General features: G+C 41.7%; 2 protein-coding genes and 1 long non-coding RNA gene across 3 annotated transcripts; all 3 read right to left on the bottom strand.

Moving 5' to 3' along the window:
- Positions 1-12,842: 12,842 nt before the first annotated feature.
- On the bottom strand, positions 12,843-22,112 carry LOC139166004 (uncharacterized). The gene is made up of 3 exons (XR_011558866.1): positions 22,036-22,112; positions 21,805-21,932; positions 12,843-13,142 (listed from the first exon to the last, which is right to left on the bottom strand). It is a non-coding gene; the product is annotated as an uncharacterized lncRNA (long non-coding RNA).
- A 33,684-nt stretch (positions 22,113-55,796) lies between these two features.
- LOC139165480 (solute carrier family 2, facilitated glucose transporter member 7-like) lies at positions 55,797-94,679 on the bottom strand. Its single transcript, XM_070748656.1, has 13 exons — positions 94,653-94,679; positions 91,867-91,962; positions 89,921-90,072; positions 84,496-84,620; positions 81,643-81,795; positions 75,685-75,810; positions 74,569-74,771; positions 68,063-68,173; positions 67,646-67,756; positions 65,336-65,408; positions 65,094-65,221; positions 60,479-60,643; positions 55,797-55,976 (listed from the first exon to the last, which is right to left on the bottom strand). The coding sequence occupies exons 1-13, from the start codon at positions 94,677-94,679 to the stop codon at positions 55,797-55,799; spliced, it is 1,650 nt and encodes a 549-aa protein (XP_070604757.1).
- A 9,317-nt stretch (positions 94,680-103,996) lies between these two features.
- On the bottom strand, positions 103,997-140,315 carry LOC139165479 (solute carrier family 2, facilitated glucose transporter member 5-like). Its single transcript, XM_070748655.1, has 13 exons — positions 140,289-140,315; positions 138,473-138,568; positions 134,838-134,989; positions 132,504-132,628; positions 128,399-128,551; positions 126,170-126,295; positions 121,873-122,060; positions 120,433-120,543; positions 112,816-112,926; positions 109,964-109,975; positions 107,971-108,046; positions 107,672-107,799; positions 103,997-104,191 (listed from the first exon to the last, which is right to left on the bottom strand). Exons 1-13 carry the CDS (start codon positions 140,313-140,315, stop codon positions 103,997-103,999), a joined length of 1,500 nt encoding a protein of 499 aa, XP_070604756.1.
- Between the last annotated feature and the right edge of the window lie 3,864 nt (positions 140,316-144,179).

Here is a 144,179-nt window from a genome sequence, read left to right as displayed (position 1 = left end):
ACTCAAAAGTTTGGCAAAAGTTTGGGTTCGGGAGAGCGCCAGGAAACACCGCCACCCAGCTGCCACCTTCCGAAACAGCTGGCGAAAAAGGAGGTGGGGAATCCCACAAGGAGATTCAAAGGGCGGAGCTTTGACATCACTGAGACGTCCTTCCTGGCTGGCTGAAATGGGGACTCCAGGAAGGATGTCTCAGTGACATCAAAGCTCCGCCCCTGGAATCCCCTCATGGGACTCCCCACCTCCTTTTGCACCTCCCGACTGGCCGACAGCGCCCAGCTGTTCTGGGAAGCGCCGCCGCCCAGCTATTACCTTCAGAAACAGCCAGGGTGCTTCTTGGCGGTCCCCCAAACACCAAACCTGGAAGTGTGGCAAACGTTCGGGTTCAGGAGAGCGCCGGGAAGCGCCCCGGCTGCTCCGGAAGGTGACAGCTGGGCAGCAGCACTTCCTGGCACTTTCCCAAGCACCGAACTCGAAAGTTTGGCAAAAGTTCAGGTTCAGATTCGGGTGCCGAACCCGAACTTCGTTGGGTTCGCCCAACACTATCCATGATGATTTATGCCTAATCTGGTTTCAGGTCTTTCATTAGTGTGCCCATCATTGCTATAACTGAATCTATCCACCTTCCAATTTGTCTTTTCATTTTCTTTTCCCTTCTACTTTTCCCACCATTAGACCCTCCACCAGAAGCTAGGTCTTCACTCAATGAAGTAGGAGAATTTAAGGATGGCCATTTGTGCTCTGGCTAAATTAGAGGGGGAAAATTTTTTCTAAGAATAAGATGCACCTCCCCCCACCAAAAAAAAGAAGAGTGAAAATCTGGCGTGTTTTATACTCCAAATGCAACCCCACCTACCTGCTCATGCATTGCATTTTCATTTCAATGTAGACTCTTTGAAAGCGTTTTCAGGCGGCTGCACCACGATCCTGATTCCAAAAATGGTGTGTTTGAAGACCAAAAAAAGTGCATCACATTTCAGGCAGTGGGCAGCTCCAGCCTGAAATGCGAGCATTTTCAGGTGGTGGGACATTTTCCTACCTGTTCCTGGCATTGCAATTGCTGTTTTTGGAATCATGGAGAGGATGGTGGATGGAAACTAATCAAGGAGAGAGAAGCAATTTAGAACTAAGGAAAAATTTCCTGACAGTTAAACCAATTAATCAGTGGAATGGCTTGCCTGCAGGAGTTATGAATGCTCCAACACTGGAAATTTAAAAAAAGATGTTGGATAACCATTTGTATGATGATGATGATGATGATGATGATGATGATGATGATGATGATAATAGTAGTAGTAATAACAGTAACAGTAACAGTAACAGTAACAGTAACAGTAACAGTAACAGTAACAGTAACAGTAACAGTAACAGTAACAATAACAATAACAATAAAAATAACAATAGAGTTGGAAGGGACCTTGGAGGTCTTCTAGTTCAACCCCCTGCTTAGGCAGGAAACCCTACACTACTTCAGACAGATGGTTATCCAAAATCTGCTTAAAAACTTCCAGTGTTTGGGGCATTCACAACTTCTGGAGGTTGTGTATGGTTCCTTGCCTAAGAAGAGGGTTGGGCTAGAACAGTGATGGCGAACCTATGGCACGGGTGCTACGGGTGGCACACAGAGCCATATATGCTGGCACGCAAGCTGTTGCCCTAGCTCAGCTCCAACGTTCATGTGTATGCCAGCCAGCTGATTTTTGGCTCACAAAGAAACTCGAGGGGCGTTTTCGCTTTCAGAGAGCCTCCGAGGGGATGGGGGAGGCTGTTTTTATCCTCCCCCAGCTCCAGGGAAGCCTTTGAAGCCTGGGGAGGATGAAACATGAACCTACTGGGCCCACCAGAAGTTGGGAAACAGGCTGTTTCTGGCCTCCACTGGGCCTAATGGGGGGAGGCTGGTTTCACCTTCCCCAGACATTGGATTACAGGTGTGGGCACTCGCACATGCGCAATATTGTGCGCACATGGTCTTTCGGCACCCAAGGGAAAAAAGGTTTGCCATCACTGAAATAGGAGATCTCCAGGGTCCCTTCCAACTCTGTTATTCTGTTTTCCCAAGCAGAGGTGTTTAAAGGCAGGCCGGGTGGTGTCTATGTGAGGTTGGATGGATAACCTTCCAATCTCATCCAATCTAATATTCTAAGAGGCAGTCAGTGGTGCATTTTGCTGCCTAGAGATGTTCGATCGTGTTGCTTTCATGGTTTGTTGCACTCTTTCTGTAGCTCTTCAAGTGTTAAAGGGGGAAAAAAAGGATTTGCTGAGCAGGACGTGTGCAGGACCGTAACTTTTATTCTACCAGGGTAGAGCAGTGCTAATAAATGCAATTTATAGTTCAGATGGATAGCTTGCCATCAGGGATGGGAGGGTTTCCTTTTTAATGTGTCTCAGGATCAGAGGTGGGTTCCTCCCGGTTCTATAGAACCTGTTAAATACAGAGGGCCAATGTGGATTTAACTATAACTGTTTATTAGGGTTAAATAAGGTCCAGGAGGGAAGTGTTTTTAATAGGAAAGTGAACACAAGAACAAGGGGACACAATCTGAAGTTAGTTGGGGGAAAGATCAAAAGCAACATGAGAAAATATTATTTCACTGAAAGAGTAGTAGATCCTTGGAACAAACTTCCAGCAAAATCCACAGTAACTGAATTTAAACATGCCTGGGATAAACATATATCCATCCTAAGATAAAATACAGAAAATAGTATAAGGGGAGACTAGATGGACCATGAGGTCTTTTTCTGCCGTCAGACTTCTATGTTTCTATGTTTCTATTATGGTAATCAATACCGAACATTTACCTCAGGTGACAGCTATTTATATTGTCAGCTCACCGACAGCTAGCCAATCACCTGCTGTTACTACAGCTCTCACCCAATCAGTGACTCCTGATAGATTCCCATTTTATCTGATGCCACCTAGGGGCCGATCGTACATTGCAATAGCAAACCGTTGGTGATGTCACAGAGTCATTTCTGTCAGTGCCAGTCCATGGACGCCGCCATATTTATTTGGAATTTTTTGCTGATTTTTTTTCTTTCTGCGCATGCACAGAAGCTGAGTTTCCAGCAGTGCACATGTGCCACCATCTTGTTTTCGGCTTTTGGGTTATAGGGATTTTATTTTTTTAAATTGGGGAGAGATTTTTTTCTTTGGCTGATTTTTGGCACTGCGCATACTCAGGATCAGTGTGGGTTTTAATGTACATCACTTATGATTCTCTTCCTTCCATGCCACATTGGTGTGCTGTGTGCACGCGCATGAATGCACCGTGCTAAAAAACTAAATACAGAATTTTGTTTTTCAAAGAAGCAATTAAAAAAAATGGTGGCCCTCTGATGCCACCAAGAAAGCTGGTTCAGGGACGTGGCCAGCTGCCAATCACTCCTGGTTCAGCTGGTATAGAACCCACTACTGGTTCTATAGAACAGATCAAAACCAGGAGTAACCCACCTGTGCTCAGGAATGGTTTGGCTTCCTTCCTTCTTTCCTTCTTTCCTCCCTTCCTTCTTTCCTTCCCACCTTTCTTCTTCCTTCCTTTCTTCTTTCCTTCCTCCCTCCCTCCTTCCCTCCTTCCTTCCTATCTTTTCTCCCTTCCTTCCTTCCTTCTTTCCTTCCTTCCTTCCTTCTTTTTATACCCCTCCTTCCTCATTTTATTTATTTCATTGTTCTTCTTTTTATGTTATTCCTACCTCTTTTATGTCCTTTCTCCTTCCTACCCTCCCTTCTTTCTCCCTTCCCTCCTTTCTACCATCCCTCCTTCCTTCTCTTTATTTCCATCATTCCTCCTTGCACGTCCTTTTTCTCTTCTTCCCTTCCTTTCACATATCCCAGTCTCAATTGTTCACCATACATTTTAAATATAGATTACATTTATTATTACATCTACGCTAAAGTTAGTAAAGGTTAGATTAATAAAATATACTGTCATGCACACATCCTGCTCAGCGAATCCTAGTGACATTATTGTTCTTTTTTTAGTAATGGCTTTCTGATCAATGGGGGTCATCAGCAAATAACTCTTGAACTTCAAAACCTTGGTTGGTTGGTTGGTTGGTTGGTTGGTTGGTTGGTTTGAGAAACCCATCAGATTAAGCTTGTAAACAGGTGTTTGGGAAGCTAATATTACATAAGTAAAAATAATATTTTTACTAATATCTCTACATGGGGATATCTTTGAAGAGTGTTTGGAAACTTCAAATCAGGCAGAATGCAGCCATGTGAGTGGTCATGGGTCTTCCTAGATATTTCCATGTCTCTCCAACACTCCATGGACTGCACTGATTGCCGATTGGTTTCTGGACACAATTCAAAGTGTTGGTGATGACCTACAAAGCCCTACATGACATCAGACCAGATTACTTATGGGACCGCCTTCTGCCACATAAATCCCTGCAGCCTGTTAGGTCCCACTGAGTTGGCCTTCTCCAGGTCCCGTTAACCAGACAATGTCGTTTGGCCAGACCTACGGGAAGAGCCTTCTCTGTGGGGGCACCAACCCTCTGGAATCAGCTCCCCCAGAGATTTGTACTGCCCCCACCCTCCTCGCCTTCCACAAGAGTCTTAAGACTCACCTATGTCGCCAGGCTTTGGGCAATTAGACTTTGTGATGCATGGTGTGATTGTACTGTATGACTGTGTATTACATAGGGGTTTTAGTTGTACTTTCTAATATATTAGATTTGCTCTATATGCTTGTTTTATTTATTCTGTGAGCTGCCTCAAGTCTTTGGAGAAGAGTGGCATACATAAGACCATAAGAACATAAGAAGAATCATGCTGAATCAGGCCAAAACCCATCAAGTACAGCATTCTGTGTCACGTAGTGGCCCACCAATTGTATATGGGGATCTTGAGCAGAAAGAGAAGGCAAGACCCTCCCTTTCCCTTGACACCCAACAAATGGTATTCAAGGGAATCCTGCCTGCCTCAACCAACATAGAGGCGGCACTTGGACATCTGTTTCAATAACCACTGATACACTTGGCATCCATGAATCTGTCTAATCTTGCCTTGAAGCTATCCAGGCTGACAGCTGTCATGACCTCTTCTGGAAGTGAATTCCATAAACCAAGGACCCTCTGGGTAAAGAAATATTTCCCTTTATTTGTCCTCACTTTCTTACCTATGAGCTTTAGAGAGTGCTCCCTTGTCCTAGTATTGTGTGATAGACAAAATAATTTTTCTCTATCCACCTTTTCTATCCCATGCATGATTTTATACATTTTGATCAAGTCACCCCTTAAATCCCGTCATTCAAGGCTGAAGAGACCAAGGCATTGCAATCTGGTTTCATAAGGGAGGTGCTCCATTTCTTTGATCAAATCATAAAAATCTAATAAATTGAATTGAATATAGTCATACACCAATTGTAATTTCTTATCAGAAGCCATCAGGGAAGTTTGCAAATGGTGATTAGCACTCAAATTTTAATCCCATGACCATGGGGATGTTGTGGTGGTCATAAGTGTGAGGAGCAGTCATTAGTCATTTTTCCAGTGCCGTGTATGAATGGGTTCAGGCTCAATGGTTGCAATGCATATACCTGTAAGTGTAAATGTACAAAAATTGGGGTTTAACTAATAAATCAATGTGCAGAAGCTTTCTTGAGTGAAAACTCAAGAATGATGCTCTAAGTAATCTATAAGTAGGTGTTGTGGTTAGCTCTGGCCCAGCTCCTGCCCCAAGGAATATGCATGTGGGTGTGGGAGAGACACCCATATGCTGCAGGCCTGTTTTGCTCCCGACGGAATCTGCCGATGAAGCCTCCTCTGACCAAGGAAGCATGAGTGACAGGGAAGAGGGGAGTTTGGCAGACAGCCCAGGAGGAGATCAATCATCTGTATCATCCTTGGATTCTGAACAAGAATTAATGACACATCCATGCATGCATAGAGTGATGCATAGGAGACAACAACTGAAGGATTATTACAAGAGAAAATGAGGCCACCTGTGTTTGGGTGGGGCTCCAGTAATTAAGGCTGCTGCTATAAATAGCAGTGTGTGGGTTTCGCCATTTTGAAAGAGTATCTGATCGCAGTTCTTCAGGAATCGTGTATTGCTGTTTTCTGGACTTTATTGATTTTTCACGCCTTTGAAACCAAAGCAGAGCAACATGTGTGTGTGTGTCTCTCACTTCATTGGAAGAAGAAGGGGTGTGAAGTTTCTTCACAGCTGCTAGCTAAGTACTTAATGACTGCTTAAGGGAAATTGTACAGATTACCCGGTTGTTTTGCGATGAGCGCTCTTTGCAATACAAAAAGAGTGCTTAGTTTATTTTGAATTTAGTGATAAAGAACATTGTTTTGAATTTTCAAACGTGTGTGTGTCTGAAATTTGTACCCTTGAATTTTTGGGAGGCTCCTACAAGAGAGGCCGGCAGAACAGTAGGTAGATTAGCAAATCAGTAATCAGCTGGATGATAACGAGAGGAAAGGAAGAGAAAGAGGACAAAAAGAGAAGAGAAAGAAGAACAGTGACAAGGGAGGGAAAGGAAAAGAGAAGGATGAAGAAGAGGAAAGGAGAAAAATAATAATTGCAAAATAGGAATGTTTTATCTTCTGGAAATGACTCTTGTTTTGGAATACAGAGACCGATATTATCTTGAGCCCCCCAAAACATAGGACAAGGTTTTGTTGGTCATTATATTTTACTCCAGATCGTGCAGAATGCAGCTGCAAGAGCAGTCATGGGCTTCCCAAGGTATGCCCATGTTACACCAACACTCCGCAGTCTGCATTGGTTGCCGATCAGTTTCCGGTCACAATTCAAAGTGTTGGTTATGACCTATAAAGCCCTTCATGGGGACCGGTTAGGTCCCACAGAGTTGGCCTTCTCCGGGTCCCATCGACTAAGCAATGTCGTTTGGCGAGACCCAGGAGAAGAGCCTTCTCTGTGGTGGCCCCAACCCTCTGGAACCAGCTCCCCCTAGATATCAGAGTTGCCCCCACCCTCCTTGCCTTTTGCAAGCTCCTTAAAACCCACCTCTGTCATCAGGCATGGGGGAATTGAAATTTCTCTTCCCCCTAGGCTTATAGAATTTATACATGGTATGCTTGTATGTATGAGTGGTTTTTTAAATTGGGTTTTTTTAGATTGTTTTTAATATTAGATTTGTTTACATTGTCTTTTTATTGTTGTTAGCCGCCCCGAGTCTTCGGAGAGGGGTGGCATACAAATCTAAATAATAATAATAATAATAATAATAATAATAATAATAATAATAATAATACTCAGAGAACTTTGATATTAAGTTCAAAAAGAAAGTATCATTCTAAAAAATGAAAGGATTGGAAACACTGGGATAATTGTAAGTCAATTGCAGGGAAGATAAGACTGGATGTACTGAACCACGTTACTGCAGCCTTCTCGGAGTCAGAATTTTTTACGTAATTTAGTTTATCTTTTTAAATGTCTCTGGGGTTGTTCCTCATCACGTCTGTCCTTGTGGGAGGCTTACTTTGGGACATCTTGTACTTCTTCGCCCCCTTTCAATCGAGAACATTGCCAAACTGGAATATTATTTCACTGTGGCATCGCTCCAAAGACAGAAGCTTCTGCATTTATTTTCACTGCATATTTAATGATCACATCAAACTTTCGGCATCTAATTGCACATAAGGATAAAGACTTAATCCAGATACTTATAATTTCGCTCTAGCAGAAGAAACTTTGCACTTCTTTTGATCTCTCAGATGGGTGTCTGCAGTGAAGGGCTGCAAAAAAATTACTGCCACACTGTGGGCATGACTTATTTTGTGGGTGTGGCTTGCTGGCCATGTGACCAGTTGGGAGTGACTTGACAATCCTGTGACAGGGGATGGCTTAAAGGTCATGTGACTGGCTTAAAGATGGCCAACTCACTGTCACTCACGTCAAGGGTTTAGGTTAACTTTAGGGTAAGTGATGGGCGAACCCAACGGTGTTCGGGTTCGGCAAGTTCGGACGAACTTTACGCAAAATTCACCCGAACCCAAACCGAACCCGAACTTGAACCCGAACGGGGAATCCCTCTCACGAAGAGATTCCAGGGGTGGAGCTTTGATGTCACCGGCAGGTTGCTAAGGATGCCAAGGTGATCACTTCCTGGATTCCAGAATATAACTTCAGGTAAATCAAACTTATGTGAAATCAAACTGTCCACTTAGGAAGCAACACTGATTGACAGTCAATTTCACATGCTATTGTTCAAATGGAATAGTTGTGCAAATGAAATATTCAATGAGAATATTTCATTCATTCAGATCTAGGATGTGTTATTTGAGAGTTCCCTTTATTTTTTTTGAGAAGTATATATTCTGGTGACCAGAACTAAATGCAGTATTCCAAATGTAGCTGTACTAAGGCTTTATAAAGTGGTGCTAATAATTCATTTTGATTTTATCCCTCTGTTAATGCAACCTGGCATTGCATCCGCTTTTTTGGGTGCTGCCACATATTGTTGGCTCATATTTCAGTGATTGTCTACTAGGGCTCCCTCTCACAGTTACTGCTATTGAGCCGGGTTTCACTTAATCTGTACTTTTGCTTTTTCTTGCGTAAGTATAAAACCTTGTTTACTTTTGCATTTCAGTTTGTTCGATAGGGTCCTGTTGTATCCCGGGCCTGCGCAGATTGAAAACAAAGGAGGAAACCACGCGCTGATATTTCAAATCAGTCTTTTTATTTAGAAAGCCAAATTCATGCATGTGAGTTCATCTTGGCAGCTTCTCAGTGAGAGGAGTTAAAAAATAACAGACCAGCAGCTAGGCTGCCGCTGAAGATCCAAGCTGATTGCAAATTCCTTCGTGAGATAAAGAGTCTCCAGTTTCACTGACTTACATTTACAGCTTTCCAGCATCTTTGGCGACAGGGCAATTCTACTCCAAGAATTTTAGCAGAGAAAGAAGAGTTGGCAAGCATAACCTGGCTGAAAGGTCAAACATTAACCGACTCCATTGCAAAATGTTGAAACGCCACCCTGAATTTACAATAAGCCACCCTGAAATACCTATAGGGAGTGGTCAACAATTGCCTAGAGTTAACAAACTACAAACTACTTCCTTTTCCCATACAAGTATTTATTTGTTTTTTTTTTTGTTTGTTTATTCATTTATTCATTCATTTATTCATTTATCTATTTATTTATCTATTTATCTATCTATTTATCTATTTATTTATTTATCTATCTATTTAATTTATTTATTTATTCATTCATTCATTTATTTATCTAATTATCAATTTAGCTATCTTATTTATTTATTTATTTATTTACTTACTTGTTTGTTTGTTTGTTTGTTTGTTTGTTTGTTTGTTTGTTTGTTTGTTTGTTTATTTATTTATTTATTTATTTATTTACTTACTTACTTACTTACTTACTTACTTACTTACTTACTTACTTACTTACTTACTTATTTATTTATTTATTTATTGTTAGAGTTGAAAGGGACCATGAAGAGTTGAAAGGGACCATGAAGGCCATTGAGTTCAACCCCCTGCCCAAGCAGGAACCCTATAGTACACCAGTCAAGTGGCAGTTCAATCTTCTCTTAAAAATGTCCACAGTGTTGGAGTTCACAACGTCCGCTGGTAGATTGTTCCATTGGTTGATTGCTCTGACCGTCAGGAAGTTCCTCCTTATCTCCATGTTGAATCTCTCCTTGGTCAGCTTCCAGCCGTTGTTCCTCGTCCGGCCCTCTGGTGCCCTGAAGAATAAAGTGATCCCCTCCTCTCTGTGACATCCCCTCGTATACTTGTAGACTGCTATCTTGTCCGCTCTGGCCCTCCTTTTCTCTAGGCTATCCATGCCCAGTTCCCTCAGTCTCTCTTCGTAAGTCTTGGTTTCCAATCCCTTAATCATCTTGGTTGCTCTTTTTTGCACCTTTTCCAGAGTTTCTTTTTCTTAGATTTCTAAAGCGGGCATCTAGCAAATGCTCCTGATCTTCCTCCTCCTCTAAGTCAAACCCTACCATCATTGGCATATCTGCCACCTCTGGTGGTCCTTCAGGTTCATCTAGGTCTATTTATCCCTCATCTCTGTATCAGCTGGCAACACCACTGGCCCAGGGCACCAGATGGGCCTGGCTCATCCTCCTTAGAATCTATCATTACCAGAGTTGGTCAATAACCACTCACAACAGTGTCCAATGTTTGAAAAAAGAAGAGAGGAAAAAAAACAGGTGCAGAGTATGACAAATACGCTCATTCATGGCCATATTCATTGTTCAACTAAAACAATGTGTGTAATGAAGCTTTTTAAAATAATGATCAATTTCTCCAGAATCAGAGCACTCACTTACTTATTAAACTGATGTGCCCTGGAATAAATTGCGACTCTATTAATTGAATCATATAAAAATTAAGGATTCCGGTTTCAAACAGATTTGATTTGCATTACATTTTCAATCATTCTACTTTTCCATAGTGTCCATTTATTAGAACACCGTTGCATTAATCTTCTGCGTAATTAATTTTCTACTTCATTTACAAGCTAAAATTAGGGGGTTTTTTTTAAAGAAAAAATCTTTGTACTACTATAGATTTTACATGAAAAGAGAGCTGGAAGTATCTAATTATAGAGATAGAATCTATACCTCTAAATCTCTTCTGTAAATTATGATGAAAGCTGTGCTACATGCCTAGTTCATAAGAGTCATTCCAACTGGAGCTATAATTGAAAAGTTAGTGGAGTACTGGACATTTTGGAGGGGGAGAGAGAGAGAGAGAGCCACTCCAGCCACTGTCCTCTGCTGCCCCAGCGTATGACACCATCACTGACTGGTGCCTTCATCCTTAATTGACAATGGCTGCTACGTGGATTGATTGATTGATATATTAGATTTGTATGCCGCCCCTCTCCGAAGACTCGGGGCGGCTCACAACAATGATAAAAACAATATGCAATGACAAATCTAATAGTTAGAATCTAAAATAACAATAATACATTTAAAAAAGTCTAAAAAACAAGAAACCCCAATATATAAAAAACATACATACAGTCATACAAAAAAACTACACAGGCAGGGGGAGATGTTTCAGTTCCCCCACGCTTGATTACAGAGATGGGTTTTAAGGAGTTTACGAAAGGCAAGGAGGGTGGGGGCAGTTCTAATCTCTGGAGGGAGCTGACTCCAGAGGGTCGGAGCCACCACAGAGAAGGCTCTTCCTCTGGGTCCCACCAAACAACATTGTTTAGTTGACGGGACCCGGAGGAGACCAACTCTGTGGGACCTAACCGGTCATTGCACAGTTCTGAGCATTCTAGCTGCCCTCCCCCAGAGTTGGCTTCTCTCACCACTCGTTCTCTGAGTGTTGTTATATTCAGTTTAACAATCACAGTAACAATAGAGTTGGAAGGGACCTTGGAGGTCTTCTAGTCCAACCCCCTGCTTAGGCAGGAAACCCTACACTACTTCAGACAAACAGTTTATCCCACATCTTCTTTAAAAACTTCCAGTGTTTGGGGCATTCACAACTTCGGTAAGCAAGATGTTCAACTGATTAATTTTTTCTATCAGGAAATTTTTTCCTTAGTTCTAAGTTGCTTCTCTTCTTCTTCAGCTTCCACCCATTGCTTCTTGTTCTACCCTCAGGTGCTTTGGAGAATAGTTGACTCCTTCTTCTTTGTGGCAACCCCTGAGATATTGGAACACTGCTATCATGTCTTCCCTAGTCCTTCTTTTCATTAACTAGCCTTGCCCAGTTCTTGCAACTGTTCTTCATATGTTTTAGCCTCCAATGGAATTTTTAATGGTGAAAAAAGTGAGGTTCAACATTTTAATGTTGTGCAGCTGAAGCATGACGGGTGGATAGTAGTGTGGTCAATGGGAAAGCAGATTGCAAATGCTTCATTGCCTAATAATCAGTGGCAGAATAAACCCAGCCTTCTTCACTCCAGTGCTTTTCAAACATGGCAACCTTAACACACACGGATTTCCAGAATTCTCAAGACAATACTGCCATGCATGTGAACAGTTGCCAAGGTTGAAAGTAAGACTAGTGCAAGACAACAACAATAACAACAACCCTGTGGAATCAGCTCCCCCATGAGATTAGAACTCTCCCCAACCTCCTTGCCTTTTGTAAACTCCTTAAAACCCACCTCTTCCGTCAGGCATGGGGGAATTGAGACATCCCCCCGGGCCTATAAAGTTTATGCATGGTATGTTTGTGTGTATGTTTGCTTTTAATAATGGGTTTTTCAAATCAAATCAAATCAAATCAAATCAAATCAAATCAAATCAAATCAAATCAAATCAAATCAAATCAAATCAAATCAAATCAAATCAAATCAAATCAAATCAAATCAAATCAAATCAAATCAAATCAAATCAAATCAAATCAAATCAAATCAAATCAAATCAAATCAAATCAAATCAAATCAAATCAAATCAAATCAAATCAAATCAAATCAAATCAAATCAAATCATGATTATTCTTCAGGGGACCAGAGGGCCGGACGAGGAACAACGGCTGGAAGCTGACCAAGGAGAGATGCAACATGGAGATAAAGAGGAACTTCCTGACGGTCAGAGCGATCAACCAATGGAACAACCTACCAGCGGACGTTGTGAACTCCAACACTCTGGACATTTTTAAGAGAAGATTGAACTGCCACTTGACTGGTGTACTATAGAGTTCCTGCTTGGGTAGGGGGTTGAACTCAATGGCCTTCATGGTCCCTTTCCACTCTAACAATAAATAAATAAATGATGATGATGATGATGATGATGATGATGATGATGATGATGATGATAAATTCACTGAAACATATTTTGGAAGTACTATAACTTTATTAAAACAGGTAAATATATTTTAGCAAATATAAATCAAAATAAGACATAGATGGTATCTTATTTGATCAGGAGGAAATACTGTATGTCAACATTTGAAGAAGATGAAGGATAAAGTAGGATTCTTTTTTAGGAAGGGAGGGAGGAAAAGAGAGGAGGTAAGGAGGGAGGGAGAGAAGACTTCAGCTACGTCTTTTGATACTTGATTTTTTCCTGAGTGTTCTAGAACGGAACCTCCTGGGTTTCTTGAGTGACATCTTTCTCTTGATCTCGGGGTAAGTTTGTGACTTCGTCTCCGGAACTATTTTGTAGATGAATGTAAGGGTTCCTAAAGAGAAGGGCAAGAAGATGGCACAGCTGAAGTTGCCAAGTTGCCTCTGAAAATGAAAAAGAATAAGTGGGAAACTGAGAGAAGGAAAGAAGGAGAAATACACATTTCAACCCATGAATATCATTCTGGCATCTTTCTTATCCTTCTGTATTAGCGTCTGCTTCATGAGGTTCTTATCCTGGCCAAACATCCAAGAAATAGAAGGGAAAGCTACTCCGAAAGGGACCAACAGCTCCCATCTCTATCTTCTCTGCATTGCCATTCACAAAAAGCTAGAAGTAGACTTCCACTTACAACCAGTATTGCATCAAAATAATGATCAATTTATCCAGAATCAGAGCATCCGCTTACTTATTAAACTGATGTGCCCCGGAATAAATTGCGACTCTATTAATTAAATCATATAAAAATTAAGGATTCCAGTTTCAAACAGATTTGGTTTGCATTACATTTTCAATCATTCTACTTTTCCATAGTGTCCATTTATTAGAACACCGTTGCATTAATCTTCTGCGTAATTAACTTCCTACTTCATTTACAAGCTAAAATTAGGGTTTTTGTTTTTTTTAAAAATATATCTTTGTACTACTCTAGATTTTATATGAAAAGGGAGCTGGAAATATCTAATTTTAGAGATAGAATCTATACCTCCTGTTGAGGTTGGCTCTGGGCTACACAGATTGAGTTCATTAAGTCTTTCCTGATACGATTTATGCTTAAGACCTTCCACCATTCTTGTAGCCCGTCTTTGGACCTGTTCAATTTTGTCAATATCTTTTTGTAGGTGAGGTCTCCAGAACTGAACACGGTATTCCAAATGTGGTCTCACCAGCGCTCTATATAGTGGGATCATAATCTCCCTCTTCCTGCTTGTTATACCTCTAGCTATGCAGCCAAGCAACCTACTTGCTTTTCCTACTGCCCAACCACACTGCTCACCCATTTTGAGACTGTCAGAAATCACTCTTCTGAAGTTTTTGCTAACACAGAACTGCCAATACAATACTCAGATTGAGGATTCCTTTTCCCCAAGTGCATTATTTTACATTTGGAAACATTAAACTGCAGTTTCCATTGCTTTGACCATTTACCTAGTAAGGCTAAATCATTTACCATATTACAGACGCCTCCAGGAATATCAACCCTATTGCATACCCTGGATTCAGATGACGAACCCTTTATTGACATACGCAGCCGCAGAGCACTGAATCGAAAGGAACAGCTGCACAGATATTATCAGAAATAAGAGATTTCTCATGTGTTTGGGTGTGGTGCAATTAATTAGGGCTGCTGATAAAAGGGCAGCTTGTCGGCTGCTGCGGGTGGAAGATTATCTGTTTGTCTTTGGAGGAAGAGCCTGGTGTTTCAAGAAATCTCTGTTTCTTGATTTTTCAGGACTTTGAAACCAAGCCATAGCAAAGCGTGTTTGCTTCAACTGGTGGAAGAAAGAGGGCTGTGACGTTCTTCACAGCTGCTAGCTAAGTACTTTGGGACTGCTTAAAGGGTTTTACTGCCTACAAGTTTGTTTTGGAAAGAGTGCTCTTTGCAATACAAAAAGGGTGCTTTGTTTCTTTTGAATTTTGTGGGGGAAAAAACCATTGTTTTTGAATTTTCAAGTGTGTGTGTGTGTGTCTGACTTTTTTTACTCTTGAACTTTCGGGAGGCTCATGCCATAGAGCCCGGCATAACACCTCCAAATCTCTTCTGTAAATTATGATGAAAGCTTGATTTGATTTATTGGATTTATATGCCGCCCCTCTCTGCAAACTCGGAGCTCTACTACATGCCTAGTTCCTAAGAGTCATACCAACTGGAGGCATGTGTGGATGCACACCCCAACAAGATTTTGATGCTGCTCGTGCGCAGAAAGTAAAATCTCATGAGAGGGCACACTCAAGAGAGAGAATTCAGCAATGAGATTTTGTTTCCTGTGCATACATAGCTAACGATGCAGAGCTGCGCACGCATCATTTTGGTAGCGGTGGTAATTAGCCACCCCCGCCTGCTCGCAACCCTTCATTTTAGTGACTGTTCAAAGTTAGAACCGCACTGAAAAAGGTGCCTTACAACCAATCCTCACCTTTGCAACCGATGTACACTACCATCCCCATAATTATAGGAGCGAAATCTGGTCATTGGGATTCTGGCATGTATTTGGTGTAATGACGGTAGCATCCCTGGTGGTCATAAGATTGCCATTTCCCATTTTCCCATGAATCTTCCAGCAAGCCAAGTCAATGGGTGAAGCTGGATTTGATTAAAGGCCAGGTGCCTTTAACCACTTCAGTGATTAGCTTAACCGCCACCCTGGCCAAAAAGATTGTAAACTTGGGTATGACTCAGGGATGAAATTAAAAAAAAAATCCCTCCTGTTTTTGTGGGCATGGTGTGGCTTGGTAGGCATGGCAGAAGAAGGATATTGCAAAATCCCCATTCCCTCCCTACTCCAGGGCAAAGGATATTGCAAAATCCCCATTCCTTCCCCACTCCAGGGCAAAAGATATTGCAAAATCCCCATTCCTTCCCCACTCTAGGCATAGTTCCCTCTAAGCTGATCGCTCACTTAAAAATCATCATCAACTCAGAGTTTTCCAAACCTGCCCAGAAGCCGAGAGGGAAATTTTATTATTATTTCTGTGTCGCCCAGTCCTGAAGGGACTGCCGCTCAGACACTATACTTTTCCGCCCACCCCAAAAAAAATTTAGAGAGAACACTGACTCTAGGGTAAAGGATATTGCAAAATCCCCATTCCCTCCCCACTCCAGGGCAAAGGATATTGCAATATCCCCATTCCTTCCCCACTCTAGGGTAAAGGATATTGCAAAATCCCCATTCCCTCCCCACTCCAGGGCAAAGGATACTGTAAAATCCCCATTCCCTTCCCACTCCAGGGCAAAGGATACTGTAAAATCCCCATTCCCTCCCCACTCCAGGGCAAAGGATACTGCAAAATCCCTATTCTCTCCCCACTCTAGGGTAAAGGATACTGTAAAATCCCCATTCCCTCCCCACTCCAGGGCAAAGGATATTACAAAATCCCTATTCTCTCCCCACTCCAGGGCAAAGGATATTACAAAATCCCTATTCCCTCCCCACTCCAGGGCAAAGGATACTGCAAAATCCCCATTCCCTCCCCACTCCAGGGCAAAGGATATTACAAAATCCCTATTCTCTCCCCACTCTAGGGTAAAGGATACTGTAAAATCCCCATTCCCTCCCCACTCCAGGGCAAAGGATATTGCAAAATCCCCATTCCTTCCCCACTCTAGGGTAAAGGATATTGCAAAATCCCCATTCCCTCCCCACTCCAGGGCAAAGGATACTGTAAAATCCCCAATCCCTCCCCACTCCAGGGCAAAGGATACTGCAAAATCCCCATTCCCTCCCCACTCCAGGGCAAAGGATATTACAAAATCCCTATTCTCTCCCCACTCTAGGGTAAAGGATACTGTAAAATCCCCATTCCCTCCCCACTCCAGGGCAAAGGATACTGTAAAATCCCCATTCCCTCCCCACTCCAGGGCAAAGGATATTACAAAATCCCTATTCTCTCCCCACTCCAGGGCAAAGGATATTACAAAATCCCTATTCTCTCCCCACTCTATGGTAAAGGATACTGTAAAATCCCCATTCCCTCCCCACTCCAGGGCAAAGGATACTGTAAAATCCCCATTCCCTTCCCACTCCAGGGCAAAGGATACTGTAAAATCCCCATTCCCTCCCCACTCCAGGGCAAAGGATACTGCAAAATCCCTATTCTCTCCCCACTCTAGGGTAAAGGATACTGTAAAATCCCCATTCCCTCCCCACTCCAGGGCAAAGGATATTACAAAATCCCTATTCTCTCCCCACTCTAGGGTAAAGGATACTGTAAAATCCCCATTCCCTCCCCACTCCAGGGCAAAGGATACTGCAAAATCCCCATTCCCTCCCCACTCCAGGGCAAAGGATATTACAAAATCCCTATTCTCTCCCCACTCTAGGGTAAAGGATACTGTAAAATCCCCATTCCCTCCCCCACTCCAGGGCAAAGGATATTGCAAAATCCCCATTCCTTCCCCACTCTAGGGTAAAGGATATTGCAAAATCCCCATTCCCTCCCCACTCCAGGGCAAAGGATACTGTAAAATCCCCATTCCCTCCCCACTCCAGGGCAAAGGATACTGTAAAATCCCCATTCCCTCCCCACTCCAGGGCAAAGGATACTGTAAAATCCCCATTCCCTCCCCACTCCAGGGCAAAGGATACTGTAAAATCCCCATTCCCTCCCCACTCCAGGGCAAAGGATACTGCAAAATCCCTATTCTCTCCCCACTCTAGGGTAAAGGATACTGTAAAATCCCCATTCCCTCCCCACTCCAGGGCAAAGGATACTGCAAAATCCCCATTCCCTCCCCACTCCAGGGCAAAGGATATTACAAAATCCCTATTCTCTCCCCACTCTAGGGTAAAGGATACTGTAAAATCCCCATTCCCTCCCCACTCCAGGGCAAAGGATACTGCAAAATCCCCATTCCCTCCCCACTCCAGGGTAAAGGAAATTGCAAAATATTCATTCCCACCTGATTCTGGGGCTAGCCAGAGGTGATATTTGCTGGTTCTCCGAACTACTCAAAATTTCCACTACCAGTTTTCCAGAAACTGCTGAATTTGTCCCCTGGTATGACTCCCTTAACAACCCGGTTGCTTAATAACAAAGGAAATAAAATGAATTCAATTGTGGTCATGAACTTGTGTCCTCTGTGGAATCTCTCTTCCCCTGCAAAATGTAAAATATGCTCCTTATTTATCCTTATTGCTTTCGTGTTTTCTGGTGCATTTCAACTGAAATGCCTGGAATCTGCCTAGATTCATCTCTGGCAAGATGAGCTCTATGCAAGATGGATGGATGGATGGATGCAGTGATGGGCTATGAGCCAGAACATTAAATTGCGCTCGTCACCGCGGGTCCAGCGCGATTTTGCTGCTGCACCTGTGGAGGTAGAAAAACCGTGCACAGAGCTGCAGGTGCCCCAGTGTTTCAGCATGGTATTTTGGCTTCTGTGCATGAAATGAATCCATTTCTAGAGGCAAAATGCATATTGCAAGAACAGGAGCATCATTCAGGTGACCCTGAGGCTACAGATAAACCCCCCAGGGCTTCAAGGACCCCCTAAAAGGATGCAGAATACCAGCTGTCTGCAAGGAATATAAATCCTTCCAGTCCCCACCATCCAGTCAAAGGTGAAGGAGCTTCTTGGATAAGAAGCAAAATGTCTTTAAAAAAAATAGAATTCTTTATTGGCCAAGTGTGATTGGACACATACGGAAAGTGTCTTGGTGCATATGCTCTCAATGTACATAAAAGAAAAGATACGTTTGTCAAGAATCATGAGGTACAACACTTAATGATTATAGGGGAGTCCAGTTGCCTCCTGAAAAAAGCACCTTTGGCTCAGCCATGACCTGGAAGATTGAGAATCTCCATAAATTTAAACTAATTTCCCAGCAGGTTGCTCTCCAAAATTGCTTACTTCTCTCACAGCAAGAGCAAACTTAGAATTATAGAATCATAGAGTTGGAAGGGACCTCCAGGGTCATCAGGTCCAACCCCCTGTTCAATGCAGGATTTATTATACCATCTCACAAAGATGACTGCCCAGTCTCTGCTTGAAGAACAGTGAACAGTGCAGTCAGGCGGTAGGGAAAGCAAGTAGGATGCTTGGCTGCATAGCTAGAGGTATAACAAGCAGGAAGAGGGAGATTATGATCCCGCTACATAGAGTGCTGGTGAGACGACATTTGGAATACTGAGTTCAGTGCTGGAGACCTCACCTACAAAAAGATAATGACAAAATTGAAGGGGTCCAAAGACGGGCTACAAGAATGGTGGAAGGTCTTAAGCATAAAACGTATCAGGAAAGACTTAATGAACTCAATCTGTATAGTCTGGAGGACAGAAGGAAAAGGGGGGACATGATTGAAACATTTAAATATGTTAAAGGGTTAAATAAGGTCCAGGAGGGAAGTGTTTTTAATAGGAAAGTGAACACAAGAACAAGGGGACACAATCTGAAGTTAGTTGGGGGAAAGATAAAAAGCCACGTGAGAAAATATTATTTTACTGAAAGAGTAGTAGATCCTTGGAACAAACTTCCAGCAGACGTGGTAGATAGAAACATAGAAACATAGAAGACTGACGGCAGAAAAAGACCCCATGGTCCATCTAGTCTGCCCTTTTACTATTTCCTGTATTTTATCTTACAATGGATATATGTTTATCCCAGGCATGTTTAAATTCGGTTACTGTGGATTTACCAACCACGTCTGCTGGAAGTTTGTTCCAAGGATCTACTACTCTTTCAGTAAAATAATACTTTCTCATGTTGCCTTTGATCTTTCCCCCAACTAACTTCAGATTGTGTCCCCTTGTTCTTGTGTTCACTTTCCTGTTAAAAACACTTCCCTCCTGAACCCTATTTAACCCTTTAACATATTTAAATGTTTCGATCATGTCCCCCCTTTTCCTTCTGTCTTCCAGACTGTCAGAAATCACTACCCCTAAATCCTTCTCTTCTGAAGTTTTTGCTAACACAGAACTGCCAATGCAATACTCAGATTTAGGATTCCTTTTCCCCAAGTGCATTATTTTACATTTGGAAACATTAAACTGCAGTTTCCATTGCTTTGACCATTTATCTAGTAACGCTAAATCATTTACCATATTACAGACCCCTCCAGGAATATCAACCCTATTGCACACTTTAGAGTCATCGGCAAATAGGCAAACCTTCCCTACCAAACCTTCCCCTATGTCACTCACAAACATATTAAAAAGAATAGGACCCAGAACAGACCCTTGTGGCACACCGCTTGTAACCTGTCTCTGCTCAGAATACTCGCCATTAACAATAACTCTCTGATGTCTATGCTTCAGCCAGCTTGAAATCCACTGAACTATCCAGGGATTAAGTCCAATCTTCACTAATTTATCTATCAGCTCTTTATGTGGAACCGTATCAAAGGCTTTGCTGAAGTCCAGATAGGCAATATCCACGGCACCACCTTGATCCAACACCTTTGTGACATAGTCAAAGAACTCAATGAGATTAGTCTGACACGATTTGCCTTCAGTAAAGCCATGCTGATTTGGGTCCAATAAGTTATTGTTTTTTAGATGCTGATTTATCCTCTTTTTGAGTAGAGTCTCCATCAGATAAATCCACAGTAACTGAATTTAAACATGCCTGGGATAAACATATATCCATCCTAAGATAAAATACAGAAAATAGTATAAGGACAGACTAGATGGACCATGAGGTCTTTTTCTGCCGTCAGTCTTCAATGTTTCTATGTTTCTAAGACCTCCAGTGAAGGCAAGCCCACCAGCTCCTGTGGCAAACTGTTCCACTGGTTTATCACCCTTACTGTTGGAAAGCTTTTTCTGATATCTAATCTAAATCTAATCCTTTGCAGTTTCATTCCATTGTTTCTAGTCCTTCCATGTGCTAATGAGAACAATGCTGATCCCTCTGCTCTGTGACAGCCATTCAGATATTTGTAGACAGCGATCAAGTCTCCTCTCAGTCTTCTCCTTTCCAGACTAAACATCCCTAGATCCTTTAACCATTCCTCATAGACATGGTTTCCACACTACTCACCATCCTTGTATCTCTCCTTTGAACTTGCTCTAGTTTATCAATGTCCTTTTTAAATTGGGGCCCCCAGAACTGAACACAGTATTCCAAGTGTGGTCATACCAAAGTACTGTAGAGGAGAATAATTAATTCAAATTTCTCTCCCTTCTAGCACTTGAAATAGTAAATTATTTAGCTTTACTAGATAAATGGTCAAAGCAATGGAAACTGCAGGTTAATGTTTCCAAATGTAAAATAATGCACTTGGGGAAAAGGAATCCTCAATCTGAGTATTGTATTGGCAGTTCTGTGTTGGCAAAAACTTCAGAATAAAAGGATTTAGGGGTAGTGATTTCTGACAGTCTCAAAAGGGGTGAACAGTGCAGTCAGGCGATAGGGAAAGCAAGTAGGATGCTTGGCTGCATAGCTAGAGGTATAACAAGCAGGAAGAGGGAGATTATGATCCCGCTATATAGAGTGCTGGTGAGACCACATTTGGAATACTGTGTTCAGTTCTGGAGACCTCACCTACAAAAAGATATTGACAAAATTGAACGGGTCCAAAGACGGGCTACAAGAATGGTGGAAGGTCTTAAGCATAAAACCTATCAGGAAAGACTTAATGAACTCAATCTGTATAGTCTGGAGGACAGAAGGAAAAGGAGGAACATGATCGAAACATTTAAATATGTTAAAGGGTTAAATAAGGTCCAGGAGGGAAGTGTTTTTAATAGGAAAGTGAACACAAGAACAAGGGGACCCAATCTGAAGTTAGTTGGGGGAAAGATCAAAAGCCACGTGAGAAAATATTATTTTACTGAAAGAGTAGTAGATCCTTGGAACAAACTTCCAGCAGACGTGGTAGATAAATCCACAGTAACCGAATTTAAACATGCCTGGGATAAACATATATCCATCCTAAGATAAAATACAGGAAATAGTATAAGGGCAGACTAGATGGACCATGAGGTCTTTTTCTGCCGTCAGACTTCTATGTTTCTGTGTTTCCATGAACGGTAGTGAATGACAAATAAAGTCATGAAATGCCTATTAGAAAATAACAGAAAACCAAGGCACCCCCCCTCGCTTACCTCAAGGAAGTAGAATGTTATTCCTGTGATAAAGCCTATGCTCCAATACACAGTTCCCGCAATCGCAAAGGCTGAAGCTCTTGGTGACTGGGAGAACAACTCCACAGTAAGTAGGCTTGGAAGGTGTGCTTGGTGGATTAAAAAGAAGGCAAGAAATGAAGCATCACTTTTCAGGAACAAGACGTGGGCTTGATCTTCATCCAGAGGTACATCAGCCATTGCATTACTTACCAGCTATCACATCTTGTGCACAAATGAATAGGATCAGTAGAATGGAGCTGAAATATGACAACACTTTAACAGTTTTCTGTTGGAGGAAAGTAGATGTATTTCAGTGATGGACTGGTGGAATTTGAAGGTGGCTTTGCTTATCTAGAGCAGGGTTTAACAGAAACCTAACAGAATAATGGAGCTGGAAGGGATGTTCCAGGTCTCCTAATCCAGTGTTTCCCAACCTTGGCCACTTGAAGATATTTGGACTTCAACTCCCAGAATTCCCCAGCAAGCGAATGCTGGGGAATTCTGGCTGGGGAATTCTGGGAATTGAAGTCCAGATATCTTCAACTGGCCAAGGTTAGGAACCACTGTCCTAATCTAACCCCAAGTTTAACCAGGAAACCCTACCAATGGTTCTCAACTTGGGGGTTGGGACCCCTTTGGGGATCGAACAACCATTTCACAGAGGTCGCCTAAGACCATGGGGAAAAGCAAAAAAAAAAAGTCGAAATCTCTCACACACAACCGCTCACGAGATTTTGTTTCCTGTGGGTGCAAAGAAGCCAAATATATCTGGGAAACATAGGTGCACATGCCAGTGACCCAAAGTTGCACACACATTGCACTGGCAGCGGTAGTAAGTAGCAACACCGCCTGGTCCCCACCCTCATCCCCCCTCGCCGTGGACCAGGAGTGGTGAGTGTTGTGGTTAGCTCTGCCCCAGCTCCTGCCCCAAGGACTGTGGATGTGGGGGAGCCATCCACATGCTGCAGGCCTGTTTTGCCCCCGGTGGAATCTGATGATGAAGGCTCCTCTGACCAAGAAGACATGATTGACAGGGAGGAGGAGAGTGTGGCAGACAGCTCAGAAGGAGATCAATTCTCTAACTCCTCCTTGGATTTGGAACAAGAGTTAATGATACAGCCACGCATGCAGAGAGCGATGCATAGGCAACAACAACTGAGAGATTTTTATCAAAGAAAATGAGGCCACCTGTGGTTGGGTGGGGCTGTGGTCATTAGTGAGGCTGCTATAAATAGCAGCCTGTGGGTTTGGCCATTGTGGAGGATTATCTGATCGTTGTATTTCGTGACTGCTTTACTGACTTCGACTTTTTGTGTGCTGATGTTTCCCCGCTTTGAAACTAAACCAGGGCAAAGAGTGTTTCACTTTGTGAAAGAAGAAGGACTGTGAATTGCCTCGCAGCTGCAAGCTAAGTATCACAGAACTGATAAGGGACTTGTACAAATTACCAGTTTGTTTGGAGACAAGTGCTCTTTGCTATATCAAAAGAGGGCTTGGTTTAAGTGAATTTTCATTATAAAGAACATTGTTTTGAATTTTCAAACGTGTGTGTGTCTGAAATTTGTACCTGTGAATTGTTGGGAGGAATCAACCAGAGAGCACGACAGAACTGTAAGTATCAATTTTGTAGAAGACTAAAGCTCAATCTTTACAAGGTCAGTCTTCCCATCCTTAAGTTCTATGCAGTCTAAACAGGGACTATTAAAGCATGGGGATGCCATCTCCTGCCATACTGCTTTCATCTAGCTTGTCTTCTCAGACTCAGTTTCCTCTGATCTGTTTATCTTCCTGCCTTTCTCCCAAATAGACAACCGTCCAAGCCAAGGGCATATCCTCCCCTTTCCTGCTCTTTCACCCTTTTTCTTAATTCCTGCGTCGAAGAACACAGCTCAGTTGACTTCTGCTGGCATTGTGGTAGAACTAGCCATTTTCAGATTATCATGGTTTCCTCCTATGTACGCAGAACCGGTAGAAAAATAATGATTTTTTTTTCTTCCCCTGCTGGGCTCTGGGTATGTTTCCCAGAGGTGGAATGTGTATAATTTTAGAAGAGCTGTGTGTGCTTCTGTTTGTGTGTACAGTGATCTCTCGGTTAGTGCGGGGGTTACGTTCCAAGACCTCCCGCGCTAACCGATTTCCGCGTTATACTGGATGCGGAAGTAAAAACCACCATCTGCGCATGTGCGCCATTTTTTTCATGGCTGCACATGCGCAGATGGTGGAGTTTGCGTGTGGGCGGCGGGGAAGACCAAGGGAAGGTTCCTTCAGCCGCCCAACAGCTGATCTGCTCCGCAGCGCGGAAGCAGCGAGGAGCCGAAGATGGGGTAAAGGCAAAGGGGAAACCCCATCTTCGGCTCCTCGCTGCTGCCGCGCTGCGGAGCGGATCAGGTGTTGGGTGGCTGAAGGAACCTTCCCTTGGTCTTCCTGCCGCCCAGGCAAAGGGGAAACTCCAAGATCGCTTGCCGCTTGCCGCTTTGCAGCTTGGAGCCTTGCTTCGCCTCCTTCGTTGCAATAGGCAAGCGGCAAGCGATCTTGAGAAAGAGAGAGAAAGGAGGGCGACTTGCCAGTCCACGCCCCCCTGGATGAACAGCCTCGCATGGCCCCAGCGCCGGGCTCCGCTGTTGCCTCCGCCCCCATTCGGCTCTGCAGCTGAGAGGCCTTCCCAGCAGAGCCCTCCCCAACAGATCCCGCTGCCAGCGCAAAAAAGAAAAGAAAAAGAAATCCCCAAAAGAGGCAGGCACAAAGCGGGGGCACAAGGGGAGCTGCCCGGCAGAGGTTGCTTTTTTTCTTCTCGTGGGCAAGTGGAGGGGGGGAGAGAGAAGGGAGGAAGAGAGTGTGAGAGAGGAAGAAAGAGAGAGAGAAATGATAGAAAAAAGGGGAGAAAAAAGAGAAATGAGAAAATGATTGAAGCATAGTGACAGGAAAGAAAGAGAAAGAGACAGAGAAGTGACTCTTGGTGATGACGTATGACGTCATCGGGTGGGAAAAACCGTGGTATAGCAAAAAAAACGCGGACTTATTTTTTAATTAATATTTTTTAAAAAACCGCGTTGCAGCGTTTCGCGCTAATCGAGAACGCGCAAATCGAGGGATCACTGTACATACACATATAGTTTACATAGTAGATAATGTATCTTTTTGTGTGCCTGTGTGTAATATGTATGCAGACATATGGCAAATATACATAGAATTAAATAGTATAGTTTGGATGTTCGGTAATAGTAAATAGATAGGGAAATTGTACCTCTTTGAGGCAAGTAGAGGCCAGGCACCCTAAACCCTAACCCTAACCCTAACCCTTGATGTGAATGATGTCAGGTTGGCCACTTTTAAGCCAGTCACATGCATAGTTCCCTCTAAGCTGAGCAGTGAGCAATCGCTCACTTAAAAATCATCATCAACTCAGAGTTTTCCAAACCTGCCCAGAAGCCGAGGGGGAAAGAGTGAGAGGGAAGGAGAGAGAGAGGAAGAGAGGAAGAGAGAAACAGATAGAAAAAAAGAGAGGAAGGAAAAGAGAAAGAAAAAGAATGGGAGTAAGGAAGAGAGAAAGAAAATCAAAATCTAGTTTGAAACTAGCTCAACTATTTAAGTGGCATTTTGATATTGATAGAGTTGCCCTATTATGAGCTCACTGTTATAGACACACAGTACAGTATTTTATTTTGAAATTCTCTGAGGCAAAACAGGGTGGGTTTTTTGTTTGTTTGTTTGTTTGTTTGTTTGTTTATTTATTTATTTATTTATTCTGTGCCGCCCAGTCCCAAAGGGACTGCCGCTCAGACAATATACTTTTCCGCCCCCCCCCAAAAAATAGAGGGAACACTGGTCACATGTCCTTTAAGTCACGCCCACCAGTCACATGATCGCCAAGCCACTCTCAAATGGCCACATGGCCTGCAAGCCACACCCACAAAACAAGCCACACCCATACTGTGATAGTAAAATTCTTTGCAGCCCTTCACTGGTTTCCTCCCATCCTAGGAACAGGGGGGAAGCACGCTTGAGGCTGTATGAATGAGCCATTTACAGTGCAACTATCTGAAAATAACTTGGTTGCTAAGGAATTAATCAGAATGTTTGACCCAGAAGGAAATGAACATGGAACTCCAATACATAGATTGTGGAGGGGAAAATATGCAGGCAACATCACTGGACTGATTCTAAGTTCTCAATTTCTCCCCATGCTTGGTGTTCCAAATTACAAACCTGAACTTCAAGTAAGATTATTAACGAAACGGAGATAATGATGCAAATTGCAAAACTGCAAAGAAGAATGGGACGCCGTCCCACAATATCAACCAGGTATATCTAGAGAATATGAAAAGAAGAAAATGTGTGTGAGAGGGGGGGAAAAACCCTTAATCATAGGACAGTGACATGAAAGACAAAATATCCTAACTTTCTGCTGTCCAGCCATCGTACTCAATGCAGTATTGCAAGCTAATTCTGCTGATTGCCAGGAGTTCGATCTTGACTGGCACAAGGTTGACTCAGCCTTCCATTCATTCATTCATTCATTCATTCATTCGTTCATTCATTCATTCATTCATTCATTCATTCATTCATTCATTCAGTCATTCAGTCATTCAGTCATTCAGTCATTCAGTCATTCAGTCATTCAGTCATTCATTCAGTCAGTCAGTCAGTCAGTCAGTCAGTCAGTCAGTCAGTCAGTCAGTCAGTCAGTCAGTCAGTCAGTCAGTCAGTTAGTTAGTTAGTCCAATACACAATGAGGGTTTTAGTGGGTACATATCTATATACACAGAGTAAAATACATGATGAAGGTTATAGAGGAGATACTCATAGTAAAATATATCTAAGAAAGAATAGAAAAGAAGGTATAGGAATAGAACATATCAATGAAAGAATAGAAGAAGAGATATAGGAATAGAAGAAAGGTATAGGAGATATAGGAGACCAATAGGACAGGGGACGGAAGGCATTGTAGGGCACTTGTACTCGCCCCTTACTGACTTCTTAGGAATCTGGATAGGTCAACCATAGATAATCTAAGGGTAAAGTGTTGGGGGTTTGGGGATGACACTATGAAGTCCAGTAATGAGTTCCACGCTTCGACAACTCAGTTACTGAAGTCATATTTTTTACAGTCAAGTTTGGAGCGGTTAATATTAAGTTTAAATCTGTTGTGTGCTCTTGTGTTGTTGTGGTTGAAGCTGAAGTAGTCGCCGACAGGCAGGACGTTGCAGCATATGATCTTGTGGGCAATACTTAGATCTTGTTTAAGGCGTCTTAGTTCATCCTCCTGAGACAGGTGAAATGAAGACCCAGATTGCTGGGGACAATATGCTGATGCTATTAACTCCCTAAATAACTGTGGTAAGAACTGTGGTGGTGCAGTGGTTAGAATGTAATATTGCAGCCTAATTCTGCTGACTGCTAGCAATTGACCTTGTCAACAGGGTCAGGGCTGACTCAACCCTCCATCCTTCCAAAGTGGGTAAAATGAAACCCAGATTGTTAAGGGTAATATGCTGACTCGGTGAACCACTTATAGGGATATAATAATTAATTTAATAATAATTTATTAGATTTGTATGATGCCCTTCTCTGAAGACTCGGAGCAGCTCACAGCCATAACAACAATGTAAACAAATCTAATACATTTAGAAAACATCTAAAAACCCATTATTAAAACCTTACAACACATACCGTACATAAATAATATAAACCCAGGGGCTCAATTTCCCCATGCCTGATGACATAGGTGGGTCTTCAGTAACTTATGAAAGGCAAAGAGGGTGGGAGCAGTTCTGATCTCCGGGGGGGAGTTGATTCCAGTGGGCTGGGACTGCCACAAAGAAGGCTCTTCCCCTGGGGACCGCAGATGACATTGTTTAGTCAATGGGACCCGGAGAAGGCCAACTCTGTGGGACCTAATAGCGGCTCCGACCCTCTGGAATCAGCTCCCCCCGAGATTAGGACTGCCCCCACCCTCCTTGCCTTTCGTAAACTCCTCAAAACCCATCTCTGTTGTCAAGCTTGGGGGAACTGAGACACTTTCCCCTTGCCTATGTAGTTTCTGTGCATAATATGACTGTATGTATGCTTTTATATAGTGGGGTTTCTCTTTTAGATTTTTATATGTACAATTGTTATCTTAGATTCTAATTATTAGATTTGTCATTATGCATTGTTTTTATCACTGTTGTGAGCCGCCCAGAGTCTGCGGAGAGGGGCGGCACATAATAATAATAATAATAATAATAATAATAATAATAATAATAATAATAATAATAATAATAATAATAATAATAATAATAATAATAAATCAGCCTGTCCTTATGTACTGCCAAGGTGTAGCCAAATGCCCCATAGATCTATTTAACACCAAGAACCCGTTCTTGTGAGATATTCATGTCTCAATCTCATCTTACCCTTGCATCTAACAGGGGGTCCTAATCCTCAAAGTCCCCATCATCCTCTGAGTCAGATAGTACCATAATTGGGGATTCTACAGTCTCTGGTGGCTCCCCAGTATCCAGCTCCCGTTCACTCTCAGACTCAGGTGATAAGAATATTTTATTTATTTATTTATTTATTATTTAGATTTGTATGCCGCCCCTCTCCGCAGACTCGGGGCGGCTCACAACAAAGTGAAACAATTTACAACAAATCTAAATTACAGTTTAAAAATATTTTAAAAACCCCATTTTCTAAACAAACATACATACAGACATACCATTCATAAATTGTATATGCCTATGGGAGATGTCTCAGTTCCCCCATGCCTGACGACAAAAGTGGGTCTTAAGGAGCTTACGAAAGGCAAGGAGAGTAGGGGCAGTTCTAATCTCCGGGGGGGAGTTGGTTCCAGAGGGTCGGGGCCGCCACAGAGAAGGCTCTTCCCCTGGGGCCCGCCAACCGACATTGTTTAGTTGACGGGACCCGGAGAAGACCCACTCTGTGGGACCTAATCGGTCGCTGGGATTCGTGCGGCAGCAGGCGGTCTCGGAGATATGTGCCATGAAGGGCTTTAAAGGTCATAACCAACACTTTGAATTGTGACCGGAAATTGATTGGCAACCAATGCAGACTGCAGAGTGTTGGTGAAACATGGGCATACCTAGGTAAGCCCATGACTGCTCTCGCAGCTGCATTCTGCACGATCTGAAGTTTCCAAACACTTTTCAAAGGTAGCCCCATGTAGAGAGCATTACAGTAGTCGAACCTCGAGGTGATGAGGGCATGAGTGACTGTGAGCAGTGAGTCCCGGTCCAAATAGGGCCGCAACTGGTGCACCAGGCGAACCTGGGCAAACGCCCCCCTCGCCACAGCTGAAAGATGGTTCTCTAATGTGAGCTGTGGATCGAGGAGGACGCCCAAGTTGCGGACCCTCTCCGAGGGGGTCAATAATTTCCTCCCCCCCAGGGTAATGGAAGGACAGATGGAATTGTCCGTGGGAGGCAAAACCCACAGCCACTCCGTCTTATCCGGGTTGAGTTTGAGTCTGTTGACACCCATCCAGGCCCCAACAGCCTCCAGGCACCAGCACATCACTTCCACTGCTTCGTTGACTGGACATGGGGTGGAGATGTAAAGCTGGCCTGCGATGCCACTCCTCATCCATCTCCTGGTCCTCAAAATCCATGACCAGCTGAGCTGAATGTGTTTCACTCACAATAATGTCTGGGTGGGTGGGCAGAGCCTCCCATCACCACTGCTACTGGTTTGCCATACTGGGTCGAACCTATAGCAATTCACCACTGGTCATAATGCATGGGCCTGATGGCTCCAGGGCCCTAACAAGCATAGCAGCCCCATACTAATCTGTGTAGGTTATCCCTTCAATGCACCTTGAATCATATAAATGCAGCAACTATCTGGCTTATTATTGAATTTTTCAAGTCTCGTGTATTGTACAAATGTTTATTATGTTGATTAGTTGTTGCTGTACAGCATGTTTTTAATGTTGGAACACTGATTTTGTTGGAAGTGCAAATAAAATAAATATATGTTTAATTTTAATCAACCATTTACATTTTTATTCCTATGTGTAGTTGTCATAGTTATAGTACCCTGCTTTGCCCAGGACCTATAATGTTGTTAAGATGGCCCTGCCGTCATCTGATAATCAGACCAAAGTCATACAGTTAGCTTTCATGCCTAAGGTGGGACTAGAACTCACAATTGCCTGGTGATTGGCCCAAGGTCACCCAGCTGGTTTTCATACCTGGCAGGATTAGAGCTCACCATCACCTGGTGATTGGCCTAAAGTTACCAAGATGGCTTTCATGCCTAAGGCGGAACAAGAGTTCACCTTCACCTGGTGTTAGACCCAAAGTCACCCAGCTGATCTTCAGGCCTAAAGTGGGATTAGAACTTACAGTCTCCAAATTTCTAGTTAGGTGCTTTAATCACTAGAACAACCTGGTTAGAAAGGAGGTAGTTTCTTACCACTATTAGCAGCAAGCAGATCATAAAAAGGGTAGATCCAGAAGTTAAGAACTTCAGATTGCTTGAATGAATAGGCGTCATCAAGAAAATTCGTTCTGTAGAAAAGTATGCCTGTAAAGTAGAACAAAACAAAATAAAAAGTGAATTGTTTTTTAAAAAAAACCTAGTAGAGATTCAGAGCTGGTCTTCTTCACCATTGGTGAAAAAGACCAGGAATGATGTTTTACCTAAGTTCTAAGAGATACAATACCCTCTTTGTGAGCGAGTAGATTGAGAAACTGAAAAATTCTTTATTGGAGCCTGGAGGTGCTCTAGATCTTCCCGAGGTGTATTCATAGGTGGGAGTAGCAAGGCTTTAGCCTAGCAAGATTCTGTCTACTGTGTAGGCAAATAAAGAACTGAACTCTGGATGAATTGCTTAGCCTTATTATTGGGTTTAGCCCGACGGGTATGGAGTTGCATTTCATCTCATTTCAAAGAAAGATAAAACAAAAAAACCTGTTTCCTATATGCATTCTGTCTCAATAAATTAATAATAATTTTCAAACTTTTCAAAGTACTTGTGCCTTGCTTACCAAACTTACGCCATTGAGCTGCGAACCAGCCACAATGACAATTAAAGTGATGATTTGGAACCGCAAACCTAGAGTCCTGATTAATTTCAGTGGAGTCATGTCTTTGTTATTACTCTCAGCGTAGTCCTCTTGAATCATTTCTTCAATTTCATCTTCCACGTCAACTTTCTCTCTTAGCCTTTGCAGGACTAAATGGGGAAAACATAGGAGAAAATGTTTACATTGCAAGAAAGTCATTTGAATAGCTGACCCAATGGGGCTACTAGCACCAGGATTGAGACAGTTCCCTTGTCTTCTCCATAATTTAGGCCAAATTGTGCCATGACTATTTCATTCATGGGTTTTCCTAACTATGCCCATGTTACTCCAATACTCCGCAGCCTGCATTGGTTGCCGATCAGTTTCCGGTCACAATTCAAAGTGTTGGTTATGACCTATAAAGCCCTTCATGGCACCGGACCAGGATATCTGCAAGACCGCCTTCTGCCGCACGAATCCCAGTGGCCAGTTAGGTCCCACAGAGTTGCTTTTCTCCGGGTCCCATCAACTAAACAATGTTGTCTGGCAGGACCCAGGGGAAGAGCCTTCTCTCTGGTGGCCCCGACCCTCTGGAACCAACTCCCCCCAGAGATTAGGACTGCCCCCACGCTCCTTGCCTTTTGTAAACTCCTTAAAACCCACCTCTGTCGTCAGGCTTGGGGGAACTGAGACATCCCTCCCTTGCCTATGTAGTTTTGTGCATGATATGACTGTGTGTATGTATTTTATATATTGGGTTTTTTTTCTTTTTAGACTTTTTAATGTTAAATTGTTATTTTAGATTATAATTATTAGATTTGTTACCATGTATTGTTTTTATCACTGTTGTGAGCCGCCCCGAGTCTGCGGAGAGGGGCGGCATACAAATCTAATAAATAATAAATAATAATAATTCAGACTTAGACAGTCAGATGGACGTTAATATTAAGTAAATGTACAAGATAATTAACCCAAGAGAGCAGTATGCTTTCTCTTGATCTCCAAATGGGGGTTTCCATATGCACCACTAGTCCTTTCCAAATTAAGTCCAAGATTTCTCTCCATCTGTGTGAATTGCTCCAAACATTCCTTTTTATTTATTTTTAAAATTTATTACTATTATAATTTCAAAGAAAATAAATAATACTCTTATAAATTTAGATGATTCCAGCTAACTTGTGACCTACCAGGTCATTCTTTGAGACAAAGGTAGCACAAATAGGAAAACAAAAAAAGCTATGGGAGCAGAAGTGATTTCTGACTTCCTGTTGGCTTCCCCATTGTCTTTGTGGGAAACTCACAGATTTATGGAAATCATGTTCCCATAACCACGGGGACTTGCTGTGGCCCCAACTTTGCAAACAAAAGCGATCTGAAGCTCCTTGAAATTTCAGCCATGCTTTAGGTCAGTGGATTTGAGGTTTCTTCATTCACTCCTCCACTCGAAACAGGATATCCTACGAAAATAGACTAACAATCCTGGGCCTAGAAAGCGTAGAACTACGGCGCCTAAAACACGATTTGAGTATTGCCCACAAGATGATATGCTGCAACGTCCTACCGGTCAATGACTACTTCAGCTTCAACCGCAACAACACAAGAGCACGCAACAGATTCAAAGTTAATACGAACCGCTCCAAACTTGACTGTAAAAAATGGTGTGCCTTTCATCCCCTGTCCAATTGTCTTTCCTTTCTCTCACTTATCATATATATTTTCTTTCTTTCATATATCCTCTCCTCTAAGTTCACTTTACCCTTATATATATTACTACATGTCTATTTTTCTTCCTATGTATTTGTGGACGTTGCAGCATATGATCTTGTGGGCAATACTCAAATCGTGTTTTAGGCGCCGTAGTTTTAGGCTTTCTAGGCCCAGGATTGTTAGCCTATTTTCGTAGGATATTCTGTTTCTAGTAGAGGAGTGAAGGGCTCTTTTGGTGAAATATCTTTGGACAGTTTCAAGGGTGTTGATGTCTGAGATGTGGTATGGGTTCAAGACAGATGAGCAGTAGTCTAGGATGGGTCTGGCAAAAGTTTTGTAGGCTCTTGTGAGTAGTGTGAGATTGCCTGAGCAGAAGCTGAGTAAGATCAGGTTAACAACTCTAGAAGTGTTGTCCATTATGTCAGTCCCCTGTGTATGGATTTAGGTGAATCCGTTTAGATGGACTGTAGATATTCTGACACTATAGCAGAGTGATAATGAACCTATGGCATGGGTGCCACAGGCAGCATGTGGAGCCATATCTGCTGGCACATGAGCTGTTGTGTCATGTGCCCCCTACCTGGCATTGCTCCACACATCCCCAAAGGAGGCCACCTCTCTATTTGAGAAACACTGTCGTAATTCATCCTAGGCTCAAGAAATCTGGGGCTACTTCATCTTACTCCTCTTACCATTACTCCAGAGCCAATGAGGCTGCCCCCTCAATTTCCATTGGCCCCAGCTTTGGCTTGTCTGCCTTCATAGACTTAGGCTCCGACAGGGCCATGCCACCATTGGAAAGTTTCAAATGGAATCTGTTTTCTATCTCTTACTGTATTCCATGCCCTATATTAGGGAACTCAAAGATGGACACAAAACCTACCTCAGGATCTGACCAGTTCAGTATACAGTGTTCCCTCGCTTTTCGCGGGGGATGCGTTCCAAGACTGCCCGCGAAAGTCGAATTTCCGCAAAGTAGAGATGCGGAAGTAAATACACTATTTTTGGCTATGAACAGTATCACAAACCTTCCCTTGACACTTTAAACCCCTAAATTGCAATTTTCCATTCCCTTAGCAACCATTTAGATTATTACTCACCATGTTTATTTATTAAAGTTTATTTTTAAAAATATTTATTAAAAGCAGACGAAAGTTTGGCGATGACATATGACGTCATTGGGTGGGAAAAACCGTGGTATAGGGGGAAAAAACCACGAAGTATTTTTTAATTAATATTTTTGAAAAACCTTGGTATAGACTTTTCGCGAAGTTTGAACCCGCGAAAATCGAGGAAACACTGTATAGTGGAATGGCTGCTGTATAAAACATCGATATTAGTTTTTCATGCCTTGGCTTATCTTAATGATATCATCAGAATGGCAAACATTCACCTGACATCTCAGGAGAACAGCAAAAGGAATGAATTTTTCACTACCCTTCTCACTAGTACTTATTCACCCCATGTACAATGTTCATCTTAAGAGCTCTGTTTTACCTTTTCTTGCTTGGTCTTCATCTTTCTTCAAAATCATTAAGTACCTTGGAGATTCAGGTATCCAGGGCAGTAGAAACATTTGAACCAAGGGTAGAATTCCTGCCATACCCATCAGTGCCGGCCAACCTGCACCAGAACATTAAACAGTGACATAAAGGCAGCAAAGAAATCATGATGAGCACCTGACTACTACAAGCAGAGAGGGACTCCACCAAATCAAGAGCTCAGGTCTTTTGTGAATTCTGAATTCACTGTTGGCTCATCTTCAGAAGTACCGTATTTTTTGGAGTATAAGATGCACACACACACCCAACAGAGGCTAAAAAATTGGCTGTGTCTTATACTCACAAGAGCCTACAAAACTTTTGCCAGATCCATCCTAAACTACTGCTCATCTGTCTGGAACCCATACCACATCTCAGACATCAACACCCTCGAAAATGTCCAAAGATATTTCACCAGAAGAGCCCTTCACTCCTCCACTTGAAACAGAATATCCTACGAAAATAGACTAACAATCTTGGGCCTAGAAAGCCTAGAACTACAGCGCCTAAAACACGATTTGAGTATTGCCCACGAGATCATATGCTACAACGTCCTACCGGTCAATGACTACTTCAGCTTCAACTGCAACAACACAAGAGCACACAACAGATTCAAACTTAATACGAACCGCTCCAAACTTGACTGTAAAAAATATGATTTCAACAATCGAGTTATCGAAGCGTGGAACTCATTGCCGGACTCAATTGTGTCAACCCCTAACCCCCAACATTTCTCCCTTAGACTCTCCACGATTGACCTCTCCAGGTTCCTAAGAGGCCAGTAAGGGGTGTACATAAGTGCCCTGGTGTGCCTTTCGTCCCCTGTCCAATTGTCTTTCCTTTCTCTCACTTATCATATATATTTTCTTTCTTTCATATATCCTCTCCTCTAAGTTCACCTTTACCCTTATATATATTACTACACGTCTATTTTTCTTCCTATGTATTTGTGTATTGGACAAATGAATAAATAAATAAAACTCTGAATGTAACTTTTACTAAGCTTCTTTTTAGCCCTAACAAGATGCTAACACGATCTTCTGTGCTTTGCTAGCTAAGCGATCATCCCTTTGCCTGCTTCCTTCATTGCTGTTCCCTCCGACCATCAGCTGAGCCTTTTTCAGCCCTAATCAACAGCGAAGCAATCTTCCATGCTTTGCTAGCAAGTGATCTTCTGCCTTTTATCAGCCCTAATGAGGTGCTAACAAGTGAAGCGGTCCTCTGTGCTTTGCTAGTTAAGCGATCCTCCCTTTGCTTGCTTTTCCCATTGTTTCTCTCTCTGAAGTGAGAGAGAGAAGTCAAGTGTTTTAAGAACTGTTTTTTAATCTCCAACAAGGGGTAAAAAACAAGCATATGGGCTCAAAACTGTTCAGTCCTGCCCAGACAAAAAATAGCCAAAAAGGTAAGCACAAACACACAGAGTTCTTTTACACAAAGCAAGGTTATTTTTATGAGATATCTATTTCTTCACAGGTGCTGCGTTTAAACAAAGTCTCTATCTTCAACAAAGTACAGGCATGAGGCCAAATTGATTAGAGAATGCCTCCCACACTAGTGTTTCCCAGGCGACACTCCTTCGGAAGAATTTAGCCCCAGAACTGACCGGTAAGTAATCCAAGTTTGTCAGACAGAATTCAGGCTGTTTCTCTTTCAAAGATTTGAATGTTGACTGCTTGCAAAGAGCATTCTCAAACCCCTCTCATTAAATACACTTGGGGAGTGCTAATTGTGCCGAGCTGTGCTTACTTCTTTTTCCTGATCTTCTTTAACTGTTCCTGTCTGTCCCTCATTCTTCTGACCCAGGCATTTAGGATCAGGTCCCTTATTTTCTCATCCTCAGACCCTGACCCAGACCCTCTTGGGGGCTACAAATCCCCAGTTGCAGGCTACATATCCCCAGTTAGGGGATCTATAGCCTCTGAAGCCTCCTCACCCCCAGATTGTCTCTCTTCGTCTCGCTCACTCTCTGACTCCCCCTGCAGCCAAACAGACCGGCCATACCCAGAGGGCCCCAGCTCATCAGGCTCAAAGTCCGTGGCCAGAGAGCCTGGCTGCGAGCCAACCACAACAAAAACCAGCGAACTAATTTGCTGAAGCTAATTAGACTAAATACTAGCCAGATGAATACCAGGGAGGCAGATTATTTTTCCCTATTTTCCTTCCTCCAAACTAAGGTACATCTTATACTCCGAAAAATACGGTATCTGTGCTTCCCCACTTCAGTTTGCTTCCTTTTTCTTAGATGCTAAATAAAAACTGAACCTGGAGAAAGGATTATCCTGATGTTTGGGGACTGCAGATAATCCAGAATACAGTCACACAAGCTGTTATGGGTGTACCTCTGTACACCCATGTAACACCAACACTCCACGAGCTGCATTGGCTACTGATTAGTCTCCGGGCACAATTCAAGGTTTTCACCAATTTCTTTGCCAAAATACCATGCGTTCAAGCATCTTCATGTGAGATTTTGGCAATTTGGGGGGGGGGGGCAGAAGGCTTCTGGGGGCAGTGGAAGCTGTTTTCACTCTCCCCAGGAAATTATGGGTTGGGACTCACGCATGCACGATAGCGCACACGCATGCTCTTTTGGAAAAAATGGTTTGCCATCAATGTCCTAAGCCATGTAAAGCTTTATAGGTAGTAGGCTCTACATTTATTATTTGTGTTGTGGTTAGCTCTGGACCAGCTCCTGCCCCAAGGACTGTGGGGGTGGACGTGGGTGAAACATACAAATGTCACAGGGCTGTTTTGCTGCCGACAGCTTCGGGCAGTGAATTATCCTCTGAAGAAGGGAGTGACTATGAGATGGGATCTTCAGAGGGGGGCCTGGTCTGCAGCCCAGGAAGAAGCCAGTCATCATCTTCCTTATCTTCGATAGACTCTGATGAGGAAGCTGTGATAGATCCACGCATGCGTAGAGTTATGTATAGAAGAGAACAGCTTCTTAGGTATTGTAAGAGATAATAGAGTCCACCTGTGGTTGGGTGGGGTTCAAGAAATTAGGGCTGCTGTTAAATGGGCAATGTGCCGGCCTCGCAGTGTGGAAGATTATCTGATCATGCTTGTGGATTTTGCATTGCCGTTCCGGATTTTCCCAGGACCTTGTGTTTGGATTTCAGGACTCTGAACATAAATCATAGTGAGTTTACAACATAATCGCTCCAAACTTGACTGTAAAAAATATGACTTTAACAATCGAGTTATCGAAGCATGGAACTCATTACCGGACTTAGTAGTGTCAACCCCCAACCCCCAACATTTCTCCCTTAGACTCTCCACGATTGACCTCTCCAGGTTCCTAAGAGGCCAGTAAGAGGCGTACATAAGTGCACTGATGTGCCTTTCGTCCCCTGTCCAATTGTCTTTCCTTATCCCTTATATCATATATATTCTTTCCTTCCCATCTACTTCTCTTCTTTTTACTTCCTATCTTTTTATATATTACCTAATGTCTATTCTCTTTCATATGTATTGTATATTGGACAAAGAATAAAAGAAAATAAAAATCTGAAGAGGAGTAACTGTGACGAATTCACAGCTACTGGTTAATGAACTTGAGTTTATCGTTTTGGTTATTTCGCTGCATTCAAGTTTGTTTGTTTTTACAAGTGAACCCTTTGAATTCAAAAAAGGGTTTTTCTTCTATTTTTCTTTGGATAAGGCAGCTATTTTTGCCTTTTCCTGTGTGTGTGTGTCTGTTTTTGCTACTTTTACATTTAATTGAAGGCTCGTGCCAGGAGCCAGCAGAACAATTTGGTCCTTGTGATTTTGTGTTATTCTTATGTACAGACGGTCCTCGATTTACAACCGTTTCTTTAGTGACCGTTTGAACTTACAGTGGCTCTGAAAAAAGTGACTAATGACCAATTTTCACACTCATGACCATTGCAACATCCCCATGGTTATGTGGTCAAAATTCAGATGCTTTCCAACGGATTCCTATTTATGACGGTCGTGGTGTCCCAGGCTCATGGGATTTCCTTTTGTGACTTCTGACAAATCTAGTCAGATTTGGAAGTCAGATTAATTTAACAACCATGTTACTAACTTAACAACTACAGTGATTCACTCTATAATGATCTTACTTAGTAAGAGAAATTTTGGGCTGAATTGTGGTCATACATCTAAGACTACCGGTATGCGTTTATAGAGTTAGATTTTTATAGGTTTAATTGCAGACGCTATTGATCTAGGTTCACAACAAATTGGTTATCAGTTTGTTTCTTCAAATCACCTGATTTGTTTCCTAGAAATTCCTTTATTGCAAGTATCTGAGATATTAGGATGCCAATATTGGAAAAGAGCTGGTGTATGAAAACAGTGCCTCCTCGGTATTTCCTTGGGGCGATTTCACCCAAATATAAGGGAACAACGCATAAAATTAAACCTGGTTGGAAGAGAAAGCAAAGAATAATACACAACATGCAGACTACATTGTACACAGAAGTGTAGGAACAGATTTGTAGCTGGTTGACATAAGAACATAAGAAGAGCCATGCTGAATCGGGCCAAAGCCCATCGAGTCCAGCATTCTGTGTCACACAGTGGCCCACCAATTGTCCATGGGGATCTTGAGCAGAAAGAGAAGTCAAGACCCTCCTTTTCCCTTGACCCCAAACAAATGGTACCCAAGGGAATCCTGCCTGCCTCAACCAACATAAAGGTGGCACATGGACATCCGTTTCAATAACCACCGATACACTTGGCATCCATGAATCTGTCTAATCCTGCCTTGAAGCTATCCTGGCTGACAGCTGTCATGACCTCTTCTGGGAGTGAATTCCATAAACCAATGACCCTCTGGGTGAAGAAATATTTCCCTTTATTTGTCCTCACTTTCTTAGGGAGTGCCCCCATGTCCTAGTATTGTGTGATAGAGAAAAGATTTTTTTCTCTATCCACCTTTTCTATCCCATGCAGGGTTTTATACACTTCAATCAAGTCACCTCTTAAATGCCGTCTTTCATGGCTGAAGAGACCAAGGCGTTGCAACCTGGTTTCATAAGTGAGGTGCTTCATTTCCTTGGTCATTCTTGTTGTCCTTTTTTGCACCTTTTCCAGTTCCATTATACCCTTCTTGAGGTGCAATGACCATAACTGTACACAGTACTCCAAGTGACAAACTGTACTCAACGAGTAGACCTTAATTGCATGGCATACACATGGAGATAAGTAAGCAGTGGGGAACCACAAGGCTCCATCTTAGGTCCAGTACTCTTCAATATGAGAGAAACTCATCAGACCTGCAGATGACACTAAGATGGCAGGAATAACAAGCTCAGGATCCAAAAAAGATCTTGACAAACTTGAACAATAGACCCTACCAACAAAATGAATTTTAATGTGTGTTGTGGTTAGCTCTGGCCCAGCTCCTGCCCCAAGGACTGTGGATGTGGGGGAGACATCCACATGCTGCAGGCCTGTTTTGCCCCTGGTGGAATCTGCTGATGATGGCTCCTCTGACCAAGAAGACATGAGTGACAGGGAGGAGGAGAGTGTGGCAGACAGCTCAGAAGGAGAGCAATTATCTAGCTCCTCCTTGGATTCGGAACAAGAGTTAATGATACAGCCACGCATGCGGAGAGCGATGCATAGGCAACAATAACTGAGAGATTATTATCAAAGAAAATGAGGCCACCTGTGGTTGGGTGGGGCTGTGGTAATTAGGGAGGTAGCTATAAATAGCAGCCAGTGGGTTTGGCCATTGTGGAGGATTATCTGATCGTTGTGTTTCACAACTGCTTTGCTGACTTTGACCTTTTGTGTGCTGCTTTTTCTCCGCTTTGAAACTGACCCAGAGCAAAGTGTGTTTCACTTTGTGAAAGAAGAAGGACTGTGAATTGCCTCACAGCTGCAAGCTAAGTATCACAGAACTGATAAGGGACTTGTACCAATTACCAGTTTGTTTGGAGACGAGTGCTCTTTGCTATACAGAAAGAGTGCTTCGTTTATTTGCATTTTCGGTATAAAGAACATTGTTTTGAATTTTCAAATGTGTGTGTGTCTGAAATTGTATCTGTGCATTTTTGGGAGGATTCTACCAGAGAGCTCGACAGAACAATGTGCAGACAAGACAAGGTTTAAATTTAGGCAGCAAAAATGAAATATCAAATATGCCAATAGATGGGACAGGACAATTTGTCACAGCCAACTCACCAACTGGCCATGGTGAACTTGCTGAGGGACATGTCACTGCAGGGCAATTTAACCATTTGATTTAATTATTTAAAATAAATTTAAAAAATATTTAAATTTTTGTCATTCATATTTTATTCTGTCCTTTTTTTTTTTTTTTTTGCACGATTCTATTCTGGTGTGAGTGATCCCTGACCAGGTCAGTTAGTCACAGATTCTGAGGAGGATGAACCGGGTATGTCTTGGTATCCTAGGCCAATGTTCTTGACTACCGAGTCAGAGAGTGTTGTGGTTAGCTCTGGCCCAGCTCCTGCCCCAAGGACTGTGGATGTGGGGGAGACATCCACATGCCACAGGCCTGTTTTGCTCCCGGTGGAATCTGCTGATGAAGGCTCCTCTGACCAAGAAGACATGAGTGATTGGGAGGAGGAGAGTGTGGCAGACAGCTCAGAAGGAGATGAATTATCTAGCTCCTCCTTGGATTCAGAACAAGAGTTAATGATACAGCCACGCATGCGTAGAGCGATGCATAGGCAACAACAACTGAGAGATTATTATCAAAGAAAATGAGGCCACCTGTGGTTGGGTGGGTCTGGGGTCATTAGTGAGGCTGCTATAAATAGCAGCCTGTGGGTTTGGCCATTGTGGAGGATTATCTGATCGTTGTGTTTCGTGCCTGCCTTGCTGACTTCAACCTTTGTGTCCTGATTTTTCCCCGCTTTGAAACTAAACCAGAGCAAAGTGTGTTTCACTTTGTGAAAGAAGAAGGACTGTGAATTGTCTCACAGCTACAAGCTAAGTATCTCAGAACTGATAAGGGACTTGTACAGATTACCAGTTTGTTTGGAGATGAGTGCTCTTTGCTATACAAAATGAGTGCTTAGTTTATTTGAATTTTTGGTATAAAGAACATTGTTTTGAATTTTCAAATGTGTGTGTGTCTGAAATTTGTATCTGTGAATTTTCAGGAGGATTCTACCAGAGAGCTCGACAGAACAGAGAGTGAGAGTGAGAGAGAATTAGAACCTGAGCAACCTGGGGAACCTCCAGAGACTGTAGAATAAGGTGACCAGACGTCCCACTTTCCACAGGACAGTCCCGCTTTTCAATCATTTGTCCCGCGTCCCGCTGTGTTTCCAAAATGTCCTGATTTTGGAATGGAAGAGGGGGACGGCTAGTGGTGGGAGGAGAGAAGGAGGGGAGGGGCATGTTTCAATTCTGCCCCTCCTCCTCCTCTTCATTGGTAGCAAGGTCTTTTTCCTGCCCCACCCCTGCCCCAACCAAGCCTTCTTGCCTTTCGTAAGCTCCTTAAAACCCACCTCTGTCGTCAGGCATGGGGGAACTGAGATATTCTTCCCCCCTAGGCTTCTACAATTTATGTATGGTATGTTTGTATGTATGATTGGTTTTTAAAATAAGGGTTTTTAGCTGTTTTACTATTGGATTGTCGCATGTTGTTTTTACCACTGTTGTTAGCCGCCCCGAGTCTACGGAGAGAGGCGGCATACAAATCCAATAAACAAACAAACAAAGAAAGAAAGAAAGAAAGAAAGAAACAAGCAAACAAGCAAACAAGCAAACAAGCAAACAAGCAGACAAGCAGACAAGCAGACAAGCAGACAAGCAGACAAGCAGACAAGCAGACAAGCAGACAAGCAGACAAGCAGACAAGCAGACAAGCAGACAAGCAGACAAGCAGACAAGCAGACAAGCAGACAAGCAGACAAGCAGACAAGCAGACAGGCAGACAGGCAGACAGACAGACAGACAGACAGACAGACAGACAGACAGACAGATAGACAGACAAACAAACAAACAAACAAACAAACAAACAAACAAATAAACAAATAAACAAATAAACAAATAAACAAACAAACAAACAAATAAACAAATAAACAAATAAACAAACAAATAAATAGCAGCTGTTCAGTTCTGGTCACCACACTTCAAAAAAGACATTGAAACTCTGGAGAAGGTGCAGAAAAGAGCAACCAAAATGATCAGGGGTCTAGAAACCAAGACTTACGAAGAGAGACTGAGGGAACTGGGCATGGATAGCCTAGAGAAAAGGAGGGCCAGAGCGGACATGATAGCAGTCTACAGGTATAAGAGGGGTTGCCACAGAGAGGAGGGGATCACTTTATTCTCCAGGGCACCGGAGGGCCGGACGAGGATCAACGGCTGGAAGCTGACCAAGGAGGGATTCAACCTGGAAATAAAGAAGAACTTCCTGATGGTCAGAACGATCAACCAGTGGAACAACCTACCAGCGGACGTTGTGAACTCCAATACTGTGGACATTTTAAAGAGGAAATTGGACTGCCATTTGGCTAAGATGCTATAGGGTTCCTGCTTAGGCAGGGGGTTGGACTTGATGACCCACATGGTCCCTTCCAACTCTAACAATAAATGAATGAATGAATGAATGAATGAATGAATGAATGAATGAATGAATAAATAATAAGTAAGTAAGTAAGTAAGTAAGTAAGTTGCAGGCAGTCAACAGAAATAGCCTGCAGTACTGCATTCTAATCACTGTGCCCCTGTGGTTCACGGCTATGGTTTTATAGTCCTTATCTCTATGTCGAAATCAGAAATAATTTAGTTTTGTTCTCCTCTAATATTTCTTAAATGCTCAGATAAAATCTGGCCATGTAGTCACAAAGACTGTCAATGACTCATCATTTGTCTTTCTATTTTTGTGTGTTTGGATTTCTCAAATTTTCTTTTAAAAATGGCATTAGATTGTTTGCAAATGCTTGACAGAATACTGCAAGTTACTGATCAATTTGCAGTAGAATAGATTGGAACTGATAAAAGCAATCGAGTAACCCAAAACCTTTTGAAGACTTAAAGTTAAATTATTTAACTTAAATAACTTAATAACTTTAATAGCTTAATAACTTTAACTTAAATTATTTATAATAATTATTAAATTATTAAATTACCCACCTGCAGATAATCCAGAGAAGAAATGTGTTAAAAAGGCAAATTCGATGTCTTGTATAAAAGTTTTGCCAGCCATCAAGATTGCAGAAGTCAACGCTATAATATTACCTACCCCCAAAGAGCCTTTCCTGAAAAATAAAATGAAATAAAAGCTGGAGAGAAACCAGTGAATGTATGGTGTCCATCCTCAGCCACATGTAACATTTTAGGTGAATTTGAGCCTTGTTTTCAATCCAAACTACATGGTGATTCCTGTGAGAAAGTATTACAGTCATCAGCATGGCTACATTGTATGGAGATTTTGAAAGAAGTACTGTACATTAAAAATCTAAGGGATTTTTACAACAGGGAGAAACATAGAAACATAGAAGACTGACAGCAGAAAAAGACCTCGTGGTCCATCTAGTCTGCCCTTATACTATTTCCTGTATTTTATCTTAGGATGGATATATGTTTATCCCAGGCATGTTTAAATCCAGTTACTGTGGATTTACCAACCACATCTGCTGGAAGTTTGTTCCAAGGATCTACTACTCTTTCAGTGAAATAATATTTTCTCACGTTGCTTTTGATCTTTCCCCCAACTAACTTCAGATTGTGTCCCCTTGTTCTTGTGTTCACTTTCCTATTAAAAACACTTCCCTCCTGGACCTTATTTAACCCTTTAACATATTTAAATGTTTCGAACATGTCCCCCCTTTTCCTTCTGTCCTCCAGACAGAAAATGTGGAAGCCAGACAGTGTCAGGGTTCCAGATAGCATCCAAACCTAAATCAGAGTCCAAAGCAAGTATTCCTCAAAGTTCCAATTTATTGCCAGAGCCCTTCTGACACTGCTGTGAGAAAGCCAAATCTGACACTCCCAAAGTTTCCCACCCAGTTGAAAGTTCACACCCCTCATCCCCCACCCCCAAAAATGCCATGTTGCCTACTCAGGTTTTGGCAATGGGGCAGTTCCTCCTCCTACTTTCCGGGCAGGTGATGGACAAAGGATGACCTTGAACATCTCAAAAGAATGTGTTGTGGATACATCTGCTCCCTCCCAGATTCCCATAGTCAACAGGCTAGTGTTAGTGTGGTGAGCCAATATTTTCTCTCCAACTTCTGCATCAGCTCGACCCAGAGTAGGAAATGGGCTAAGAAAAAAATATCCAGATAATTTCTGACAAGCGAGATGTGTCGATCAGCAATTTCAGGCAAGTATGATGACATATGACCACAACTGAGTTCAGTAATTTACCATATTTTTGGTGTATAAGATGCACCCCTTTTCTCCCTAAAAGAGACTGATCATTAGGGTGCATCTTATATTCTGAATGTAGCTTTTTTATTTAGTGTTGGAATGACGGCTACAAATCCAACATGGCGATGCTAGTAAATCGAACCTTGTGTGAGAACACAGGAGTGGAATGTGATTTATTTCTCAGATGCTATTTGGTTCATTGATAGCAAATTCCAACACTCAATTATCTTCAGTTCCCCATCCAGGTTAAGGTTCATCTCACATCCCCACACCCACAAGTGCAATCACATGGACCAATCCGGTGCAGGGATTCACTGGCTTCTTCATTTGTTCAGTTGACCTTGGACTCTGTGCAAGGAATTCTGGGGATAAAAGGCAGTAGGCCGAGATGAATAGATGTGGCAGGGGTGAAGTCTGATATTCACCTTTGAAATCTGCTACTGGTTCTACCATACAGCTCTGATAAAGGAGCATTTTGAGGCCATTAAGGAAAAGTAAGTAGAACAGTGAGGGGGTGGGGATTAGCTATGACATGCGATTTAGATTAGCTACAAAGCAGCTATTCTAGATTGCATGACATAGCTGATTGTCACACAGCTGATCAGCATTTTTTACAGTTTGGGCAAACCGGTATGAACCACTGACATTTTACCTCTGGTATATATGTATATGTATGTTTATAACAATAGGTATAACAATAAGAACTGAAGGAACTTCTTGGATTACAAGGAAAACATTTTCAAGGAAAAAGCAATTAAAGTTATTGTCTTTTGGGACATGTTTGGACATTTTCCTGAAAATAAGACAGGGTCTTATTTTCTTTTGACCCCTGAAATGTGGTCTTGGCCTTATTATAGGGGAGGCCTATTATTTTGGGGGTGCAGTAGACAGTGAGCATGGGACTGTAGGCAGCGGTGGGCTATGAGCCGGAATACTAAACTGCACTCGCCGTAAGTGCTTTCAGGGCCAGCACGATTTTGCTACTATACCTGTGTGGAGGTAGCAAAATCATGCATGGAGCTGCAGGTGTGCTCGTGTTTCGGTGAAGTTTATTTGCTGATTACTCTATTGCTGAAGTTGTATCTTTTTGCAGTCTGGTTTAGAGTGGTTGACATTTAGTTGAAATATATTATCTTCTCTTGTGTTGTTGTAGTTGAAGGTGAAGTAGTCACTAACAGGAATGACATTTTGGTATATAATTTTATGAATTACAGTTAAGTCAAAACGGAGGCAATGGAGTTGTAAGTTATCTAATCAAAGAATTTTAAATCTGGGGGAGTAAAGTATTTTGTTGCGGGAAGAGGAGTGAAGTATTTTACCTGGGACTTGTAGTTCCTCGCCAGCACATTGTAATTAAAAAAACCCTCGAGTTCAAACAAATTTCTCGAACACGCGATATATTTTTATTACAATGCTTTTCCATGGACACATGGTGAAGAATAACCAGTCCTTCACTAAGGGCTTATTTTGGGGGGAAGATGTATATTTATGCCCACCCCAAAAATCAGACTTGGCCTTATTTTCAGGACACGTCCTATTTTGGGGGGATGTTTAACCAAACTTACTGAAGTTCGAACGGAAAGCTATACATTTTAAGGCCCACTAACTTTTTCAGATGCTTAAATTATTTTTCACTGGGTTATTGTCGCTGTTGCCTGTTATTGTCATCGTCATCATCATCCTCTTTTCACTGTGTTAACTGGATGGAGTGATTTATGGAAAGCATGCTGGCACGTATATATTACCAAATAAACCAGGAAAGAAGCTTACCTGCCAAGGTTATCAGCCAAAAACCCACCCAGCACGGAGGCAAATATACCTCCAAGTGGGATTATAGAAATATTGATTGCCAATTCGAGTATTTGAAACTTTCGTGGATTTATCACTTGAAAAGAAGTCTCATTATAATATTTTCGCAAGAGCTAGAAGAGAAACACAAAGCATGCACATGGCATCAAAGCCACAAGTTATTGGGGACCAAATAAATTTTGGAGAGCAGTGATATTTTTTATTTTATTTATTTATTTATTTATTTATTTATTTATTTACTTTTATTTTATTTATTTATTTATTTATTTATTTATTTATTTATTTATTTATTTATTTATTTATTTATTTATTTATTTATTTATTTATTTATTTATTTATTTATTTATTTATTCTTTGTCCAATATACAATACATATGAAAAAGAATAGACATTAGGTAATATATATAATGATAGAAAGTAAGAAAGAAGAGAAGTAGGAGGAAAGGAGAGAAAATGTATGATATATGAGATAAGGAAAGAAGATTGGACAGGGGACGATAGGCACATCAGTGTACTTATGTACGCCCCTTACTGGCCTCTTAGGAACCTGGAGAGGTCAATCGTGGAGAGTCTTAAGGAGAAATGTTGGGGGCTGGGGGCTGACACCACTGAGTCTGGCAATGAGTTCCACGCTTCGACAACTCGATTGTTAAAGTCATATTTTTTACAGTCAAGTTTGGAGCGGTTGATGTTAAGTTTGAATCTGTTGCGTGCTCTTGTGTTGTTGCTGTTGAAGCTGAAGTAGTCGTTGACCGGAAGGACGTTGCAGCATATGATCTTGTGGGCAATACTTAAATCGTGTTTTAGGCGTTGCAGTTCTAAGCTTTCAAGATTCAGGATAGTTAGTCTATTTTCGTAGGGTATTCTGTTTCGAGTGGAGGAGTGAAGGGCTCTTCTGGTGAAGTACCTTTGGACGTTTTCGAGAGTGTTGATGTCTGAGATGTGGTGTTGGTTCCAGACAGATGAGCTGTATTCATGAATGGGTCTGGCATAGGTTTTGTAGGCTCTAGTCAGTAGTGAGAGATTGCCAGAGCAGAAGCTACGTAGGATCAGGTTAACAACTCTGGAAGCCTTCTTGGTGATATTGTTGTGTGTGTGTATGTTAGTATAGGGGGTTTTCTTAAATTTATAAATATTTTAATTAATTGGATTATGTATTGGATTGTTTTTCACTTGTTGTGAGCCGCCCCGAGTCTTCGGAGAGGGGCGGCATACAAATTCAAATAATAAATAAATAAATAAATAAATTGTTGCAGTGGGCTTTAGCACTTAGGTCATTTGATGTCTGGATAAATGTTAGAAATGGATGTAAAGGTATAGTTACATGCTTGCTAGTTGTTTCCAGCTCCAGGGAGTAGTGCTCATCTCCATTTCTAAGCCAAGGAGCCAGCACTGTCTGAAGACATCTCCATAGACATGTGGCCCGCATGACTAAATGCTGAAGGCTCATGGAACACTGTTACCTTCCCACCAAAGCGGTCCCTATTTTTCTACTTGAGTTTTTATGTGCTTTTGAATTGCTACATTGGCAGAAGCTGGGAAAGGTAATGGGAGCTCACCCCATTACTGTTCTAGTTTCTGGTAGAACTTTAGTCATTAAAAATAATGCTTACTGAATGCAGTATTTCATAAAGAAAGAAACTCCATTTTTATTCTCTTCGCCTCCGCATTCCAAAATGCAATACAGACTGGCACATTCCTCCACCCCTCTTCTCCACTGCCCCCCTGACGTACCGAATACATCAGTCCAGTATTTAACCCATTCCTCCCCTTAATATCTTTTCCTAACACCTGTTCCTTGTGTTTTTGGATCCTTCTGAATTGAGGATTAACCCAGAGAATGTCTGTCTCTTCTTCACTAGATTCTGGACTCATAGCCACATCCTGTGGCTGGCCTCCCACCTGTTCTAATACCTGTAACCCAGGGCCTACCACTAATTCATAAACACTATCTGTATCAGAGTCCTCAAGCTCTTCATCATCCTCCAACTGACCAGGAGTATGTACAACAATTACGTGGCACTAGGGATTTGAACCACTGAATTGCTGATCTTTTGATTGACAAGCTCAGCATCTTAGCCACTGAGCAACCACATCGCTGTATTGAATCTCTAGTAGGGTATTATTATTATTATGTTATTGACAAAAAACAAGTAATACTCCTTGCCTTTCATAAGCTCCTTAAAACCCACCTCTATCGTCAGGCATGGGGGAACTGAGACATTCTTCCCCCCTAAGCCATTATAATTTATGCATGGTATGTTTGTTATATGGATGCTTAGTTTTATAATAAGGGTATTTTAGTTGTTTTTAGTATTGGATTTGCATGATGTTTTTTATTACTGTTGTTAGCCGCCCCGAGTCTATGGAGAGAGGCGGCATACAAATCCAATTAATAATAATAATAATAATAATAATAATAATAATAATAATAATAATAATACACAGCAAACAAGATTTATATGCTGGATTTCGTATCACAATATCACAAGTCGAACATCTCCCAAGTCCCAGTCTAGGAATGTGTGATGTATTTTCATATGATGCTTAAGTACAGTGGCCTTTTGCCACTGACAGATTGTGATTTTGGTTGTGAATGAGTTGGTTGATTGATTTTAATATATATGGGATTTTAGTAGTAATTTTTAATTAAATAGATTTGTTGTCATGCTGTTTTTTGTATTCTATGAGCCACCCCAAATATTCAGAGAAGGGCGGCATACAAATCTAAATAATAATAATAATAATAATAATAATAATAATAATAATAATAATAATAATAATAATAATAATAATAATACCATGGAAAATATTTTGAAATTGCCAACTCTTAATCCAGAAATTAAAAATAATCTCTTGTAAAACAAAATCAACCAGAGGGGTGTGTGTGTGTGTGTGTGTGTGTGTGTGTATGGATGGATGGATGGATGGATGGATGGATGGATGGATGGATGGATGGATGGATAGATAGATAGATAGATAGATAGATAGATAGATAGATAGATAGATAGATAGACAGATAGATAGACAGATAGATAGACAGATAGACAGACAGGGACAGACGGACAGACGGACAGACGGACAGACGGACAGACAGATAGAGATAGAGATAGAGATAGAGATAGAGATAGAGATAGAGATAGAGAGAGAGAGAGAGAGAGACAGAGACAGAGACAGAGACAGAGACAGAGACAGAGACAGAGACAGATACGAGATAAAGATAGACAGACAAACAAAATTACTTGAGGGATAGAATCCTACGCAAATCTTTTAGATTAGAAAGTCATTTCCATTAAAGGAAGGTCTTACCACACCAGGTGAATAAATTATCCAGATAAAGTAACCATAGTGGATGCTTAGGAAGCTGGATGCAAAACAAACCCAAATAAGTGTCTTTGTCAGCTTCTGTTTTAAAAAAAATAGCACATTGTGAACTGTGTGAACTGACATTTTTAAAATTATTATCACAAGTGAACCATCTATTTTTCCAGATATTAAAAAAAAATCACATAAATTTTAAAAGCAATAAAGCCTGGCCTGAAAACCAGAGTGATGTAGTTTCACTGTTGAGATCTTCACAAAATGGACAGACGTTATTTAGAAGGGTTTTTTTAAAAAAAAAAACCAACAACACTAAACAAAATTGACATAATCCTATGCACTGTTATAATTATGGAACCACAAAAATGGTTGTTCCAAAGGATAGGATAGGATAGAATGAAATGGAATGGAATGGAATAGAATAGAATAGAATAGAATAGAATAGAATAGAATAGAATAGAATAGAATAGAATAGAATAGAATAGAATAGAATAGAATAGAATAGAATAGAATAGAATAGAATAGAATTTTATTGGCCAAGTGTGATTGGACACACAAGAAATTTGTCTTGGTGCATATGCTCTCAGAGTACATAAAATAAAATATACATTTGTAAAGAATCATGTGGTACGACACTTAATGATTGTCATAGGGGTCAAATAAGCAATGAATAGAATAGAATGGAATAGAATAGAATAGAATAGAATAGAATAGAATAGCTGACTCTATAAACCACTTAGAGAGAGCTGTAATGTACTGTAAAGCAGAATATAAGTGCTATTGCTATTGCCTGAAATGGTATAGGACAGTCATGCATAGACTTTTCAACACTGAGTGCTGAAACTGGCATGCACACAAATGCTAGAACACTGAAATATAGAAGGGAGCAGCTGGCTGGTGTTCATGTGGACTTGCTGTATATAGCCCTTTATAGTGCTTTAGAGCCCTGTCTAAGTGGTTTTTCAGAGTCAGCCTATTGCCCCAACATTTTGGGTCCTCATTTTACCCACCTCAGAATTTCAGGCAGTCAGCAGAAGTAACCTGCAGTACTGCACTCTAACCACTATGCCACTGTGGCCCAATTTGGCTTGCTGCATTGATTTTGTTTGTCGGACACCAGTTGGGAAGGTCACAAAGGGTGATCATGTCACCCCAGGTTGCTGCAACCATGGTTAGTACATATTGGCTGCCAAGTGATTGGATTTTCAATGTTGCAATGGTTGTAATTGAAAGGACTAGTTGAAAATCATTTTTTTTCCAACACCGTAACTTTGACAGTTGCTAAACTAATAGCACAAGATGAGAAGTGTCTGTAATATAACTTCTTTCCTATATTTAATAAACTTCTTTCCTATATAGAAACATAGAAGACTGACGGCAGAAAAAGACCTCATGGTCCATCTAGTCTTCCCTTATACTATTTCCTGCATTTTATCTTAGGATGGATATATGTTTATCCCAGGCATGTTTAAATTCAGTTACTGTGGATTTATCTACCACGTCTGCTGGAAGTTTGTTCCAAGGATCTACTACTCTTTCAGTAAAATAATATTTTCTCATGTTGCTTTTGATCTTTCCCCCAACTAACTTCAGATTGTGTCCCCTTGTTCTTGTGTTCACTTTCCTATTAAAAACACTTCCCTCCTGGACCTTATTTAACCCTTTAATGTATTTAAATGTTTCGATCATGTCCCCCCTTTTCCTTCTGTCCTCCAGACTATACAGATTGAGTTCATTAAGTTTATTTATTCTATTCTTTCACCAATATGTGCTGACCAATTGGCCCCCATCTTCACCCAAATCTTCAACAAATCACTAGAGTTGTGCTATGTTCCTTCCTGCTTCAAACACTCGATTATCATCCCAGTGCCAAAGAAGCCCTCCATCAAGGAACTGAATGACTACAGACCAGTTGCTCTAACATCTGTAGTTATGAAAACCTTTGAAAGGCTAGTGATGTTCCATTTGAAAGCCATCACGGATCCACTGTTAGACCCCCTGCAATTTGCATACCGAGCAAATAGATCAACAGATGATGCTGTTAATATGGCTCTACACTACATCCTTCAACATCTTGAATCTCCAATGACCTACACCAGGGTCCTCTTTGTGGACTTCAGTTCAGCATTCAATACCATCGTACTGGACATTCTCTTAGCCAAACTAAATCAGCTAGCGGTACCTGAACACACTTGTAAGTGGATCACAAGCTTCCTAACAGACAGGAAGCAGCAGGTGAAGCTAGGAAAAATCACATCAGATATATGTACAATTAGCACAGGTGCCCCCCAAGGCTGTGTACTCTCACCACTTCTCTTCTCTCTATACACTAATGACTGCATCTCATACTATCCATCTGTTAAAATACTGAAGTTTGCAGATGATACAACAGTGATCGGACTCATTCGAGACAATGATGAATCCGCATACAGATAGGAAGTTGAACAACTATCCTTGTGGTGTGACCAGAACAATCTAGAACTGAACACACTCAAAACCGTAGAAATGGTGGTAGACTTTAAGAGAAACCCTTCCACCCTTCCACCTCTCACAATACTAGACAACACAGTATCAACAGTAGAGACCTTCAAATGTCTAGGTTCTATCATATCTCAACATCAAAAACATCATCAAAAAAGCACAACAAAGCATGTTCTTTCTGCGCCAGCTCAGGAAGCTCAAACTGCCCAAGGAGCTGCTGATTCAGTTCTACAGAGGAATCATTGAGTCTGTCATCTGCACCTCGATAACTGTCTGGTTTGGTGCTGCAACCCAACAGGACTGACACAGACTTCAGAGTATAATCAGAATTGCAGAAAAAACAATTGCTGCCAATCTGCCTTCCATTGAGGACCTGTATACTGCACGAGTCAAAAAGAGGGTGGGTAAAATATTTACTGACCCCTCACATCCTGGACACAAATTGTTTCAACTCCTACCCTCAAAACGTCGCTACAGAACACTGCAAACCAAGACAACTAGACACAAGAACAGTTCTTTCCCGAACGCCATCACTCTACTAAACAAATAATTCCCTCAACACTGTCAGACTTTCTACTAAATCTGCACTTCTATTCTACTAGTTTTTCTCATCATTCCTATCACCCATTTCCTCCCATGTTGACTGTATGACTGTAACTTGTTGCTTATATCCTAAGATTTTATTAATATTGCTTCTTCGTTGCTTATTTGACCCCTATGACAATCATTAAGTGTTGTACCACATGATTCTTGACAAATGTATATTTTATTTTATGTACGTTGAGAGCATATGCACCAAGACAAATTCCTTGTGTGTCCAATCACACTTGGCCAATAAAAAAAAAAATCTATATATTTTATTCCTATTTCTTGTCTTCTCTTCTTTCTTAGATATATTTTACTATGGGTATATCCTCTATAACCTTCATTATATATTTACTATATGAATACCCAATATAACTCTCATTGTGCAATGGACAAAATCAATCAATAAAAAATAAATAAATAGCATAATATGGAGATGTCCCCTTGACGTTGCTATGTTAATTTCCTTCTCCACTGAGCTGCTGATCCAGTTCTACAGAGGAATCATGGAGTCTGTCATCTGCACCTCTATAACTGTCTGGTTTGATTCTGCAACCCAACAAGACTGACATAGACTTCAGAGGATAATCAGAACTGCAGAAAAAACAATTGCTGCCAACCTGCCTTCCATTGAGGACCTGTGTACTGCACGAGTCAAAAAGAGGGCTGTAAAAATATTTACTGACCCCTTGCATCCTGGACACAAACCCTTTCAACTTCTACCCTCAAAACGTTGCTACAGAGTGCTGCACACCAAGACAATTAGATATAAGAACAGTTTTTTTCACTCTACTAAACAAATAATTCCCTCAACACTGTCAAACTATTTACTAAGTCTGCACTACAATTACTACTAGTTTTTCTCATCCTTACTATCACCCGTTTTCCCCAACTTATGACTGTATGTCTATAACTTGTTGCTTGTATCCTTAATATTTTATTCATTGTTTCCTGATTGCTTATTTGACCCCTATGACAATCATTAAGTGTTCTATCTCATGGTTCTTCACAATTGTATCTTTTTTTATGTACACTGATAAAATATGCACCAAAGACAAATTCCTTGTGTTTGCAAATACAGTTGGCCAATAAAGAATTCTATTCTATTCTATTCTATTCTATTCTATTCCACTCCACTCCACTCCACTCCACTCCATTCCATTCCATTCCATTCCATTCCTTTTCATTCTATTATATTCCATTCCATTCTAATTTTCTTCTTCACCACGATGCTCTATTCATAGTATTTCCCCACAATAGACAACAGCTTGATATCTTTTCTCCTGAAAAATCAATGCCAAAAAAGAAGACGACCTTTTTTTACCAACTCCCCAGTTTCTAAAAGAACTCGGTTTAAAACATTTGCTTTTTTTGTGTGTGCTGTTGTTGTTGATGATGTTTTTGCATTTGCTGATTTCTATGACATGGATCCTGTCAACCATCCTAGTAATTATATATATATCTTTATTCCAAAGGTGCTTTTTCAAAAGGCAACTGGACTTTTCTTGGTTTTCTTTGAAGATGTTTTACTTCTCAGATGAGTAGAAATGTCTTCAAAGAAAAACAGAAGCTTGCTTATTTATTACTTACTTATTTGCTTACTTACTTAGTTACTTACTTATTTATTTATTTACTTATTTATTTATTTATTTATTTACTTATTTATTTACTTATTTATTTACTTATTTATTTACTTATTTATTTACTTATTTATTTACTTATTTATTTACTTACTTATTTACTTATTTACTTATTCACTTATTCACTTATTCACTTATTCACTTATTCACTTATTCACTTACTTATTTACTTATTTACTTACTTACTTACTCACTTACTTACTTATTTACTAATTCATTCATTCATGCATTCATTCATTTATTTGTTTATTTATTTATTTATAGATACTCGGGGCCGCTTACAACAATATAAAATACCAAAACAATAAAAAGAAGTCCAATGTACAATCTAAAGCTATAAAACCCTAATTAAAACCCATAGTTAAACTATCTAGTCAGCATACAATGCATACCATTCATACAATTTGGCCATGACGGTTATTAATTGATGCCCCCCCTTCCCCAGGCCTGCTGGCAAAGCCAAGTCTTCGTGGCCTTATGGAAGGCCAGTAGGGTGGGAGCAGTATGGGCCTCGGGGAGAGAGTTGATTCCATAGAGCCGGGGCAGCTACAGAGAAGGCCCTCCCTTGCGGCTCTGCCAACCTGCATTGTTTAGTCGACTGCACCTGGAGGAGGCCAACTCTGCATGCTCTTATTGACCTCTGGGAGGTATGCTGCAAGAGAAGGTCCTGTAAATAGTCTGGCCCTGAGCCATGTAGGGCTTATTGCTTCTCAGATGAGAAGCAAAATGTCATTTAAAAAAAAAATCAAAAGTCAAGTTGTTTCTTGAAAAAGCACTTTTGAGACAACCATGACCTGGATGACTGAGAATCTCGATACCCATATATTATCTTTAGTAACTCTACCAAAGTACATAAGCTCGATACCATGCCTATCATCCCTGTCCTGAAGTCTCCATGTATTTTGTAAAATGTTCATAGAAACATAGAAGACTGATGGCAGAAAAAGACCTCCCGGTCCATCTAGTCTGCCCTTATACTATTTTTTTGTATTTTATCTTAGGATGGATCTATGTTTATCCCAGGCATGTTTAAATTCAGTTACTGTGGATTGACCAACCATGTCTGCTGGAAGTTTGTTCCAAGGATCTACTACTCTTTCAGTAAAATAATATTTTCTCATGTTGCTTCTGATCTTTCCCCCAACTAACCTCAAATTATGCCCCCTTGTTCTTGTGCTCACTTTCCTATTAAAAACACTTCTCTCCTGAACCTTATTTAACCCTTTGACACATTTAAATGTTTCTTCAATAATGTTCTAATGGTCACTAAACTGCAGCGGCATACAAGTCAAGGACGATGACTTGTATGCCGCTGCAGTATCACTTTCATTGTGAAATGTACTCAAAACCATGCTTGTACTTTTATATACTTACATTAAAGTTTACACTTTGTTTATTTCAATATACATACTTGACAAAATAAATAATAAATACATAAATAAAGATAGAGTAAAATAAGTAAATAAATAAGTAAACAAATAAATAAAAATAAGTTTTATGAGCATTTCACACAAAGCCTTGAAACTTTAGTTTTATCTATCAGTTTGCTTTTAAGCCCCATAAACAATGCTATCAGATTTGATTGTCATCATATAGTTAAGTTTCTCCAGACTCACTTCTTTTGGGTATGTCTTCAGCATTTCCTCTGGGCCTTCTTTAGTCATAATCTGTACACTTTTTCTGGATTCACCCATATTTCTGTCCATTATTGGGGAGTACCTCAGGATCACCTGTGGATCAATGAGAACATGTCTGACAGTTGGTTATCTAGTATCTATTTTATTATCTATGTCTGTCTGTCTGTCTGTCTGTCTGTCTGTCTGTCTGTCTGTCTATCATCTATCTATCTATCTATCTATCTATCTATCTATCTATCTATCTTCTATCATCTATCTATCTATCTATCTATCATCTATCTATCTATCATCTATCATCTATCTATTATCTATCTATCTATCTATCTATCTATCTATCTATCTATCTATATTATATATCATCTATCTATCTATCTATCTATCTATCTATCTATCTATCTATCTATCTATCTATCTATCTACATTTCAAGATGAAGTCAAAAGGGGTGAAATAGATCAGGAAGCAGCAAACCTTTCAATCAGAAATTCAGAAATATATTGACTCTGCAGAACCAAGCAAATCCATCGTGTCCAACAGAGTTGGGAGGATTATTCAACAAATTTCATATAAATCTAACTTTGAACCCACACCTACCTATGCACTCACACTTATTCACATGCATATGTGTTTAGGAAAGAATACTGTGATATATTTTGATAACTGAAACACTAGAAGGATTTTAATGATCCTTGGTTACTGTTCATTATCCCTGGAATTTCTTGAAGAACAGAAGCTAAAGGAATCCAGGAACTGATTCATCCAAACTATCTATAAACTGCCATGGAAGGGGAACCGAATAGAACCACTCCACCAGACTCAATTTCTCATGACATCAATAAGCAAAACAAAGAAACAGCAACAACAAAAAACCCATGGACTTTCTCTTAGCTATGGGTGAGGAAGGATTCTAGAATTAATCCAAGCTGAATGATCTTTGAAAAAAACATTTCAAATTCAAACTCCAACAGCCCATCAGGAACCAATCAGGTGAAGGACACCAGACTATTCCAGGAGAATCTGTTGACCATTGGAAGTGGAAAGGATTGACAATCTATGTCAAGAAAATAGTTTAGAATGATAGTTTCAAAACAATCTGCTGGGGAAGGAAATTAGGAATTAGGAAGGAGGAGGAGGAGGAGTTTATTCTTCTAGCTGCCCCGAGTTCTTGGAGAAGGGTGGAATACAAATCTAAATACTACTACTACTACTACTACTACTACTACTAATAATAATAATAATAATAATAATAATAATAATAACAACAATAATAGTAATAATGAAGAGGAGGAGGAAGAGGAGGAGGAGGAGGAGGAGGAGGAGGTTCTACTTCTAGCCACCCTGAGTTCTCGGAGAAGGGCGGCATACAAATCTAAATAATAATAATAAATAATAATAGTAATAGTAATAATACTAATACTAATACTGATACTGATACATGATGAGGAGTAGGCGTAGGCGTAGGCGTAGGCGTAGGCGTAGGCGTAGGCGTAATAGTAATAGTAATAGTAATAGTAATAGTAATAGTAATAGTAATAGTAATAGTAATAGTAATAGTAATAGTAATAGTAATAGTAATAGTAATAGTAATAGTAATAGTAATAGTAATGAGGAGGAGGAGGAGGAGGAGGAGGAAGAAGAAGAAGAAGAAGAAGAAGAGGAAGAAGAAGAAGAAGAAGAAGAAGAAGAAGAAGAAGAAGAAGAAGAAGAAGAAGAAAATTAGTCCACCTAGTTGTGCATAAACGCACTGGTTGACTCTGTTAGATCTCTTTGGCATCAAATTTTAATTCCATCATCTCAAAAGCAGGGTGTTAAAGGCGGATATATCTTCTCTGATGGTTTTTGTTACATTTGATTTTGAAACACTAAATATCTGGAAGTGCTCTTGGTTTCCATATATCCCAATATTTCACAGATTAAAAAAACAGTGCATGAGAAAGCCAGTTTGCTGTTGTGATGACATAAGTATATAAGAAGAGCCATGCTGAATCGGGACAAAGCCCATCGAGTCCAGCATTCTGTGTCACACAGTGGCCCACCAACTGTCTATGGCACTGTTTCCCAACCTTGGCAACTTGAAGATATGCTGGCTGGGGAATTCTGGGAGTTGAAGTCCAGATATCTTCAACTTGCCAAGGTTGGGAAACACTGGTCTATGGAGATCTTGAGCAGAAAGAGAAGGCAAAACCCTCCCTTTCCCTCAACCCCCAACAAATGGTACTCAAGGGAATCCTGCCTGCCTCAACCAACATAGAGGCGGCACATGGACATCCATTTCAATGACCACCGATACACTTGGCATCCATGAATCTGTCTAATCCTGCCTTGAAACTACCAAAGCTGACAGCTGTCATGAACTCTTCTGGAAGTGAATTCCATAAATCAATGACCAAAATAAACAACAACAACAACAACCACTCATAGAAAGAACCTCTCAAATGACACAAAGTCATGTAATTTCAAGTTTTGGATATGCAGGGAAAATTTTTTACATGGTCTCAAATTTTGTTTTGGATCAAATAGACCCGAACAGAACATGAGGGTTAATTTGCCGTATCAATACCTCTATCCTTGCCCTATTCTTTTCTTATCACTGTTCACCCCAGTGTAATTATCATAATATACAATGTAACAATTGGTCTGTCCATTTACATTTTTTTCCTTTTGTCTCTATAATTCTCTGTGTCTTCTTCCATCTGCTCTTCCTCTTCCAATCTCTTCTCCTCTCCAGTGCTTTGTTTCATATTTTTTGCCATCATGTTTTCAGGGTCCTTGTTGTTCTCCTTGTTCTTATCCTTATTTAGAACCCTCATTCTTATCCAGTACTTTATTTAATTCCCAATTCCAGCTTCAAACTCCATAAAATATCTCCTTAAATCTACACAGTAATCTTTGAAGAAAGATGTGAGCTCCTCATATTCACTCGTCTCCATGTTGCCAACATTTGCCTTTTGAAACAGCTGGGGGCTTCTCAGCGTTCTCCCGAACGTTGAACCTGGAAGTTTGGCAAAAGTTCGGGTTTGGCGTTCGGGTTCGGGAGGACACCGAGAAGCCCCCCCCCCCCCGGCTGTTTCAAAAGGTGACAGCCGGGCGGCGGGGCTTCTCAGCGGCCACCCAAACCCGAACCTTTGCCGAACTTCCGGGTTTGGCATTGGGAGAACGCTGAGAAGTGCCCGGCTGTTTCAAAAGGTAACAGCCGGGCGTCGTCGGTTTTTTGCGGGTTTTTTTCTTGCACACATTAATTCATTTTACATTGTTTCCTATGGGAAACATTGTTTCGTCTTACGAACTTTTCGCCTTACGAACCTCCTCCGGGAACCAATTAAGTTCGTAAGACGAGGTATTACTGTAGTTTTAAAAACAATATAAATTGGTACTGATGCTTCTCCTAATATTCATACTATCCCTTTCTTGATGCAGCCTAGGACTACATTCACTTTATGGGCAGTGCTGGGTCATATTTGAGTGGTTGCCCATTAGGACATCTACATTCTCCTCACTTACTGCTGTTGAACCAGGTGCAACCTATTCTATACCAGAGCATTGGGTTTTTTTCCTCTTTAAGTGTAAAGCCTAACTTTTCTCACCACTGAGTCGTATGGGTGAACAGTGCAGTCAGGCGGTAGGGAAATCAAGTAGGATGCTTGGCTGCATAGCTAGAGGTATAACAAGCAGGAAGAGGGAGATTATGATCCCTCTATATAGAGTGCTGGTGAGACCACATTTGGAATACTGTGTTCAGTTCTGGAGACCTCACCTAAAAAAAGATATGGATAAAATTGAACGGGTCCAAAGACGGGCTACAAGAATGGTGGAAGGTCTTAAGGATAAAATGTATCAGGAAAGACTTAATGAGCTCAATCTGTATAGTCTGGAGGACAGAAGGAAAAGGGGGGACATGATCGAAACATTTAAATATGTTAAAGGGTTAAATAAGGTCCAGGAGGGAAGTGTTTTTAATAGGAAAGTGAACACAAGAACAAGGCACAATCTGAGGTTAGTTGGGGGAAAGATCAAAAGCAACATGAGAAAATATTATTTTACTGAAAGAGTAGTAGATCCTTGGAACAAACTTCCAGCAGACGTGGTGGATAAATCCACAGTAACTGAATTTAAACATGCCTGGGATAAACATATATCCATTGTAAGATAAAATACAGAAAATAGTATAAGGGCAGACTAGATGGACCATGAGGTCTTTTTCTGCCGTCAGTCTTCTATGTTTCTATGTTTCTATGTTTCTATGTTGTTGAATTGGGTCTAGTGTTAAAGACTAGAAATCTTGAACATCCAAAGACTCTCTCTCCAAAATGTAAAAACATAACAGTTCCATCAGAAGGACATGGAGGAAAAATACAAGCCACATTTGCAATGGAAGTCAGTTCTGGGGAAATTGGAGGGTAAACTTTACTAAATATTAGCCTAAATGTCAGCCAGGTTGCTGGTTCTGAAACAGAAGGAATACTCTATAAATCAATCAAACCAATCAGTTGAAGAAAAACAAGATTCCATTTTTTAATTCTGATTTCAGAGAACGTACATAAATAAATACAAAGGAAACAAAATTAGTTCAGGAGGTAACATTAGACTCCTTTCTTGCCATATCTGTCTTGTCATGGATCTTTCTGTTTCTCTGTTTTGCCATCATTGTTTTGATATCCTTTAAAGTCTGGTTTTTGGTTTCTGGGATATACATGTAGACGTAAATAAAGACGACTGCACAGAATGGACTGAAGATGAGTAAGGTGTAGAATCCCAGTTCCTTCTGCAGAGGTAAAAATATTTTTTTTTGTGGGGAGGGAGGGAAAGAGAGAAACAGTTGTGGGATGCTTTATATCAAAATACATTTTATTCCATATAATATCTCCATCTTCCCTTTAAACATTGACAGAATCCACAATGAGGAGCAGTGTCTTTGCTACAAGGGTTGCCCAGAAAGTGTTCTGTCTGGGCTCCCCCAGACGTCAACACCAACTAAAAAGAGTAGCCAGACACGCTGGTAAAAAGCAAAGTCATTTTATATCTTTGAAAACAAACACAGATAACAAGAACTGTTCTTACAAACTGGAATGCTATGAAGCTTCACAGAAGAGTCATGACGGCCAGACAATACAACAGGCTTCTTGCTGGCACACACACCACTGTAGATAATAAAACCCATGCCTCCCCCAAGTTTTCAGCCTTCGAGGCCACAAGCCAGAATCAGAGACGCCAAGGATCGAAGCAAGGTCACAGGACTCCCAAAGGATAACTCTCCACAATACAGGAAGGGCGGGCCTGCCTTTTCAACCTTTCTGAGGAGAACCACACCCAAACCCAGCTGTTGCCTATTAGGGATGGAAATACCTGGCTAATTGTCCCCTTCTTTGTGCTGCCCTTCTCTGCCTCATATCTATGATGGCTTGTGCGTTCTCATCTAATGACTCCAGGCTACTAGCTGGGGAGAGCTCCCCCCCGGGGGTCTCAGGCTGTTCTCCCTCCTCCTCATCCTGACATTCCTCTTCCCCGTCTGCCTGGTCCTCCTTCTGTTTCTCATCCTCCCCCTCTGAGCATGGAGCCAGCAGAGTTCCAGCCATTCCCTGAGGAACCTCAGACTGAATCACAACAGAAAGTAAGATTGCAAGGCACATAGCTCTCATGGGGAATGTATGCGAGGGAAGTTGGTATTAGTATTTTATTTATTTTATTTATTTATTCATTTGTCCAATACACAAATACATAGGAAGAAAAATAGACATGTAGTAACATATATAAGGGTAAAGTGAACTTAGAGGAGAGGATATATGAAAAAAAGAAAATATATATGATAAGTGAGAGAAAGGAAAGACAATTGGACAGGGGTCGAAAGGCACACCAGTGCATTTTTGTACGCCCCTTACTGGCCTCTTAGGAACCTGGAGAGGTCAATCGTGGAGAGTCTAAGGGAGAAATGTTGGGGGTTAGGGGTGTTGTGTAGTGGGAAGCCAGTGGAAGAGAACAATAATGGTGTGTAGTGCTCTGTAGCAACGTTTTGAGGGCAGGAGTTGAAACAGTTTATCTCCAGAATGCAAGGGGTCAGTAAATGACATAGCAATGACATATGATGTTAATGTGGGGGTTCTTGCACAACTCTGGCTCAAGTTGGACCCCCAAAATATTTACTTACATACTCACTTACTTACTTACTTATTGGCTTTATATGTGGCTTTCAACAAATAAAGAAATAATAACAATCTCCTAAATCCAATATTAAATTTAAATGAACTTGTCTAAAACTCAAATTGGAACTGGAAAAGGTGTAAAAAAGGGCATCAAGAATGCTCAAGGGAATGGAGCCCCTCCCTTATGAAACCAGGTTGCAACGCCTTGGTCTCTTCAGCCTTGAAAGACGGCGTTTAAGGGGTGACTTGATTGAAGTGTATAAAATCATGCATGGGATAGAAAAGGTGGATAGAGAAAAAATATTTTCTCTATCACACAATACTAGGACGAGGGGGCACTCCCTAAAACTCACAGATAAGAAAGTGAGGACAAATAAATGGAAACATTTCTTCAGCCAGAGGGTCGTTGGTTTATGGAACTCACTTCCAGAAGAGGTCGTGACAGCTGTCAGCCTGGAGAGCTTCAAGGCAGGATTAGGCAGATTCATGGATGCCAAGTGTATCGGTGGTTATTGAAATGGATGTCCAAGTGCCACCTCTATGTTGGTTGAGGCAGGCAGGATTCCCTTGAGTACCATTTGTTGGGTGTCAAGGGAAAGGGAGGGTCTTGCCTTCTCTTTCTGCTCAAGATCCCCATGTACAATTGGTGGGCCACTGTGTGACACAGAATGCTGGACTCTCTGGGCTTTGACCTGATTCAGCATGGCTCTTCTGATGTTCTTAAATTCATTAAAAATCAATCACTGCCATTCATACAAACAAGCATGCATTCCAATCATTGGCCAGGAGCTAATATCTAGTGGCCCCAGGCCTGTCGGCACAAAGGGTCTTCAAGCTTTTGCAGAAGGCAAGGAGGATGGGGACAGAGTAAAATAACAGAGTTGGAAGGGACATTGAAGGTCATCTAATCCATCTCCCTACTTAGGCAGGAAATTCTATACCATTCAGACAAATTTATTTATTTATTTTTATTTATTACTTAGATTTGTATGCCGCCCCTCTCCGAAGACTCGGGGCGGCTCACAACACGTAGAAACAAATCATAAATAATCTAACAATTTAAAATATTAAAGATTTTAAAAAGACCCCATATACTAACAGACGTACACACAAGCATGCCATATATAAATTAAACATGCCCAGGGGAAGATGTTTCAGTTCCCCCATGCCTGACGGCAAAGGTGGGTTTTAAGGAGTTTACGGAAGGCAGGAAGAGTAGGGGCAGTTCTAATCTCCGGGGGGAGTTGGTTCCAGAGGGCCAGTGCCGCCACAGAGAAGGCTCTTCCCCTGGGGCCCGCCAACCGACATTGTTTAGTTGACGGGACCCGGAGAAGGCCCACTCTGTGGGACCTAATCGGTCGCTGGGATTCGTGCGGCAGGAGGCGGTCTCGGAGATATTCTGGTCCGATGCCATGAAGGGCTTTAAAGGTCATAACCAACACTTTGAATTGTGACCGGAAACTGATCGGCAGCCAATGCAGACTGCGGAGTGATGGTGAAACATGGGCATACCTAGGTAAGCCCATGACTGCTCTCGCAGCTGCATTCTGCACGATCTGAAGTTTCCGAACACTTTTCAAAGGTAGCCCCATGTAGAGAGCATTACAGTAGTCGAACCTCGAGGTGATGAGGGCAAATGGTTGTCCAATCTCTTCTTAAAAACTTCCAGATTTGGAGCATTTACAACTTCTGGAGGAAGTTGTTCCACTGATTAATTGTTCTAATTGTCACGAAATTGCTCCTTAGTTCTAAGTTGTTTCTCTTTTTAATTAGTTTCTACCCATTGTTTCTTTTTCTATCCTCAGGTGCTTTGGAGAACAGCTTGACTTCCTCTTCTTTGTGGCAACCTCTGAGATATTGGAACATTGCTATCATGTCATCCTTCTGTTCATTAAACTAGACATACCCAGTTCCAGCAACCATTCTTTATGTTTTAGCCTCCAATTCCATAATCATCTATGTTGCTCTTCTCTGCACTCTTTCCAAAATCTCCACTTCTTTTTTACATCGTGGTGACCAAAGCTTGATGCAGTATTTCAAGTGTGGCCCTACCAAACCATTATAAAGTGGCATTAAATAGTTAATGCAGGCATTTATCCCTCTGTTAATGTGGACTGGAAATATGTTGAGTTTTTTGGCAGATTCAGATCACTCCTGGCTCATATTTGAATGGGTGTCCACTAGGACTCTGAGATCCCTCTCTTAGTTACTACTATTGAGTGAGGAACCACATACAGTGGTACCTCATGATACGAACCCCTCGTCTTACGAACAACCCGAGATACGAACCTGGGGTTCAGAATTTTTTTGCCTCTTCTTACAAACCTTTTCCTTCTTACGAACCTGCTGCCGCCGCCGCCGAGAAGCTCCGCTGCCCGGCTGTCGCTTTTTGAAATAGCCGGGGGGCTTCTCAGCGTCCTCCTGAACCTGAACGCCAAACCTGAACTTCTGGGTTCAGCGTTCGGGAGGCTGCCGAGAAGCCCCCCGGATGTTTCAAAAGATGACAGCCGGGTGGCGGGGCTTCTCAGTGGCCTCCCAAACCCGAACTTTTGCCGAACCTACGGTGTTCGGGAGGCCGCCGAGAAGCCCTGCCACCTGGCTGTCACCTTTTTAAACAGCTGGGGGGCTTCTCGGCGGCCTCCCGAACCCTGAACCCGGAAGTTCGGGTTTGGCGTTCGGATTCAGGAGGACGCTGAGAAGCCCCCCGGCTGTTTCAAAAGGTGACAGCCGGGCGGCGGCGTTTTTTTGCCCGGGGGGGGGTTTTGTTGCACGGATTAATTGATTTTACATTGTTTCCTATGGGAAACAATGTTTCGTCTTATGACCTTTTCGTCTTACGAACCTCCCCCGGGAACCAATTAGGTTCGTAAGATGAGGTATTACTGTATACTATATGTGTGCATTTTGTTTTTCTCACCTAAATGTAGAATCTTGCTTTTTTTCACCATTGAATTTCATTTTGTGAGATAGCGCCCAATGTTCAAGTGTGCCAAGATCTTTGTGTTTCTTGAACCTTTCATAATAAACTCCGTTTAAGAAATCATGCCATTTCCACTAAGCTTCAAAGTCACTTACCTTCAGTCTATTTTTCATCAATGTTAAGATAATATTGGCTAGGCAGTATATAAATCCTCCCATTGCAATACCCGATGCTCGTGATGACTGTAGGAATAACTCCAGTGTAATTATTACTGAAATTATATCTTGGTAGAGAGAAAAAGATGTAAGTCACAAAATGTCCTTTCTCATTAATTGGGATCCTTCCCCCCCAAAAAACATTCCCATCTCTTCCCATAACATGCATTTCTTTCACTTACTTGGTCCTATGCAAAATGTAGCCATGGATATGACAAGTAGAATGACGCACAAATAAGACAACAGACTGTGCTTCTGTGGGAGAAAATAGGTCAGAATTGAGCAAAGCATCTATGAAGTTGCAAAGTTTGTTGGAAATGAACATCCTAAAGGCTGTCATGGAAAAATCCAGTGGAAGAAACAAAAGGCAGCAACACAAAACAATTCTTACTTTGAGATTCAGAGGTTTATTTTGCTAATAGTTTGGAACATAAAGAATAATAATAATAATAATAATAATAATAATAATAACAACAACAACAACAACAACAACAATAATAATAATAATAATAATAATAATAATAATAATAATAATAATAATTTATTGGATTTGTATGCCGCCCCTCTACAAGAATCGTCATAACACAATATTTAGGGTAATAGCCCTTCACTCCTCCACCCGAAACAGAATATCCTACGAAACTATACTCAATATCCTTGTAGCTTACAACTATGACACCTTAAACATGATCTAAGTATTGCCCACAAGTTCATATGCTGCAACGTCCTCCCTGTCAACCACAACAACACAACCACAACAACACAAGAGCACACAACAGATACAAGCTTAATATTAACCACTCCAAATTGGACTGTAAAAAATACAACTTTAGTAATCAAGTTGCCGAACCATGGAACTCATTACCGGACTCCATAGTATCTTCCCCTAACCCACAACATTTTACCCTCAGACTATCCACAGTTGACCTCTCGAGATTCCTAAGAGGTCAGTAAGGGGTGTGCATAAGTGCACTAGTGTGCCTCCCATCCCCTGTCCTATTGTCTCTCCTATATCTCCTATATCGTATCTACTATTCTTCCTTTCTATTCTTCTTATACTACTCTCATAATATCCTTCTATTCTCTAATTGATATATTCTATTCCTAAATTTTCACTTCTATTCTTTCTCTAATATATTTTACTTGAGTATAACCTCTATAACCTTCATTGTGTATTATTATGCATTGGACAAAATAAATAAATAAATAAATAAATAAATAAATAAATAAATGAATGAATGAATGAATGAATGAATGAATGAATGAATGAATAAATAAATAATGAATATAACATCGATAGTATCTTGGCGACGTGGAGTGCTGGCTTAATTTTTGTAAGCATGTTGGTTGGCTCTGTTATAACATCTTGATTAGTTGGTGGGGTAACACCTTGAGTAATTGATGCCATTGATGCATGCAGATTACCGGTAGTTGATGTTTGCAGATTAGGGATGACATCCTGAGTAGCTGTTGCAGTTGATGCCTGCAGACTAGTCAGCTGTTTTGTAATGTATGTCTGAGGTGTAACACCCCAGGTTTTGGTTTGGCTCTGAGTTTGTGGTCTGGCTATGTGTTTATGGCATGTGCCAGTTGGCTTTGTGTGGATGTCGGAGGGGGGTGCAGCAGTTGGAAGTGCTGCCATGATTTGGCTTCTGAGTGGTGGTTGTATTTTGTCTGTGGGGTTGGTATGAGTTTGGGTCTAGTGAGGGTGGTTGATAGTGGCATCCTGTGTTGTTCCGGGTCCGGCATCAGTTTTCATGGCTGGGACTCATTTTGTTGATTAGGACTACTTTCCAGATGTCTGGTAAGCAGGAGGTATTGTCAAGTTTATTCATGTTGTGGGGGCATTTTTCTATTTCAATGCCTTTCATAATTATTCTCTTATTGAAGAGACTGAAACAAAGAGATTCAAAACAAATACAATGCCAGGCCAAAGGAAGTTAGTATCGGGATGGCAATAGTGTGACCAACATGGCTCGGTTAATAAATTGAACTTTGGATGAGAGATTTCGACTGGAATCTGATTTATTTCTCAGATGCTCTTTGGGGTGCTGACATTATCCTGCTACTAACTTACTCCTGGTACCCCACCCAGGTTAAAATTCATCCCTTTCATCACCACACTCACAAGTTCATCACAAGTGCAGGGATTTCACTCACCTCCTCCTTACATCCGCTGGCGAAGAACAAAGGAAGACCTTGGACTCTAAGAAAGGAATTTGTTGTGGATAGTAATTTTCCTTCTCAGGCAACTACTCCTCCCAGTTCTACTGTGGCAGGCCAAAGTCTCTAAGCAATGTTGGATTCTAAAGCAACCTTTCTCTCCAATTTATTTCTCCATAACCTCTTATTCAAAAGTTCAGGCGTTTTCAGAAACTGTTGTTCCTATCTATAACTTTTCGTTAAGGGCCCTGAAATTTTGAGCACCAACTATGACATTTAGAGTTTGTATCCTTCTTAGCTTTTTTGCCCCTCCATCTTTGCTACTTTACCTGATATCGCAACAGGTCAAGCATCACAACCATCAAAATGAGACTAACAGTACAAATTGCAAAGCCAGTCAGAAAAAGAATCCTTCGGCCCAAGTAGTCAACAAGATACGTCTGAAAAATATTAAAGATCAGGAAGCATGAACACATGATAGGTTAACACAACTAGGGTTTAGGGTTAGGGTTAGGGTTAGGGCTAGGGCTAGGGCTAGGGCTAGGGCTAGGGTTAGGGTTACGTTTGCGGTTAGGGCTAGGGCTAGGGCTAGGGCTAGGGCTAGGGCTAGGGTTAGGGTTAGGGTTAGGGTTAAGATTAGGGTTAGGGTTAGGGTTATGCCACCCAACTCCCAATGAATTCTGGACAGAGTATGCATTTTTGAATTCAAAGTTAAGAGGAATGAAGAAAAAAAACCAAAAACTTACCGGTAGCAAAGCTAGGAAGCCGAGAAGTAGGCTTATACCTATTCTCAGGACCCACGTGGATGAGATATATATTTCTATACTCTTCAAAATTTCTACATTACGATAATATAACTGAAAGCAAACAAAATATCAATTAAACAGTTTTAGGTGATTGGAAGAAGCTACTGCTTTGGTAGAAAACTGATAGAACACATGATGTTTCTATATTATAACTCAGAGGTCTTCTAACTTGGCAACTTTAAGACTTGTGGACTTCAATTTCCAGAATTCTCCAGGCTGGAGAATTCTGGGAGTTGAAGTCCACAAGTCTTAAAGTTGCTATGTTTGGAGACCTCTAATAACTCCTAGCCTGCCAAGGAAACATAGACTATGGGAGGGGGTGCTGGGAATTGTAGTTCAAAGACAACTTCAGTGCTACTACTTGTCTACTTCTAATAGGAATGTTTTGAGAATCAAACACATTGAAATGAGAGGATCAGCTGCCCTTTGAGTATCTTTATTTCCTAGAGAATATTGTTTGTGTGAAGTCAGGCTTCCATATACTAAAATTCTCCAGATGTGCGAAGCTATTATGTGAATAACTCCCATATTTTTCCTTCAGAGATTACACTGGTTGGTTCTGTGGTTGGTTTGAATTCTTAGGATTTTCTGCTTGAAGTGGGGAAAAAATGAAACATTGATTTTGTGTTTGGCTGATTAGATAGGCTTGTTGTTATTAAAATGGTTATCATATACTATTATATAAAAGTAAAAAGTTGAGGTTTGATGCTACTACTTTATTCTACTGTAACAAAATTTTCAGACTACATTATCAGAATTATCAGACTACATGTACCACTAATAACTACCATAAGCAAGAAAAACAATCTATCTATCTCAATAAGAAAACTACAAACTATGTATGTATGTATGTATGTATGTATGTATGTATGTATGTATGTGCTGGTGCCTGGAGGCTGTTGGGGTCTGGATGGGTGTCAACAGACTCAAACTCAACCCGGATAAGACGGAGTGGCTGTGGGTCCTGCCTCCCAGGGACAATTCTATCTGTCCGTCCATAACCTTGGGGGGGGGACTATTGACCCCCTCAGAGAGGGTCTGCAACTTGGGCATCCTCCTCGATCCGCAGCTCACATTAGAGAAACATCTTTCAGCTGTGGTGAGGGGGGTGTTTGCCCAGGTTTGCCTGGTGCACCAGTTGCGGCCCTATCTGAACCGGGACTCACTGCTCACAGTCACTCATGCCCTCATCACCTCGAGGTTCGACTACTGTAATGCTCTCTAAATGGGGCTACCTTTGAAAAGTGTTCGGAAACTTCAGATCGTGCAGAATGCAGCTGCGAGAGCAATCATGGGCTTCCCAAGGTATGCCCATGTTACACCAACACTCTGCAGTCTGCATTGGTTGCCGATCAATTTCTGGTCACAATCCAAAGTATTGGTTATGACCTATAAAGCCCTTCATGGCATCGGACCAGAATACCTCCGGGACTGCCTTCTGCCGCACGAATCCCAGCGACCGGTTAGGTCCCACAGAGTTGGCCTTCTCCAGGCCCTGTCGACTAAACAATGTCGTTTGGCGGGACCCAGGAGAAGAGCCTTCTCTGTGGCGGCCCTGACCCTCTGGAATCAGCTCCCCCCGGAGATTAGAACTGCCCCCACCCTCCTTGCCTTTTGTAAAGTTCTTAAGACCCATCTCTGCCATCAGGCATGGGGGAATTGACACATCTCCCCCGGACCTATACAGTTTATACATGGTATGTTTGTGTGTACGTTTGCTTTTAATAATGGGGCTTTTAGCATTTTTTAAATTATTAGATTTGTTCTTACATTGTTCTTGTTATTGTTGTGAGCCACCCCGAGTCTACGGAGAGGGGCGGCATACAAATCTAATAACAATAACAATAACAATAACAATAACAATAACAATAACAATAACAATAACAATAACAATAACAATAACAATAACAATAACAATAACAATAACAATAACAATAACAATAACAATAACAATAACAATAACAATAACAATAACAATAACAATAACAATAACAATAACAATAACAATAACAATAACAATAACAATAACAATAACAATAACAATAACAATAACAATAACAATAACAATAACAATAACAATAACAATAACAATAACAATAACAATAACAATAACAATAACAATAACAATAACAATATGTATGTATGTATGTATATATATATATATATACAGTAGTACCTCTAGATACGAGCTGTTCCACAAGCGAGTATTCCACGTTCCGAGCAGAGGCGCGAGCAAAATTTCTGTTTGACACCCGAGCTCAAATTCGGGATATGAGCCGAGCTTCCACTAGGTGGCGTAAGAATTCCTTGCTTCAAGTTATCTTGGCGCGAAAAACAAAGTCTAAAGGCATTCATTCGAGATGCGAGTTGATCGACATACGAGCTCGGGCCTGGAACGAATTAGACTCGTATGTCGTGGTACCACTGTATATACCGTGTTTCCCCGAAAGTAAGACAGTGTCTTACTTTCTTTTTACCCCCAAAAGCCCCACTACGTCTTACTTTCGGGGTATGTCTTACGTTGGAAAAAAATTGAAAGGGTCGCGTTCCCGAAGGCATCTCCCCAGAGTCCAGAAGGGCAGCCGCGGGACAGGAGCCTTGTGAGCCCTTTTCCAAGTTCAACCTCAGGGCTCCAAGCGGCGTGCACGCGTGGAGCCACAGACGCGTGTCGGGGAAGCGTGTGTCTGGAGGGGAGGAGCCGCTCTGCACAGTTGGGCTGCCCCACCTGCCTGCTGGAAAGGAGGCGGGCGAAGGAGGGCGCAGCTCCGGCCGCTCGCCTTGGAGCTGGTCGGCCTCGCTGGCCGCTTGCAGCCGAGCCTCGGCAGGACTCGGTTGCTGGGACGAGCGCCTTCGCTGCAAGCCGCCGCCCACTCGCCTCGCTTCGGACCAGCGCCGTCCTTTGCTTTGCCAAGCCGGGGAAGAGGCGGTGGCGCGCGGCGAGGCAAAGGCAAGGGGCGCGCGGGGAGCTTGGAAGCGACGTCATCGGGCTCCCCCCCGGCAATACCCCCGTGTTTCCCCGAAAGTAAGACATATGTCTTACTTTCGGGGTATGGCTTATATTAGCCGACCCCCCTGAAACCCCCGATACGTCTTACAATCGGGGGTGTCTTACTATCGGGGAAACAGGGTATATATGGTGGAAAAACAAAAGGTCATGTTGCCAACTTTAAAAGCTGCTACAAAAGCATATGCCACCAGATAAAGACAGAGCGCTTCAACTAACACAGCAAATAAGAGGAAAACCTCCTGCGTACCAAATCCGACCATGCCTTCTACAACTTTGTAAATAACAAACGCAAGGACTCAAGACCCATCCCACCACCAAAGGGACCCAACAACAAAAAATGCTATGATGAATAAACCAAAGCTAACCTCTTCAACACATTCTTTGGGGATGAGCTATTGCTGTTTACAAAGACTGAGTCAGTCTTTGTAAACAGCAATGGCTCATCCCCAAAATTCACTAATCACACCACAACCACTCCAAACAACTTACCCAAATAGATTTCACAGAAGACAATGTTGAAAAAGCACTGCATGACCTTAAACCTTCTCTATCAATTGGGCCTAATGGTCTATCTGCATACTTCCTAAAAAAGCTCTCCATAGCCCTAGCTGAACCACTAAGCATAATCTTTGAAAAATCATTCAGGACCAGCTCACTACCAAAGCTATGGTCACAAGCAACGGTCATCACCATCTTCAAAAAAGGAGATCCCAGTCTAGTTGAAAACTACAGACGAATCTCACTATGCTGTGTTACATGCCCCGAGTCTAGGGAGAGGGGCGGCATACAAATCCAATAAATAAATAAATAAATAAATAAATAAATAAATAAATAAATAAATAAATAAATGAATGAATGAATGAATGAATGAATGAATGAATGAATGAATGAATGAATGAATGAATAAAGTCATATAATCAATCATAAACCAATCAATTACCCACCACCTTGAAACTAACAACCTACTCTCTAACAAACAATTTGGTTTCAGAAAAAAATTATCTTGCAATCTGCAACTCCTTCACTGCAAAAACATATGGACTACACATCTCTATCAGGACAAATCAATAGATGCAATTTACATTGACTTCTGTAAAGCCTTCAACTCAGTGGTTCATGACAAACTACTTCTAAAACTCAAATCCTATGGCATCTTAGGATCCCTCCATAGTTGGATAACTGCTTTCCTATCGAACAGACAACAAGTTGTCAAAATAGGGAGCACCATATCTCATCCTGTTCTGGTTAAGAGCAGTGTACCCCAAGGCAGCGTATTGGACCGAAACTCTTCATACTTTATATAAATGACCTTTGTGATCACACTACAAGCAACTGTGTTCTGTTTGCCGATGATGTAAAACTTTTCAACACCACCGATAACACAGCTACTGTCCAGAAAGACCTTGACTTTGTGTCTGAGTGGTTAAATATCTGGCAACTCCAAATCTCAACCAAGAAATGCTCTGTCCTACACACTGGCAAAAATAATCTGAACATCAAATACAAGCTGAATAAACAAGACCTTAGAGACAACCCTCACTCTGTAAAAGACCTTGGAATGCTCATATCAAATGACCTAAGTGCCAAAGCCCACTGCAACAACATCGCCAAAAAGGCTTCAAGTTAACTTAATCCTATGTAGCTTCTGCTCCGGCAATCTCACACTACTAACCAGAGCATACAAAACTTTCACCAGACCAATCCTTGAATACAGCTCAGCTGTCCAGAACCCACACCACATTTACACTTTAGAAAATGTCCAGAGATACCTTACCAGAAGAGCCCTCCACTCTTCCACTCGCAACAGAATACCCTATGCAACTAGACTTACAATCCTAGGTTTAGAGAACTTAGAACTACGTCGCCTTAAACATGATCTATGCATAGCCCATTTAATCATGTGCTACAATGTCCTTCCTGTCAATGACTACTTCAGCTTTAACCACAACAACACACGAGCACACAACAGATACAAACTTAAAGTAAACCACTCTAAACACGACTGAAGGAAATGCGACTTTAGCAATCAAGTAGTTGATACATGGAACTCACTACCAGACTCTGTAGATCATCACCTAACCCCCAAAACTACCCTTAGACCTATTCACTGTTGACCTCTCCCGATTCCTAAGAGGTCAGTAAAGGGCATGTATAAGTACACCAGCGTGCCTTCTGTCCCCTGTCCTAATGTTTCTTTTTTACTAGTAATATGTACCAGTATATGTACAGTGATCCCCCGCTCGTTGCGAGGGTTCCGTTCCAGGACCCCCCGCAACGAGCGGGTTTTCGCGAAGTAGCGCTGCGGAAGTAAAAACACCATCTGCGCATGTGCAGATGGTGTTTTTACTCCCACAGCGCTAGCGAGGAGCCGAAGATTGGGGGCGGCGTGGCTGTTTGCCGCCGGCATGGAGGGCTTCCTAGCAGCCCCCCAAACCCGGGTTGGGGGTCCGGGGGGCGCTGGCTCTCGGCGCTTTCGAGCTGAGTCTGGGAGCGAATTCGCTCCCGGACTCAGCTCAAAAGCACCGATAGCAAGCGGCAAGGAACGGCTTGTCCACGCCATTCATTCTCGGCGCTTTCGAGCTGAGTCCGGGAGCGAATTCGCTCCCGGACTCAGCTCAAAAGCGCCGATAGCAAGCGGCAAGGAACGGCTTGTCCACGCTGGTTCTCGGCGCTTTCGAGCTGAGTCCGGGAGCGAATTCGCTCCCGGACTCAGCTCGAAAGCGCCGAGAATGAACGGCGTGGGCGGGCGAAGGGCGGGCGGCAGCGAGGAGTTTGCGTGGGTGGTGGGGAAACTCCTCGCTGACGCCAGCAAGAGGGGGAAGACTCAGGGAAGCCGCCCAGCAGCTGATCTCCCGGTTGCCATCTACGCATGCGTGCCCATAGAAAAAACGGGCACGCATGCGTAGATGGTATTTTGACTTCCGGGTTGAAAAATAGCGAAGTACCCTGTTCGCAATGGTTGGGGACGCAATAAACGGGGGATCACTGTATATTATTATATCTTTGTATACCACCAATATGTACTTGACAAAACAAACAAATAAATAAATAAACAAAAGGAATCAGAAGTCAATATCTTTCTTTTTCTTTCCCCCTTTTTCTCTCTCTTCCTTTTTCCTCCCGTATTTCCCCATTATCTTTATGTCTCTTTGAATTTTTGTATTTTATATTTTTGATAAGTTAATAAACATATTGGAATCCAAGGAAATTTAAAAAAAACAGATAACCCCAAAATAAGAAAGAAAAGAAAAGAAATCATATATTATATTCATTAATAATCACTGGTTTATTAATCAATCCACTGATATAATAGAATCAATGTAAAATTGTATTGCAAAATAAAATTACAGTTGTAAAACTGTAACACCTCTGACGTAGTAACACATAGTAACATAGTTCCGAAAAATAGCCTATGTTTAGATATATGTGTCTGACTTACTTCATTAAAGTTAAGAAACTGTGTCCCGGCCAATATGACAATCATAGTGACGAGGCGCCAGGAGTCAACTGAGACTTTGCCGAAATGAATTCTGCCGAAATGAATTCTATATGTTTTCTTCTCTTCCATCTCTGAGAGTTTCTCTTCCCGAAGTTCTTCGATTTCTTCTTCCACGTCTCCAGACAACTTTAACCTCTGCAAGACTGAGGGGGGGGGGGAGAGAGAGAAGAAAACAAACTCTTTTTTAAAAATTAAAATATATTTTTATTAAATTTTTATTACAACAACAACAAAAAACTTAAAGAAAAAGTGCCCAACAACAATAAACCCCACCACCATTTAGGGGGTTAAATTATTTGTAATAAGTTTCAATTTCTTCCTTGGCTCCGGTTTACATTTCTTTACATATAAAAAGTGAATGGAATTTATTTTTCACATTGTCGTCATAAATTCTACTTAAGATAAAATTTTTCACCTTATTCCATCGTGCCATCAGCTTCTCCAATTTATTTTCATCAAAGTTATTTAATCTTATTTCCATAATTTCGAAGTGGATGTGGTCCACTATGTACCAGCACCAATTCTGGATTGTCCATTTATTGCTATCCTTCCACCCTAATACCACTACTGCTTGAGCTCTTTCCAAAGCTGCTGTTTTGATTACTGCTAAGATTTTGATAATTCAGTGCAGTAAAACTTTTGCTAGCATTTAATTTCTTTGCAAAAAGACTCAACTGCATAAGACTTTGTACATAGTAACCACACTGACCACTTTGTATAATGTGGTGAAAAAGATGGGAAAGTCGAGCCAGGGCAAACATCTGGAGTTAATTTTACTTGTCCTCTTCTTTCGCTTTCATCCTTTTTACTATCAGCATGCTTTCCATCTCAATGTAAGACATCCAATTTCTATGTAATAATATGTGATTGTATGTTGTGTATCTGAAACACCAGTGCTGACACTAATATTAATATATGTGATCAACAATATTGAAATAAAAATCTGTTAACAGTTCCATTTTGTCCCATTTCTCATTGTCTTCCAAGTTGACCCACTATGTGTGAAATTACACTTGAACTCTTACTTCTTTTCAATACACTTTAGAGTAATTTTACCATTCCTTGCTGTCTCTTCGTCATCTTTTTGGATCAGTAGGTATCTAGGACTTTCAGGTATCATGGGTAGTAGTAAGATCAGAGTCATCGGAATTATTGCAGACAGAAACAGCAATAGATACCAGCCTGCACAAGAAGACACAACAATAATATAGAATTATCTGTGATCTGCTTTAAATCAAGGTGGATTTTGCAAGTATATGTCTACATTTATTTTATTTATTTATTTATTTATTTATTTATTTATTTATTTATTTATTTATTTATTTATTTATTTATTTATTTATTTATTTATTTATTTATTTATTTATTTATTTATTTATTTATTTATTTATTTATTTATTTTGTCCAATATACAATGAGGGTTTTAGTGGGTATATATCTATATACACATAGTAAAATACATGATGAAGGTTATAGAGGAGATACTCATAGTAAAATATATCTAAGAAATAATAGAAAAGAAGGTATAGTAATAGAACATATCAATGATAGAATAGAAGAAGAGATATAGGAAAAGAAGAGAGGTATAGGAGATGTAGTAGAGCAATAGGTAGTGTTTTTTGGGGGTGGGTGGAAAAGTATAGTGTCTGAGCGGCAGTCCCTTCGGGACTGGGTGGCACAGAAATAATAAATAAATAAATAAATAAATAAATAAATAAACAAACAAACAAACAAACGAACGAACGAACGAGCGAGCAAGCAAGCAAGCAAGCAAACAAACAAACAAACAAACAAACAAATAAAAAACCCACCCTGTTTTGCCTCAGAGAATTTTAAAATAAAATACTGTACTGTGTGTCTATAACAGTGAGCTCATAATAGGGCAATTCTATCAATATCAAAATGCCACTTAAATAGTTGAGCTAGATGATTTTTAAGTGAGCAATTGCTCACTGCTCAGCTTAGAGGGAACTATGGCAATAGGACAGGGGACGGAAGGCACTCTAGTGCACATGTACTCGCCCCTTACTGACCTCTTAGGAATCTGGATAGGTCAACCGTAGATAATCTAAGGGTAAAGTGTTGGGGGTTTGGGGATGACACTATGGAGTCCGGTAATGAGTTCCACGCTTCGACAACTCGGTTACTGAAGTCATATTTTTTGCAGTCAAGTTTGGAGCGGTTAATATTAAGTTAAATCTGTTGTGTGCTCTTGTGTTGTTGTGGATGAAGGTAAAGTAGTCGCCGACAAGCAGGACGTTGCAGCATATGATCTTGTGGGCGTCTTAGTTCTAAACTTTCTAGGCCCAGGATTGAAAGTCTAGTCTCGTAGGGCATTCTATTTCGAGTGGAGGAGTGAAGGGCTCTTCTGGTGAAGTATCTTTGGACATCCATGTTTTTCAAATATAAGAAAGCAACTATTTTAATATGCTGCCTACCACTTAGCTCAAACTCAAGGCTCAGAGGCTGGATCTGGTCTGCAGGGCCAGCCTGGAAGCGGCAAATGACTAGCCCATGGTTCCTCTGCCAGTGAAAAGAAGAGCTCAGGAGGATCACTGGCCTCCCTCCCAAGCTCCATTTTTCACTGGCAGAGGGTGGCAGGAAGACATTGCAGCTGAAAATGGAGCTTGGGAGCCCGTTTTCTCTGGCAGAGTACTCAGCCCTCCACAGGCGCCCTTGACACAAGAGATGATGAGTTGGACACTACACTACCACCCCACAGAGGCCAAACATGTCCTTATGTGGCTCGCAGGATCATATGCTGCAATGTCCTACCAGTCAATGACTACTTCAGCTTCAACCGCAACAACACAAGAGCACGCAACAGATTCAAACTTAATACGAACCGCGCCAAACTTGACTGTAAAAAATATGATTTCAACAATCGAGTTATCGAAGCATGGAACTCATTACCGGACTCAATTGTGTCAACCCCTAACCCCCAACACTTCTCCCTTAGACTCTCTACGATTGACCTCTCCAGATTCCTAAGAGGCCAGTAAGGGGCGTACATAAGTGCACTGGTGTGCCTATCGTCCCCTGTCCAATTGTCTTTCCTTTCTTTCACTATCTTATATACTCTCTTCCTTTCATATATCCTCTCCTCTAAGTCCACTTTCACCCTCTTTTATATTATCACGTGTCTATTTTTCTTCCTATGTATTTGTATATTGAACAAATGAATGAATAAATAAAAATAAATAAATAAATAAATGATTGTGGCACCCCTGCTCTAAATAGAGTAGGACAGCTCGCTACAGCCATCTCACTGCGGCCAACACACCAAGGCCAACTCATTGTGGCCAAGTTGCTATGGGACAACCCACACTGCCGACAACTGGCTGGAGGACCATTTAACAATTCAATTTGATTATTTAAAATATTTTTTTTTAAAAAGATTTTTTAAATTTTTCTCATTCACATTTTGCTGTCTCTCCCATTTCATCCTTTCTTTAATGATTCTATTCCACCATTTCTTTCATAATAGTGTAACTCTTGTCCCTTGGTGAGTTGCTCCATGGCACGTTGACCACGGTGAGTTGTCCCACAACAAATTGGTCATTGAAAATTGGCTATGGCAAATTGAATACAACAGATTGTCATAGACACACACGCGTAGATACACACACACACACACACACACACACACAAATGGGTATCAAAGCAAAGCAGTGTTTTGGAGCATTTAAGGTAAAAAAATGTAGCCCTTGTCTACAAGTGTTTTAGCCAAAATTTCTGTAACCCAGTAAGCACAGTAGTTGGAAAATAGCAGAAGCTGTTGGAATTAGAGACATTTATTTGTTTGTTTGTTTGTTTGTTTGTTTGTTTGTTTGCTTGCTTGCTTGCTTGCTTACTTACTTACTTACTTACTTACTTACTTACTTACTTACTTACTTACTTACTTACTTACTTACTTACTTACTTACTTATTTATCTATCAGATTTGTATGCCGCCCCTCTCCGTAGACTCGGGGCGGCTAACAACAATAATAAGACAATGTAAACAAATCTAACATTTAAGTTAATTTAAAAAACCCCAATTTAAGAAACCAATCATACATACAGACATACCATGCATAAATTTTATAAGCCTAGGGGGAAGGGAAAGTCTCAGTTCCCCCATGCCTGATGACAGAGGTGGGTTTTAAGGAGCTTTCGAAAGGCAAGGAGGGTGGGGGCAACTCTGATATTTGGGGGGAGTTGGTTCCAAAGGGTCGGGGCTGCCACAGAGAAGGCTCTTCCCCTGGGTCCCTCCAAACGACATTGTTTAGTTGATGGGACTTGGAGAAGGCCAACTCTGTGAGACCTAACTGGTCACTGGGATTCGTGCGGCAGAAGGTGGTCCCGGAGATATTCTGGTCCGCTGCCATGAAGGGCTTTGTAGGTCATAACCAACATTTGGCAACCAATGAAGACTGCGGAGTGTTGGTGTAACATGGGCATATTTAGGAAAGCCCATGATAGCTCTCACAGCTGCATTCAGCATGATCTGAAGTTTCCAAACACTTTTCAAAGGTAGCCCCATGTAGAGAGCATTACAGTAGTCGAGCCTCGAGATGATGAGTGCATGAGTGACTGTGAGCAGTGACTCCCAGTCCAAATAGGGCCGCAACTGGTGCACCAGGCAGACCTGGGCAAACGCCCCCCTCGTCACAGCTGAAAGATGTTTCTCTAATGTGAGCTGTGGATCAAGGAGGACACCCAAGTTGCGGACCCTCTCTGAGGGGGTTAGTGATTCCCCCCCAAAGGTAATGGACGGACAGATGGGGTTGTCCTTGGGAGGCAAAACCCACAGCCACTCCGTCTTATCAGGGTTGAGTTTGAGTCTGTTGACACCCATCCAGACCCCAACAGCCTCCAGGCACTGGCACATCACTGCCACTGCTTCACTGACTGGACAAGGGGTGGAGATGTAGAGCTGGGTATCATCTGCATACTGATGATACCTCACCCCTTGCTCTTGGATGATCTCACCCAGCGGTTTCATGTAGATATTAAATAGTAGGGGGGAGAAGACCGACCCCTGAGGTGCCCCACAAGGGAGCAACCTAGAGGTCGACCTCTGGCCCCCCACTAACACCGACTGCGATCGACCGGAGAGGTAGGAGGAGAACCACTGAAGAACAGTGCCTCCCACTCCCAACCCCTCCAGCCGGAGCAAAAGGATACCATGGTCGATGGTATCGAAAGCCGCTGAGAGGTCAAGCACCAGGACAGAGGATAAATCCCTGTCCCGGGCCCGCCAGAGATCATCCATCAGCGCGATCAAAGCAGTTTCCGTGCTGTAGCCAGGCCTGAATCCTAACTGCTGAGGGCCTAGATAATTGGCTTCTTCCAAGGACCGTTGGAGCTGGAGCGCCACCACCTTCTCAACAACCTCCCCCATAAAGGGAAGGTTGGAGACTGGGCGATAGTTGTTGAGAATGGATGGGTCCAGGGAAGGCTTCTTGAGGAGGGGGTACACAAGTGCTTCCTTGTGGGGATCCGGGAAGGACCCCCTCCCCAAAGAAGCATTGACAATCTCCTGGACCCAGCTCTGTGTCACCTCCCTGCTGGCCGACACCAGCCAGGAGGGACACGGATCCAGCAAATAGGTGGTGGAACTCACAGATCCAATGGCCTTGTCCACTTCATCAGGTCACCAGATCAAACTCTTCCCAGACAGGTGGACAAGTACGGGCCCTGTTCACCTCGACTGACTCGTCAGTCGACTCTGTTTCACAATTGGAGTCGAGGTCCGCTCGGATCCGAGTGATTTTATCAGCGAAAAACATGTTAAAATCCTCGGCACTACTCTGCAAGGGCTCCCCAACTCCCCCCTGATTAAGAAGGGAGCGGGTCACCCTAAACCGAGCGGCCAGGCGGGATTCTGCTGATGCTGTCAAGGCGGCATGATACGCGCATCCTGCCGCCTTGAGCGCCACTTTGTAATCTTAATGTGAGCTCTTGCAAGTGTTCAATCGGATTCGAACTTACTCTTCCGCCATCGCTTCTCTAGATGTCTCTTCTGGCGTTCCAACTCCCGGAGCTCCTTGTTGAACCATGGAGCTCTATGGGGTCTAGTGCAATGGAGAGGTTGCAACGGCGCAATTTGGTCAAGAGCCTCCGCTGCAGCCTTGTTCCAGGCCTCAGCCAGAGACTCTGCCGAGCTGTGTACGAGTGTATCTGGAATAACCCCAAGCGCCTTCTGAAAGCCCTCTGGATCCATCAGGCATCTGGGGTGGAACAGCTTAGTCGGTTCCGCCTCCCTGCGGGGAAGGATTGGAGCCAGGAAGTCAAGCCACAGTAGAAAATGGTCTGGCCATGACAAAGGCAACACTTCTAAGTCCCTTAGTCTCAGACTATTACTCAATTGCTCCGAGAGGAATACCCTGTCGGGTGCGTTCCCCCCTTCGTGAGTTGGACCCTGTACTACTTGGGTCAGGTCCATTGCTGACATAGTGGCCATGCACTCCTGTGCCAGTCCTGAGGTTTTGCTGAGTGATGGCAGGTTAAAATCCCCCAAGACAATAAGTCTAGGGAACCCTACCGCCAACCCAGCTACCTCTTCGAGTAGCACAGGCAGGGCTTGTGACACGCAGGTGGGAGGCAGGTACGTGAGAAATAAGCCCACCTGAACCCCTAAGTCCAACTTCATCAAGAGAGACTCGCAACCCGCAATTTCCGGAGCAATGAGTCTACGTAGGCGAAGGCTCTCCCTGGCTATAATAGCCACTCCTCCCCCGTTTCCCTGGGGTTCGAGGTTGATGCCATATCTGAAACCCGGCTGGGCAAATTTCAGAGAGAGGAACTCCTCCCTCCGGGCCCAGCCAGGTTTCAATTACACATGCCAGGTCGGCCTCCTCATCCAGGATCAGATCCCGAATGAGGAGAGCTTTATTTACCACCGACCTGACATCTAAAAAGAAAGATGAGGGTGTTGGAAAATATAAAGAAAAATAAAAAAAATGAGTAACAGAATAATAGAACTGTGCATTTTTGAACTGACAAAGTACAGTTCTTAAAAACACATACCTTTCTCTTGTCCTATCAGTGAAGGAATGGTCACAATTTGACCAATCACGTTGCCCAGTTTTACAAAGACATCAGTTAGCATGATAACACCTCCCCTTATGGGTCTGGGAGCAATCTCAAAGAGATATAGGTATATAAGGCAGAAGTGTGCACCTGTTTGGAATATAAGTTAAAAGGTAATTCAGATATATATGGGACACAATGTAGAAAAGTACATTAAGAGAGCATTAGAAACCATTGCTCTCTACCTCAAGCCATTCTACATGGAACTTTCCAAAATGTCATTCTTCCCTATACAATGTCTAAGAGAGGTCATTGTCTGGGTTCGAATCCCAGAAGGGTATGGCTAGCTGACAAGAGCTAAAATAGCTTGAAATAGATCTGTACTAGTCTTTCTTTATTTCTTGGTCGGTAAACATAAATTTAACACAAAAACAGTTTGTTATGAAAGCGACTGCTGGCAAAGGTTCCTGGTTTCAGGCTGAAAGGTGAAAGTAGTATGCGCTGTCTAGTAATGGGCAGCCAAAATTTTTACTGCCACACTGTGGGTGTGGCTTATTTTGTGGGCATGTCTTAATGGTCATGTGACTGAGTAGGAGTGGCTTGCTGGCCATGTGACCAGGTGGGAGTGGCTTGAATGATCATCATAGTTCAAGTGAACTGTTAAGTCCTTGACTTGCAACCTTATCAGTGTCACTCGTTGGAATGACAATTTGCTTCACGTTTCCTGCGCTCGACTTCCTGGGTCACTCCCCCACCTCAGGCCAGGTAGCTAGGTGAATGAGTGCTGCCAGAAGCATATTTATTTATTTATTTATCTATCTATCTATTTATCTATCTATTTATTTATCTATTTATTTATTTATTTATCTATTTATCTATCTATCTATCTATCTATCTATCTATCTATCTATCTCTTTATTTATTTATTTGTTTATTTATTAGTTTATTTATTAGTTTATTTATTTCTTTGTTTATTTCTTTGTTTGTTTATTGGATTTGTATGCCACCCCTCTCCGTGGACTAAATGCTGCTAGTGCCGCTTCCATCCACACCTCCTGCTAGTACCTCATGCAGGAGGTGGCCGCGTGAGGCTGGAGGGAACTGGGCAGAAGAGAGGGAAGCTCGTCCAAGGCCAGGAAGGAGGAAAGAGGTAAAAAGCAAGGAGCGCAGATGCCACAGCAGCAACAAGGGAAAAATTGAGAGCCAAGCTGAGACCGGTAATCCAGGAAGTGACAGCCGCCGATCAGCTGGAGCTGCACATACATCTTCATTTCCACTGGTGGAACTGTGTTCCACCTCGTCCTGCCTGCTGCCCACCCCTGGCTCTGGCTCATAATTGGGTATATCCGGTCACAATTCAAAGTGTTGGTTATGACCTATAAAGCCCTTCATGGCACCGGACCAGATTATCTCAGGGACCGCCTTCTGTTGCATGAATCCCAGCGACCAGTTCCCGTCAACTAAACAATGTCATTTGTCAATGGCGGGACCCAGGGGAAGAGCCTTCTCTGTGGCGGCCCCCACCCTCCTTGCCTTTCGTAAGCTACTTAAAATCCACCTCTGCCACCAGGCATGGGGGAATTGAGATACCCTTTCCCCCTAGGCCTTTACAATTTTATGCATGGTATGTCTGTATGTACGTTTGGTTTTTATAATAATGGGTTTTTTATTGTTTTTCGTATTGGATTATTATTGTATGCTGTCTTGTTATTGCTGTTAGCCGCCCCGAGTCTCCGGAGAGGGGTGGCATACAAATCCAATAAATAAATAAAATAAATAAATAAAAATATCATGCTGCCCTGATAGACTGCCTCACTAGAAAAAACACATTGAACCACTGCTATCATGTCACCCCTTAGCCTTTCTTTTCTTCAGATTAGCCATACCCAAATCCTGCAACCGTTCTTCATATATTTTAGTCTCCAGGCCTTTAATAATCTTAGTTTCTCTCCACCATGTATGTATGTGTATGTATGCCTTGGATTATTACTCGGAGTCTCTGGTAGAATTACCTGAAAGGCATAAAGAAGTGATGGCAAACCTATGGCAGGGTGCCACAGGTGGCACGGGGAACCATATCTGCCGGCACACGAGCTGTTGCCCTAGCTCAGCTCCAGCATGCATGTGCGCACCGGCCAGCTAATTTTCAACGGAGGCTTTGGGAGGACATTTTTGGCTTCCGGAGGCACTCTGGAGGGATGGGGAGGGTTTTTTGTCCTCCCCAGGCTCCAGGGAAGCCTCGGCAGCCTGGGGAGGGTAAAAAAATGGCCCTACTGGGCCTAGCAGAAGTTGGGAAATGGGCTGATTCTGGCCTACAGAGGGCCTCAGGGGGGGACAGGAGAGGCAGTTTTCGCCCTCCCCAGGCATTGAATTATGGGTATGGGCACTCATGCATGAATGATAGTGTGTTCACACATGCTTTTGGCACCCAAGGGGAAAAAAGGTTCGCCATCATTGGCATAATGAGCCGGGGTAGCGCAGCAGGTAGAGTGCTATACTGCAGGCCACTGAAGCTGACTTGTAGATCTGAAGGTCAGCGGTTCAAATCTCATCCCAGGCTCAAGGTTGACTCAGCCTTCCATCCTTCCTAGGTGGGTAAAATGAGGACCCGGATTGTGGGGGCAATAGGCTGGCTCTGTTAAAAAGTGCTATTGCTAACATGTTATAAGCCGTCCTGAGTCTAAGGATAGATAGATAGATAGATAGATAGATAGATAGATAGATAGATAGATAGATAGATAGATAGATAGATAGATAGATAGATAGATAGATAGATAGATAGATAATTCCAGGCCTGACTGCTTCTCTTTAAAGAATACACAAAGCCAAGACAATCATGTGTCTACTCACCTAAACATATCCCAGTAAGCAAATGTGCACAAATGGTGAATTCATAGGCATATATCACCACATCACAAGTCAAAAAGATGAGCGAGATGATAGTCAAAATATTATTTACCATTATAGACCCTTTCCTAAAAAAAAAATGAAAAAGGAAAAAAGTGGGTAACAAAGTGAAAAATAAAATTAGCATAAATCGAAAGAACTACAGTGAGCTTACTGCAAAGCTGAATGTTTTGAAAATCGAAACATGGAAACATAGAAGACTGACGGCAGAAAAAGACCTCATGGTCCATCTAGTCTGCCCTTATACTATTTCCTGTATTTTATCTTACAATGGATATATGTTTATCCCAGGCATGTTTAAATTCAGTTACTGTGGATTTATCTACCACATCTGCTGGAAGTTTGTTCCAAGCATCTACTACTCTTTCAGTAAAATAATATTTTCTCACGTTGCTTTTGATCTTTCACCCAACTAACTTCAGATTGTGTCCCCTTGTTCTTGAATTGAAATGATTTGAATTAAGCATTGTGCCAGTCAAAGATGCCTCCAGAATGGAGATGTCCTTGTCTTAAACATCCATGTCTGGTTTCCGCTTTTTTCATGAGCTTGAAAACATATCCATCTACTTTAATCAGCGGATTCCTAATCCTTATCTTTAGGAAGCATTTGTTTTTGGCTCTACTAATTATCAGACAGACTTTTTCTCAAGTTGTTTCCAAGTTTTATAAATTGAATTCAGATATCTTTAGCTTCTCAGATCCCAGCAAGCTCTGCTCAAACACTTTCAATCTGTTTTTGTTACCTAGGATTTTAGATTAGGTTTTAGACTGGTTTTGTTTTAGGTTTTTATTAGGTTTCTCAGATCTGTGTTTGTATTCACCTTATTTTATAAGTACTGTTGGACAAACTAAACTTGCAAAGTTCGGGCTCGTGCCGAACTCAATTTTTTTTTAAAGTTTGGGTAAAGTTCGGGTTCGGGTTCAGCGTTCGGTCAAACACCACGAAACACCGCCACCTGGGAGGAGAGTGGGGAATCCCATCGTGGGATTTCCCACCTCCTTTTGCTTGCGACACTGCAAGCAAAAGGAGTTGGGAAATCCCATGATGGGATTCTGGGGGCGGGGCTTTGACGTCACGGAGACTACTTCCTGGCCAGCTGAAAAGGGGAAGAAGGAGTCTCCATGATGTCAAAGCCCCGCCCCCGGAATCCCATCATGGGATTTCCCACTTCCTTTTGCTTGCAGCGCCGCTGCGGCATCCTTTTCTGTAAAAATAAAAGGAAGCAAAAGGAGGCGGGGAATTCCCCACCCCCTTGTTTATTTTTACAGAAAAGAACGCCGCAGCAGTGCTGCTGCTGTTCAGGTTCAGGTTCGGGTAAAGTTTGGGTTTGGGTTCGGAGAACTCAACCGAACTTCACGGCAAAGTTTGGGTGAGTTCGCTCAACCCGAACTTTGTTGGGTTCACCCAACACTATTTATAAGCTGTCCTGAGTCCACAGGAAAAGGGTCACCTAGAAATCCAATTAAAGAAATTATCCCTCTGGTATTCCCAAATTTGGGAGGATGCAAATTTGCTTTCCTTTTGCAGATTCGGACAGCGAGGAGCTGGGGAGGAACATGGGCCAGACCAGGAGTCTGGAGAAGGCTTGGTGTCAGAGGTAGAGATCCAGCCCAAGCCATCTGGGAGGTCTATGCTGACTCCAGAGCCTCCAGAGACTGACATATAGTGCCTGGGAAAATGGGTATAAATGGCTGGAAGAGAAAAAAATATCTCCAAAATCTTAGAAACACAAACAAACGATACCTCAGTACTGAAGACACATAAAACAACCAGAATGTGCCACCAACCTACAAATCCAAAACCTCCTTTAAAACATCATACAGTGATACCTTGTCTTACAAACTTAATTGGTTCTGGGACAAGGTTCTTAAGGTGAAAGGTTTATAAGATGAAACAATGTTTCCCATAGGAATCAATGGAAAAGTGATTAATGAGTGCAAGCCCAAAATTCACCCCTTTGCCAGCCGAAGTGCCCGTTTTTGCACTGCTGGGATTCACCTGAGGGTCCCCTCCATGGGAAACCCCACCTCTGGACTTCTGTGTTTTTGCGATGCTGCGATTTCGCTGAGGCTCCCCTCGCTGGGAAACCCCACCTCCAGACTTCCGTTGCCAACAAAGCACGTGTTTTTGTGCTGCTGGGATTCCCCTACTGGGATTCTCCTGCAGCATCACAAAAACACGGAAGTCCGGAGGTGAGGTTTCCCATGGAGGGGACCTGCAGGGGAATCCGAGCAGCACAAAAACGGGCGCTTCGCTGGCAATGGAAGTCCAGAAGCGGGGCATCCCAGCGGCATCCCAGGCAGTGGGTTTGTAAGGTGAAAATAGTTTGTAAGAAGAGGCAAAAAAATCTTAAACCCTGAGTTTGTATCTCAAAAAGTTTGTAAGATGAGGCGTTTGTAAGATGAGGTATCACTGTACTTGGACTTTAGAGAATATCATACCACTATCTAGCAGATTACATACTAACACACTTCACCTTCCCAGACTTTATATGTATATACTATTTCAAACAAACCCCCTACTTAGTTTACAACTATATCTATGGAAATCAGACATACCCACCAAATAGGATAGCAAAAATGTTTCCCAAAACATCCCCATTATGCTGGAAATGTAAGAAGGATATAGGAACCTACTACCATCAATGGTGGACATGTGGTAAAGCTAAAATATACTGGAAGATGATAGAGAAAATATTAAAAGAAATAGTAAAGCAAGATATAGATAATACCCCGGAATTCTACTTATTAGGAGTTACCAATCAGACTTACAAGAAAGAAATTCTTTACTTAATTATACACATATTAACTGCGGCTAGAATAATATATGCGCAAAATTGGAAGGGGGAGGAAATCCCCAAGGAAGAAGAAGTTATAGTTAAAATATTAGATTGCGCTGAAATGGACATGATGACAAGACGATTAAATGATCAAGAAGATACTAAATTTTATGAAACATGGAACAATGTTTATAAATGGATAGATAAGAAAAAATAAGATATATAAATTTATTTTTAGTTAATTTTTTGTATTTATTTTTACCTAGGTGATAACAATATTAATATTAGTTTAAATGTAATTTTTGATGATTATGATATAGTAGTTTATGTATAAGTAACATATTAAGAATTTTGGTTTATATACGTATAGTAGTTGATTTGTTTGATGATTATGATATAGTAGTTTATGTATAAGTAACATATTAAGAATTTTGGTTTATATACGTATAGCAGTTGAAATTAGCTTAAATGTTTTGTTTGATGATTATGGTATATTAGTATAGTAGTTAAAACTACATTAAAGGTATTTTTGATGACTATGTTATATTAGTCTATGTATAAGCAATATATTAAGAATTTTACCTAGTATTTACATTGTACTTAAGATTTGTAAAACTTTAACCCAAAATTATTAGACCTTTTAACATTTAACATATATTCAACTATTCTTTTTCTGTACTTGAATGTATACTTTCAAAAGAAGCGGGGGAAATGCACCCCCATTTTATGTTTAATGTTTGTATGTGTGTCTGTTTATTTCAAGAAAATTAATAAAAAAATTGAAAAAAAAAAGGAAATCAGACATAAAATTCACAACTTACTTACAAACAGTTCACTCAACTACTAGAACCAACAATAACAGTTGGCTATCCTTGTTCCTCCCCCCTATTTTCCCTTCTCTCCCCCTCCTCCTTTTCTTTTTTCTTTTTCTTTTCGTGCTACTATTTGTTGTGATTCAGCCTGAGGCTCCTCAGGGACCGACTGGAGCTCTGCCGAATCCATGCCCAGGGGAGGAGGACAGTGAACAAGAGTGGGAGGACCAGGCAGACGGGGGAGAGGAACGTTAGGAAGAGGAGGAGGGAGAGCAGCCTGAGACCCTGGGGGGGCCCTCTCCCCAGCTAGTAGCCTGGATACATTGGATGAAGACGCACAGGCTATAATAGACATGAGGCAGCGACGTGCAGCTCAAAGACGGGGCCAATTAGAAAGGTATTTCCATCCCTGAATTGGCAACAGCTGGGTTTGGGTGTGGTTCTCCTCAGCAGGGTTGAAAAGGCAGGCCCGCCCTTACAGTATTGTGGAGAGTTATCAACTGGGAGTCCTGTGACCTTGCTTCGATTCTTGGCGTCTCTGATCTTGGCTTGTGGCCTAGAAGTCTGGAAGACTTGGGGGAGGCGTGGGTTTTATTATCTCCAGCGTTGTTTTTGCCAGCAAGAATCCTGTTTTATTGCCTGGCCTTCATGAAACCTCTGTGAAGCTTCATAGTGTTCCTGTCTGTAAGAACAGTTTTTGTTACCTGTGTTTGCTTTCAATTATATAAACTGCCTTTGCTTTTTACCAGTGTGTCTGGATACTCTTTTTGGTTGGTGTTGGCGTCTGGGGGGACCCAGATAGAACACTATTTAATCTATACTCATGTATGACTATAAGCATGCTTATTGATCCTTTTTATTTTAATTGTTTATATTTTAATTGTTCAAATAAAAGTTCTTCTTTTTTTAAAAAAAAGAGTGAGGCAGAGGAGCAAGGGGAGTCTGTTCACAATGCACATATGCGCAGAACTGCCAGAAGGCATGAACAGTCTCAAAGGAGAAGGACTACTTGGGAGTAAGGCTTGGAGATGATTGGCTCCTCCAATAGACTATAAAAGTGGAGGAAACAAATGTGCTCATTGCAGGAAGCAACTTTGTTCAACTCTTACAAAGGTCCTTTCTAATTGGTCTTTGCCAGTGTGTCAAGAACTTGATTGTAAAAAAATATGACTTTAGCAATTGAGTTGTTGAAGCATGGAACTCATTACCAGACTTCGTGGTGTCAACCCCCAACCCCCAACATTTTTCCCTTAGACTTTCCATGGTTGACTTCTCCAGATTCCTTAGAGGTCAATAGAGGGCGAGCATAAGTGCACTAGTGTGCCTTCCGTCCCCTGTCCAATTGTCTCTCCTATATTTTATATATCTTTTCTCCCATCCATATATCCTTCCTCTACTCTTCATTGATGTATTCTATTCTCATTTCTCTTCTTCTATCCCTTCCCTGATATTTACTACTACACATTTTTATTCTCCTTAACTTTCAATTTGTATTGGGCAAAATAAATAAATAAATAAACAAACAAACAAATAAAAAGAAAGTTTGTGTGCTTATCTGCCTTCTTCTGAAAGATTACTGTTGGACTCATTAAAATTGGGAATTATTACTGCTGGGAATGAACATAATTCACAGCCATTAAAATAAAAGAGATTTTTGGGGTGCTGTTTGTACTGTATAATTTATCAGGAAGCCTGGGTCCGAACATATTTCTCCGATTGGATTATACTACAAATTCTAGAATGAGTATCCCTGTATTGAGAGTGACATCCACTTACCTGCCAAATCTGTCTGCCATGTAGCCAGACAAAAGTGATCCCACTAAGGCTCCAAGTGGGAATAAGTCAAGGGTAACTTCCAAGAAGAACATCTGACTATATGGGTCAGGCAACTGGCTTGGTTTCGACACATTAAAAAAGGAGGTAATGAGCTAAGGAAAGAAAGACAGAGATTGGTTTTTAGATTTTTTTTCTAACGTTATTTGTCTCAGTAACGTTAACATTGAGTCAGATTCCTCCTGGGACTGTAAACTAGATGGGAAAGTTGAAAAATGTCCCAGAAGAAAGGCAAATGTAGAAGCAGTATGCTCCGTCCCATAATAGACAAGGCTGCCCTGATAAATCAATCCCACCAGAAAAGACGCTGATTGAGCCACTGCTATCATGTCACCCCTTAGCCCGTCCCATATTTGGGTAGATCGGGTTGCCCTGATAAACTGGTCTAACCAGAAAAAAACCACATTTAATCTCAACAGCTTCCAGGCACCAAGAAAGATCAGTCATGGCATTGTTTAACTCATCAAGGTCAGAGATGCACAGCTGAGTATCATCAGAATACAATCATATTTCACAGCAATGGTGAAGGAGGGTCAACTGCAGCAGTTTTGTGTAGATCAGGGCCTCCCAACCATGGAAACTTTAAGATTTGTGGACTCCAACTCCCAGAAATGCACAACTGGCAGCCTAAACCGCCGGCCGAAATTGCCCCCGGAGCAGGGGGACGCTGCGGGTGGCTCTTCGGAGCCCCGGACTTCCGGGTTCTAAAAAACCCGGAAGTTCGGCTTTTGGCAGCATGCCAGGTCAGCGTGCTGCCTGCTGGTCGCTGGGGGAGGTCCTGGATCGCCCTATTTAAGGGCGATCCGAATAGGACCTCCTCCTTGGTTTTCCTGGAGCTGTAAGCAAACACCCGCCCACCCTCCGCTATTAACAGTGTGTCCTAAGGAGGTCGCCTCGGGGCCGAATAGGAATTTTTTGCAGCCTCCCCTTTAGAGGCGGCCGGTTTTTTGCCACTGACGGTATGGACTGGATTGGTTAAGGGGTGCGGTGCACTTAGATATCAGTATAGGCCTCCCTTTGGTCAATGGGGTTTGGCAGGTTAGGGGCGGAAATGGGCAATTAGAAGTGACTGCACATGCTCCTTTGGGCATCCTTTAAAGGGTGATGGACCGGCTCTCTCCATGAACTAGAGTTTGGAACAACGTCGGGGATTGGAGAGACGATGTCCATGGGAATCACCGGATCCAATTTACAACGGGGATTGGAGGGTGAACTCCTCCCACACGATGAAGGGGCGTGGCTTGGATCCAGGTGAAGGTGGCTACCTTCACCTGGTTCAGCAAGGAGTTTTTGCCCAATGTTGCCCAGGAAGTTTCTGGTAGGAATTTCCGCCCCATTAGTTTTGGCCTCTGCAGGTCCTTAGTTATGTTTGAATTTAAATATTTAAATTTATGCATTTAAAGTTATGTTATTTAAATTTATGTTAATTTAATAAAATGACCCTTATTTAATCCACAATATGTCTCAGCGTCTTTACTCCGCTTCTGGGGCAATACAATCATATTTCACACCAATGGTGAAGGAGGATCAACTGCAGCAGTTTTGTGTAGATCAGGGCCTCCCAACCTTGGCAACTTTAAGATTCGTGGACTCCAACTCCCAGAATTCCTCAGTCAGCAAAGTAAAGAAGCAAAGCTTGCTGAGGAACTCTGGGAGTTGAAGTCCACAAGTCTTAAAGTTGCCAAGGTTGGAGACCTCTTGTGTAGATGTTGAACATGATCAAGGTGACAACGAACCCCACATCCATGATAAAGAAATTTCTTGGAAAAGCAGAGTAATGATCTCATTGTAGGGAAGAAGAGTTGATCTCTAATAAAGAGAGAGATGTGTTGCTTGAACAACAGTGCCTTGTTTAAGACAGTATCAGCTTTTCACGATGCTTTTCTTACCACTTCTGGAGAATAAAGAATCCAGCCGTAGAACCCAAAATGCAGACAGATCACATAGCAGATCAGCACACTGCAAACAAAGTACTTTGATATGCCCTAAGAAGAGGGGGGGGGATAGCAGCTCTTGTTAGGTGAGATAATATAGCCACAGAGTTATAAGAGTGAATTATTGATTGATTGATTGATTGATTGATTGATTGATTGATTGATTGGATTTGTATGCCGCCCCTCTCCGGGGACTCGGGGCGGCTCACAACATAGCAAACAATATTATTATTATTATTATTATTATTATTATTATTATTATTATTTATTGCATTTATATGCTGCCCCTCTCCGAAAACGGAAATATGCAATGTACAAATCTAAAAATTCAATTAATTGCACTAGAAAAGACTTTAAAACTCTACTAACATTTAAAATCATTCATTCCCATTCACACCGCAAAACATACTACAGTGTCCCCTCGATTTTCACGGGGGATGCGTTCCGAGACCACCTGCGAATGTCGAATTTCCGCAAAGTAGAGATGCGGAAGTAAATACACTATTTTGGCTATTAACAGTATCACAAGCCATCCCTTAACACTTTAAACCCCTAAAGTGCAAATTCCCTTAGCAACCATTTAGTTCATTACTCACCATGTTTATTTATTAAAGTTTATTAAAAAAAATATTTATTAAAGGCAGATGAAAGTTTGGCGATGACATATGACGTCATCGGGCAGGAAAAACCGTGGTATAGGGAAAAAACCCGCAAAGTATTTTTTAATTAATATTTTTGAAAAACCGTGGTATAAACTTTTCACAAAGTTCGAACCCGTGAAAATCGAGGGAACACTGTACTTTTGTTGGCCAGGGGGCAACAAACCTACTCTACATTGTTATTTGACTTGCTTTTTCTTGTTTTTTTCTGTTTTTTCTGCATTTATTGTTTTTTTGTTTTTAAAAGAGAAAAATGTTCAATAAAAACTATTAAAAATCATTTTCCTTCTTGCTTTATTTAATTTCATGTCTAATCTATATTCATTCTCTATCCAATGATTAAAAACACTCCCATATCTTATAATACTCCGATTCTTCTTTCCCTTTAATTGCCATTGTTAATCTATTCATTTTTTCACATTCTGATCTTTTCTTAATTATCTCTCCCTTTGCATGTATTTTCCCGTTTCCAATTTACAGTTATAGCTGCAATTATAATCCTGAATAATTAAATAAACATTTTCACTACTATATTTCTCTGACAAAATATTCAACACAAACAGCTATGGTTTCAAATCAATATGTTGCTGTGTAATCTTTTCTAACCACCATTCCAATTTGTGCCCAACAAGTTCTCACTTCTGCCCATGTCCACCACGTATGGTAATATGATCCCGGTGCCTAGTGGCATTTCTAACATTTAGTAGATTTACCCTAAAACATTTTTATCAACCTTTCCAGTGACATGTGCCATCTATAAAATATTTTATACAAATTCTCTGACCCATAGGTGACCTCACTGTCCCTTCAGGATGGCTTTGGTATAAAAAGACCCCCTGATGGCTGCAATGTTGACAATTCTTTAGGAGCCCATAAAAAAGCATTGTTTTGCCATGACGCTATCCATGCCTCAATTAGTTCTTAATACTAATTTTGTTTTTGCTTCTTTAAAAAATAAGATGCATTTTAAATTGACGAAATCTTCCTTCCTTATTCTTCCCTTCTCATAGAAACATAGAAGATTGACGGAAGAAAAAGACCTCATGGTCCATCTAGTTTGCCCTTATACTATTTCCTGTATTTTATCTTAGGATGGATATATGTTTATTCCAGGCATGTTTAAATTCAGTTACTGTGGATTTACTAACCACGTCTGCTGGAAGTTTGTTCCAAGCATCTACTACTCTTTCAGTAAAATAATATTTTCTCATGTTGCTTTTGATCTTTCCCCCAACAAACTTCAGATTGTGCCTCCTTGTTCTTGTGTTCACTTTCCTATTAAAAACACTTCCCTCCAGGACCTTATTTAACCCTTTAACATATTTAAATGTTTCAATCATGTCCCCCCTTTTCCTTCTGTCCTCCAGACTATACAGATTGAGTTCATGAAGTCTTTCCTGATACGTTTTATGCTTAAGACCTTCCACCATTCTTGTAGCCCGTCTTTGGACCTGTTCAAATTTTGTCAATATCTTTTTGTAGGTGAGGTCTCCAGAACTGAACACAGTATTCCAAATGTGGTCTCACCAGCGCTCTATATAGCACGATCATAATCTCCCTCTTCCTGCTTGTTATACCTCTAGCTATGCAGCCAAGCATCCTACTTGCTTTCCCTACTGCCTGACTGCACTGTTCACCCATTTTGAGACTGTCAGAAATCACTACCCCTAAATCCTTCTCTTCTGAAGTTTTTGCTAACACAGAACTGCCAATACAATTCTTGTGTTCATTTTCCTATTAAATGCAGGAGAGATTATGCTTCATTCCAGAGAAGTCCAATATTCTCTCTTCCGTAACGTTGTAAAATTGTAAGCTTTTGTAACATGGCATCTTAGAGTTGTGAAAAGTAAGACACCTTCAGGGATCATTCATGTTCAGATGGGCCCTGCATTTTAATCCACTCCTTTTCAAAGGTTGGTGATCATGTAATGCTGCCTATTTCAGGTTATATGAAATGTTATGTATGTATTAATGTCAATATCTCATCTTTTATAACCTTGTCCTATACCAACACAGAAGTCTTGGATATAAACATCAAACTAGATAGCTAATAATCATAAACCAGAAGATTAGACAAACCACCTTCCAAGCAGTCCTAAGTTCAGACATGTCTTTCGTAGGGAGCTATGAGCAATATAGATCACCTGTTGGGAAATGAGAGGATTGTATTTTATTTATTTATTTATTCATTTGTCCAATACACAAACACATAGGAAGTAAGATAGACATATGATAATATAAAAGAGGGTGAAAGTGAACTTAGAGGAGAGGATATATGAAAGGAAGAGAATATATAGGATAGTTGGAAGAAAGGAAAGACAATTGGACAGGGGACGAAGGGCACACCAGTGCACTTATGTACGCCCCTTACTGGCCTCTTAGGAACCTGGAGAGGTCAATCGTGGAGAGTCTAATGGCCAAGTGATGGGGGTTAGGGGTTGACATAATTGAGTCCGGCAATGAGTTCCACGCTTCGATAACTCGGTTGTTGAAATCATATTTTTTACAGTCAAGTTTAGAGCGGTACGTATTAAGTTTGAATCTGTTGCGTGCTCTTGTGTTATTGCGGTTGAAGCTGAAGTAGTCACTGACTAGTAGGACATTGCAGCATATAATCTTGTGGGCAATACTCAAATCGTGTTTTAGGCGTTGTAGTTCTAGGCTTTCTAGGCCCGGGATTGTTAGTCTATTTTCGTAGGATACAGTGGTACCTCAAGATACAAACACCTCGTCTTATGAACAACTCGTGATACGAACCCGGGGTTCAGAAAAATTTTGCCTCTTCTTACGAACTTTTTTCGAGTTATGAACCGGCGTTCGGAGACTGCTGGGAAGCCGCGCGGCTGTTTTAAAAGGTGACAGCCAGGCGGCGGGGCTTCCCAGAAGCCTCCCGAACGCCGGTTCGTAACTCGAACAAAGTTCGTAAGAAGAGGCAAAATTTTTCTGAACCCCGGGTTCGGTTCGGGAGGTTGCTGGGAAGCCCCCCAGCCCGGCTGTCACCTTTTAAAACAGCCACGCCGCTTCCCAGCTGTCTCCTGAAGCCGAACGCGGAAGTTTGGCTTTGCCGTTCGGCTTCAGGAGACAGATGGGAAGCGGCGTGGCTGTTTTAAAAGGTCGCAGCCGGCCTGGGGGGCTTCCCAGCACCCCCCGAACCCCGAACCTGGGTTCGGGGGGGTGCTGGGAAGCCCCCCAAGCCGGCTGTCACCTTTTAAAACAGCCGCGCGGCTTCCCAGCAGTCGCCGAAAGCTGTTTTTTTGCGGGGGTTTTTTTGGTTGCACGGATTAATTGACTTTACATTGTTTCCTATGGGAAATAATGTTTCGTCTTACGAACCTTTAGTCTTATGAACCTCCTCCTTGCACCAATTAAGTTCGTATCATGAGGTATTACTGTATTCTGTTTCGAGTGGAGGAGTGAAGGACTTGAGTGACATTTGAAATATCCTTACACAGAAGGATTAATCTGCTCTTTGCTCCCTGGATTACTGACCTGCAAATTCTCCAATCTGGGTGGCCTCGTCAATTGCAGTTGTTGCACATATACCTTTTCCAGTGACTTTTTAACTCCTGGACAACTCCCTGTAGTTTTCTTGGCAAGGATTTTCAAAAAGGGTTTGCCATTGCCTACTTCCTTGGGCTGAAAGAGAGGGACTGGCCTAGAGATCCAGTCCCAGAAAGTAAGATGTTGTGAGTTCTAGTCCTCTATGAATTCCAGCTGGGTAACCCTGGGCCAGTCATTCTCTCTCAGCTCAACTCACCTCCCAGGTTAAGGCTGTTGTGGGAACAAATAGGAGTATTATATACATTCACTGCTTCGAGTTACCTATAAAGTATGTAAATCTGTCTGTCTGTCTGTCTCTCTCTCTCTGTGTCCGCCTGCCTGCCTGCACCTACCTACCTACCTACCTATCTAGCTACCTGTCTGTCTGTCTGTCTGTCTGTCTGTCTGTCTCTCTCTCTCTCTGTGTGTATCAGCCTGCCTGCCTGCCTGCACCTACCTACCTACCTACCTATCTAGCTACCTGTCTGTCTGTGTGTCTGTCTGTCTGTCTCTGTGTGTGTGTGTGTGTGTGTCTGCCTGCCTGCCTGCACCTACCTACCTACCTACCTATCTAGCTACCTGTCTGTCTGTGTCTGTCTGTCTCTCTCTCTCTCTCTCTCTCTCTCTGTGTGTGTGTGTGTGTGTGTGTGTGTGTCTACCTACCAACCTACCTACCTATCTACAGTGTCTGTCTGTCTGTCTGTCTGTCTGTCTGTCTGTCTATCTATCTATCTATCTATCTATCTATCTATCTATCTACCTACCTACCTACCTACCTACCTACCTATATGCCACCCCTCTCCAAGGACTCGGGGTGGTAATTAGACTTAGATGAGACTTATTGTCATTTTGATTGTACACTGGTTGGCATAGATCAAAATTAAATTATGTTGCATACAGCTCTCACATGGTCTCCACCTCTAATATAAATGTGAACATTACAAAAGGAATACATACATGCGTGCATACACATTATATATGCATGTACATAGGTATGTAATATATGCATGTTCCCATGTATACTAGAATAAATAGAGCCTAGTTTGGATGTCTACATGAACATGGTGAGAGAAACAAATCTTGTAAGTTTACCAGACAGATGGCATAGGAAGCAAAGTTGTTATTTATTATTTTTATTTATTTGTTTGTTTGTTTGTTTGTTTGTTTGTTTGTTTTGTCCAATGCACAATACATATTGAAGAGAATAGACAAGCAGTAATATATATAAAGAAGAGGACAGAAGAAAAGATATAAAAATAGGGGAGAAGATATATGAAAGGAAGGAAAGATATATAAGATAAAGGAGAGACAACTGGACAGGGGATGGAAGGCACACTAGTGCACTTATGTACGTTATCTGAAGGCCCTGCTAGAAATACTTTGAAACCTCCTCCCAGAAAGAAGCAACAGAAATAGACTGGAGCAAGTTAGACCAATGGTAAAAAAAAAAAACCTGCAAAGAATTAGGGCTTGGAAAACATTCTTCACAGAGAGAAACAATGAAATAACTTGAGAACATTAATAGCACCTGGTTAGGGCTGGAAAGAAACATCTGGAGCAAGTAAAACAATAAAAAAGCAACCCACAAAGACAGAGTTTGGAAAATATTCTTCTTCTCAGAGAGTAACAAGGAATGAGCTTGCAAGCCAGTAAAAGGTGGGAACATTGTTAGCACCTGGTTAGGGCTGGAAATAAACTTCTTCGGAGCAATTTAGAGTAATGGAAAAAAAACCTGCAAAGACTTAGGGCTTGGAAAACATTCTTCACAGAGAGAAACAATGAAAGTGCCTGCAAGGTAAGAGCTGGGGAGATCTTGAGCAGCTAGTTAGGATTGGGACGGGGGAGCTACATTCAGAGTATAAGACCCACCCAAATTATCAGCCTCTTTTAGGGAGGAAAAGGGTGCATCTTATACTCTGAAAAATATGGTATATACGAGGGTCGCCCAGAAGGTAATGCACCATTTCCCCCCCCCCCCCTCAGGCTACAGGTTACCCAGGTTCGCCTGGTGCACCAGTTGCGGCCCTATTTGGACAGGGAGTCATTGCTCACAGTCACTCATGCCCTCATCACCTCGAGGTTCGATTACTGCAACGCTCTCTACATGGGGCTACCTTTGAAAAGTGTTCAGAAACTTCAGATCATGCAGAACGCAGCCGCGAGAGCCATCGTGGGGCTTCCAAGATTCGCCCACATTTCTTCAACACTCCGTGGCTTGCATTGGCTGCCGATCAGTTTCTGGTCACAATTCAAAGTGTTGGTCATGACCTTTAAAGACTTACATGGCAATGGACCAGATTACCTCCGGAACCACCTGCTATCGCATGAATCCCAGTGACCGATAAGGTCCCACAGAGTTGGCCTTCTCCACGTCCCATTGACTAAACAATGTCATTTGGCAGGCCCAAGGGGAAGAGCCTTCTCTGTGGCGGCCCTGGCCCTCTGGAACCAACTCCCCCTGGAGATTAGAACTGCCCCCACCCTCCCTATCTTTCGTAAACTACTCAAGACTCATTTATACCACCAGGCATGGGGGAGTTGAGATAGCTCTTCCCCCCAGGCCATTACATGTTATGCATGGTATGTTTGTGTGTATGTTTGGTTTTATAATAGGGGTTTTTAGTTGTTTTTATTATTGGATTGTACATGTCGTGTTTATTATTGTTGTTAGCCGCCCCGAGTCTGCGGAGAGGGGCGGCATACAAATCCAATAAATTATTATTATTATTAATTATTACAGTAATGATATGAATGCAAAACTTTAGATATACATTATTTGAATTGTCAGGACTGCATGTGTAAATTTTGTGTTTCTTCAGGCAGACAGCGTAGCTGTAGCAGTGTTTTGAAATGCTGTCTGTAAGTGAAGTATGTTACAAGCAGCGTGTCATCATTGGATTTCTTACTGTTTCAGAATAATTTTGTCATGGACAACTGAGTCAAAGGCTTTGGAAAAGTCAATATAGATTGCATCAATTGAATTATCTTGGTCAAGTTGAGTGGTCTAAATGTTTTTACAGTGTAAGAGTTGTAGATTACAGGATAATTTTTTTCTGAAATGAAATTGTTTATTGGAAAGTAGGTTATTAGCTTCAAGGTGGAGTGTAATGGATCGGTTTATGATTGATTCCATAACTTTGCAGGTGACATAACACAAAGAGATAAGTCTGTAATTTTCAACAGTGCTTGGATCTCCTTTTTTGAAGATAGGGATGACTGTGGCAAGTGACCATAGTGTGGACAGGGAGCTAGTATTGAAAGATTTATTAAAAATTATGCTCAGAGGTTCAGCCAAGGTGGAGGAAAACTTTTTTAAGAAGTATGCACATAGTCCATATGGTCCAATAGATAAAGATGTTTTTAGGTTGTGTAATGTTACTGAGGTTACTGACCTCTCAGTAACCTTTCTAATGTTATCTTCTGTAAAATCAATTTGTGTAAGAACATTGAGGTTATTTGTGGTGTGGTTAGGAAATGTTGAATGGTGCATTAATTTCTGGGTGACTCGTGTGTGTGTGTGTGTGTGTGTGTGTGTGTGTGTATGTATGTTTGTCGGTTACATCTTGAAAAAATGACCTGGTTGACTGAGGATCTCCATTGTCATGTTAATAAATAACACACACAATGATCTAAAACCATGGAACAAATCTTAAGGAAACCCTCTAAATTGCTTTAAGCTTCAGGAGAAGGACACTGAAACGAACAGGCCAAATACCTAGACTTACCACCACTTCCTTGTGCCCTTGACTAGGAAACAAGTTGAGATAAGCCTCATGGATTTTCTTCAAAACAAAAGGCCAGGAATTCTAACATTTGCTCAGGAGCCAATCAGAGGAGAGAGCAGTGACAAAATTCCAGGAAGACCTGTTGACAGTTGGAAGTAGAAAGGAGCCTTAAATGGCTTGTTCAGGAAACAGATTACTATAGCACAGGGATAGACAAAATTGGCTCTTCTATGACTTGTGGACTTCAACTCCCAGATTTTCTGAGCCAATCATGCTAACTCAGGGATTCTGGGAGTTCAAGTCTACATGTTATAGAAGAGCCAACTTTTCCTACCCCTGCAAGATCTTCTTGGAATAATTTAGACGAGTTGCCAGAAATAATTAAATTGCCAATAGGGAAATTCGGAATAAAATCCCAGTCTGTTGTAAAAGAACACAGTCGGACTTCAGTTGGGTATTTCTTTATCAAGCCTTAAACCCAACATTTGAAGCAGAATTTTCAAGTCACCCAAAGTTTCCTTGTAAAAGCTACAATGGCAAAAAATATGGTGGAACTAGAAGTCAGGCAAGATGTCCATCTTCCTTCTTCCCCTTCTCCACATTCCTGCCCCCCCCCCCCCCCAATAAGGAGCCAGGAGGATGTGGGCATGGACAGAGAAAGTTTACTTAGTTAGTTAGTTAGTTAGTTAGTTAGTTAGTTAGTTAGTTAGTTCAAAACATGATGAAGGTTACAGAGCATAAACATATAGTTAGTTAAATCAATGAAAGACTAGAATAAAGATATAGGAATACAATATTTTAGCAAACAAATTAATAATACTTTGCTAGAATATTAATCCTAGTGAAGTGGACAAGGCCATGGGAGCTGTGAGCTCCCCCATCTATTCGCTGGCCCCAGGCCCCTCCTGGCTGGTCTCAGCCAGCAGGGAGGTGACATGTGGTTGGATCCGGGTGTTGATCAACAGCTCCTTGAGTGAGGGGTTGTTTCTGCAGCTGCTGAAAGAAGTGGTTGTCCCTGGATCCAACTGAGTTGAAGAACTTTAAGTCAGTCTCCAACCTGCCCTTCTTTGGTAAGGTTGTTGAGAAGGTGATGGTGCTCCAGCTCCTGCAGTCCTTGGATGAAGCAAATTATCTCGACCCTTTTCAGTCTGGCCTGGTCACAGCACTTTGGTCACGCTGATGGATGATCTCTGGTGGACCCGGGAAAGGGTTTATTCCTCTATCCTAGTGCTTCTTGACCTCTCAGTAACCTTTGATACTATTAACCATGGTATCCTTCTGCAACAGCTGGAGGAGTTGGGAGTGGAAGGCACCGTCCTACAGTAGTTCTCCTCCTACCACTCTGGTTGTTCACAGTCGGTGTTAGTGGGGGTCAGAGGTCCTCCAGTAGGCCCCTGCTTTGTGGGGTGCCATAGGGTTCCATCCTTTCCTCCCTCTACTATATAACAATTACATGAGACCACTGGGTGAGATCATCCAACAGCACAGGGTGAGGTATCATCAGTATGCCGATGATACCCAATTATACATCTCCACCCCGCACCAATTTAGTGAAGCGGTTGATGTGATGTGCCTGGAAGCTGGAATTGTCTGGATGGGAGCCAACAGGGTCAGGCTCAACCCTGACAAAACCGAGTGGCTCTTGGCATTTCCTCCAAAGGACCATTCTATCTATCTGCCCATTGTTTGGGGAGGGGGGACTTTAACCCCCTCAGAGAAGGTCTGCAACTTGGGAGGCCTCCTTGACCACCATCTCTCGGTTGTGGCCATGGGGACCTTTGCTAAGGTTTGCCTGTTATACTAGTTGCGGCCCTATTTGGATCAGGAAGCTCTGCGCATGGTCACTTAGTCCCTCACCACCTCCCGTCTCAATAATTGCAATGCCGGGGTGGCACAGCAGGTAGAGTACTGTACTGCAGGCCACTGAGGCTGACTGTAGGTTAGCGGTTCAAATCTCATCACCTGCTTAAGGTTGACTCAGCCTTCCATCCTTCTGAGGTGGGTAAAATGAGGACCTGGATTATGGGGGCAATAGCTTAGCTCTGTTAAAAAGTGCTATTGCTAACATGTTGTATGCCGCCCTGAGTCTAAGGAGAAGGGCGGCATAAAAATTGAATAAATTAAATAATAAAATAAAATAAATAAAATAAATAAAATAAATAAAATAAATAAAATAAATAAAATAAATAAAATAAATAAAATAAATAAAATAAATAAAATAAATAAAATAAATAAAATAAATAAAATAAATAAAATAAATAAAATAAATAAAATAAAATAAATAAATAAATAAAATAAAATAAATAAAATAAATAAAATAAATAAATAAGTAAATAGATAGATAGATAGATAGATAGATGGATGGATGGATGGATGGATGGATGGATGGATGGATGGATGGATGGATGGATGCACTGGGACTACCCTTGAAGAATGTTCAGGGACTGCCAATAGTCCAGACTGCAGCCATGCAAGCTGTCATAAGTGGACCTAGGTACACCCATATAACACCAAAGCTCCGTGCACTGCACTGGCTGCCAATTAGTCTTCAGTCACTATTCAAGGTGTTGGTTATTACCTAATAAGCCCTACATGGCTTAGGACCAGACTATCTACAGGACCGTCTCCTGCCGCATACCTCCCAGAGACTAATTAGATCACAGGGTTGGCCTTCTCCAGGCCCCGTCAACTAAATAATGCAGGTTAGCAGCCTGCAGGTGAGGGCATTCTCTGTGGCTGCCCCGGCCCTGTAGAAGCAACTACCACCCCCTCCCCAATATCCATACTGCTCCCACCTAACTCACTTTCCGAAAGGCCACGAACACCTGGCTTTGTTGGCAGGCCTGGGGGCCGTGACTGTTACCATCTAGCCACAGCTGTATACCATCTACTCAATCTGTATAGTCTGGAGGACAGAAGGAAAAGGGGGGACATGATCAAAACATTTAAATATGTTAAAGGGTTAAATAAGGTTCAGGAGGGAGGAAAGTGAACACAAGAACAAGGGGACACAATCTGAAGTTAGTGGGGGGAAAGATCAGAAGCAACATGAGAAAATATTATTTTACTGAAAGAGTAGTAGTTGCTTGGAACAAACTTTCAGCAGACGTGGTTGGTAAATCCACAGTAACTGAATTTAAACATGCCTGAGATAAATATATATCCATATTAAGATAAAATACAGGAAATAGTATAAGGGCAGACGAGATGGACCATGAGGTCTTTTTCTGCCATCAATCTTCTATGTTTCTAGGTTTCTATGAATTGTGATGATTGACTTGTTATGCATGTGGGTCTGATTGGATATAGTTTGTTAAAGTTTTTTATTCTTAGAATAAAGGTTTTTTTATTGTTTTTATTATTTAATATTTGACTTTTTGTAACAGACTTCAGGGGATAATCAGAACTGCAGAAAAAACAATTGCTGCCAACCTGCCTTCCGTTGAGGACCTCTATACTGCACGAGTCAAAAAGAGGGCGGGGAAAATATTTACTGACCCCTCACATCCTGGACACAAACTGTTTCCACTCCTACCCTCAAAACGTCGCTACAGAGCACTGCACACCAAGACAACTAGACAAAAGAACAGGGTTTTTCCGAACGCCATCACTCTACTAAAGAAATAATTCCCTCAACACTGTCAGACTTTCTACTAAATCTGCACTTCTATTCTACTAGTTTTTCTCATCATTCCTATCACCCATTTCCTCCCATGTTGACTGTATGACTGTAACTTGTTGCTTATATCCTAAGATTTTTTATTAATATTGCTTCTTCATTGCTTATTTGACCCCTGTGACAATCATTAAGTGTCGTACCACATGATTCTTGACAAATGTATATTTTATTTTATGTACGCTGAGAGCATATGCATCAAGACAAATTCCTTGTGTGTCCAATCACACTTGGCCAATAAAAATTCTATTCTTCTATTCTATTCTTCTATTCTTATTATTGTTGTAAACTGCCCTGAGTCCCATGGGATTGGGCAACGTAGAAGTCAAATAAATTATTAAATTAATTGTCAGCTAGGTTGCTGGTTCTGAACTAGAAGGAATAATCCACAGATCAATCAAACTGGTCAGTTGAAGAAAAAACAAGATTCTGTTTTTAATTTTGATTTTTTAAAAAATACATAAATAAACACAAGGGGCACAACATTAGTTCAGAGGGTAAACACTATTTCTTCTCTTTTGTTTCTTGACACGAAGGTTCCTAATTTTCCGTCTCATAATCCTTGTTCTGATATCCTTTAAAGTCTGGTTTTTAGTTTCTGGGATATAGACGTAGACGTAAACAAGGACGCCCACACAGAATGGAGTGAAGAGGAGTAAGTCAAATGATCCAAGTTCGTTCTGAAGATGTAAAATGATTTTTTTTTTGTGAGGAGGGAAAGAGAAATGGTTGTGGGATACTTTATATCAAATATATCCTTATAATACCGGTCAATGACTACTTCAGCTTCAACCGCAACAACACAACAGCACGCAACAGATTCAAACTTAATACGAACCGCTCCAAACTTGACTGTAAAAAATATGATTTCAACAATCGAGTTATCGAAGTGTGGAACTCACTACCGGACTCAATTGTGTCAACCCCTAACCCCCAACACTTCTCCCTTAGACTCTCCACGATTGACCTCTCCAGATTCCTAAGAGGCCAGTAAGGGGCATACATAAGTGCACTGGAGTGCCTTTTGTCCCCTGTCCAATTGTCTTTCCTTTCTTTCACCTATCTTATATATTCTCTTCCTTTCACATATCCTCTCCTCTAAGTTCACTTTTCCCTTATATATATTACTACATGTCTATTTTTCTTCCTATGTATTTGTATATTGGACAAATGAATAAATAAAATAAAAATAAATAAATAAATAAATAAATAATATTTCCATCTTCCCTTAAACATGAACAGAATCCACAATGAGAAGCAGTCCCTCTGCTAATTGTCCCTCAAGTTAGAACTAAGATAATCAAGAAAAAATAGCAAGTGGGGAGAAATCTTTTACTCAAACTTCCTTGAACCCCCAAATATGTTACCTGGACTCAATTCATACATCAAATGAGAAGCTCTGTAAACACAAGTAGATTTAGTTAAAATAGTCTAAGCCAGTCACATGACCTTTAAGCCACCTCCCAGTCAAACTTCAGATCGTGCAGAATACAGCTGTGAGAGCTATCATGAGCTTTCCTAAATACGCCCATGTTACACCAACACTCCGCAGTCTGCATTGGTTGCCGATCAGTTTCCGGTCACAATTCAAAGTGTTGGTTATGACCTATAAAGCCCTTCATGGCACCGGACCAGAATATCTCCGGGACCGCCTGCTACCACACGAATCCCAGCAACCAGTTAGGTCTCACAGAGTTGGCCTTCTGCGGGTCCTGTCAACTAAACAATGTCATTTGGCGGGGCCCAGGGGTAAAGCCTTCTCTGTGGCAGCCCCGACCCTTTGGAACCAACTCCCCCCAGATATCAGAGTTGCCCCCACCCTCCTTGCCTTTCGTAAGCTCCTTAAAACCCACCTCTGTCGTCAGGCATGGGGAAATTGAATTTTTTCCCCTTCCCCCTAGGCTTATAGAATTTATGCATGGTATGTCAGTATGTATGATTGGTTTCTTAAATTGGGGTTTTTTAAAATTAACTTAAATATTAGATTTTATTTACATTGTATTATTATTGCTGTTAGCCGCCCCGAGTCTACAGAGAGGGGTGGCATACAGATCTGATTAATAAGTAATAACTAAATAAAGCCACCCCCACCTGGTCACATGACTGGCAAGCCACACCCACAAAATAAACCATCCCCACAGTGTGGTAGCAAAATTCTGGTTGGACCATTGGGCCATTTTTCGCCACCCCCAGGGTTCAGGAGGCTTTCCTGAAGCCTGTGGAGAGTGAAAATGGCGGAAAAGAAGGCCAAAAATCAACTGGCCGGTGCACACATAGACACTGGAACTGACATAGGGCAAAGCCTCACGTGTCCTCAGATATGCCTCTGGGTGCCACCCGTGGCATGCATGCCATAGGTTCACCATCACTGTTCTAGCATCTCAACAACATTCTTATATTGTGGTGACCAAAACTGGATGCATTTTTCCAAGTATGGCCTTACCAAGGCATTATAAAATGGCATTAACATTTCATGGGATCTTGATTCTATACCTCTGTTAATGCAGCCTAGGACTGTGTTGGCTAACTGTGTTGACTTGACTATTGAACAAGGTACCACATATACTGTACCTGTGCATTTTGTTTTGCTTGCATAATGCAGGCAAGCAAAAATCACCATTGAATTTCATTTTGTGAGATAGCGTCCAATGTTCAAATATGTCAAGATCCTTCTGTATCTTAAGCCGTTTGCCCAGGTTCGCCTGGTGCACCAGTTGCGGCCCTATTTGGACAGGGAGTCATTGCTCACGGTTACTCATGTCCTCATCACCTTGAGGTTCGACTACTGCAACGCTCTCTACATGGGGCTACCTTTGAAAAGTGTTCGGAAACTTCAGATCGGATTAAATAAGATTCAGGAGGGAAGTGTTTTTAATAGGAAACTGAACACAAGAACAAGGGGACACAATCTGAAGTTAGTTGGGGGAAAGATCAAAAGCAACGTGAGAAAATATTATTTCACTGAACAAACTTCCAGCAGACGTGGTTGGTAAATCCACAGTAACTGAATTAAAACATGCCTGGGATAAACATATATCCATTATAAGATAAAATACAGGAAATAGTATAAGGGCAGACTAGATGGATCATGAGGTCTTTTTCTGCTGTCAGTCTTCTATGTTTCTATGTTTCTATCGTGCAGAATTTATTATTTTATTTATTATTTAGATTTGTATGCCGCCCCTCTCTGTGAACTCGGGGTGGCTCACAACAGGCATAAACAAATCGTACAAATCCAAATAGATTCAAATAAATTTAAATATTTAAAAAAGTTTTAAAAAGAACCCCAATATACTAACAAGCACACACACAATATACTAACAAGCACACATACATAAATTGTACGTGCCCGGGGGAGATGTTTCAGTTCCCCCATGCCTGACGACAAAGGTGGGTTTTAAGAACTTTACGGAAGGCAGGGATAGTAGGGGCAGTTCTAATCTCCAGGGGGAGTTGGTTCCAGAGAGTCGGGGCCGCCACAGAGAAGGCTCTTCCCCTCGCTGTGGCAGCGAGGGCCATTGTGGGGTTTCCTAGATTCGCCCATGTTTCTACAACACTCCATGGCCTGCACTGGCTGCCGATCAGTTTCCGGTCACAATTCAAAGTGTTGGTTATGACCTTTAAAGCCCTACATGGCAATGGACCAGAGTACCTCCGGAACCGCCTGCTACCGCACGAATCCCAGCGACCGATAAGGTCCCACAGAGTTGGCCTTCTCCAGGTCCCATCGACTAAACAATGTCGTTTGGCGGGCCCCAGGGGACGAGCCTTCTCTGTGGTGGCCCCGGCCCTCTGGAATCAACTGCCCCCGGAGATTAGAACTTCCCCCACCCTCCTTGTCTTTCGCAAATTACTCAAGACCCACCTATATCGCCAGGCATGGGGGAACTGAGACACCTCCCCCAGGCTTTTATATTTTATGTTTGGTATGTATGTGTTGTATGGTTTAAATTGTTGGGGATTTATATATCTTTTCTTTTAATATTAGATTTGTTCACTGTTATATTGTTTTTATTATTGTTTTGAGCCGCCCCAAGTCTTCGGAGAGGGGCGGCATACAAATCTAATAAATTGAATTGAATTGAATTGAATTAATCCTATCATAATAAACTCTTGTTTAAGAAATCACGCCATTTCCACTAAGCTTCAGAGTCACTCACCTTCAGTTTACTTTTCAACATTTTTAGCATAATATTGGCTAGGTAGAATATAAATCCCGCAATTGAAAGACCTGATGCTCGCGAGGACTGGAGGAACAACTCCAGTGTAAATATCAGTGAAACTATATCTTGGTAGAGAGAAAAAGATTCAAGTTACGGAATGACCTTTCCCATGGATCAGGATCCTTCCACCCTCTCCCCCATCCCCATCTCTTCCCATAACTTGCATCCGCTCCGGGTCTTCGGAGAGGGACAGCAAACAAGTCTAATAAATAATAATAATAATTTATTTCACTTACTTGGTCCTATGGTATATCCAACAAGGAACATGACAATCAGAATGACGCACACATAAGTCAAAAAGCCATCGGCAATCTGCGGGAGAAAATAGGTCAGAATTGAGCAAAGTATCTATGAATTTGCATGTTCAAGGAAGTAAGCACATGCTTTGGACAACTGAGATTCATACTGACCCCATCCTCCCCGCCTTCCGTAAGAGTCTAAAGACTCATCTATGCCGCAAGGCATGGGGCCATTAAACTCTAGTCCCCTGGACAACGAGCATGGGTAGGTCTGTTGTTGAATGGGAATGAGTGATTTTTAAAATGTTATTAGGGTTTTTAAAATAATTAGCTAAATTTATTGGATTTTTAGATATTTATATTGTATATTGTCTTTTTCATATGTTGTAAGCCACCCTGAGTCCTCGGAGAGGGGTGGCATATAAATCCAATGAATGAATGAATGAATGAATGAATGAATGAATGAATGAATGAATGATTAAATGAATGAATGATTAAATGAATGAATGAATGAACGAACGAAAAAACTAACTAACTAACTAACTAACTAATTAACTAACTAACTAACTAACTAACTAACTAACTAACTAACTGGTAAAAGACAGGATAAGATATCTGTTACCCTGGAAAAATTGTCACGCTGACCCCTTAAGGGATAGAATGACTTAAGAAATGACTTAGTAGAATAATTGCTCTCTTATATCTCCTATACCTTTTTTCTATTCCTATATCTCTTCTTCTATTCTTTCACTGATATGTTTTATTCCTATATCTTCTCTGCTATTGTTTCTTAGATATATTTTACTATGAGTATATCCTCTCTAACCTTCATTATGTATTTTACTATTTGTATACCCACTAAAACCCTCATTGTGCATTGCAATGAATGAACGAACGAACGAATGAACGAATGAACGAATGAACGAATGAACGAATGAACGAATGAACGAATGAACGAATGAACGAATGAACGAATGAATGAATGAACGAATGAACGAATGAACGAATGAACGAATGAACGAATGAACGAATGAACGAATGAACGAATGAACGAATGAACGAATAAACGAATAAACGAATAAACGAATAAACGAATAAACAAATAAACAAATAAACAAACAAACAAACAAACAAACAAACAAACAAACAAAGGGCCTCTTGGCAGTGGTGCAAATTGTATAGAAAGTATAAAATGTGTTGTGATTCCGTCTGAGGCTCCTCAGGGAACGGCTGAACCTCTGCCGGCTCCATGCTCAGAGGGGGAGGAGGAGGAACAGGAGGAGGAGGAGGAGGCCCAGGTAGACGGGGAGGAGGAATATCAGGCCGAGGGAGAGGGAGAACAGCCGGAGTCCCCCGGGGTGGAGCTCTCCCCAGCAAGCAGCTTGGAGTCCTTAGATGAAAATGCACAAGCCATCATCAATCTCAGGCAGAGAAGAGCAGCACAACGAAGGGGACAATTAGCCAGATATTTCCAGCCCTAAATAGGCAACAGCTGGGTTTGGGTGTGGTTCTCCCCAGAAAGGCTTTAAAGGCAGACCCACCCTTCCTGTATTGTGGAGTATTATCTTTGGGAGTCCTGGGACCTGGCTGTGATCTTTGGCGTCTCTGATTCTGGCTTGTGGCCTTGAAGGCTGAAACCTTGGGGGGGAAAGCGTGGGTCTTATTCTCTACAGTGGTGTGTGTGCCAGCAAGAAGTCTGCTGTATTGGCTGGCCGTCATGACTCTGCTGTGAAGTCTCATAGCCTGCCTGTTGGGAAGAACAGGTTTTTCTCTGTGTTTATTTTTCAAACTATAAAGTGCTTTTGCTTTTACCAGCGTGTCTGGCTGCTTTTTCCAGTTGGTGTTGAAGTCTGGGGGCACCCAGACAGAACAAAAATGTATGGATTGAAAAATGTGCTTTGCTCTCCTTGTCCTCAATCCACTTGGGAACAGACTTGGAGGCCACCTTTGCAAATGTTTTTTATTTGAAATAAATCTTTGAATTGTGAACCAGACTTGTCTTCTGTATTGTGAGTATTAACACAAAATGCTCCAGTACTACAGGAAGAGGAGCAGTAGGGGGAGTAGAAGAATAACCCATAGCAGCTAGAACTTGACAGAGGGTAAAAGAAAGAGAAAGAGGAGAAGACAAGGAATAAAAATTATCCCCATTGCAGCAAGCGCCTCAAGGCATAATTGTCCAACTACAGCCAGTAATGGGATACCTAGCAGTAAATATCACAGCTACCAAGCTGATAGATTTAAACAAAGAATGCAGAAGGTCCTAGAGGAACTGCCAACAACCACTGAAGAGTTTGCTGCCTTTTTAGGCCCCAACACATACATGTGGGATGAACTCTAGTACTCATTGGGTTTCCTGTTTACGGTAGGGGAAAGACAGTCAATTAGACAAGCAGCTGTGAAATATTGGCAAGAACATCATGACGAAGCAAGTGCAAAGCAAACTCAGAGGCAAAGTTTTCACTGCAAACCAGATGTGGACAATAACATATGATCATATGTTGATCATATGCCACAAGATCATATGCTGCAACGTCCTGCCTGTTGGCGACTACTTCACCTTCAACCACAACAACACAAGAGCACACAACAGATTTAAACTTAATATTAACCGCTCCAAACTTGACTGTAAAAAATATGACTTCAGTAACCGAGTTGTCGAAGTGTGGAACTCATTACCGGACTCCATAGTGTCATCCCCAAACCCCCAACACTTTACCCTTAGATTATCTACGGTTGACCTATCCAGATTCCTAAGAGGTCAGTAAGGGGCGAGTACAAGTGCACTAGAGTGCCTTCCGTCCCCTGTCCTATTGCTCTCCTATATCTCCTATACCTTTCTTCTATTCCTATATCTCTTCTTCTATTCTTTCATTGATATGTTCTATTACTATATCTTCTTTTCTATTATTTCTTAGATATATTTTACTATGAGCATCTTCTCTATAACCTTCATCATGTATTTTACTATGTGTATATAGATATATACCAACTAAAACCCTCATTGTGTATTGGACAAAATAAATAAATAAATAAAACATATTGGCCAATAGGCAACAAATGGATGGCTTGAAACAGATGATTATAGAGGGCATACATAACTGTGTACCTCAAAGTAGAATAATTAGTTATGTAAAGTATTTTGTTTGTTTGTTTGTTTTTGTCAAGTACGTATTGATGGTATATAAAGATATAATAATATTTATATACATGATACTAGTAAAAGAGAAACATTAGGACAGGGGACAGAAGGCACTCTGGTGCACTTATGCACACCCTTTACTGACCTCTTAGGAATCGGGAGAGGTCAACAGTGGATAGTCTAAGGGTAAAGCTGAGGTGGCGCAGCAGGTAAAGTGCTGTACTGCAGGCCATTGAAGCTGACTGTAGATCTGTAGGTCAGCAGTTCAAATCTCAAGGTTGACTGAGCCTTCCATCCTTCTGAGGTGGGTCAAATGAGAACACGGATTGTGGGGGCCATATGCTGGCCCTGTTAAGAAGTGCTATTGCTAACATGTTGTAAGCTGCCCTGAGTCCAAGGAGAAGGGCGGCATAAAAATTGAATAAATAAATAAAATAAATAAAGTTTTGGGGTTAGGTGATGATACTACAGAGTCAGGTAGTAGGTTCCATGCATCAACTATTTGGTTACTAAAGTCGAATTTCCTGCAGTTGAGTTTAGAGCAGTTTACTTTAAGTTTGTATTTGTTGTGTGTTTGTTGTTATATCTGTTGTATAAAGAGTGTGGGTTCCAGTTCACTAATTTGGGGGATACCACTGTTAATAGGTGTAGGGTTTAATAAGGCGTTGCTTATTATGACTACTTGTTGCCTGTTTGATAGGAATGCATCTATCGACATGCAGGGAACCAGAAATGCCACAAGATTTTAGTTTTAGAAGTAACTTATTGTGCACCACTGAATCAAAGGCTTTACAGAAGTCTATATAAATTGTGTCTATTGTTCTACCCAGGTTGAGTTGTTAAGTCCATATGTTTTTGGAGTGTAAGAGTTGCAGATTGCAGGACAATTCTTTCTGAAACCAAACTGCTGGTTAGAGAGTAGGTTGTTTATTTATTTTATTTATTTATTTTATTTATTAGATTTGTATGCCGCCCCTCTCCGAAGACTCGGGGCGGCTAACAACAATAAAGAACACAATGTAACAAATCTAATATTAAAAAGTAATCTAAAAAAACCCCAATTTAAGAGACCAATCACACAAACAAGCATACCATGTATAAATTCTATAAGCCTAGGGGGAAGGGAAAAAAATTTCAATTCCCCCGAAAGGCAAGGAGGGTGGGGGCAACTCTGATATCTGGGGGGAGCTGGTTCCAGAGGGTCGGGGCCATCACAGAGAAGGCTCTTCTCCTGGATCCCGCCAAATGACATTGTTTAGTCGACGGGACCCAGAGAAAGCCAACTCTGTGGGACCTAACCGATCGCTGGGATTCGTGCGGCAGAATTTATTAGATTTGTATGCCACCCCTCTCCGCGGACTCTCCCAAATAGAGGGCAATGGATTGGTTTATGATTAATTCCAGGACTTTGCAGGTGATGCAACACAGTGAGATTGGTCTGTAATTTTCCACTAGGAATGGGTCACCCTTTTTAAAGATAGGAATGACTGTGGCTAATGACCATAGGTTAGACAAGAAACTAGTTCTGAAAGAAATTTCATAGATTATGCTTAAAGGTTCTGCTATGGCAGTGGAAAGTTTTTTTAAGAAGTAGGCACATAATGCACCAGGGCCAATAGATAGGCTTGACATCCATCCATGACATTGGAATTTGTGTCATTATTAAGCCTTTCCCCCCCACTCCATCTTTACTACTTTACCTTATGTCGTATCATTTCAAGCACCGCAACTATTAAAATGAGAGTAACAGTACAAACTGCCAGGCCAGTCATAAAAAGAATCCTTCGGCCCAAGTAGTCAACAAGACATGTCTGAAAAATATTAAAGATCAGGAAGCATGAACAGGTGATAGGTTAACACAACAGCAAACTATAACAAAAGGTTTCAAAGTATAAGAAGCAGCCAGAAGAATTAACCAGGTGTACAGTGGTCCCTTGACTTTTGCAGGGGATACGTTCCAAGACCACTCGCAAAAGTCAAATTTCCACAAAGTAGAGACGCTCCCTTCCTTCCTCCCCATACCTCCTCCATTCCTGGTTTTACTTACCTCCAGAACCCACAGGGGGAACGGGGTGGCAAGCTGGGGGCTTTGCTTCGCTCACTGCAGCGGCAGGCGGCAGTAAGGCTCGGCTTCAAGCGGAGCGTACCAACACTCCGAGAATTAAAGGGGAGGGATCGGGAGGCTGGGGTGGAAGCAGAGCTTTTATTTAAAGAAGCAGGATGGCTGGCGGGGAGGAGAGTTAAAACGCACCGTATTGTGTATCGGGCGGCCCCAGAAAACCCTTGGTGTGCAAAAAAACCACGGAGTATTTTTAATGATATTTTTTTGAAAACCCGTGGTATAGACTTTCCACGAATGTCGGACCCGCGAAAGTCATGGGACCACTGTACTCCTATGCAAATCTACTTGTGTTTCAATTGCATCCACTCCTGGATTTATGTATTCTGTTCATTGTCCCAAAGGTGCTTTCTACAAGAGGCAACTGGAATTTCAGGATTTTTCTCTGAAGATCTTTTGCCTATCATCCAAGAAGCTTTTTTAGTCTTAGGATGGATATATGTTTATCCCAGGCATGTTTAAATTCAGTTACTGTGGATTTATCTACCACATCTGCTGGAAGTTTGTTCCAAGGATCTACTACTCTTTCAGTAAAATAATATTTTCTCATGTTGCTTTTGATCTTTCCCTCAACTAACTTCAGATTGTGTCCCCTTGTTCTTGTGTTCACTTTCCTATTAAAAACCCTTCCCTCCTGGACCTTATTTAACCCTTTAACATATTTAAATGTTTCCATCATGTCCCCCCTTTTCCTTCTGTCCTCCAGACTATACAGATTGAGTTCATTAAGTCTTTCCTGATACGTTTTATGCTTAAGACCTTCCACCATTCTTGTAGCCCGTCTTTGGACCCCTTCAATTTTGTCAATATCTTTTTGTAGGTGAGGTCTCCAGAACTGAACACAGTACAGTGGAACCCCGACATAAGAGTTGCTCTACTTAAGAGCAACTCGAGATAAGAGCTGGGAGGGGAGAGATATTTTTGTTCTACTTACAAGCCCAAATTCGAGATACAAGCGCCAAGGAGCTGTCTCCTGAAGCCAAACGCTAACTTCCGCGTTCGGCTTCAGGAGACAGCTGCGAAGCGGCGCACGTGTTTTAAAAGGTTGCAGCCGGCCTGGGGGGCTCGGGGGGGTGCTTGCAGCTTTCTTTCTTGCTCTTTTTCTTTCTCTCTTTTACCTTCCCTTCCTCTATTTCTTCTTTTCTTTCTCCTTCCCACCTTCTTCCCTCCCTCCCTCCCTTCACTCATTCCTCTCTTACTCTCCCCTTTCATAAGTTTCCTTGCTTCCTTCCTCTGTTCCTGTCCCTTCCCTCTTTCCTTCCTTCCTTCCCACCCTCCGTCCATTCATTCACCCATTCCTCTCTTGATCGCTTAAAGCCGGTCCCTGGTGCAAAAAGGGTTGGGGACCTCTGTCCTACAGGATTGGGTGGCAGAGAAGTTGAACATATGTAAATTTAAAAGTTTAAGAAAGTTTACAAGTTAAGTGAAAGAAACTTCATTATTCATTTATATGTACATGTACATTTCTTCATTAAAAACATGTCTTTCTGCATAATTTAGACTAACTTTGTGAGTTTTTTGAGGGCTGGAACCAATTAAAATTATTTACATTAATTCCTATGGGGAAAAGTCGTTCGAGATAAGAGCTGCTCGACTTAAGAGCCCAGGTCCGGAACGAATTAAACTCGTATCTCGAGGTACCACTGTATTCCAAATGTGGTCTCACCAGCGCTCTATATAAGGGGATCACATTCTCCCTCTTCCTGTTTGTTATACCTCTAGCGATGCAGCCAAGCATCCCACTTGCTTTTCCTACTGCCCAACCACACTGTTCACCCATTTTGAGACTGTCAGAAATCACTACCCCTAATTCCTTCTCTTCTGAAGTTTTTGCTAACACAGAACTGCCAATGCAACACTCATATTGAGGAATATATTAATAAATAAGTTGAATTTGATAAATTGAATTTGATAATACGTTAGTATTGCATTAAGTACTGATAAGTAATTTTGGAAATATGGAATATAAGAATAGGGATGATCTAAAAGATTGTTAATAAATGAAAGTAATGGCTATGGGGTGTTTTATGTTGTAGGAGGTATTGAATTTGTTAAATATATGTGTGAATTTAGAGTTAAATTTAGGATTGTGAATGCTGATAGGAGTTAAAATTTCTAATTGATTGAAAATATAGAAAATTCAGAAATTTAATGTTAATAGGGTTTGAAATAAATTTATAAATTAGGGATGAATAAATGAAAAAATGGGAAAGTTTGAAATTTGTCTGCTTTTTATTTATTATTATTTATTTATTTATTACTTAGATTTGTATGCCGCCCCTCTCCGAAGACTCGGGGCGGCTCACAACACGTAGAAACAAATCATAAATAATCTAACAATTTAAAATGTTTAAAGATTTAAAAGACCCCATATACTAACAGACATACACACAAGCATACCATATATAAATTAAACATGCCCAGAGGAAGATGTTTCAGTTCCCCCATGCCTGATGGCAAAGGTGGGTTTTAAGGAGTTTACGGAAGGCAGGAAGAGTAGAGGCAGTTCTAATCTCCGGGGGGAGTTGGTTCCAGAGGGCCGGTGCCGCCACAGAGAAGGCTGTTCCCCTGGGGCCCGCCAACCGACATTGTTTAGTTGATGGGACCCGGAGAAGGCCCACTCTGTGGGACCTAATCGGTCGCTGGGATTCGTGCGGCAGGAGGTGGTCTCGGAGATATTCTGGTCCAATGCCATGAAGGGCTTTAAAGGTCATAACCAACACTTTGAATTGTGACCGGAAACTGATCGGCAGCCAATGCAGACTGTGGAGTGATGGTGAAACATGGGCATACCTAGGTAAGCCCATGACTGCTCTCGCAGCTGCATTCTGCACGATCTGAAGTTTCCGAACACTTTTCAAAGGGAGCCCCATGTAGAGAGCATTACAGTAGTCGAACCTCAAGGTGATGAGGGCATGAGTGACTGTGAGCAATGAGTCCCGGTCCAGATATGGCCGCAACTGGTTCACCAGGCGAACCTGGGCAAACGCCCCCCTCGCCACAGCTGAGAGATGTTTTTCTAATGTGAGCTGTGGATCGAGGAGGATGCCCAAGTTGCGGACCCTCTCTGAGGGGGTCAATAATTCCCCCCCCCCCCAGGGTGATGGACGGACAGATGGGATTGTCCTTGGGAGGCAAAACCCACAGCCACTCCGTCTTATCTGGGTTGAGCTTGAGTCTGTTGACACCCATCCAGGCCCCAACAGCCTCCAGGCACCGGCACATCACTTCCACCGCTTCGTTGACTGGGCATGGGGTGGAGATGTAAAGCTGGGTATCATCCGCATATTGATGATACCTCACCCCATGTCCTTGGATGATCTCGCCCAGCGGTTTCATGTAGATGTTGAATAGCAGGGGGGAGAGGACCGACCCCTGAGGCACCCCACAAGGGAGAAACCTAGGAGTCAACCTCTGGCCCCCCACTAACACCGACTGCGACCGGCCAGAGAGGTAGGAGGAGAACCACTGAAGGACAGTGCCTCCCACCCCCAACCCCTCCAACCGGTGCAGAAGGATACCATGGTCGATGGTATCGAAAGCCGCTGAGAGGTCAAGGAGCACCAGGACAGAGGATAAACCCCTGTCCCGGGCCCACCAGAGATCATCCATCAACGCGACCAAAGCGGTTTCCGTGCTGTAACCGGGCCTGAAACCCGACTGCTGGGGACCTAGATAATCGGCTTCTTCCAAGGACCGCTGGAGCTGGAGTGCCACCACCTTCTCGACAACCTTCCCCATAAAGGGAAGGTTGGAGACTGGACGATAGTTATTAAGCACAGCTGGGTCCAGGGAGGGCTTCTTGAGGAGGGGGCGCACGAGCGCTTCTTTATAGAGTGATGGAAAAACTCCCCTCCCCAAGGAAGCGTTGGTAATCTCCTCGGCCCAGCTCCGTGTCACCTCCCTGCTGGCCGAAACCAACCAGGAGGGACACGGATCCAGTAAACAGGTGGCGGAACTCACAGCTCCAATGGCCTTGTCCACTTCATCAGGTGTCACCAGATCAAACTCTTCCCAGACAGGTGGACAAGTATGTGCCCCAGTCACCTCGACTGACTCGTTGTCAGTCGACTCTGTTTTACAATTGGAGTCGAGGTCGGCCCGGATCCGAGCGACTTTATCAGCGAAAAACGTGTTAAAGTCCTCGGCACTACTCTGTAAGGGCTCCCCAACTCCCCCCTGGTTAAGAAGGGAGCGGGTCACCCTAAACAGTGCGGCCGGGCGGGATTCTGCTGATGCAATCAAGGCGGCATGGTACGCGCATCTTGCCGCCTTGAGCGCCACTTTGTAAGTCTTAATAAAAGCTCTTACAAGTGTTCGGTCGGATTCAGACCTACTCTTCCTCCATCGCTTCTCTAGACATCTCTTCTGGCGTTTCAACTCCCGGAGCTCCTCGTTGAACCATGGAGCTCTATGGGGTCTAGCACCTTGGAGAGGTCGCAAAGGCGCAATCCGGTCAAGAGCCTCCGCTGCGGCCTTGTTCCAGGCTTCCGCAAGAGACTCTGCCGAACTGTGGACAAGTGCCTCTGGTATAACCCCAAGTGCCGTCTGAAAGCCCTCAGGGTCCATCAGGCGTCTGGGGCGGAACATCTTAATTGGTTCCGCCTCCCTGCGGGGAAGGATTGGAGCCAGGAAGTCAAGCCGTAGTAGGAAATGGTCTGACCATGACAAAGGCAACGCATCTAAGCCCCTTAGTCTCAGACCATTACTCAGTTGCTCAGAAAGGAATACCATGTCAGGTGCATGCCCTCCCTCGTGAGTCGGACCCTGAACTACTTGAGTCAGGTCCATGGCTGTCATGGTGGCCATGAACTCCTGTGCCAACCCAGAGGTTTCGCCGAGTGACGGCAGGTTGAAGTCCCCCAGGACAATAAGTCCGGGGAACTCCACCGCCAACCCGGCTACCTCCTCGAGTAGCACAGGCAGGGCTTTTGACACGCAGCTGGGAGGCAGGTACGTGAGAAATAAGCCCACCTGAACCCCTAAGTCCAACTTCATCAAGAGAGACTCGCAACCCGCAATTTCCGGAGCAATGAGTCTACGCAGGCAAAGGCTCTCCCTGGCTACAATAGCCACTCCTCCCCCCCCTTCCCTGGGGTCGAGGTTGATGCCATATCTGAAACCCGGCTGGGCAAATTTCAGAGAGGGGAACACCTCCCTCCGGGCCCAGCCAGGTTTCAGTAATACAAGCCAGGTCGGCCTCCTCATCCAGGATCAGGTCCCGGATGAGGAGAGCTTTATTTACCACCGACCTGGCATTGAGCAGCAGCAACCTGAGCCCAGGGCCAGAGTTACACTCATCACCAGTACCCAAGATTGGGCTCACAGAGCCGGAACAAGGGACCGTTATTAAGCAACGGTCCCTCGTTCCCCTGGTCCTATTTGTTTTCAAATTTTTAATATTATAATACTATATAGGGGTTTTTAGTTTCTAGAAAAATGTGTAAAGGGTGGTAGGAGGCATTACGGTTTAGTATTTAATATGTTAGAAATATTGTTGTTATCCTATATTTGAGGCAACACTAAGGAGGAAATTTAATCAAAATATAATTGGGGTAGCTGGATGACAAAATTAGAAAGTTCTGCAACAAGGAAAACTGGTCTACATAGAAATTAAGTAGGTTTGAATTAAGAATTTTTTGTAATTATATATGAGTTGCTAACAAAATATTGCATTTTATTGTATTGGAAATACAAGCTATATTGTACTGTATGGATGTATGTGGAGAGAAAAAAAATAAAAATAATTCTACCTGAAGCTCACTTGGAGGTTTATCTGTGTCATCAGGGTCACCTTAGTGGTGCAAATTGGTGTGGGGCCTTCTTGGAACTGTTGACAATTTAATAAAGTTGCGCGGGTATCCATTTATTTTTTAAAAATATGTTGCATACTTTCTTTTTCTGCTGTTCCAGGCTAATATGATGAGACAGATAGCTTTAAACCTGTCTGTCTCTTCATATTATGTCTATACTTTGGTTTCCTGTCTTGTATATAAATTTATCATGAACATAAGAACATAAGAAGAGCCATGCTGAATCAGGCCAAAGCCCATCAAGTCCAGCATTCTGTGTCACACAATGGCCCACCAATTGTCCATGGGGATCTTGAGCAGAAAGAGAAGGCAAAAACCTCCCTTTTCCTTGACTCCCAACAAATGATACTCAAGGGAACCCTGCCTGCCTCAAGCAACATAGAGGCACTTAGACATCCATTTCAATAACCACCAATATAGTTGGCATCCATGAATCTGTCTAATCCTGCCTTGAAGCTATCCAGGCTGACAGCTGTCATGACCTCTTCTGGAAGTGAATTCCATAAATCACCGACCCTCTGGGTGAAGAAATATTTCCCTTTATTTGTCCTCACTTTCTTTCCTATGAGCTTTAGGGAGTGCCCCCTTGTCTCAGTATTGTGTGATAAAGAAAATAATTTGTCTATCCACCTTTTCTATCCCATGCATGATTTTATACACTTCAATCAAGTCACCCCTTAAACGCCATCTTTCAAGGCTGAAGAAACCAAGGCATTGCAACCTGGTTTCCTAAGAGAGGGGCTCCATTTCCTTGATCATACTTGTTGCCCTTTTTTGCACCTTTCCCAGTTCCATTATATCCTTCTTGAGATGCGGTGACCAGAACTGTACACAGTACTCCAAGTGTGGTCTTACCATCAATTTGTACAGAGGCAATACAACACTTGCCGACCTATTTTTGAATATCTTCCTAATCATCCAAGCATGGAATTTGTTTTTTTTACTGCTGCTGCACACTGGGTCATGAGGACAATTAGACGTTCCCCAGACTGACATGGCCAACACTATCAAATGCCTTTAATTGACAAAACACATATTGACCTTCTTTTTAAAAATCATTTCTAGCCTTTTCTAATACTGTCTCTTTTCAAAAACATTTTTAAACATCTGGCATCACCCTTTCCATATAAAGCTGAGCATTATTTTGCTACCAATATTTGGTTTCAAAAATTTTGGAGCATTATTTTTGAATATGTAAAAGTTTAACACTTCTTTCTTGCAAAGAGGAAAAAGCAAACAAACCCAACAGAATATTGCAGTAGCTTGTCACTGAATCCCAGCAGTAGAATCTCATTATTTGGGACCCAGATGCAATCCAGCGGATACAGAGTACTTATTCCTGAATTAGAAGTTAAGAGGAATGAAGGAAAAAACAAAAAACTTACCCCTATTAAAGCTATGAAGCAGAGAAGAATGCTTATGGTCATTTTCAGGGCCCACGTCGATATGTAATTCTTTAGTATATCCCGTAAAATTGTATAATTATAATAATATAGCTGAAAGCAGACAATAGAGCAATTAAACAGTTTTAGGTGAAATGAAGAAGCTACATGGGCTTTAGCACTTTGATAGAAAACTGATAGAACACAATTTTTTTTTCTAAACTATAACTCCTAGCCTGTCAAGGAAGCATAGTTTATAGTAAGGGGTGCTGGGAATAATTGGATTTTAAAAAGATGGCAACAAGAGTGCTTAGTGCACACACAAAAAACATGGAAGGGTACTTGGATTTCCACAATGGATCGATGGAAACTCAATTCCCAACTGGTGTCTTTTGCACATCCTTATTTTACGACCACATCACTTAGTGATGGAAATTCTGGTCCCCCATTGTTACTGTTGAGGACTATCCTGTACTGTATCTGAAAGGTACCCAGAAGCCTATAACCCCCAATTCTATCTGTCCAACCATTACCCTGGGGGGGGGGGAATTATTGACCCCCCTCAGAGAGGGTCCACAACTTGGGTGTCCTCCTCGACCCACAGCTCACATTAGAGAAACATCTTTCAGCTGTGGCGAGGGGGGCGTTTGCCCAGGTTCGCCTGGTGCGCCAGTTGCGGCCCTATTTGGATCGGGAGTCATTGCTCACAGTCACTCATGCCCTCATCACCTCGAGGCTCGACTACTTTAACGCTCTCTACATGGGGCTACCTTTGAAAAGTGTTCGGAAACTTCAGATCGTGCAGAATGCAGCTGCGAGAGCAATTATGGGCTTCTCTAAGTATGCCCATATCACTCCAACACTCCGCAGTCTGCATTGGTTGCCGATCAGTTTCCGGTCACAATTCAAAGTGTTGGTTATGACCTATAAAGCCCTTCATGGCACCGGACCAGAATATCTCCGGGACCGCCTTCTGCCGCACGAATCCCAGCGACCGGTTCGGTCCCACAGAGTTGGCCTTCTCCGGGTCCCGTCGACTAACCAATGCCATCTGGCGGGACCCAGGGGAAGAGCCTTCTCTGTGGCAGCTCCGACCCTCTGGAACCAGCTCCCCACTGAGATTAGGATTGCCCCCACCCTCCTTGCCTTTCGCAAGTCCTTAAAACCCACCTCTGCCGTCAGGCATGGGGGAACTGAAACATCTCTCCCTTGCCCATGTTGTTTTGGTGTTTGATTGTGTGCTTGTTTTTTAATATTCTGGGGTTGTTTTTTATGAATTTTTTAGCTTAAATTGTAATTGGATTGGTGGGTATTGGATTTGTTATTATATATTGTTTTTACCTTGTTGTGAGCCACCCCGAGTTTGCGGAGAGGGGTGGCATATAAATCCAATAAATCAAAATCAAATCAAATCAAATATTTAGATATATGTGTCTGACTTACTGTATGAAAGCCAGCAAGCTGTGTCCCGCCTATTATGACAATGATACTGAAGATGCTCCATGAGTCAATTGAGATTCTGTTCGAATTATTTAGATCTTTTTTCTTCTCTCCCATCTCTGCCAGTTTCTCCTCCTGAAGTTCTTTAACTTCTTCTTCCACATCTCCAGACAACGTTAACCACTGCAAGACTGAGGGATGGGGGTGGGGGGTAGGGGAGAAAACAAACTCTGAAATGGAAGTGGGACCTGAAAGTCATAGCTTGTCCCACTCCCTTCTCGCTCATCAAGACCATACTTGAAGACAAGTTCTTAGACATCTCCAGGAAAAGGAACCAATTACCGGACTCCATAGTGTCATCCCCAAACCCCCAACACTTTACCCTTAGATTATCCACAGTTGAACTATCCAGATTCCTAAGAGGTCAGTAAGGGGCGAGTACAAGTGCACTAGAGTGCCTTCCGTCCCCTGTCCTATTGCTCTCCTATATCTCCTATACCTTTCTTCTATTCCTATATCTCTTCTTCTATTCTTTCATTGATATGTTTTATTCCCATATCTTCTCTACTATTCTTTCTTAGATATATTTTACTATGAGTATATCCTCTATAACCTTCATTATGTATTTTACTATGGGTATACCCACTGAAACCCTCATTGTGGTGTTGTGGTTAGCTCTGGCCCAGCTCCTGCCCCAAGGACTGTGGATGTGAGGGAGACATCCACATGCTGCAAGCCTGTTTTGCCCCCGGTGGAATCTGATGATGAAGGCTCCTCTGACCAAGAAGACATGAGTAACAGGGAGGAGGAGAGTGTGGCAGACAGCTCAGAAGGAGCTCAATTATCTAGCTCCTCCTTGGATTCAGAACAAGAGTTAATGACACAGCCACGCATGCGGAGAGCGATGCATAGGCAACAACAACTGAGAGATTATTATCAAAGAAAATGAGGCCACCTGTGGTTTGGTGGGGCTGTGGTAATTAGTGAGGCTGCTATAAATAGCAGCCTGTGGGTTTGGCCATTGTGGAGGATTATCTGATCATTGTGTTTCATGACTGCTTTACTGACTTTGACCTTTTGTGTGCTGATTTTTCCCCACTTTGAAACTAAACCACAGCAAAGTGTGTTTCACTTTGTGAAAGAAGAAGGACTGTGAATTGCCTCACATCTGCAAGCTAAGTATCTCAGAACTGATAAGGGACTTGTACCAATTATCAGTTTGTTTGGAGACCAGTGCTCTTTGCTATACAAAAAGAGGGCTTAGTTTAAGTGAATTTTCATTACAAAGAACATTGTTTTGAATTTTCAAACGTGTGTGTGTCTGAAATTTGTACCTGTGAATTTTCGGGAGGAGTCTACCAGAGAGCCCGACAGAACATTGTGTATTGGATAAAATCAATAAATAAAATAAATAAAAATAAATAAATAAACATGTTTTTACTGGGGCTTGGGGATTTTGTTTTTGTTCAAATTAAATAAGATATATGATTCAACCATCATTTTAAGGGATAGACTAGGGAGAGTCACAGGTTCAAAGTCGCCCAGTCAGTTATAATGTCTAAGGTGGGACTAGAACTCATAGTACCATGGTGATTGGCCCAAAGTCATCTATTTGGCTTTCATGGCTACGACAGGACTACAACTTTATTTATTTATTTTATTTATTTGTCAAAGAAGTATAGAATTATGCTTTGTATTAACATAACATAAGTAGAAAGTAGTCATAGAAAGGATAAAAAGACAGTAGGATAAGGACGGTAGGCACAATGGTGCTCTTATGCACGCCCCTTACAGACCTCTTAGAAAAGGGGAGAGGTCAACTGTAGACAATCTAAGGTTGAAAATTTTGGGGGCTAGGGGAAGAAACAACAGAATCAGGTAGTGAATTACAGGCGTTGACCACTCTATTGCTGAAGTTGTATTTTCTGCAGTCTAGTTTGGAGCAATTTACATTTAGTTTGTGTTGTGGTTCAGCCTGAGCCAGATCAAAGACCAGCTGCATTTCTGCTGGCTCCATGCCCGGGGGAGGCTGAGAGCGGAGAGGAGAGTTGTTTGCAGTCGGACAGTGCAGACAGCAGTCATGAAAGTGACGCTGATGCAAGGCCTGGGAGCCATGGGGAAGGGCTATCGCCAGCAAGTAGCTTTGATTCTCTGGAGTCCCTGGATGACGACGCACAAGCTATCATTAGTATGCAGCAGAGACGCATAACTCAAAGGAGAAATCAACTGCGAAGATATTATCAGCAATGAATGAGGAACACCTGGGGGTTGGGTGTGGTCCTCATTAGCAGGGAAGGGTTTATAAGGCATGAGAACCATTCTGGCAGTGTGGAGTGTTATCAAAGGGGAGTTGGTGTTATCTGCATTTTCTCTCAGCGTTTTTGTTCCTGGCTCGTGGCCCAGCAGCCTTAAAGACTGGTGGGAGGTGTGTGTCTGTTAGCTCAACAGCCTTGTCTGGCATTAAGGATCCTGTGTTTCTGTATGAACAATTGCCTTTGTGTATCTGTATGGAGTTCCAGTGTTTTCCTGATCTGTAAGGACATATTCTGTTGGCTTCTTTTCTCTTTACCATTATAAAACTGTGTTTGGATTCAACTGGCATGTCTGGCTTATCTTTTTGGGTTGGTCATAGCTTCCGCAGTGACCCAGACAGAACAGTTTGTATCTATTATGTGCTCTTGTGTTGTTGTTGTTGTTGTTGAAGGTGAAATAGTCACTAACTGGAAGGACATTATGGTGCATGATTTTATGAACAACAGTTAAATCAGTTTGGAGGCGACTTAGTTACAAATTGTCTAATCGTATTATTTGAAGCCTGGAGGAGTAATTTGATTTGTTTCGAGAGGAGGAGTGAAGGACTCTTCTTGTGAAGTATTTCTGGACTCTTTCAGTTGTATTAATGTCTGCTATGCAATGTGGGTTCCATACACGTGAGCTATATATTAAAGAATTGGTCTGACAATGGTTTTGTATGCTCAGTGTTTCTAGAGAAGCAGCTGCCTAAGATTTGATTTACAACTCAATGATTTTTTGGAAATGCTGTTACAGAGGGCTCTAGCACTTAGGTAATTGGATATGAGCACCCCAAGGTCTTTGACTGAGTGAGGGTCATCTATGAGTTCAGTTCTTCCAAGTATGTATTTATATATATTATATATATTTACTGTATATATATTAGACTTGTATGCCACCCCTCTCCGAAGACTCGGAGCAGCTATAACTTATAACGTATATATAACTTAGTAGAACTGGTTTCTAGCCTTATAATTTATTTATTTATTCATTCATTCATTCATTCATTCATTCATTCATTCATTCATTCATTTATTGGATTTGTATGCCGCCCCTCTCCATAGACTCGGGGCGGCTAACAACAGTAATAAAAACAGCATATAAACAATCCAATATTAAAACAGTTAAAAACCCTTATTATAAAACCAAACATACATACAGACATACCATGCATAAAATTGTAAAGGCCTAGGGGGAAAGAGTATCTCAGTTCCCCCATGCCTGGCGGCAGAGGTGGGTTTTAAGAAGCTAACGAAAGGCAAGGAGGGTGGGGGCAATTCTAATCTCTGGGGGGAGTTGGTTCCAGAGGGCTGGGGCCGCCACAGAGAAGGCTCTTCCCCTGGGTCCCACCAAGCGACATTGTTTAGTTGACGGGACCTGGAGAAGACCCACTCTGTGGGACCAAACTGGTAGCTGGGATTCATGCGGCAGAATGCGGTTCCTGAGATAATCTGGTCCGGTGCCATGAAGGGCTTTATAGGTCATAACCAACACTTTGAATTGTGACCGGAAACCGATTGGCAACCAATGCAGACTGTGGAGTGTTGGTGTAACATGGGCATACCTAGGGAAGCCCATGATTGCTCTCGCAGCTGCAGTCTGCACGATCTGAAATGATAGGAGTTGAACTCCAAGGCGCCTAAGTAGGTTGATGGAGATGAATGCTATATAGAATAGTGCATGTTGACTTGTTTATGTCCTCTACCACTCACTCACTCACTCACGAACTCTCTCTCTCTCTCTCACACACACACACACACACACACACACACACACACACACACAAACACAATGGTATTCAAGGAAATCAAACAAATGGGAAAGATAATAAATAGATGCAATTATTTTCTACTGCAATAAAAGGGCCAGATAGGAAAACTATATACAAAAACAGATGCTGTAGGAAAAGTCTGTACAGATTTTTCAGTCGTGTCCCCCCTACCCCAGTCAATGGTGTCCTGCTTTACCAATGCTAAAATTTGGCCACCTTACTTTAGAGTAATTTTACCATTCCTTGCTGTCTCTTCATCATCCTTTTGGATTAGTAGGTATCTGGGACTTTCAGGTATTCTGGGCAGTATGAAGATCAGAGTCAAAGAAATTATTGTAGACAGAAATATCATTAGATACAATCCTGCAGAAGAAGACGCAACAATAGCATAGAATTACCTGTTATCTGCTTTAAATCTAAATGGATTTTTCAAGCGTATGTCTACGTACCCCCATCTTTTTCAAATCCAGGAAAACACATATGTTTAATATCCTCCCTGCCACTTAGCTCATGATTAAAAGAATGGGATCCTCTAAATCAGGGGTGTAAAACTCATGGCTCAGGGGTTGGATCCAGCCCACAGGGAACTTAGATCTGGCCCACTGGGCCATCCTTAAAGTGTTGTGTTTGGGCCTGGGCCAGCTGTTGCTTCCACAGATGAGAGAGACGCGGCACAAACTGAATGCGAAAGCCTGGCTGACAGCCAGGAAGATGTGGCAGACAGCCAGGAGGACGAGGCCACTGGTACGCAGGATTCAGTAGACAGCCCAGGGGATTTGGCATGCAGTCCCTCAGGCAGTCTTTCGTCTCTGGATTCTTCTGCAGATCAATATATTGATCTGCGTAGCAAAAGAGCTATGCAGAGAAGGGATCGACTGAAGGAGTACTACAAGTCATCATAGTAGCACCTGGGCTGTGTGTGGTTCGTATACTGAGGGCTGGGTGTGGTTCCCTTAATGAGGGATAAAGGGGTAAAAGGGAACAGAGGCCCAAGGCAAACTGTGGCTGTTTATCTGCGTTATTTTGTGGTTCCTGCTCTGAAGTTTCTGTTCCGTGCCGTTGGAGTTTTCAACCCAGCTTTTTCAGACAAGTGGGAGGTGGAAACTCTGGGACTTGCTGTTTGCTTCAAAGATGCAAAAGGACTCCTGAAACGTCTTTGCTCATACCAGGTTGTCTTTGTTTATTTTTTCCTGTGTTCTTGTATGCGGCTGAAGTAAGCCTTGCACTATCATTGTTTTTGGACACTAAGAACTGTTTTGAGTAACCCTTTTTTGTTTGTTTAATACAAGTTTGCTGATTAGCAGAGCATGTGTGTGTTTGATTTCTTTTCCTTGGACTATTACGCATTGCCTGAGCCAGTGAGGCAGAACAAAAAAGCAGTAAATGACTGGCCTGCAGTGCCTCTACTAGTGGAAAACAGAGCTCATGAGGGCCACTGGCATCCCTCCCAAGCTCCATTTTCGCTGGCAGAGGGTTGCAGGAGGTCATTGCAGCTGAAAATGGAGCTTGGGAGACCATTTTCTTTGGCAGAGTGCTTGGGCCGCCATAGGTGCCCCCGGCATGTGACATTGAGTTGTTCACACAATATCTGGCTATGGTCTTCTGCATCCTTTCCCCCAAGGTCAAACACAACCCTGATGTGGCCCTCCATGAAATTGAGTTTGACACAACTGCCCTAAATGGAATGGGGCAACTTGCAAACTTGCCACGGGATAACCCACAACAGAACAATTTGACAATTCAATTTGGTTATTGAAAACAGTGGAACCTCTACCTAAGAACGCCTCTACTTAAGAACTTTTGTAGATAAGAACCGGGTGTTCAAGATTTTTTTGCCTCTTCTTAAGAACCATTTTCTACTTAAGAACCCGAGCCCGGAAAAAATTCCCAGGAAATTTGAGAGTGATATGAAGGCCTGGCTAGTTTCCTGCCATTTCCCCATTAATCCTGGCCATCTCGGGCTTTTCAGGGCTGCCAGAGGAGCCTTTTGGTGGTGCTTAAGAAAGCTTTGGCAGCCCAGAGCGAACAGAGAATTTTCCTTTCTCTGGGCACTTGGAGAGGAAATAAACTACTTCGCTGTGGTGACTCCCTCGCGCTGCCTCCCATACACCTAGCACGAGGTTGTCTCCCGGAACATCTGGGCATGGAAAGGCAAAAAGGGGCACTCACCTCACCTTCTTCCTTCGTCAATGACTGTCTTCGTCCTCTTCTTCTTCCTCCTCCTCCTCCCACCCAAATTCCAAGCTTTTATTCCTTTCCTAATGGGTTTGCACGCATTCTTTGCTTTTACATTGATTCCTAAGGGGAAAATTGCTTCTTCTTACAAACTTTTCTACTTAAGAACCTGGTCACGGAACGAATTAAGTTCTTAAGTAGAGGTACCACTGTATTTCTTTTTTTTTCTTTGTTAGTTTTAATGCTTTTGATTTATACGCACATAACAAAGGCATTCTTAAAAACACATACCTCTCCAGTGTCCGGTGATTGCAAAAAAGGTCACTATCTGAGAAATCATGTTGCCCAGTTTTATAAAGAAGTTCGTTAGCATGAGAACACCTCCCCTTATGGGTCTGGGAGCAATCTCAAAGAGGTATAAGTATATAAGGCAGAGGGTTGCACCTGGTTAGAATATAAGTTAAAAGGCAATTCAGATGTACATGGGACACAATGTAGAAAAATAAGTTAAGAGAACATTAGAAACCATGCAGATACGATAATTGCTCTTCTCCCCTTCCATCCAGAAAGCTTCAGCCTGGCTCATTTTATCATGGCAGGTGCACCTGTACACAGGAAGCAGCCAGGATGTTGGGATGGGGCTTGCATGCACATGGGCCCATCAACTCCTGCCCACACATCTGCCTGTTGGTTCCTACCCAACTCCCGCCACAAGCCCACAGACGACAACTAGAACACTGATTAGTCCCGTGAAGAAATCAAATTTGACAGCTCTTGGCTAGCTGATCTAGGTAGCTTAAAATATATCTATGTTCGCATATTCATGAACTGGGAGAGCCAAGGGTGACAAGGTCAGCCAATGAATAGGCATAGCAACTAAATCAGCCAATGGGAGCTAAACACTTCTGAGTCTGTGCAGAGAATCAAAACTGAAAACTTAAGCTTAAGTCTGGGCGTGGCTCAGCCCACTTTGTTCTCAGTCCACTCTGCTCTCTGGTCCACTCTGTACTCTCAGTCCTCTCTGTGCTTGTCTGCTCTGCTGGAATGAAACTAACTCTCCTCTTGTGGTGTGTGTGTGTGTGTGTTTTTCTAGATTTTCACAAGGACAGGTATGTCGGTCTTGGAATATTTGGGTTTCTTCCTGTGTAAGTTTCAGAGATTCCTGGTGACATTTCAACGAGGTTCCACCTGTCATCTTCAGGCTGGTGCTTTCAACTTTGCGCTAGGGTGAACAAAGTGTGATCTGAGCTGCCGTCCCTCTATAAATATATGTATACGGCAGAGGACAAGTGGGACCTCATTGAAATATTGCCAGAAATCTCTGAAACTTACATGGGAAGAAACCATGTGTGTGTGTAACATATCTTTGCTGATAATGAAAAGGAAGGGAGACTACTAAAGATCTATTTCGGGCTTATTTGCCTTCATTAGGTAGCCACACCCTTTTACTGGGTTTAAACTTGGGGCCTCTGCTTTGTAAGGCAGAGTTCTTAGCCTTTAGGCTACAAGCTCATTTCCTGAATCAGCTTGTACCAGGGAAGGGTTATGTGTAATTTTTTTGTCGAGAGGCAAAAAGGAAGCTGTGATGTTCCTTCTATATACCAGGGTGACTCGAAAAAAAATTACGCACACACACACACACACAATACAGGAGATGGGCCTGTAGTCTAATGGCTAAGGTCTCTGTCTTACAAGGCAGAGGCTCCAGGTTCAAATCCCAGTAAGTGTATGGCTACCTGATGAAGGCAAATAAGCCCAAAATAGATCTATAGTAGTCTCCCTTCCTTTTCATTATCAGCAGAAATATGTTACACACACACACACACACACACACACACACATGATTTTTTGTTGAGTCCTTTTTGTCCCTTCCTTTTCATTATCAGCAAAAATATGTTACACATGCACACCACATTCACACACACAAACACACAAGGCAGATGCCCAGGGTTCAAATCCCAGTAAAAAGGGGTGTGGCTACCTGATTCCTTCAATATACCAGGGTAATCAAACGGAAAAAACATATAGCCCCTCCCTGGTACAAAGCTGAAGGGATCTGATCTGGTGGCCTAGAGGTTAATTCTCTGCCTTACAAGGCAGAGGGCCCAGGATCAAATCCCAGTAAGGGCATGGCTAGCTGATGAGGCCAGAACGACGACAACAACAACAACAACAACAACAACAATAATAATAATAATAATAATAAAAATAATAATAATAATAATAGAACAAGGACAGAAACACCAGCCTGAAGATGACGAGTGGGACCTCGTAAAAACGTCGCCAGAAATTTCCAAATCCTACACGGGAAGAAACCCAAATATACCAAGACCGTCATATATATATATATATATATATGGGGTTTTTTTTTTAATGTCGGATCACACTGGTATATTGAAGGAACGTCACAGCTCCTTTTTGCCTCTAGGCCCAACCCAGGACCATTTCAAGGCAGTTAATTTATTCATAGCCGACAACTATATTCTGTATGTATCAAATGTTTTAAGCTGGAATTTGAGTAAGGAAGGGTGTGGCTAGCTGATGAGGCCAGAACAAGGCCGAAATGGGACCATCCCAGTCTCCCTTAATTTTAAAATTCCAGCTAAAAACATTTGATACATATATATATATATATATATATATATATATATATATATATATATATATATATATATACACACACATACATACATACATATATATATATATATATATATATATATACACACATACATATATATATATACACATACATATATATATACGTCGCATAGACATGCAAAACATTACACAGGGCAAAACCCGAACTCAGAACAATCTACATATATATATATATATATATATATATATATATATATATATATATATATATATATATATATCAAGAATAGTCCTAAAAATGCGAGTTCCAGGTACGTGTGTGAATGATGAGGCAGCAGCCATCTCGATCACCGGAACATAGAAACTTTAATAAAACCACTTAGCTTTCGTTAGCGTGCTGCTAACTTCGTCAGAGTATTAAAAATGCCATGGGAGACAATCACCTTTATAAAGCATTATTCAGTCTGCTCATTGCCCGCGTCATAGGATAGGTCATTAGGATTGGATAAAGCCCCTAACAGAATTCCCCAGGCCGGGCATAGAAACCAGCTAAATGAGGGTAGAGCAACCCCCAACGAGGAGCAAGGGAACATACTGGAGCAACATGGAGATAGAGGGGGAGGGGCACAATGCAGTTCCAACACAGGGGACAAGGGAGTATTAGAACAGTGCAGACCTAAGACGAGGGCATGGGCAAAAAAATTGCAAGAGCAGACATGTACCACTATGGAAAGTAACAACGATAATGGGGGGGAAAAAGTAATACCAAACACCTCCGAAGTATTGCCTCGTAACTCCACCTCCTCCCTTGGGGAGGGAAAGAGGCAACAGACACGAGTAAAAGCGGTAGATCCCCCTTTAGCCAGCATGAGCAAGCCCACAATTAGGCCTCGTAACTCCACCTCCTCCCTTGGGGAGCGAAAGAGGCAACAGACGCGAGTAAAAGCGGTAGATCCCCCTTTAGCCAGCATGAGCAAGCCCACAATTAGGCTTGCCGCAGAGGGGAGAGAAGGGTGTGGCCCTATGACGCGGGCAATGAGCAGACTGAATAATGCTTTATAAAGGTGATTGTCTCCCATGGCATTTTTAATACTCTGACGAAGTTAGCAGCACGCTAACGAAAGCTAAGTGGTTTTATTAAAGTTTCTATGTTCCGGTGATCGAGATGGCTGCTGCCTCACCATTCACATATATATATATATATATATATATATATATATATATATATATATATATATATATATATATATATCTCACATGTTTTTTTGCTGATTTTTTAAAATTAACAGAGACTAGGATGGCACCACTTCGGCCTTGTTTACATATATATAAAGAAGTTAATGAATCCAGCTGAATCAGTCATCTGTGTGTGCTTCTGGAAATAGATTTTTCTGCAATGAACTCTGATAATCTATCCTAGCCTCCCTTTATTTCTTTGTTGGTAAAGATAAATTCAACACAAAAATACTTCATCAGAAAAGTGACTGCAGTATGTTCCGTCCCGTAATTGAGTAGACCAGGCTGCCCTGATATACCAGTTTCGCTGGAAAAAAGACTTATTGAACCACTGCTTTTTTTTCCATACTAGCCATACCCAAATCCCGCAACCATTCTTCATATACTTTAGTCTCCAGGCCTTTAATCATCTTAGTTGCTCTCCACCATGTATGTTTGCATACGTGTGCCTTAGATTACTAGTCTGTGATAGAATTACCTGAAAGGCATAAAGCATTTCAGGCCTGACTGCTTTTCTTTTGAGAATACACAAAGCCGAAACAATCATAACTCTACTCACCTAAACATATCCCAGCAAGCAAATGTGCACAAATGGTGAATTCATAGGCACTTATTATCGTGTTACTAGACAAAAAGGTGGCCGAGATTATAGTCAAAAGATTAGTTGCCACCATAGATCCTTTCCTATTAAAAAAAAAAAATGAAAGAGATGGGTAAGAAGATGAAAAATAAAATTAACGTAAATCAAAAGAACTAGTGAGCTTACTGGGAATCTGCATGTTTTGAAAATGATATATATTATTTTCTCCACCATGAAATAAAACAATATATAGTTATAAACACAACAATGCTTAAAATCAATCATATATAAACTTTTCTTATTACTCACTCAATGGAGGCTCTTATCTCTCCTCATCTAAAAATTGTTATTAATTTTATACAACATTGTCAATTCTTAAAAGTGTAAATAAAAATTCTTTTTCATAACATCAATGCAAACATTAATAAAACCTTTTATCTAAATTTTAATATTGTATCATATGGCTAATAAAACATTCTCTATATATATATCTTTAATTTAAAAACCTATTCATAATATATCACATACTTCATAAAATAAAGTTCTATAGGTTTAAAGTCTAAACAATGAGTAAATTTTGTGTTATATCATTATACAGTGCTACCACCTTTTCTCATCTTCGCCATCTGCCTTCCAAAATTTAAATCAAATTCTCATATTTCAGTTTTTCCCAAAATTAACCAATTACTAATACATACATATCACTTAGTTTTCTTTTTTAATTTTTTTTATTGAATTTTAAAAAACAAACACAAAACATTAAACAGTAACAACCACATTAAAATTTCAATAAATTTGTAAACATTATAAATGCTAAGAAAATAAAAAACAGAACCGAAAAAGGAAAGACAAAAACAAATAAGAAAGTAAAAGAGAAAAAAACAGACACAAATAAAACATACATTTGGGATATTTACATCCCCTTCTCATTCAAAATTTCAATCATGTATATATACATTTTAGCTTATTTTAGTCAACGTATTGCTTTGCACATTTACATGTTTGCTAACTAACTAACTAACTAACTAACTAACTAACTAACTAACTAACTAATTAACTAACTAACTAACTAACTGTTCTGCCAGGCTCTCTGATAGAAGCTTCCCGAAAATTCAAGGGTACAAATTCAAAACAATGTTCTTTATCACAAAATTCAAAAGAAACAAAGCACCCAAAACAACCTTGTAGGCTGTACAAGTCCCTTAATCAGTCCTTAAGTACTTAGCTAGTAGTTGTGAAGAAACGTCACAGCCCTCCTTGCAATGAAGTGAAACACACACACACTTTACTCTGTTTTGCTGTCAAAGGTGTGAAAAATCCACAAACAAAGTTCAGACACAGCGAGGCATGATCCTGAAGAACTGCGATCAGATAATCTTTCACAATGGCCAAACTAGCACGCTGCTATTTATAGCAGCAGCTCTAATTACTGGAGCCCCACCCAAACACAGGTGGCCTTTCTTATCTCCTGTAATATTTCCTCAATTGGTCTCTATGATGCATAAGTCTGCGCCTGTGTGGTTCTAACACTTCGTCATCCGAAGATAATGGTGATTTGCTTCCTGGGCTGTGTGCCAAGCCCCCCTCTTCCAAGTCACCCCCCACCTTCTTCTTCGTCCGAGGAAACTGCACTACCTGACTCTGCCGGCAACAAAACAGGCCTAGAACATGCTGATAATTTCCCTGCCTCCACCTCCACATTCCCTGGGGCAGGAGCTGGGCCAGAGCCAACCACAACACTAATTAACTAACTAACTAACTAACTAACTAACTAACTAACTAACTAACTAACTAACTAACTAACTAACCAAATAAATGCATGAATAAATGCATGAATAAATGCATGAACGAATGAACGAATGAACGAATGAACGAATGAACGAATGAACGAATGAACGAATGAACGAATGAACGAATGAACGAATGAACGAATGAACGAATGAACGAACGAACAAACAAACAAACAAACACATAAACAAACAAACAAACACATAAACGCATAAACACATAAACAAGTAAACAAGTAAACAAGTAAACAAGTAAACAAGTAAACAAGTAAATAAGTAAACAAGTAAACAAGTAAACAAGTAAATAAATAACATATGCCCACAATGCATCGGTTGCGGCAGCAACAGGAATCCACCCCGGGCCATAATGATATGTTTCTTTGTTCTGCCATTGTTTTTCTTCAAATTATTCATAGCTAATTGCAAAGAGGAGAAAAGCTTGAAAAAAAGGACATTGTTTCTCCGATTGGATTATACCACAAATTCTAGAAAAAGTATCCCTGTATTGAGAGTGATGTCCACCTACCTGCCAAATCTGTCTGCCATGTAGCCAGACAAAAGTGATCCTACTGAGGCTCCAAGTGGGAATAAATCAAGGACAATGTGCATAAAGAACAGCTGAGCAGCTGGATCAGGCAACTGGTTTGGTTCCGAGACATTATAAAAGAAATGAATGAGCTAAGGAAAGAAGGACAGAGATTGATTCTAAGAAGTGTTGTTTTTTTTAAAACATTGCTTATCTCAGTAAGATTAACATTGAGTCAGATCTCTCCAGGACAAACTGGGAGTGTAAACTAGATGAGAAAGTTGGAAAATGTCCCAGAAGAATGCGAAAGGGAAAATGTTTAGTATAGTTCTTATATGTGAGAAGCATCAGTGAAGTTTCCAGAAACTGACTTTAATATAAACAAGAAGCTCCTCAAGTGAAATCTTGAGGACTATGAAACATCTGGATAACTGTAGACCAGGGGTGTCAAATTTGATTTCATTGGTTATTGTTTGACCTTGGAGGGAGGGGGCGGGGGTGGGCATGACTAGGTTGGGTGTGTTCAGCTTGATGTCATATGTCAGGGACATCTATGGGGCCTGAGGGCTCTCCCAGAGAAAATAGGGCTGTTTTCGACTGTGATTTCCTCCTGCAAGCCTCTGACAGCCAAAATGGAGCTTGGGAGAGCTGCATGAGCCCTTCGTGTGTTCCATTATCAGCTGCAGCAGCCTCCTGCAATCCTCTGCCAGTGAAAATGAAGCTTGGGAGAGCAGCAAGCGCCACTTGCGAGCTCCACTATCAGCTGTGATGATCTCCTGGGAGTTTCTGTCCAGCAAAACATTTCTCAGAAGGGCCACGTGTGGCGTTGCCCAACTCCATTTTCACATGCAGAGACACCATTGGCCAGTGCTGTTTCCAGGTGTTGTGGTTAGCTCTGACCCAGCTCCTGCCCCAAGGAATGTGGAGGTGGATGTGGGGGAGACATCCACATGCCGCAGGCCTGTTTTGCTCCCGATGGAATCTGCCGATGAAGCATCCTCTGACCAAGGAAGCATGAGTGACAGGGAAGAGGGGAGTTTGGCAGACAGCCCAGGAGGAGATCAATCATCTGTATCATCCTTGGATTCTGAACAAGAATTAATAACACATCCACGCATGCGTAGAGTGATACATAGGAGACTACAACTGAAGGATTATTACAAGAGAAAATGAGGCCACCTGTGGTTGGGTGGGGCTGCTGTAATTAGTGCTACAGATAAAAAGAATAGCGTGCTGGTTTAGCCCTGTGGCAGTTTATCTGATTCATTGTTTCGTCAAGATCATGGTTTGTGTGCTGTTCAAGATTGTGTGTGGACTCTCTGGACTTTAGAATTGGACTCAATTTCCCAGTTATTGGGTGAGCAATTGGATTGCATTTAACCTGTGCCTTGTGTGTACCAGAAAATCCCTTTGACATTTAAAAAGGGAGCTGTTTCTGTTTTTCTGTTTATAAAAACTCTTTGGTTTTCCTTTTTTTGTGTGGTGTGTGTCTTCCTGGATTAATTTCCCTGTAATTACGGGGGGTTGAAACACGCCAGCAGAACACCAGTACTGACTCCATGGGCCAGATCTAAGCACCCCAAGGGCCAGATTCGGCCCCCAGGTCTTGAGGTTGACACCCCTGCCGTAGTCCTTAGAATTAACGGCCCAATGGAAAGAGGAGATGTACACAACCTTATGATTAAAACGATTTTCAAAACCAACTTTAAATGATGGGGTCCTTGACACTGTCTGAGTTTGGTTGTTTTCTTGTAGATGTTTCATTAGCAAACTAGATAACTTTCAATTCCTTGATTAGGCTGTTAACTTTACTGTTGGTTTTACTCAGTAGGGCCTTGATTAGGATATTGTGTACTTCTTGATTGGTGTTAATAAATGCTCATCTGGCTGTTGATTGCTGGTGTGGAGGTGTTTTTGTCTTTTAGTTTTCTATTTGGGTTTTTCCTTTTCTCTTTTCAATGGTATGTAGATTTTGTTTATCTCTATGTGCCTGTAGATGGATGAGTTCTCAGGAGCAAGGAACAATCAACTTAGACAAATGAGTAAATAGTAAACAACAGCTTGATGAAGAAATTACTATACTTCTATATTAGTGGCAGGGCAAGTCACTGGCATATAAAATGTCAGCTAAAGCAACACTCTTCTAGTATTGATGGTTGGTAATGGACCAACCTCAGAAAGCAACAAGGGCTTCACAATTCAACTCTGAGCTACAGATATTGTCTTCCATCAGTCACTCAAATTAGTCTGATCCATGTCATCAACTTGACTCCAGAATTCAGCGTGGGATTGAAACTTAAAATTCAGAACTGGTAATGGAAAAGCTGTCTGCCCTCCAGGTGATAAAATGTAGGTTGCTCTTATGGTTCCAAGTTATGTTTTGTTTTGTTTGTTTGCAGATATTAACATGTTAAATGTGAAACCAGAAGCAGTATGTTCTGTCCCACATTTGGGTAGATCAGGTTGCCCTGATAAACTGGTCTAACTGGGGGGGAAACCACTTAATTTCAACAGCTTTCGGGCACCAAGAAACGTCACTCACAGCATTAATACATCAACTGGGTATCATCAGAATACAATGCACAACTGGGTATCATCAGAATACAATCGTATTTCATCCCAATGGTGAAGGAGGATCACCTGCAGCAGTTTTGTGTAGGTCAGGTGTCTCCAACGTTGGCAACTTTAAAAATATACTTTATTAGGTTATACAAAAAAAAAAACAGGGAAAGGGGGGATGGGAATACAAACAAGAAAAGTAGGAGGGGGATGGGGTAAACAGTATTTTTATACAGTAGCTTATATATATTGTTGTATGTACATTTCAAATATTTGTCTATATGTAATTATTTTGTATTCAATATTCTTATTTGGATAATCTTCTAACTGTAGTATTTAATAGTCCAAGGGTGACGTGGAAAGGAAAAGTAGTTGGAGGTGGGATAGAAAAGAAAAGAAGAAGGAAAGGAAAGAAGGAGAAAGAAAGAAAAGAGAGAAAAAAAGAGGGGCGGGGTAGTACCTGCAAGTGAGAAGTATTTGTGAGTTATGATATTAGTAAGTTATTAATAGTTATCAAGTGGATTGAACTCAGACAGGGATTGTATTGATTTTGGTCCGAATTTCTATTGTATATGTCTTTATTTTGATTTATATTAAGAGACTTTGATTGGTTTTTGTTTTATTGTTTTTAAAGTTAGATAATGGAATGTGCCGAATTATCAAAAATAACAATGGAAATAACAAAACAAAAACGATTCAGAGTTCTACAAGGCTTGAGACAAATGGTTCAGGTGGTTATCTAACTTTAAAAACAACGTTGGCAACTTTAACACTTTCAGATTTCAGTTCCCAGAATTCCTTGGCCAGAAAAGAAAACCAGCAAAGGTGGTTGAGGAACTCTAAGAATTGGAGTCCACAAGTCTTAAAGTTCCCAAAGTTGGAGACCTCTGTGTAGATGTTTAACATGAGCAATGTGACACCAAACCCGGCATCCATGACAAAGAAATTTATTGGAAAAGCAAAGTAACGGGCTCATTTTATAGAAGAAGAATTGATCTCTAATCAAGAGAGAGCTGTGTTGCTTGAAAAACTATGCCTTCTTGAAGACAGTATCAGCTTCAAAATGCTTTTCTTACCACTTCGGGAGAGTAAAGAATCCAGCCGTAGAACCCACAATGCATACAGATCACATAACAGGTCAGGGCAGTGGAAAGGAAGTGTCTTGATACACCCTGGGGGGAGAATAGGAGCTCTTGTAAGGTGAGTTATTGTACCTATAGAGTTGTAAGAGTGAATTACACAAAGCAGAGAGATGGACATGTGGGCAAATAGACAGACAGGCAAAGAAACAGGCTGAAATAATCATTGAAGTAGTCAATGACTAATTCAGCTTCAACCACAACAACACAAGAGCAAACAACAGAATCAAACTTAATATTAACCGCTCCAAACCTGACTGTAAAAAATACAACTTTAATAATCAAGTTGTCAAAGCGTGGGAATCATTACCTGACTCCGTAGTGTCATCCCCCAACCCCCAACATTTCCCCCTTAGTCTATCCATGGTTGACCTCTCCAGATTCCTAAGAGGTCAGTAAGGGGCGTGCATAAGTGCACCAGTGTGCCTTCCGTCCTCTATCCTACTGTCTCTCCTTTATCTCTTTATATATCCTTCTTTTATTCCTATATCTTTCTTCTAGTCTTTCATTGATCTATCTTACTATATGTTTATCCTTTGTAACCTTCATCATGTTTTGTACTAACTAACTAAACAAACAAAAAAACAAACAAACAAACAAACAATCTGAAACAGACACGACAGAGGATAAGAACATAAGAACATAAGAAGAGCTATGCTGAATCAGTCCAAAGCCCATTGAGTCCAGCATTCTGTATGACACAGTGGCCCATCAAATGTCCATGGGAATCTTGAGCAGAAAGAGAAGCCAAAAACCTCCCTTTCCCTTGATCCTCAACAAATGGTACTCAAGGGAATCCTGCCTGCCTCAAGCAACATAGAGGCGGCACATGGACATCCATTTCAATAATCACCGATACACTTGGCACCCATGAATCTGTCTAATCCTGCCTTGAAGCTATCAAGGCTGACAGCTGTCACAATCTCTTCTAGAAGTGAATTCCATAAACCAACGACCCTCTGGGTGAAGAAATATTTCCATTTATTTGTCCTCACTTTCGTACCTATGAGCCTTAGGGAGTGCCCCCGTGTGTATTGTGTGATAGAGAAAATAATTTTCTCTATCCACCTTTTCTATCCCATGCATGATTTTATACACTTCGATAAAGTCACCCCTTAAACGCAATTTTTCAAAGCTGAAGAGCCCAAGGCTGGTTTCATAAGGGGGTGCTCCATTTCATAATAATAATAATAATAATAATAATAATAATAATAATAATAATAATAATAATAGCAGCCCTTTTTTCCACCTTTTCCAGGATGGTGGATTATTTGATTAATTCTTAAAACTAATCTGTATTTTAATCCAGTCTTTTTCAAAGATTGATGATCACGTAATGCTGCCTATTTCAGGTTATATTAAACTTTATTATTATTATTATTATTATTATTATTATTATTATTATTATTGATAATGATGACAATAATAATAATGATAATAATAATAATAATAATAATAATAATAATAATAATAATAATAATAATAATAATTTATTAGATTTGTATTCTACCCATCTCCGAAGACTCGGTGCGGCTCACAACAATAATAAAAAGTCTACAAATCCAATATTTAAAAAACAATTTAAAAACCCTTATAGTAAAATAATCACACAATACTAATCTCCGGGGGGAGTTGATTCATCTATTAATGATAATATCTTTTCTTACATAACCTTATCCTATACCAACACAGAAGTCTTGGATATAAACATCAGATAGCTAATAATCATAAACCAGCAGATTAGACAAACCACCTTCCAAGCAGTCTTGAGTTCCTCCATGTCTTTCGTAGGGAGCTATGAGCAATCTGGATCACCTGTTGGGAAATGAGAGGATCCTTGAGAGACATTTGAAATATCCTTATACACAAGGATTAACATGTTCTTTGCTCTCTGGATTACTGACCTGCAAATTCTCCAATCTGGGTGGACTCATGAGTCACTTTTGAGTCACTTTTTAACTTCCCTGCAAGTTTTGGCTACATTTTTCAAAAGTGGTTTACCGTTGTATACTTCCTTGTATTGAGAGAGAAGGATTGCACTGCATAGATCAGTGATGGCGAACCCAAGGCACAGGTGCCACAGGTAGAACACGGAGCCATATCAACTGGCACACGAGCCTTTGCCCTAGTTCACCTCAAACCTGCATGCATCTGCCGGCTAGCTGATTTTTGGCTCACACAGAGGCTCTGGGAGGGGGGTTTGGCTTCCAGGCAGCCTCCAGGGGGATGTACCACGGCAGTTAAGTATCCATTGTCTTTTGGGCATAATTAATTTGTTGTTAGCTTTCAACCGATCAGAACAGATTTAGAAAGGATCTTGGAGGTATTGTAGTCCAACTCTCTGCTCAAGCAGGAGAACTTCTACCCAGTAATGGGCAGCCAAACGTTTTACTGCCACACTGTGGGTGTGGCTTACTTTGTAGGTGTGGTTTAATGGTCATTATTGGGTAGGAGTGGCTTGCCAGCCATGTAACCAGGTGGGAGTGACTTGAATGTTCATCATCGTTCAAGTGAACAGTTAAGTCCTCGACTTACAACCTTACCAGTGTCACTCGCTGTGGTGACAATTTGCTTCGTGTTTCCCGCGCTCTCCTTCCTGGGTCGCCCCCCCCACCTCAGGCTGGGTAACTAGGTGAACAGGTGCTGCCAGAAGCATAAATGCTGCCAGCACCATTTCCACTCACGCCTTCTGTTTGCACCTCAGGCAGGAAGTGTCCGCGTGAGGCTAGAGGGGAGCCAGATAGGAGAGAGGGAAGCTCGTCTGAGGCCAGGAAGGAGGAAAGAGGAAAAAAGCAAGGAGCAGAGACACAGCAGCAGCAGGGATAAAAAGTAGAGCCAAGCCAAGACCTGGAAGTGACAGCCGCCGATCAGCTGGAGCTTTGCACACATCTTCATTTCCGCCGGTGGAACTACATTCAACCCCATCCTGCCTGCTGCCCACCCCTGCCTATACTGTTTCAGACAAGTGACTGTCCAGTCTATTCTTAAAACCCTCCAGGGATGAAGCAAGTACAACTTCTGAAGGCAATCGGTTCCACTTGTGCTCACTGTTAGCAAATTGCTCCTTAATTCCCGGTTGCTTCTCTCTTTGATTAATTTCCATCCATTGTTTCTTGTTCTGACCTCTGGTGCTTGGGAAAATAAGTTGATCCCCCCTCTTCTTGGTAGAAGCCCCTCCAATACTACAATACTGCTATCATGTCACCCCTAGTCCTTTTTTCTCTAAACTATCCATACCCAATTCCTGCAACCATTCTTCATATTTTTTTAATTTCCAGGCGTCCAGCTTCACCTGTCGGATCTGTCTGCTCCGTTCTGCTGTGTGTGTGTGTGTGTGTGTGTATTTACTTACTTAGTTATTTAGTTATTTAGTTGTTAAGTTGTTATTTAGTTGTTATTTAGTTATTTAGTTATTTAGTTATTTAGTTATTTAGTTATTTAGTTATTTAGTTATTTAGTTATTTAGTTATTTAGTTATTTAGTTATTTAGTTATTTAGTTATTTAGTTATTTAGTTATTTAGTTATTTAGTTATTTAGTTATTTAGTTATTTAGTTATTTAGTTATTCAGTTACTTATTAGCAGAATCTTATGATTTTATAAAAAATGTAAATAAATAATCCCAAAGCTGCTTTTTTCTCCCCCAAGAATCAACTGGACTTTCTCATTTTTCTTTGAAGACATTTTGCTTCTCATCCAAGAAGAATCTTCAAAGGAAAAACCAGAAAGTTCAGTTACCACTTGAGGGGAAAAAAACAGCTTTGGGACTTGAATGACTGAGGATCTCCACGGACATGTAAATAAATAACACACACAATGACCTAAAGCCATGGAATTAACCTTAAGGGAACCCTCTAAATGGCTTCAATCTTCCAGAGAAGGACATCAAAATTAATAGGCCAAAGGCCTAGACTTACCACCCCTTCGTTGTGCCTTGACTGGGGGACAAGCTGTGATGAACCCTGAGGATTTTCTTTGAAACAAAAGGCCAGGAATTCTAACATTTCCTCAGGAGCCAATCAGACAAGAGAGGTGACAAAATTCCAGGAAGACCTGTTGACAGTTAGGAATAGAAAGGAGTCTTAAATGGCTTGCCCAGGAAAGAGATATAGCAAGATCTCCTTGGAATAATTTAGATGAGTTGTCAGAAATAATTCCTCAGAGTCCTTGGAGAGGGGCGGCATACCCATTCAAAAAATAAATAAATAAAATAAACAAATAATTGAATCGCCAATAGGGAAATTCAAAATAAAATCCCAATCTGTTGTAAAGGAACTGAGTCGGACTTTAACTGGGTATTTCTTTGTCAAGTCCTGAGCCCATCATTCACAATAGTTACTCAATAGTTACTCAAGACCCACCTATATTGCCAGGCGTGGGGGAATTAAGACATCTCCCCCAGGCTTTCTTATATTTTAGTTTGGTATGTATGTGTTGTATGGTTTTTAAATTGTTGGGGTTTTTTAATGTAATTTAATTATTAGAAACATAGAAACATAGAAGACTGACGGCAGAAAAAGACCTCATGGTCCATCTAGTCTGCCCTTATACTATTTTCTGTATTTTATCTTAGGATGGATATATGTTTATTCCAGGCATGTTTAAATTCAGTTACTGTGGATTTATCTACCACGTCTGCTGGAAGTTTGTTCCAAGGATCTACTACTCTTTCAGTAAAACAATATTTTCTCATGTTGCTTTTGATCTTTCCCCCAACTAACTTCAGATTGTGTCCCCTTGTTCTTGTGTTCACTTTCCTATTAAAAACACTTCCCTCCTGAACCTTATTTAACCCTTTAACATATTTAAATGTTTCGATCATGTCCCCCCTTTTCCTTCTGTGCTCCAGACTATACAGATTGAGTTCATTAAGTCTTTCCTGATATGTTTTATGCTTAAGACCTTCCACCATTCTTGTAGCCCATCTTTGGATCCATTCAATTTTGTCAATATCTTTTTGTAGGTGAGGTCTCCAGAACTGAACACAGTATTCCAAATGTGGTCTCACCAGCACTCTATATAAGGGGATCACAATCTCCCTCTTCCTGCTTGTTATACCTCTAGCTATGCAGCCAAGCATCCTACTTGCTTTTCCTACTGCCCGACCACACTGCTCACCCATTTTGAGACTGTCAGAAATCACTACCCCTAAATCCTTCTCTTCTGAAGCTTTTGCTAACACAAGATTAGATTTGTTCCATTGTTATACTGTTATACTGTTTTTATTATTGTTGTGAGCCGCCCCGAGTCTTCGGAGAGGGGCGGCATACAAATCTAATAAATTGAATTGAATTGAATTGAATTTGTAAGTCACCCAAAGTTACCTTGCAAAAGTTACAATGGCGAGAATTGTGATGGAGCTGGGAGTCAGGTTAAATGCACGTCTCGCTTCTCTCTTGCCCAATCCCTCCCCATCTCCCCATCTGCCGCAGAAGCAGGAAGCCCGACCATGCCCGGCGAGGGGGGGGGAAGAGACAGCAAAGTGAGCCCCATCTCACTCCATGCATCTCACTTCTCCACTACCCCACCTGCCACCCCCCTCAATAAATAGACAGTGTGGAAGGGAAGCAGCCAAGCTGCTGTTGCCATTGGGGCATGTGCAACAAGACTGGATTCCTCTTGCCATCTTACCTAACTTCCAGCTC

Source organism: Erythrolamprus reginae, chromosome 3, assembly GCF_031021105.1.
Source record: "Erythrolamprus reginae isolate rEryReg1 chromosome 3, rEryReg1.hap1, whole genome shotgun sequence".
NCBI lineage: Eukaryota > Metazoa > Chordata > Lepidosauria > Squamata > Dipsadidae > Erythrolamprus > Erythrolamprus reginae.
This window is presented reverse-complemented; position numbering and strand designations above follow the sequence as displayed.

Bases quoted from the DNA above. Each gene is read 5' to 3' on its own strand.
- LOC139165480 (XM_070748656.1), bottom strand. From the start codon at position 94,679: ATGTCTGAACTTAGGACTGCTTGGAAG. The intron at 91,963-94,652 runs GTGGTTTGTCTA...CCCTCTTCTTAG, and splicing joins AACTTAGGACTGCTTGGAAG to GGCATATCAAAGTACTTTGT. The intron at 75,811-81,642 runs GTATGTGTTTTT...CTTCTTGTGCAG, and splicing joins ACTGATAGGACAAGAGAAAG to GCTGGTATCTATTGCTGTTT.
- LOC139165479 (XM_070748655.1), bottom strand. From the start codon at position 140,315: ATGGAGGAACTCAAGACTGCTTGGAAG. The intron at 120,544-121,872 runs GTAAGTCAGACA...GTCTGCTTTCAG, and splicing joins AGCTTGCTGGCTTTCATACA to CTATATTATTATAATTATAC. The intron at 104,192-107,671 runs GTGAGTGACTCT...TTACATCTTCAG, and splicing joins TGTTGAAAAGTAAACTGAAG to AACGAACTTGGATCATTTGA.